At 42.7% G+C, this 144,179-nt stretch overlaps 2 protein-coding genes and 1 long non-coding RNA gene across 17 annotated transcripts; 2 read left to right on the top strand and 1 right to left on the bottom strand.

Annotated features, from left to right (window-relative positions):
• Positions 1-3,731: 3,731 nt before the first annotated feature.
• On the bottom strand, positions 3,732-92,487 carry LOC110523755 (protein-methionine sulfoxide oxidase mical2b). Of its 13 annotated transcripts, XM_036978367.1 has the most exons (39): positions 92,201-92,487; positions 89,366-89,516; positions 80,154-80,516; positions 77,326-77,533; positions 74,079-74,195; positions 72,565-72,666; positions 71,394-71,549; positions 65,388-65,488; positions 64,242-64,499; positions 50,191-50,306; positions 49,390-49,516; positions 43,064-43,154; positions 42,285-42,432; positions 32,170-32,369; positions 29,413-29,516; positions 28,977-29,048; positions 28,749-28,874; positions 26,657-26,785; positions 26,162-26,413; positions 25,714-25,830; positions 25,069-25,182; positions 24,858-24,959; positions 24,513-24,599; positions 24,114-24,206; positions 23,824-23,916; positions 21,308-21,494; positions 21,113-21,189; positions 20,907-20,988; positions 14,442-14,550; positions 14,266-14,336; positions 13,478-13,543; positions 11,783-11,889; positions 10,876-11,644; positions 10,111-10,193; positions 8,068-8,163; positions 7,323-7,419; positions 4,533-4,638; positions 4,360-4,433; positions 3,732-4,230 (listed from the first exon to the last, which is right to left on the bottom strand). In XM_036978367.1, the coding sequence occupies exons 3-39, from the start codon at positions 80,415-80,417 to the stop codon at positions 4,046-4,048; spliced, it is 5,286 nt and encodes a 1,761-aa protein (XP_036834262.1). In that variant the 5' UTR covers positions 80,418-80,516; positions 89,366-89,516; positions 92,201-92,487; the 3' UTR covers positions 3,732-4,045. The 13 variants fall into 13 exon arrangements, with proteins under 13 accessions (XP_036834262.1, XP_021458428.2, XP_021458419.2 ...); XM_021602753.2 differs by lacking the exon at positions 89,366-89,516 and having other exon boundaries at positions 10,876-11,641; positions 11,798-11,889; positions 92,201-92,484; XM_021602744.2 differs by lacking the exon at positions 89,366-89,516 and having other exon boundaries at positions 11,798-11,889; positions 92,201-92,484.
• Positions 92,488-105,492: 13,005 nt separating this feature from the next.
• On the top strand, positions 105,493-124,236 carry LOC110523812 (fatty acyl-CoA reductase 1). Of its 3 annotated transcripts, none has more exons than XM_021602869.2 (12): positions 105,493-105,739; positions 110,944-111,162; positions 111,950-112,125; positions 112,367-112,546; positions 113,682-113,859; positions 113,970-114,014; positions 114,183-114,310; positions 114,408-114,475; positions 115,750-115,921; positions 119,515-119,644; positions 120,274-120,401; positions 121,644-124,236. In XM_021602869.2, the coding sequence occupies exons 2-12, from the start codon at positions 110,974-110,976 to the stop codon at positions 121,804-121,806; spliced, it is 1,557 nt and encodes a 518-aa protein (XP_021458544.1). In that variant the 5' UTR covers positions 105,493-105,739; positions 110,944-110,973; the 3' UTR covers positions 121,807-124,236. The 3 variants fall into 3 exon arrangements, with proteins under 3 accessions (XP_021458544.1, XP_021458526.1, XP_021458535.1); XM_021602851.2 differs by lacking the exon at positions 115,750-115,921 and adding an exon at positions 115,309-115,480 and having other exon boundaries at positions 105,496-105,739; XM_021602860.2 differs by lacking the exons at positions 105,493-105,739; positions 115,750-115,921 and adding exons at positions 110,730-110,804; positions 115,309-115,480.
• Positions 124,237-129,858: 5,622 nt separating this feature from the next.
• Positions 129,859-132,650, top strand: LOC118964647. Its single transcript, XR_005051863.1, has 3 exons — positions 129,859-130,085; positions 130,173-130,359; positions 130,632-132,650. It is a non-coding gene; the product is annotated as an uncharacterized LOC118964647 (long non-coding RNA).
• Positions 132,651-144,179: the final 11,529 nt, after the last annotated feature.

The following is a 144,179-nucleotide window of genomic DNA, read 5'->3' on the forward strand; positions in this document are numbered from 1 at the left end:
GGGATAGCCCGTGCTGGGTTTGGTGTGGGATAGCCCGTGCTGGGTTTGGTGTGGGATAGCCCGTGCTGGGTTTGGTGTGGGCTAGCCCGTGCTGGGTTTGGTGTGGGATAGCCCGTGCTGGGTTTGGTGTGGGCTAGCCCGTGCTGGGTTTGGTGTGGGATAGCCCGTGCTGGGTTTGGTGTGGGCTAGCCCGTGCTGGGTTTGGTGTGGGCTAGCCCGTGCTGGGTTTGGTGTGGGATAGCCCGTGCTGGGTTTGGTGTGGGCTAGCCCGTGCTGGGTTTGGTGTGGGCTAGCCCGTGCTGTGTTTGGTGTGGGATAGCCCGTGCTGGGTTTGGTGTGGGATAGCCCGTGCTGGGTTTGGTGTGGGATAGCCTGTGCTGGGTTTGGTGTGGGCTAGCCCGTGCTGGGCTTGGTGTGGGATAGCCCGTGCTGGGTTTGGTGTGGGATAGCCCGTGCTGGGTTTGGTTTAGACTAGCCAGTGTTGGGATTAACCGTGTTGGGCTGATGTGGGACGGCTGTGGGCTGGCCCATGCTGGGATAGCCCGTATTTGGTAGGTGTGGACTTCTTTTTTGTGGGCTAGCCCCTGTCCACATGAGGCCAATGGGGTTATGTTTGCTGGGAACTGCTTGGCATTCGACCGCAAGGCACTACAGAGGGTAGCGCATACGGCCCAGTACATTACTGGGGCCTAGCTCCCTGCCATCCAGGACCTCTTACTCTATTCTAGGTAATGTCAAAGGCAGGCCCTAAAAATGGTCAAAGACTCCAGCTACCCAAGTCATAGACTGTTCTCTCTGCTACTGCACAGCAAGCCAAAGTCTGGAGCCAACAGTACCCTAAATAGCTCTACCCCCAAGCCATGAGACTGCTAAATAGTTACCAAATAGCTACCAGGACAATTTGCACTAACTCTTTTGACTCATCAGAGTCAAAACTCACTCAATACTGTTTATTATCTATCCTGTTGCCTATTCACTTTACCCCTACTAACAGTACCAGAGTTTGGACACACATACTCATTCAATGGTTTTTCTTTATTTTGCTATTTTCTACATTGTAGAATAATAGTGAAGACATCAACACTATGAAATAACACACATGGAATCATGTAGTAATAATTAAAGTGTTAAACACATCTAAATATATTTTATATTTGAGATTCTTCAAAGTGGCCACCCTTTGCCAAGGTTTTTTTTAAATACATTTTTATTTATCTAGGGAAGCCAGTTAAGAACAAATTCTTATTTACAATGACGGCCTACACCAGCCAAACCCTCCCCTAACAACGCTGAGACAATTGTGCGGCACCCTATGGCACTCCCGATCATGGCCGGTTGTGATACAGCCCGGGATCGAACCAGGATCTGTAGTGACGCCTCTAGCACTGAGATAGTGCCTTAGACCGCTGCGGCACTCAGGGTAGGTTACTTCCTAAATGTAATCCGTTACAGTTACCTGTCCAAAATTGTAATCAGTAACATAAGTTTTGGATTACCCAAACTCAGTAACGTAATGTGATTACATTCGGTTACTTTTAGATTACTTTCCCCTTAAGAGGCATTAGAAGAAGACAAAAATGTATGTTACCAATTGAACCACATCTATTGCAGGATAAATCAATGTTAAATTTTACATAGCTGGCCATATATGGATGTTACATTTTACTTTATGGGTTGGTTATGTAGGCTTCTTCTAAGCCATCACGTTCTACTACATATAATAATACAATTCAATTATATCTTTACATTAAAAACCAAAGTCTATCAGAATTCCAGTCATTCCAATAAATGTTATACCCCTTGATCTTCAAGAATAGGACTTGGAAATATGGAAGTATAGATTTGCCAAATTGTTTTACCTGAGCATAACCCCAAAACAAAGGATTTATTAGCCAGCCCTACTCTGTTTATGATTTTGTTGTCATGGAGGACTGATTCGAGTTGAAAAATAAATGCTGCTCTCATGGAATTGCTTGGTTTGAGCATTACTGAAAAGTGCTATTTACATGTGAAAAATGAATACCATATGCATCATTTGCTATAGGCCTATTGTTTCACTTTTTGTTGGCAACACTTTGATATCTTGATAATATGCAGCTGTTAAAAGAGCAAATCCACAGTGAAACAATAAATAAACGGCCATCCCGCCTTTGTTTTGGTAAAAAGCTGAGCGATAGGCCTGGAGAAATGTAACCACTCTCAGAATAACAGACAGAGCTATGGATGCAAGGACTGACCATCCATGATATCAACATGATTGTTTTAGCCATGTTATGAGGTTATACAGTGTTAGTTTACATTTACATTGTTTACAAACATTGGAGAAAACAAGCTTATATTTTGGGTTCTTATGGAGTGTGACAGTTAAACTAAGATCATGAGGCATTTCTAAGTTATATTCTTCAAGAATTAATGGATATATATATATATATATATATATATATATATACAGTACCAGTCAAAAGTTTGGACACACCTACTCATTTAAGGGTTATTCTTTATTTTTACCATTTGCTACATTGTAGAATAATACTGAAGACATAAAAACTATGAAATAACACATATGGAATCATGTAGTAACCAATTCTTTTTTAAACAAATAAAAAATAAATCATATTTGAGATTCTTCAAAGTAGCCACCCTTTGCCTTGATGACAGCTTTGCAAACTCTTGGCATTCTCTCAACCAGCTTCATGATGTAGTGACCTGGAATGCATTTCAATTAACAGGCGTGCCTTGTTAAAAGTTAATTTATGGAATTTATTTCCTTCTTAATGCGTTTGAGCCTATCAGTTGTGTTGTGACATGGTAGGGGTGGTATACAGATGATAGCCCTATTTGGTAAAAGACCAAGTCTATATTATGGCAAGAACAGCTCAAATAAACGATGAGTAATTACAGTCCATCATTACTTTAAGACATGAAGGTCAGTCAATTCAGAAAATGTCAAGAACTTTGAAAGTTTCTTCAAGTGCAGTCAAACCATCAAGTGCTGTGATGAAACTGGCTCTCATGAGGACATTAGAGCGGTGGAAATCTGTCCTTTGGTCTGATGAGTCCAAATGAGAGACTTTTGGTTCTAACCACTGTGTCTTTGTGAGATGGATGATCTCTGAATGTGTGGTTCCCACAGTGAAGCATGGAGGAGGTGTGAGGGTGTGGGGTGCATTGCTGGTGGCACTGTCAGTGATTTATTTAGAATTCAAGGCACACTTAACCAGCATGGTTGCACAGCATTCTGCAGCGATACGCCATCCCACCTGGTTTGAGCTTAGTGGGGCTATCATTTGTTTTTCAACAGGACAATGACCCAACACACCTCCAGGCTGTGTAAGGGCTATTTGACCAAGAAGGAGAGTGATGGAGTGCTGCATCAGATTACCTGGCCTCCACAGTCACCCGACCTGGGAACTCCTTAAAGACTGTTGGAAAAGCATTCCAGGTGAAGTTGGTTGAGAGAATGCCAAGAGTGTGCAAAGCTGTCATCAAGGCAAAGGGTGGCTACTTTGAAGAATCTCAAATTCTATATGTGTTATTTCATAGTTTATGTCTTCACTATTATGTAGCAAACAGTAAAAAATAAAGAAAAACCCTGGAATGAGTAGGTGTCCAAACTTTTGACTGGTACTGTACATAAGCAATATTTTTCTTTGAGAGGGAAAACACATTTGATAGGCTGAATCTATGGGTTTCTGTAGTGTTTATACGTGCTTTCCAGTGCAACTGACAAAGTGTTTTATATTATTCTATTTATAAGGCTGCATAACATTAAGGTTTTCTTGGTAAGGCATACAGTAATCTCTGAAGGCTGTCTCGGGAGACTAGCCTAAACAAACACTTGATGTACAACCCTCAGGTCCATAAGAGGTGTGGTCCTCAAGTAGGAATTGACAAGTCAAATTGATATACATATTCAAAAGTGTCATCATGCCACGTGCGGCCAAATCCAGTAGGGTAGTCACTAGTAGTGAAGTCACTTGTCTCTTCTGCCTGTGGAGCTGCATGGTGCTGTAGCCTTTTCCCTGCCCCAGAGGGCTGATTCTCTTCAGGTCCAGTGGAACTGGTAGCCTCTAGACAGTATCAGGCTCTCCGGGTCTCTGTCCTCAGCCCTCTCCTGCAGCCGCTGCTCCTCCAGCTGGCTGACCAGAGTGTCTCTCCTCTCCACCACCTTCATGATCTCCGTCAGCATCTCCTGTTCCTCCGCCAGCTCACTGGAGCTCTTCCTGGAATCTGCAAAGGGCCACAGCGGATAAAGGGCAGCGGCGCAAACGTGTAACAGTGGTAAGTACAGAATGTGCAACAGCTGCGCACTACAATTGCACAGTACTACACTACAATTACACAGTATGTGACCCATACCATTTATGGACATCCTGCATTGTAGATCCCTCTGTAGTTGACTCTGTCTGTCTTCCAGCTCGAGTTCCTGAGCACTAACAACAGACAAGACAACCCATTTCGAACACCCTTCACTCCATAAGGCAGTCACACTATCTGAGAATGCTCTCTGCCTCTCATCTTTTCCTACTTACAATATGACCAGCTCCTCCTCATAGCGTGCCAGTCTGTTCTTCTCCAGGACCAGCTTGAACCACATTTGAAGGAGCTCGTGCTCATCAGAGAGACCATCACCTTTGTCTGATAGTGGGAGAGAGCAAGGTCACAATCAGTTACCCCAACCCCATATAGAAGTTTGATCATCCTGTTTCTTCATTCCTCATTACGTCCAAGGTCGACTAATAAGCTCCCTGTCACAAGGTTATACAGTAGACGGACATAGTAATCGTCCAACTGTACATGAGCCGATAACGTAAATGAGTCATTCCATCAATTCGGTGCCTTTTGAGAAGTATAACTTGGTGGGGGAAAAAACGCTCGATTTTCACCTGATTTTAACATTCTGTAATAGAGAGCACACGTTCATCTTCATAAAAAGTGTTCTCCCCATCTCAATAAATAAAACATGTAAATGAATATAGAAAGTGCCTATTAAGTGCCAAATAACGTAACAGGGTTGACGATTTCATCTTAAATCAGCCATAAATCCCCCTGTCACAAGGGGATTGGAAGCTTGTTGTGTGGAACAGGGAGTGGCAATTGAACACAAGCTTCACAATTTGTATTTATTGTTCAAACATTTCTAGCCTGTCTATTTATGTGTAACAGGGTTGACGTGTTATGTTCGACCTGCTCAGTTTTCCACCACAAAACACCAGCAAATGGCCAAAAAGAGTAGAACCAGCTCACCTACTTTTACACTATGATTTTTCTATTAGATGTTCAAGGTTTCTTTTGAAAAACGTATCAAAATATGAATAGTTTCACCATATTAGAACACGAGTTCAGTTCATGTAACAGAGTTGACCTTAAAATGAGGGACAGACGTAAATGAATCACTAATCACTTGAAATAAATAATAATATTCAAAATGGACTTTGCCAAAGAAACAAAATACCTAAGGCTTTACAATGAAGGTGAACTTGGAGAAATGTTGGGGTTAAGTGAGTTAAAACCTTCCTGGAAGGTCACATGGAGGGACATGTCAAAATGCCGAATTTTGGAACCTCAGCTTTTTTGGCACTTCAGCACTGGTTGAATCAACACTGTTCCCAAGTCATTTCAATAAAATTACATTGAACCAACAATATTAGACCCATTAGAAGAGTGTGTTTGATTGAACGACAGCTCCTCGTGCCTTTTCTAAATCTTCTGAAACATTATGCCGTCTTTGTTGTAAGAAGGTTAAGAGGAAACGCCTTCTCTACCATTGCCAAATACTGTAGAGCACTGTGACCCTTGCCTCCAAATACCCCTGCAAACATCTATTGATTCATTTTTTTTTTTTTTTACCTAGACAAATCTATTTTGATTGAGGAGAGTCAGATACAAAGTCTAAACTTTGTGTTCCTTTTTCAAACTCAGAATCTTGCCATGCACATAAACCTGTCATTGTCTGACAACTACCCCTGCACTCTTTCTATCCATTTGGAGTACGTTAATAACGTAAATGAACAAAGAGTCTATTGAGCCAAGAGCCCTTCGCTATAATGCAATTATCCAAACAAAGCAAAAACATCTGCACAATGACGGCCACATCACAAGAGAATATCTCTGTGTAGTTTTAGAATCAGAATTTGCAAGGTCATTCACTGTACTGAGAGGAGCCTGCCTGTTAATGTATCTGTCTCAAATGGTACTTAGACAAGATACACTCAGTAATTCAGTGGAGGCTTTTAACATAGAGCCTGACTATTGAACGAAACGTGAGTTTACACAAAAATGTGCTTTCCATTTGAGAATAGAAGGGAAAAAATGTGGATGAAACAATTGCATTACTCAGTTCTGTGTGCTTTTATGCACTGTAATCTAATTTAATATAATTGTAATAAAAGTAACAGCTAACTATGCTTAAACTCACAATAAATTATTTATCTGGAGGGTGCAGAAGGAACAAACACATTTCTGAGAAACGTATGAAAATCCCATTTTACAATTCCGGCAAAACACAATTTACCTTTGAGGACTATGATTATGAGTACAAAAACATGACTTGTTAAAAGGAATGACTGTTTTTCATTCTAAAATGGCTGTCTTTAATGGCTAACTTGTATATCACGATGTGCAGTGGAAATGAAACATGGGTTGCTTTCCCACCGCCTTCCTCTCTTCACAAGGCCAATATACACTGTAGTGATTTCAAAACAATTTTAGCTTGAGGTTATTTTGGTTATTAAGGTTCTTTTGAATGCAAGTGACTATAATTTGGTGCCATTTTTTTATTATATATTTTCCTAGCAAAGGCATCAGAGTAGTTCTGACTGTAGACTACTCTAGATAAGGAAATTGAAATAATGATTAGAGAAGCATTGCCACTTTCAAACCTCACAGAAACCGGTCAACTAGAATGAGCATAGGTCTTTCTGAATACAGTATTTACGTGTCTCGGCTATATGTTCTTGGCTGAGGTCAAACAAAGATGAAGAGAGTTCCATTATCAGCCATGCCTTTCTCCGCTCTCTGTTCATAGCGGTCTTCACGTGCCATGTCTTTGTGTGTTACCTTCAGAGAATAAGGCATCTCTGATGCAAGGACAAGGACGCCAACTTACTGAACATTCTGATTTTGACCCTTCCAATCCATTCTCCTAAACTCATAAAATTCTCTGGCCACGAGTCAGATACGTCAACTGAACGGATACACTTTTATGTACTTCACTCATACTGTACACGGTGCAGCTGTTGGAATCCGCACAGCATGGGATGACAAATGTACAGTACTCGCCAAAGGTACAGTACATGCAGTTAGGACACAGCGTGGCTCACCTGGGGATTCGCCTCGAAGGACCTTCTCAATGGTCACCCCTCTCTCCTCCAGGTTCTTCTGCTTCTCCCCCACTTCCTCCAGCTGCCTCTGTATGACCTTCACACAATAAACAACCAGGTCAGAATCAACCAAGACAGGCTCACAATGTAGCTCGACACATAATATTTATATTCCATTCATCTCCCCAACAAATCAAATACGTTTGTGGAAGACTTCATGAGTGATTCAAATGTATCAGGAAAAAAACATCTATATAGATAGGTTAGTTGACAATGCCACAAAAACGATGTGCGCACTTTCATGGGGCAGAAGTCAGAGTGTTGTTGTGATACTGGATGGCCAGATTGTTAGCAAGAATGACAAGAAACTACCATGTGGGAAATCGTAATGGGCTCGTTTCAGCTCGTTTCATCTTGTTATTGATACCATGTCTTGTTGTAAGATGTTTAGACTGATTTTATGTCAATGCCAATATGCTCAAATTCGATAACTAGCTAACCAATAACTGTAACAATGTATTTGAGAGACAACAAGTGCTCATTGTGTTTTCAATAAACATCAGGGACAAAATATAGCTTACATGTTGCCAGCAATCTAAGCGAACCCATATGTTTTCCCCATTGTTGTGCATGCCTCGGTTTTGTTGCTAAACAACCAACCCGTCTATAAAACATGTAAACGAATGGCAAATGATCACAGAAGCCCTTTGTGTGGTAATGCTGTTGTTTATGTGCTCTACTGTACCTGGGCTCTGTGGAGTCTCTTCAGCTGCTCTCTCTTGTCCTGTTGAATCACAGTCTCCTCCTGCCTCCTCCTCTGTCTCTCTGAGCTCCCATGGGTCTAAACACAGACCAGCAAGACAGTGTCACATACCACTTACCTCACAGCAGAGTTGAACCCTATTTTCGTAGTCACAACTATTAGTGTTCTGTGCACAACAGTCTGATATCTTATCAGTCATGCACTTATCCTGACCTGGCGGAAGAAGCAGAGATTGTTCCTAACAGAGAAGTGCAAAAAACAGTGCTCAAAATGAGAGGGTGGAGTGTGCGCGGTGAAGCCATGGCCCAGACATACTACAACACCAGAGTGGGATTTCCTCCCTGTATGTAAAGTGATAAGAGCAGGTCATGATGTGCTCCTTTCAGCCTTCCCAATAATCACTCTCTAATGGAGGATGGATTATCTGTTCCCCACCGGCCTCTTTCTGCCTACTCTGTATCCTCTGCCTTGAGGAGAGGTGCCTCTAATCGCTGATCTGACCAGTGGAGGCTCCTCAGAGGAGGAAGGGGAGGACCATCCTCAGTGAAATTCATAAAAATAAAAACTGTAAAACATTAAAAAAGTTATCCTTTTTAGATCAAACTATACTAAATATATTCACATCACCAAATCATTGATTAAAACACATTGTTTTGCAATGAAGGTCTACAGTAGCCTCAACAGCACTCTGTAGGGTAGCACCATGGTGTAGACAGAGGACTAGTGTCTGTCCTCCTCTTGGTACATTAACTTCAATACAAAACCTAGGAGACTATTGGTCCTCTCCCCCTTCCATAGACTTGCTCAGTAACTATGACAACTTCGGGAGGACATCCTGCAACCTATCAGAGCTCTTGGAGCATGAACTGACATGTTGTCCACTCAATCAAAGGATCAGAGAATGAATCTAGTACTGAAAGCATAAGCTACAGCATGCTAGCACTGCAGTACTCAGAGGTAAAAAGACAATAGTTGAACAGTTTTCAACAAATTAATTTCTTGAAAAATGGAGAAGCAAGAGTCATTTTTTTCTCACTTTCACTTACTTACTTAGCAAATGCAGCTATCTAGTTTAGCCTATTCAAACACCCTGCTCAAACAGAGGGATGCCATGTTAGCTAGCTGGCTATGACTATCCAACACAACACTGAAACTCTTCCAAGTCAAGCTTTTGGTTGTATTACTTGCCACCGGGCCTGCCGGTGGAACTGCTAAACTGCTTACTGACTATACACTAACGTTACCTCATGATTGTAGCTGGTTTACTAACGTATTAGTTATATTAGCAATGTTGACTAGGATGTTACTTTAGCTAATATGGGGTCAACGATGTAGGTTGTGTGCAGCGGTTTTGATATGGTTTGGCTTGGAAAGTTTTTTTTGCCTGGTCACATACAGCTGATGTGTAGTGCATTGAAGTCCACAAACGAAGGGAAAAGGTGAGAGGAGGAGAGTGCATAGATGCGAGAAGGAATACAACGTAGATGCTATGAATGTGAACTATGTTTACGCGTGATCATTCTGCCAATTCTGTTGAAAAACATTTCTTAATAGCAAGCAAAAAAAAAAAAAACTGAATTCGTCCAATAGAGACTCTCGTTTGCAACTGTTGGACTAATGACCAATAATGACTAATTTGTCACTGTCTGTCCATGTGTCACTGTCTGTCACCTTTTCTCTCGACCTGTGTGCACCTACCTTGTAAACGTTAATTCTTAGGCTAGGTTATAGCAACCTCATGATGGGTATAGGGAAAATGATCATGTAGTAGCCTAAACCTATCGATGTTACATTGAACTGGGTGAATGGAATATGAACGACAGACATCCAATATGCTGTAATAGAAACAAGGCCATGCTCGTAAAAAAAAGGTCCTCCCTCATCTTAAACGGCACTGACCGCCACTGGATCTGACGTGACATGGATTGTTGCCTTCACCCATTATTTAACATCACGATCAGTGATTACTTCCAAGAAAAGCAGGAAGGAAAGATGCATGTAACAGTATTGGAAGAGGGCCCTTACCTTCGGCTGGGACAAAGGTTTGGCTGGGACAAGCTCATCATCACTTGAGGAGTTGGACTCATCCTTCTGCTGTTCGCTGGAGGCTGTGTATAGATGAGACGACACAAGGACATTACACTGGAGCAGTGGTCTTCAAACTGTAGTTGTACACTCACTTCAACTATGTGATTTACATTGTTAGGTTCTAATTATCAGAGTTAGAACTCGACGGACACTATGAAAGCTTAAACAAAGTTTATTCTTCCCAAAGGATCGAACAGCTAAATCGACAAAGACATGTTTATAATAGTGGTGGTATATGTACCTCACTTTGGGTGGAGTCTCCTCCTTCTCGCTAAAACATTGCATCTTTATTGCTAGGCAGGAAACAAAGTGATACGGGCAAGAAACGGTTCCAATTCCCTTAACGTGACCTCGACCCCCTTATCCATGGCTCTCTCCCCTTATCAGTACTGCCACATGGGACCGTTTTCCCTGCACTCAGCCCCTCCCAAGCTTAACTGCACCCACCATAACCCTTCCTCCTACAGATAACTCATAGTGTAAACCCTCTGCTATGGCACCCCTCATGTCTCTATTATAACTAAAGATTAATAATAGTTTAAGCTCAGAAACCCAAACCCATCGACATTAAACACCAAGTATAGGCTAATATTGTAATCTAATTTATAGCATTTCATTATAGCATTGTAGCATTTAGTAGCCACGGACGGCAAAGGAGTAGAAGCATATCATAATGCTCATCAAATCCTCCTGACCCCTGACCTTCGTTCCTGATGTTGGACAGGATGGTCCTGATGTCCTTCTCCAGAACCCCCGCTCCCACGCTCTCCGGCCCCTCTCTCTTATTCAGCCTAATGTAGGAGAAGAAGTTGAGCTTCCTGGGCGGCAGTGAGGCCATGTTGTCTGTGGTGAAGGATCCCACGGACTTGTTGCTGCCTAGGGACACCTGGTCCAGTAGCATGGGCAGGTCTGCGGGTCTATCACCCATGGAGGCCTTGCATGGGTGTGGGGTCGGCTGGCTCTTCTGACCCACTCCCACTGGTTCGGCCTCCTGGCTTTGGGCAGTAGCCCCAAACAGGGAGCTAAAGCTGAAGGCGCCGTCAGACAGAGGCCTGGGCTTGGTGGGCCCGTTGTTGTTCCTCCTGGTGACAACTGTGTTTGAGTCTGTGGTTGTCCCTGGTACTCCAAAAGACCTTCTGAAGGCATTTGCCCAAATCTGGAACATGGACGGTGCCGGCTGGGCCTGAGCTGGGACTGGCTCTGCCTCTACCTGAGGCAATGGGAGGATCTGGTCCCCAGGTTTGGAGTGTTTGGATGGGTCTCCTCCTCCAGGGCTTCGGGCCTCTTCTGGAGTAACCAGGTTCCAGTCTAGGAGCTTCTGTTTCTCAGACAGGGACAGGGTCAGCCTCTTCTTCGGGCCGACTGCTTCCTCCAGCTGTGGCACTTTGGTGACAGGAGGCGCTTCTTTACCCATCGATGGATTCTGATTCGGAGAATCTGGAGGTAGTTTAGGACCATCATGGGAGACCTGCTGAAAAAATGCCAAAATATTTTATTATTGCTCAGTACCAAAGTATTGTTTTATTGCTCAATTGCAATAAGGTATACATGTGAAATGTTTCTATAACATAGGAAATTGTTGGGTATCTGTATGAATTTTGTGTTTTACTGGTGGTTCAATCACGTTGAAATCAAAGTTGGCCTCTTCAATGATGGGCTCCTCTTTTTCTGTAGCGTTTTCATGTGAGAAGTGCCTCACCAGGATGAGAGGGAGAGCTAAAGGAGTAGAGTACAACATATACTGAATAAAAATATAAACGCACCATGTAACAATTTCAATGATTTTACTGAGTCACAGTTCATTTAAGGAAATCAGTCAATTGAAATAAATTCATTAGACCCTAATCTATGGATTTCACATGACTGGGAAGGGGCGCAATGGGTGGGTCTCAGACGATCCCGCAGATGAAGAAGCCGGATGTGGAGGTCCTGGGCTAGCGTGGTTACACGTCGTCTGTGGTTTGCAAGGCCAGTTGGACGTGCTGCCAAATTCTCTAAAACGACGTTGGAGGCGGCTTATAGTAGAGAAATTAACATTCAAACCTCGTCCACCAGAGCTGTTGCCAGTTCCTGCAGTCAGCATGCCAATTGTACCCTCCCTCAAATCTTGAGACATCTGTGGCATTGTGTTGTGTGACAAAACTGCACATTTTAGAGTGGCCTTTTATTGTCCCCAGCACAAGGTGCACCTGTGTAATGAGCATGCTGTTTAATCAACTTCTTGATATGCAAAACCTGTCAGATGATGGATTATCTAGGCAGAGGAGAAATGCTCACAAACAGGGATGTAAAGAAATATGTGCACAAAATTGGAGAGACGTAAGCTTTTTGTGCGCATGGAACATTTCTGGGATCTTTTATTTCAGCTCACGAACCCTGAGACCAACACTTTACATGTTGTGTTTATATTTTTGTTCAGTATAGATAACATACATTCATCAGAGCTCATACAGCAACACAGTGCTGTAGATCAGACTTAACACACGACTCGGATGCATTCACATTAACATGCATATGCTGTGTTGTCATTGTGCATAACATTAGGGTCATCACGCATGAATGACCAATCATGCGGGAAATTTTCAAATAATATATGCAAAACCCTTATGGTTCAAAAGAGTTGAAGAAACCAGAATTATTGCGTTTCATCAGCAAGAGAGCACATTTGTTGTTTACCCCGAAAAATTACCTTTTTCCAAACACTAATCTAATCTCATTCAATTGTAGACAACTCCAGATAAAAACTAATATTAAAACTATTTTGCCCAGAGATCAGCAGCTCCCTCTAGTGTGGAGAGAACAGCTCTGACGCTCAGGTCTTCTCACTAACTTGTTTGTTTTTCTTGCATGTAACCAGCTTAAGGACAATAAACCTTATATCCATCAGTAGAAAGTCATTAGTGGTCCGATTGGATTTGAATCTCCACTATCTTGCTCTATTGAACCATGGGGCTTTACAGTCGTTCAGGTCTAACTCCATAAAATGGATGACGAGTTGGTATATACAAACTCCAGGGAGAGCCCGCTAGAAGTATAGCTTACTACTGCATTGACAGCGAGAGAGTTGAAGGTCAATGACCCATTGGGATTCTTAAAAAGGCATGAAGTACGCATCGTAGGCCCCTAACTGCAACAGCTCTTTACAACACTTCTACAAAGCACAAACATCACAGAGCTAGTAAAGCCAGGGTAGGGCATAAGAAGGGGTGAAATTATGCCTGTATGATAAGGACAGGAGGTGATGGATAGGCCAGATAATGTATAAGGATCATGTCAGATTGTCAACAGCAGATAGTCTACTCACTAGCACGGATCTTCCTCTTCCATCGGCTGTTCCCAGACAGGAGAGATGAATTGGAACCGGAAGGTTCTACAGGTGTGGGTAGGAGAGGGAGAGAATACGTAATAAGTAACACATGCCACACACAGTACTTACCTGTGCCAACACATTTGAACTGGATGTCTGTCACACAACAATGATAAACGATGCTACAGTATAGTTCTGAATGTACATGTGAACCAAGCCAATGAGGATACCTCGTTCCAGAGTTCCTCCAACTCAGCCATGGGGTGTCGTCACAAACCTAAAACTGAGCCCAGCCAACGTAGCATGGAGAACAGAACAGATGTGGTCTATAGACAGCCAACAGACAGCCCTATCCGTGCAGCCGAACAGAATGTTCCGGCCATTCACAGTGCTCAGGGCTCCCCCATGCCAAGACAACTATTCAATTAATAAAGGAGAATGACTTTGTCTGCCCCACCCAGATTTCAGAGCCTTAACTGGAGGAGTGGGAGTCTCACACTTGGGAAAACAACGTATGATGAGCTGCTCCTAACTCACTCAGAGCATAATAAACTATGTCTATATCCCACAGGACCAGGGCTAAATCACTAAACGGATGGAATAATTTCCTACATGCTCCCGACATCCAGACTGATGTCTGTAATGATCCTGGGAGAGAAGTTAGGCTGCTACAAGGCCAAGGCTGTGGATGGTGAGAATAGGGAAAGAGCGATCGCTGTAGCTAGGGAAAAATCAGAAGGCCAATGTGTTTCTCATGGTGGCGAATGTCAGGGAGACCTGCACACCTTTCTTCTCTTGTGCAGAATCTTGTGGTCGGAGAGAAGTATTCGAGTTGTCCTGTCTCTCCGAGTCGGCACTGCAAATGGTCATAGACAACAGACACAACGAGCAAATGGCAAATATCCATTTGGATTGTGAACAAGGACACATTCTGAGCATTGTGCTGTACTAGTGGACTCACGTCCTGTTGGAGTCAGGCATGTCCAGGTCCACGGCCTCCTCCTCTGCCACTTCAGGCACCATGCGGGTGTACAGTCCATTCAACAGGCCCGTGTATCTGTAGTGATGCCCTGAAAACATACCCATCTTATTAGGTTATACATTCTGCCAGATTTAGTATTGCTATTTATGACACTAAGTTTACTATAAACAAACAAGGATATCTTTGGTGACTAAGCTTTGTTGGAACACGACTACTCTTACTACGTGTAATTACATCTGGCTCTTTTCTAACTGCCTACTACACAGTCCCAGGTTGCATTATTGCTATGGTAACAACTAACATTTGACCTTACTTTATACACTGAGTATTTAAAACATTAAGTACACCTGCTCTTTCCATGACATAGCTTTCACCTGGATTCACCTTGACAGTCTATGATCTCTTATTGATTTAATTTGTTAAATCCACTTCAAAGCAATTGAGATGAAGGGGAGGAGACAGGTTAAAGAAGGATTTTTAAGCCTTGAGACATGGATTGTGTATGTGTGCCATTCAGAGGGTGAATGAGCAAGACAACATATATAAGTGCCTTTGAATGGGGTATGGTACCAAGTGCCAGGCACACTGGTTTGTGTCAAGAACTGCAACACTGCTGGGTTTTTAACACTCAACAGTTTCCTGTGTGTATCAAGACTGGCCCACCAACCAAAGGACATCCAACCAACTTGACAACTGTGGGAAGCATTGGAGTCAACATGGGCCAGCATCCCTGTGGAACGCTTTCGACACCTTGTAGAGTTCATGTCCGACGAATTGAGGCTGTTCTCAATATTAGGAAGGTGTTCCTAATGTTTATTATAAACTGGGTGGTCTGAGCCCTGAATGCTGATTGGCTGACAGCTGTGGTATATCAGACCGTATACCATGAGTATGACAAAACATGTATTATTACTACTCTAATTACGTTGGTAACCAGTTTATAATAGCAATAAGGCACCTCGGGGGTTTGTGGTATATGGCCAATATACCACGGCTAAGGGCTGTGTCCAGGCACTCTGCATTGCGTGTTGCGTGCCTAAGAACAGCCCTTAGCCGTGGCATTTGGCCATATACCACACCTCCTCTGGCCTTATTGCTTAAGTATACTCAGTGTATATTTGCATGAGTCAGCATGCAGTGAAGTCTCATCTATACATTTTATACAGTTACCTGCCAAAATAATGGAAACACTTGAGTAAATGAGGGATACAAAGTATATTAAAAGCATGTGCTTCCACACAGGTGTGGTAACATTCCATGCTTCGGGTCATGTATAAAAATACTGGGCATTGTAACTAGATGGAGTATAGCTACGACCGGAATTTACTTTTCGTAGCAGGTTAGGAGAGCAGTTTAGCTAACTTTAACCTCATTCTCCTAACATACTACGTTAATTCTCCTAACCTATTGTGTAAGTTCTCCTAACCTGCTACGAAAGTCACGGTCGTAGCTGTATTCCACCTAGTCAGAACCATTATTTTGGCTACCATGGCTATGATCCCCTAGGAAGGACAATGTCCCGAACCACAGGGCACGAGTGGTCACTGAATTGGTTGATGAGCATGAAAACGATGTCAACCATATGTCATGGGCGTCTGTCACCAGATCCCAACTAAATTGAGATTCTGGAGCGGCACCTGAGACAACATTTTCCATCCAACAAAACACCAAATAATATAATTTTTTGAAGGAAGAATGATGTCGCATCCATCCGATAGATTCTACAAGTGTCTGGAACTCTGTGCCAAGGCACATTGAAGCTGTTCTGGCTCGTGGTGTCCCAATGCCCTATTAAGACACTATGTTGGCGTTTCCTTTATTTTGGAAGTCACCTGTATATACAGGTATAAACTGAGACTTTGGAAAAGCATGTTAAAACATTTAAACACCAACCATGTGACATGAAACATTACAGGGAGAATTCAGCTAGCCACAGCTAGGTGATTACTTACAGAACTAAACTGAAGCCATTTTGACATTGTTTTATACATTCTTTTGAGAAGTTCCACCGATTAGTTAAATTACATTTGCTAACCATAAAGAAAATTTAAAAAACCTATACAAACATTAGATACAGATATATCTAGATATATACATAAATATATGGGGCATGCTCAGTATTGGAATCACCCGAATGGATTGGTTAGGTTGTGTAGTATATTGTGGAAGCGTGTGCGATTATCGAGGCAACACAGCTTCAACACACATACATGAACGATAACCTATATGGTAATTCCCCAAACATTGATTGTCAGATTTATGGTTAGGATTCCAATGCAGAATAACAGAAAAGCACCACTTGTAAATGAACTCTGCGAGAAGTCTTATAATGCAGACCAGATTTGACCCAGAGGTGACCCAACAGGAAAGATGAGAAAGAAAGACAAAGCCATAAAGTGAAAGGATACGTGCAATGGTCTATTACTATTATTTGATTTAAGTTCATAGTTGAAACGCTTTTGTATTAGGTCTAATGTATCATTTGTTGTTGTGACAGTAAGTGACTGTGCTATTTGGATAAAAAAAACATATATCAGATGTGGTTAAGCGCATGGGAATGTGCCAGTCAACAAATGACACGTTTTTTTTGTGAACAGAGGTTATGCTTTTAACAGGGTTATTAATGTGAGGCAGCTGGTGCAAAAAATATATACAATGGGGCAAAAAAGTATTTAGTCAGCCACCAATTGTGCATGTTCTCCCACTTAAAAATATGAGGCCTGTAATTTTCATAGGTACACTTCAACTATGACAGACAAAATGAGAGAAAAAAAAAAATCCAGAAAATCACATTGTAGGATTTTTAATGAATTTGCAAATTATGGTGGAAAATAAGTATTGTCAATAACAAAGGTTTCTCAATACTTTGTTATAAACCCTTTGTTGGCAATGACAGAGGTCAACCGTTTTCTGTAAGTCTTCACAAGGTTTTCACACACTGTTGCTGGTATTTTGGCCCATTCCTCCATGCAGATCTCCTCTAGAGCAGTGATGTTTTGGGGCTGTTGCTGGGCAACACGGACTTTCAACTCCCTCCAAAGATTTTCTATGGGGTTGAGATCTGGTGACTGGCTAGGCCACTCCAGGACCTTGAAATGCTTCTTACGAAGCCAATCCTTCGTTGCCCGGGCGGTGTGTTTGGGATCATTGTCATGCTGAAAGACCCAGCCACGTTTCATCTTCAATGCCCTTGCTGATGGAGGTTTTCACTCAAAATCTCACAATACATGGCCCCATTCATTCTTTCCTTTACACGGATCAGTCGTCCTGGTCCCTTTGCAGAAAAACAGCCCCAAAGCATGATGTTTCCACCCCCATGCTTCACAGTAGGTATGGTGTTCTTTGGATGCAACTCAGCATTCTTTGTCCTCCTTACCAAAAGTTATATTTTGGTTTCATCTGACCATATGACAATCTCCCAATCTTCTTCTGGATCATCCAAATGCTCTCTAGCAAACTTCAGACGGGCCTGGACATGTACTGGCTTAAGCAGGGGGACACATCTGGCAATGTAGGATTTGAGTCCCTGGCGGCGTAGTGTGTTACTGATGGTAGGCTTTGTTACGTTGGTCCCAGCTCTCTGCAGGTCATTCACTAGGTCCCCCCGTGTGGTTCTGGGATTTTTGCTCACCGTTCTTGAGATCATTTTGACCCCACAGGGTGAGATCTTGCGTGGAGCCCCAGATCGAGGGAGATTATCAGTGGTCTTGTATGTCTTCCATTTCCTAATAATTGCTCCCACAGTTGATTTCTTCAAACCAAGCGGCTTACCCATTGCAGATTTAGTCTTCCCAGCCTGGTGCAGGTCTACAATTTTGTTTCTGGTGTCCTTTGACAGCTCTTTGGTCTTGGCCATAGTGGAGTTTGGAGTGTGACTGTTTGAGGTTGTGGACAGGTGTGTTTTATACTGATAACAAGTTCAAACAGGTGCCATTAATACAGGTAACGAGTGGAGGACAGAGGAGCCTCTTATTAAAGAAGTTGTTACAGGTCTGTAAGAGCCAGAAATCTTGCTTGTTTGTAGGTAATCAAATACTTATTTTACACCATAATTTGCAAATAAATTCATTAAAAATCCTACAATGTGATTTTCTGGATTTTTTTTCTCATTTTGTCTGTCATAGTTGAAGTGTACCTATGATGAATATTACAGGCCTCATCTTTTTAAGTGGGAGAACTTGCACAATTGGTGGCTGACTAAATACTTTTTTGCCCCACTGTATATATATTCCCCCCCCAAGTCTTTAATATTTAAATAGTTAATTCTGCTGTTAATTTGAAAGCTGTGAGAATGTTATAAATGTAATGGATCAACCATGAAATGCTATATGACAACTATAAACAGCACATTTTTAACAGCTTAAGCCATGGATAATAGCTGGTAAATTTTGCAAGTAAAAAAAAAAGGAGGAAGCAAGTAACTTCTGTAATCAAATACATTTATTTATACTTACAGCTTTAAATAGCATAAATTAAGCAACCCGTTTATTCACTATGGAAAAATACAAGGTAGCAGACAAATGATTAAACAACTAAAATGTACAACAAAATATTCTGGAGCTGACATGCAGAATTGTGCCCCCCCCCCAAAAAAAATAGGATCCTCTCAAGCGCAATGAGCTCAGCTTTGTGTATTAGGAGGAACATGAGAGAGCCTTTGAGGAGGTTTCTGAGAGGTAACCACCTTCTGCAACAGAGAATCACAAGGGGACATACAGAGAAGTAGAGACAGGGAGGTTATCATGTGTCAGATGGGTTGAAAAAAACTGCATGCCAAAAACGTAGAGGCATGCGGACCTTGAGCATGTGGGTTAGCTTGGAGGAATGGAAGGCTTTCGAAAGTGTGTGGCTAACTAAATTAACTCGTCATACACAGGACCCATGCCTAGTTCATGCATGGTTAAGAAGAGCTATGAAGGCAGCTAATGCAAAGCAACACTATTGATCACGTGACCCAAGCAGGCCATCACCTTCCTGCAGCCACAATTCAGCCAATCAGAGGTTGCAGCATTGGAAACTTGAAACTACATATGAAGTGAAAAAAAGAATGGAGGAATGAAAATGGGGATATATGGAAGGGAAAACATAAGAGACACAAGTACTTAGAATCACAAATTAAATAAAAGCTTTGTGGCATCACTGTACCATAACAGATAATTAGCTGAAAAATAATAATACTGTACTACCGGAACAAGCTATTGATTGAACATCTACAACACATCAGCACAAACATTTGTGATAATTCACATCTTAGAATGTGTGCAGAAATGTGCATTAAATCCAAGGCTTTTGATACCAGCAACAAAAGCAAAAAAATTATAACTAAATATTTTAAATAAAAATATATTTTTGGCAGAATTTGCTACAGTACCTGGTGTAGGAAGTAAAAATTAGAATCCTCTCAGTGTTTCCAGACATCTGTTTCTACCCCACTTATCTAATATTTTACAACAATAAGAATCCGTTTTTCAAACAGATACATCTAAAATCAAATGTGTGTTCCATTAAACGGCCTAGACAAATCAAAAATAATACTGTGCGAAAGCTGTTCTAAAACCAAAAATTTACACATTAAAACAATTACAACAAAATAGTCTCCAGAATCATCTTAATAACAGAAAAAAAACTATTGTCAGAAAATAAATACTGTTTGGCATTTCCATTGCACATGTGCAATACAGCAGTGCAGTTCAAGAAGCATAGCAGGACTTCGTTCTCTAACTTCCCACATCACAAGCACACCAGGCACAACGCAGAGGCCTTAGCAGCCCCTCCAAGTCAACTAAAGTGCCTTTAGTGGATCCTTTTTTGGATTACTTTGGAGTTAAAAATAAAAGTTGAACCCAAACATAAGCATGGGAATACTGAAATAAAAGGTTTCAAGCAATTGCAAGGATGCATGACCTCCTCAAATGCTAAGGACCATGTGTCACACTTGCTATAATACTTTGATGAACCAACAGATGTGTTTCTCAGCATCAAATCAAAATCATGGAAGAACAAATAAGACTTTTGAAATTGAACCAGTCTGCATAGAGTACTGTACAGACTGAAGCAAGTGCCTGTGCTTTAGCAGCGAGTACAGTACAAGTGCATCATTAAGTCCATGAGACCCAGAGGCACCAGGCTCTGAACCCTCTAGGTGAGCCTGAGGCCTAGGTACTGCTGAGCTTAGTGTAGTAGGCGGTGAGGCTGAGGCTCAGACTGGCTCAGCCTCCATGTACATCTGGCCCAGGAGCTCGTGCAGTATGCTCAGTAGGGGCATGCCCAGACTCAGCAGCTCGTACAGGAAGCCGTAGTCCTCCGAGTGGTCTATGAGGTGGAGCCCTGCCTGGCCAACCGCCGCATGCACCCAGCGGGCCAGCTGGCAGGGCGTCCCACACACTACCCGGCCCGCGTGCAGCGGCCAACGCAGGCTTCTCCTAAGGAAGGAACTCAGGGTACCTGAGGGCTGGCTCTGCAGGCTGTCTGTGGCCGAGTAGGGGTCACTCCGGTCCGGCGAAGACGTCAGACGTCCCTGGTCCTCCTGCGTGTGATACACAACATACAATTGAAATCAGACCACGTAAAACGCATTAAAAAAAACACAAAATAACATGAATAGTAAAAAATGGCTGTGTTTATGTTTGCTGTTACTGAAAGCTGTTTACCATTCTCCTCAGGAACTTGCTTGAACTTTGTAGGCTGGAACGACGCTGAGAATAATGAGGCTTGCAGTAAAACTTGCCTGAAACACAAAACACTGTAAAAACACATGCCGGCTGACACTAAAAATCAAATAAATTCACAAACAGCTTCTGTCCCCAGGTGGGAGAGTGGCTGGTGTCGGTGTGTCAGCATCATGCCGTGTTGGGAGTCGTAGGCGTGTCCTCCCAGGCGTAGTGTGGAGCTGCAGACGTCACAGCGGAAACACTCCCTGTGGAAGAAGTGGCCCTCAGCGCTGAGTCGCTCCATCACGTACACACGCTTGGAGCAGAAGTGACACGTGTCACTGCCTCCCAGGTTCTGAGGGAACTCCTTCCGCACGATACACTGTCAGGAGACAGACAACAGCAGCCGGTTAGTGATACGGTGAGATCAACGTAATAGGCAAGCTGTTACTGTAGTCGTCTACTGCTAACAATGAGGGTGGTTGAGGGCCATATGAAATGAGTCATTGACTCTTTCAGGACCCTGTCTTTCAAAAGTGAATTTGTAAAATTCCAAATAACTTCCCAGATTTTCATTTCAAAGGGTTTAAACACTGTTTTCCATGCTTGTTCAATGAACCATAAACAATTCATGAACATGCACCTGTGGAACGGTCGTTAAGACACTAACAGCTTACAAATGATAGGCAATTAAGGTCACAGTTGTGAAAAGTTCTACTGACTCTGAAAAACACCAAAAGAAAGATGCCCATGGTCCCTGCTCATCTGCGTGAACATGCCTTAGGCATGCTGCAAGGAGGCATGAGGACTGCAGATGTGGCCAGGGCAATAAATTGCAATGTCCGCACTGTGAGACGTCTAAGACAGCACTATAGGGAGACAGAACGGACAGCTGATCATCCTCGCAGTGGCAGACCACGTGTAACACCTGAACAGGATTTGTACATCCAAACATCACACCTGCGGGACAGGTACAGGATGGCAACAACAACTGACCGAGTTACACCAGGAACGCACAAACCCTCCATCAGTGCTCAAACTGTCCGCAATAGGCTGAGAGAGGCTGAACTGAGGGCTTGTAGGCCTGTTGTAAGGCAGGTCCTCACCAGACATCACCGGCAACAACGTCACCTATGGGCACAAACCCACCATCGCTGGACCAGACAGGACTGCACTGAGCACTTTTTTCCCCCCTCCAGGAGTGACTTTCGGATTTGCGTTTATCGTCGAAGGAATGAACGTTACGCCAAGGCCTGTACTCTGGAGCGGGATCGATTTGGAGGTGGAGGGTCCGTCATGGTCTGGGGCGGTGTGTCACAGCATCATCGGACTAAGCTTGTTGTCATTACAGGCAATCTCAACGCTGTGCATTACCCTCATGTGGTACCCTTCCCTGCAGGCTCATTCTGACATGACCCTCCAGCATGACAATGCCACCAACCATACTGCATGTGCTGTGTGCGACTTCCTGCAAGACAGGAATGTCAGTGTTCTGCCATGGCCAGCGAAGAGCTCGGATCTCAATCCCATTGAGCATGTCTGGGACCTGTTGGATCAGAGGGTGAAGGCTAGGGTCATTCCCCCCAGAAATGTCTGGGAACTTGCAGGTGCCTTGGTGGAAGAGTGGGGTAACATCTCACAGCAAGAACTGGCAAAGTTGGTGCAGTCCATGAGGAGGAGAGGCACTGCAGTACTTAATGCAGCTGGTGGCCACACCAGATACTGACTGTTACTTTTGATCCCTTTGTTCAGGGACACATTATTCCTATGTCACATAAGTGACCATAGGTCTGTGGAACTTGCTCAGTTTGTTTCAGTTGTTGAATCTTGTTATGTTCATACAAATATTTACACGTTAAGTTTGCTGAAAATAAACGCAGTTGACAGTGAGAGGACGTTTCTTTTTTTGCTGAATTTATATAGCACCCTTTCTTCTAACGGTGTACAATATTAAGTGGTGGTGTGACCACCTAACAAGTCTCAACACCTAACCATAACGTGGATGTTAAGGCAGGCAGTGACATGGAACTAGTGCAACTGTAGCTGAGTAATATAACATGGAATGGGAACTTTTTTACTAATGTGTCATATTAGTAGGGCATTTCTCCAGTCCAGTGAGAGATGATCATGAATCAACAGAGATGAATCAACAATTCTCGGGACCATAGCAGAGAACGAACTAGTCAAATACAGTGGTTTCACAAAGCTCTACACAAGTTGGCAGTTCGCTTTGCCTGCATAGTGAGGCAAAGCAAAATGCTGTTCACTGCTCTCGACCTGAAGACCTGAAGTGGGGCCAAACACTGTGTGAACAGGCACCCACATGAGTGCATGGAGTTACTACTGCCATGTCCCCTGAAGGCCCTTCACACAAAACACCATGGCTCATGACTGGAGAAGTCCCAGTAAGATTCAGGTCAGAATGTTTTACAGTTTACAGTGAACAGGATTATCTTTCCTACTAATAACAGATGTAGTATCCTGAAGCAAGACATGACTTGATTGATGTTTAGAAGGTTACCAAAACTCCTGAAGCTTGGGGTGGTAATAGATAGAGCCTACTTGTGTGTGTGTGTGTGTATATGTATATGTATATGTATATATATATATATATATATATATATATATATATATATATATATATGTCTTGTATGTATATTCCCACAGGGCTGTGTCGGCACAAACATAATCGTTAGTCACACTGTGCTTACCGGCAAGGCATTAGGCCTGTGGTCAGTTTCATAAAGGATGGCTAGAGTTTCAGCCCTAGCGCCTATGTGAGAAGAGACCTTCCCAACTGTCCTCTAACAGAACCCAGTCAGTCAGAGGTAGAGGGAGGGAGCAGCACAAAGACAGAAATTAAAAGGGGGGGAAAAAAAGAGAAAAGGAAACAGAAAAAGTAAGGATCAGAATAGTATAGATGAAGGAAAAGAAAGACATTTCTACTCAGACATGAGAGGAGATGCAGGAATCATGCAGACAGTGAAGTTGTTACTCCTACCTGTTTGGCAGGCATAGAGGGCTCAGCAGGACAGCGTTCAGATTGATCAATTGTTTTTTTAATCATTACGCTTGGTGCAGCACTCCCATTGCACTACAACCAATAAAAACATGGTAAGAGTGAGCTGATGTAATATATATATATATATATATATATATATATATATATATATATATATATATATATCACTCTAAGAAGCTTCTACTTTTTACATTTCTAATTTTTACTGATACCTGTTGGGCAGACTAAGGGTTCAGCTCGATAACGCTCCGATCTAATTATTCTACTAGAGACTTAGCATTCCCATTGCACTAAAAGCTAAATAAATGATGGTCAGAGTGAGCTGACGCAACAGTGTCTTCTGTTCTCGCATGTGTAGAGTGAGATTTTTACTGATACCTGTTCGGTGGACTTTAAAGGGCCAGCTTCGTAACTCTCAAATCGAATGATTGGCTTTTGAATACTTGATCCAGCACTCCCGTTGCACTTAAATCATCAAAAATACAGTGAGTTGACTTAAGTCTTTTTTTCTTCTATTTTTACAAATGAGGTTTTTTTTTACTGAAACTTGTTCGTCAGGCTTGAAGGGTTCAGAATGACAGCTTTCGAGTCGATCGATTGACTTTTGAAGGAGTCTACTTAACGAAGCATTCCCGTTGCACTAAAACCAATAACAACATGGCTGGAGTGAGTTGAGTCTTTCTTCTATTCTTATACTTCAAATGCATTTCAAATTACTGGTACCTGTTCGGCAGACATGTCAGGCTTGAAGGGTTCAGCTTGATAACTCACAGGACATTCGATTGGCGTTTGAATGAGTCTACTTGATGCAGTACTTCCATCGCACTAAAACCATTTAAAAATAAAAAAAAAACATTGTCAGAGTGAGCTGATATTTTTTTTAGGGTTGGGCTGGTCAGGACCACAAGGCACTGCAAGCGGCAGTCGCTTTCACCTTGTAATGATGCACAGGAGATGTTGGGGTAAGAGAAGAGACGCAAGACAGAGCAGACGGTTCAGGGACAGGGTGTATTGAAGTGATTTTAGGAACAAAGGTAGATCGATCCATCTGTAGAAAAAAAAGGGTTCATATCAGAAATGAGAGCAATCTCCAAAATCTCTAGCTCTTCATATCCCACCCCAAAAATACTGAGGAGATGCAAGCTGAATATAAGTAGGAGAGGAACAATTGGCCAGAGAAATATTCAACAGCTCAAACCTTTATCTCTTCTAATGAAGATATGAATGTTCACTCATTAGTATCATCACGGACCACTTTCATCATGCAGAGAGAAGTCACCTGACCTTTAATTCGCAGAGCTGTAACACCATGGAAACAAGACATGCTGCAAGAAAACAACCTCTGCCAACAAATGGATTTAAAATGGATTATCAAGCTGTTGCCAGCCTTTAAAAACATGCTCCACTCTCAGTAAAATGTGAGTAGGTTTGACTGGTGACATTGCATCCTTCTAAACAGTCTGAGACGGTCAAACAGAACTTGTGTACAGGGTCAAACATACTGTGCCTCATTTCCTTAGATGGAGTTAGACAGGCAGGCAGGCAGGCAGGCAGGCGAGGGGTGGCGCTACACTTTCACCTTATACTCTTTCACTAGAGGAGTCTCGGACTCAGGAAACATAGAACGCAGAAGCACAGCTCTCTCCTTTATACTCTTCCTGTTAAATTCCCCGCTAGTTACGGTTTGCACTTTTTTCTTTAGAACAGCAACAAGGAAAGGAAAGAAAAGCAAGTGTGAAACTGCAGGAAGTTGGCAAATAAATACTGAACAGCAAACATAATCCATAAAGCTGATGATGTGGGGTATGGCAATTTTGTATATTTTGAACAATTCTGTTTTTGTTGCCGAGTTGTGCTGTCTGCTAGACTTTTGTGGCTAAGGCGCATGTGGATTTACTGTTTTGAATGGGCATAAAAATCTATTTCCACGCAAAAAAAATGTTTATTGTGAGTGCAGAAGTAAGGCATAGCTGTGAATGGGGCTAACATGGTGTTTCCAGACAGATATAATGGAGGCTCATTGTCACCTGGCTCATCTTTCGCTCCAGCTTCTCTAGGCCCTTCCCTGTGGGGCCAGGAGAAGGTTGTTCTGGGTAATCTACGTCATCTGGGGATTCGGTGTGTGGAATCCACACTCTCTGCTGCACCAAGTCTGCGCGCGGAGAGGCCTGTGTTTGATCATCACGTGGAGGAGGACTCCAGGACCTTTTTGGAACGTGAAGGGGAGTCGGTTGCGCCACGGCTGCAGGCTCTTCTAAGAGTCGCATATAGATGGACGGCTGAAAGCAGATATACACACACAAAGCAATGTGTAAAGCAGCACGGACCTCCAACCAGTAGAGGGCGAACCTCCAGGGTGGCGTAAAAGTGGTGTCTTTTCAATGACTCTTGGTCTAGAAGACTATTGGTTCTTTTGTTAACATAGGCTCTATGTTAGGGGGGGGGGGGGGGGATTATTGAGTTTATGATGTAGCGGCTGACCCTTCGTGGTCTCAACACACACCAGATTGACGTGACTGTACCTGCCACTTGGGGCGTGGGGGTGGAGGCGAGGGAGGGGGCTGTTTCTTGGGCTTAGCGAAGCGAGGGTTCTCCATATCCAGAGAAGGAGATGAAGGACGGCTTGAATCAGAGTCGGAGTTCAAATCAGACTGACAGAGCAGCAGACACGAGATGAGGCAGGAAGGGAAGGACGAGCAGGAGGAATAGGAGAAAAAAAGAAAGTAGTGCAGAATGATTTGTTTCAAAACCACACCCTGCCATCATACACCCATTGCATAAAGTGTGATGGTCTGATCCTGAATGCTGATTGGTTAAAACCACATTCCATCCGGTGTCTATTCCACAAGTTACCACAGGCTAAATCTGATGTTAAAATGCCTATTTACTCTGTTCCATCTGACAGAGCAATCTCTTCAGCCCAGACAGGTAATTTCTAAAACTTGATCTGCACTATAAAAATAAAAAAATGCTTTTTAAACTAACATTTACTTTAACAGCAGAGATTTGTATAAACCTTGCTGTCTGCTTTTCTCAGCCAGTCGAAATCATGAGTCAGTTCTTTGTATATATCCATAAAAATGATGCTATCAATAAAAAACAGAAAACAAAACAAAGTGCAGAAAGTTTGCAGTCTTTCCAGCTTCAGTTTGAAGCTCCTCTGAACAACAGTGTCTTGACGAGAGAGCACATTTTCTACCCCAGGCAAAGTCGCGCATTATTTGCTCAATATTATGGATGTTGCCAAATAAAATGTCACTAGAAAACAGCTTAAACAAATGCAAATGCAGCTACTTTGCTGTTATTCTGGCTGCACTGTTTGACATGACTGTAAGTTATGTTGGCTAGCCAGCAAGCAAGGGATAAAAACGTTGCCTGCCAGTATGGCAATGGAACATTTAGAACGAACGACTGGGTCGCGTTAATAAATACAGAACAACCGGGTCGCGTCTCTGAGCAACCCTAGATTTGTGTCGGGACTTCTCTTGTGGAAGGATGAAATGGTATGAATAAGTTAATCAAAATATTTTTTTAATGAAAATATGCAAATCATTATTTGAATATGTTGGTAACCCGTTGTATAAAAGCGATTGTACCCTTGAAGCCGGTGTTTGGAGGATATATTGGTACGGCTTGCCGGCCCTCGACTTTGAATCGGGCATAACAACAGCCGTGCCAATATTTACCTCCAAATACCAGTTTCTCCAGCATTATCGTATATGCACCATAACCATACCTATGGTATTTCACACCATAATCAGACAGAGCCACTCAGTCCTTTGATGGGGCTTCACAGGCAGATTATACTGTATCCACTTCTTCATCAAGGTTCCAAATGCACAACCTGCTTTCTTTACTCCTATAATCCAGGGACAGCCTCTTCTTACGATGGAGTAGCTAATCATACTGTGTGACTAAGGTAACGGTCGATATACTAGAAGTACGTTATTGGTAGAAGTAAAACGATACAGTAAATTCATCTTCAATCTCTTCATAGCTTTCTTGACCATTACCAATAAACTATACCTCGTCAAAACTTTGTACTCAAACTGTACCCAAGGGTAGTGGCTGTGGGTATGGTAGATTTGTCCCATTTTACAGTCTTACAACACAATGGGCTATATTCAAACATGATTATGGTGGCAGTGATGTTGCAGAATTGGATACAAGGACATAAGTGCTCTCCCCGGACATAAAAGCAGGTCTATGAAATTAATTTAATCCATTTCCAAACTCTCTCAGAATGTTATGTACCATAGAGAACTAGTTTCCACAGAGCCTTCATGATCTGAAATTTCAACACAAAAACATGACCGGTGTATGATTAAACCCCCGCCCCACACACACACACACACACACACACGGCAGAAAGTACTATACAATAGTACAGATTTCTAAAATCAGATATGATCATCCATCAGAGAACCAACAGAAGAGTCATACAGTTACCATTGGCACTGAGGCCATCGACGGTTTATTGTCTGTATGTGACTTTACAATGTGTTGCCCAAACCCCCCCCCCCCCCCCCCCCCCCCCCCATTATCTCTACACAGCACAGTGTACAGGGACCTTGACCCCTCTAGTCAGAGTACTGTACACCTGGAGCTGCTCACCTTATTGCGCAGGGAACTGCCAGGCGATGCATTCTCCTCAAACTTGGCCAGTAGCTGTGTGGCCATCGAGCGCACTTTATTCTGCTCCCCACCGTCACCTGCAGGGGGGGCACTCTGACAGGACAACTGACAACACAATGAATGATCAGTCCCTTTATCGACATTAAAATGGCTGCATCTAAGGCCATACTGGTGACAGAGATATGCTTGTTGTAGTCACTAACACACCTCCTCTAAATAGGTGCTGCCCTTTCTTCGCCTTTTGTTCATCGGGTCGTTCTCCTCCAGCTTCCCGTTATCCTGAGGAAAAGGTAGTACAAAATAGACCTAAAACAACTGTTCCTTCACAGTCATTCACATCACAGTCAAAGGTCATCGAGTGTGGGGGTAATCATTAAGAAAGTATGCCTTGTAAGATGTAGATTATCTAGGTCTCTCAGTCTTGTTCACATACAGTACCTAATCTAATCTACATTTCAATTGCTTCTTGTCATTTATTGGCACATAGGAATTCCTTTCATCTGTCAAGTAAACATGCACCTATTTTGACACACTTTACATAGGCTAAAATCACATTTACATGGATGCCTTTGTTGTTGCAATGCTTTCCTTTTAAAGCCTGTAGATGGGTGAGGAGGAGGAGGAGAGGGTGAGCCCACGGTACCTTTGGGATCCTTTTTTTGGGCTGTGTTCGGTTCATTAAGTTGTAAACAGAGTGTGCAGACTCCGATGAATTCGCTTCATTGTTCTCATCCGTTTCCCTTGTACCTGTAACAAAGCATAGCAGTGTGTTATGGGTGCTTTGATACAGGACATACTCTAACACGCACACTGTTATAAACCAGCCCTCTAAGCCTAGGTCAAGCCAAATCAAGAGGGTAACCAGATAGAGTAATGTGAAAATAAACCCCCAAAACAGTAGTATCCAGAATTCAAAACAGATTCCTTTTGATTAATCACCAAGTGTCAGAAACTATTATGAGGGCATTACAATAGTCAGTAGGGCTGAATCATTAGTATTTTAAGTGAAGGAATTGTCAGCCATTTAACATAAACTCCTACTGTATTCTATAAAAGGCAGCCCTATAGATCATAGAGGCATTATTATTACCATGGCCCTGTGAGATGACCTGAACTGGGGCCCGAATGCATTTCTTACATACCACACTCTCATAACTGACCAGGTTGTGTAACATGCAAATCTTATCCCATCATGGCAGATGAAGAAAAAATAAGTAATAACCACTCAGTCACACTATCCTCATTAAGGGTTCAATCTTAAACTCAATCTAACCTTCACAATCCTGCAAACAAATCATTCCTCAGGAGTAGTAAAACTCCAGTTATGGAGTAGTTTATGGAAAATAGTATGTAGTACATATATTTTTAATTCAAATTAAATTAATAATGTTAATTAACATATCAGACTTCAGGATCCCATTACGTAACCCTTGTGCATGGAGTCTCAATTTCTGAGGCTTCAGGTGTCACGGGTGCTCCCTCTCAGGCCTCTAGGTCACCAGGCTGCTCGTTATGGCGCACACCTGTTACCATTGTTACGCACAACTGCGTGTCAGACTCAACTGGACTATCACCTCCCTGATTACCTTCTCATATACATATATAAGGGATTGTTTCTGTTTGTCTGTGTGCTGTTAGTGTTTGTTTTGTATCATGTTTATTTTTATTTAAAAAAAACACTCACTCCCTGAACTTGCTTCCCGACGCTCAGCCCACATAATTACATCAGGAAACAGACTCTTGAGCTACTGCAGGAACTGTTCCTTAGTGTGTGTCGTCTCCCTAGACATCCTGGTCACCTCCCACAATTTTCAAAATGTTCCGGCGTTCATGTCTGTACTTAATAGAACGTCAGTTTGGCATAGAGGAACTGTGTCACTGCCTACAGTACCGTATCCACTTGAATAAAAATACAAAAATAGTAGCTAGCAAGATAAAGCTCAGAGGTTATTTTTAACATTTTCACGCATGAGTTCCAAATATCTCTAAAGGTTGCGCCCAGCGTGAGTTGTTATGCTTGTGATGTGAGAATGCACTCACTGTTCCAAAATGTGATTGTCATGCAACAGGACAGTTAACCCGCGCTGCCCTCAAACCAAGACGCACGCTGCCTGCTAATTATCTACAGGCTATATTTCAACTTGTCAATTTGAAATAATTTTCTAACAAGTTTCATCTTCCAACAACAGTTTGAAGTGAGTGTGAGTGAGTGTGTTCCGCCTCCTCATTAATTCGCATAGAAGTTGCCCATTTCACAGTTGCGGACAATTTACGTTTGAGGCTTTACTGAACCGGACAAACTTCTCTTTCGATGAGAGCCCAAGCACATCCCCAGTGTTTCCCCAGATCAACTATGCAGATGTTTGTGCAGTCTAGCATGAACTTTTTCCTCCTGGCACATTTTCTGGCAGGCTCTCACATTGCCTTCATTGTTGTTCTCCTTACAAATAATAACATTGGACATGTGTGCCTTCCTTTCAAAGTAAGTGCCTTATTTTCAGTATATATCATGTTGGTGTTTCTACTGTAGAATACTGTATGTATATATGGAGCATAATGTATTTACTGTTTTATTCAGGTACTGGTGATAAATGATGCATTCGGGCTCTTGCATTGATTGTGATGTACACACGTGTGTAAAATGCTTTTAAGGTTGTACTGATTATGATGAGCTAATGCAAAGATATTTGCCAGCTATTTTGGTTACAAGGTTTCTGACATTATAAAAGGCTGATGTTATAATAAAATGAGTAAACGTCCGTCATTTCTATAGCTAATTCATATTATGGTTTCTGTCAGCCGAGAGTTCTGTAAATATGACCGCTTGTGTTAGGTCAATCTTTTCTCAGCGCAAGGACTAATGTAGCCTACTGTACATTTTCCGGTTTGGATGATTGTGTTATGCTGTCGCAACTTCTGTGAATGTCTGAGCATTGCATCCAAAAAGAAACTGGTCACATTCAGGACATCAGGTTGTAAGGACTGTGTTTGTGAAAAAAAAAAGAAGTGTTGCCAGCTCAAACGCTGACTGTTGCGTCAATCGAAACTGGATGTTCTGAATCGCATTGGTTTGAGAGTACGCTGCAGAGACCACTGGAGAATGATCACACACACACACACACACACACGTGTGTGTGTTGGTACACGTCAAAGGGTTAATGTCTGCATTTCGTAAGTGGCTAGTTTGCATCAACTACCTCCACTAAAACCACTGGTTTCGAATAGCGACCTGGCATGTCTGCCTCATGATTTGTTGCGAGAGTTTTCGGGCTGAAGCGAATTCACCCCCACTTTCAGAAGTTGCCAAAATACAAACGTCTGTTTCCTAGAGTCTTGTTTTCGAGTCTATACTGTGTGAGGCATCAGAGTTGTGAGAGAATGACCAAGAACAGCAGCCTACCAGTGATGGATGCAGGCGAGTTGCGGAACATCTCGTAAAGCTTGGAGATGTACAGCACCATCATCAGCTTGTCTGGGTCTTGGTCCAGAGCCATCTCGTTCCCCGTGGTCACAGGCTGGATACCAAACTCATGCTCTGCTATGTCAAAGGCCAGCTGGTTGTTCTTGGCCGAGTCCTTCTCATTCAGGGAGTCAAAGTCACTAGGATGGAGGGAGATACAGAGAAGAGGCATAAGGTTCACCTCCTATAAGACCTTAATAAAGTTGTTTCCCCTATGGAGTGAGAATGTTAGCCCTAAAACAGTTTGTCGATAAGCATTAAAACGTTGGTTTAATGCTGCATTTTATAATCATTATACTTTCCGCACCACCAGACTCCTACCAACAGATGCATTGCACTAGCTGAAAGGTGAGGTCTAAGTCCCTTAGCAACAGCCCATAGCAATGTCATAAACAGATTGTAAACACATTTCCTTTCCATAAAAAGGATTTAATTCAGAATGGACTGTCGAATCACATCTACCTGTGACACAGAGAAGGGGGGGTGATGAGGTCATCACGGCTGCACCCCCTCAGCTCACACTCATTTTGACTCACACACAAAAGACGACTTGAGCGGGCCAAATTCACACCGCATGAAGGATAAAACACCCACTTGTTTAGGTAAGATGGAAACATTTCTAGGCGTGGAGTTGCTCAACCGTGCCATCAGTATCTAATACTGTTAGTACAAATGCTTTATACACATAATTGGACGTGCAATATGAAAGCCAAACCAGAATGCTCGCTTTCTCATTTCTCTATTTAGACAAACCTAGCTGTTGCCCGCAAAGGTCAGTACACATAGTACAGTTCCTAATTTATGAATCCTACACCTAGAGTTTAAACAGAAGTGTTGTCTACAAAATAATCAATATCGCTGTTCACATTTTCAACAGCATAACATGTGACAGACAAAGGCAGTGCATGACCTTTGTCATCTTGCCTATCAGTGTGTGCTTTGATGGTGCCAATAAGACCATGACTGTGTGTGTATGCATGCATGCATGCATGCATGCATGCATGTATGTACGTATGTACACACACACACACAGCCTTCAGAAAGTATTCACACCTTTACTTTTGCCACATTTTTTTGTGTTAGTCTGAAATTAAAATTGATCAAATGTAGATGTTTGTGTTACTGACCTACACACAATACCCCATAATGTCAAAGTGGAATGTTGATTTTTATACATTTATCAGATTAATTAAAAATCAAAAAGCTGAAATGTCTGTATTATATATGTATTCAACCCCTTTGTTATGGCAAACCTAAATAAGTTCAGGAGTAAAAATGTGCTTAACGAGTTACATAATATATTGCATCTATACACTGTGTGTAATAGTGTTTAACATTGTTTTTTTTATGACTACCTCATCTCTGTACCCCAAACATACAGATAATTGTAAGGTCCCTCAGTCGAACAGTGAATTTCAAACACAGATTCAGCCACAAAAGACCAGGGAGATTTTTCAATGCCTCGCAAAGGACACCTATTGGTAGATTAGTAAAAAAAAAGCAGACATTGAATATCCCTTTGAGCATGGTGAAGTTATTCATTAAACTTTGGATGGTGTATCAATACACCCAGTCACTCACTACAAAGATACAGGCGTCCTTCCTAACTCAGTTGCCGGAGAGGAAAGAAACTGCTCAGGGATTTCACCATGAGGCAAATGTTGACTTTAAAACAGTTAGAGTTTAACGGCTGTGATAGGAGATAACGGAGGATGGATAAACAACATTGCAGTTACTCCACAAGTGAAGAGGGAAGACTGTACAGCGTGTGTCAAACTCATTCCAGAGGGCCGAGTGGCTGCGGGTTTTCGCTCCTCCCTTGTATTCAATTGATAAATTAAAAGATCTTTGATTACTAAGTAACGTCCATCACCTGGTTGTGTAGGTCTTAATTGAAAGAAGAAAAAAAAAGACACTAGGCCCTTTAAAGTTATGCGATAAGAAGAGGGGGAGGAGGGGGTAGAGAGAGAAGAGTAGAGGGAGAGAAGTTGGTGTGAGAGAGGATGGAATCAGTTGCTGGGATCGATACTATCTGTATAGTGATCCTGATGACCAAGGCCGGGTCTGAGGAGCTGCTTGGCGTAGGCAGCTAGACTAGCTGCCTATCAAGCTAGCTGGGTTTTCTTGAGGGCTTGAACGCAGCCCGGAATGCAATTAGCCATTGTGGCTGGGACTGCGGATTATCCTGGCCTTGTGTCAGTGTAGATCCTTACTGTTTGTTGTTCTGGTTTCCAATCCTCCCAGCCATCTACCCTGTCTGGAACTGCGGGGAGTAACAGCGTAACCTACCATGACAAAGACCAAAGCAGGTAGGAGTACCGTTGAGGACAGTGATGTCTATCACAGGTGCAAGATCTTTTTAAACTAACACAAATTGTTATACAAGCAGTTGTTACAACAAGAAAATAGCTTCAAGTTTTGTCAAAATACTGGTGGAGTCAACTAATAAAATATTGGATGACCTGACCAGAGAGGTCCAGGACCTGAAGAACAGTTTGCACTTCTCCCAGGGTCAGCTCTATGAGGTTAAACAGGAGAATGGCATGATGAAAGCAACCTGTAAGTCATTGAGAGAGGACATCATTTCTGTATGCGAATCCATGATAATTTGATTTCTCCGTCATTGTTATCAAGGTGCAATCAAAGCGGAACATGGTTGTGGATGGAATTGCAGAATCTCCACAGTGGTCAAAGTTCCTGAGGTTCAAGGACAAGGTAGCTGTTCTGGAAAGAGCAAAGAACTTGAGAGGAACGTACATCTTCCTCAACGAGGACTATCCTGAAGCTGTGCGCCAGAAGAGGAAAGAACTTATCCCAGCCATGAAAGCTGCCAGAGAGCGTAGGGACATTACTTATACCTTCTATGACAGGCTCATTGCCCACTCTCCCTCTCAAAAGTCCGGAAAGGATGAGAGAGCCAAGCCTATGGGTTCGTAGCTTCAACCCCGCAGCACACACACCAATTGATGAATGGACTGCTGAACGTATATATATATATATATATATATATATATATTTATCTTGCCTGGTTTATTCTTCTTTTCCATATTTCGCTCTTATAAGCTACCCAGGAAAAGGATGAAAATATCCCATATCAATATATTTAGCCTTAGAAATAAGGTTCATGAAATCAATAACATTTATATAGACATTTGAGACTAATTCATTTGATGCTAGAGCAGCAGCAAGAAAAGTGTATACCATCTATAGAAGAGACAGGAATGCTTATGGGGGAGGGGTTGATTTTTTATATATATATATATATATATATATAAATATATATAAATAAAATCAACCCCTCCCCCATAAGCATTCCTGTCACTTCTATATATATCTATCTATATATACACACACACACACACACACACACCTCAAAAAAATAAAAGGGAACACTTAAACACAATGTAACTCTAAGTCAATCACACTTCTGTGAAATCAAACTGTCCACTTAGGAAGCAACACGGATTGACAATAAATTTCACATGCTGTTGTGCAAATGGAATTAGACAACAGGGGGAAATTATAGGCAATTAGCAAGACACCCCCAATAAAGGAGTGGTTCTGCAGGTGGTGACCACAGACCACTTCTCAGTTCCTATGCTTCCTGGCTGATGTTTTGGTCACTTTTGAATGCTGGCGGTGCTTTCACTCTAGTGGTAGCATGAGACGGAGTCTACAACCCACACAGGTGGCTCAGGTAGTGCAGCTCATCCAGGATGGCACATCAATGCGAGCTGTGGCAAGAAGGTTTGCTGTGTGTCAGCGTACTGTCCAGAGCATGGAGGCGCTACCAGGAGACAGGCCAGTACACCAGGAGACGTGGAGGAGGCCGTAGGAGGGCAACAACCCAGCAGCAGGATCGCTACCTCCGCCTTTGTGCAAGGAGGAGCAGGAGGAGCACTGCCAGAGCCCTGCAAAATGACCTCCAGCAGGCCACAAATGTGCATGTGTCTGCGCAAACGGTCAGAAACAGATTCCATGAGGGTGGTATGAGGGCCCGACGTCCACAGGTGGGGGTTGTGCTTACAGCCCAACACCGTGCTGGACGTTTGGCATTTGCCAGAGAACACCAAGATTGGATAATTGGCCACTGGCGCCCTGTGCTCTTCACAGATGAAAGCAGGGTCACACTGAGCACATGTGACAGAAGTGACAGAGTCTGGAGACGCCATGGAGAACGTTACGCTGCCTGCAACATCCTCCAGCATGACCGGTTTGGCGGTGGGTCAGTCATGGTGTGGGGGGCCGCACAGCCCTCCATGTGCTCGCCAGAGGTAGCCTGACTGCCATTAGGTACCGAGATGAGATCCTCAGACCCCTTGTGAGACCATATGCTGGTGCGGTTGGCCCTGGGTTCCTCCTAATGCAAGACCATGCTAGACCTCATGTGGCTGGAGTGTGTCAGCAGTTCCTGCAAGACGAAGGCATTGATGCTATGGACTGGCCCACCCGTTCCCCAGACCTGAATCCAATTGAGCATATCTGGGACATCATGTCTCGCTCCATCCACCAACGCCACGTTGCACCACAGACTTGTCCAGGAGTTGGTGGATGCTTTAGTCCAGGTCTGGGAGGAGATCCCTCAGGAGACCATCCGCCACCTCATCAGGAGCATGCCCAGGCGTTGTCGGGAGATCATACAGGCATGTGGAGGCCACACACACTACTGAGCCTCATTTTGAATTGTTTTAAAGACATTACATCAAATTTGGATCAGCCTGTAGTGTGGTTTTCCACTTTAATTTTGAGTGTGACTCCAAATCCAGACCTCCATGGGTTGATCAATTTGATTTCCATTGATTATATGTGTGATTTTGTTGTCAGCACATTCAACTATTTAAAGAAAAAAGTATTTAAGAATATTTCATTCAGATCTAGGATGTGTTATTTTAGTGTTCCCTTTATTATTTTGAGCAGTGTATATATTACAGGGAAATGGTGTTGCACTATATATATACACAGTGGGGCAGACACCAATTGTGCAAGTTCTCCCACTTAAAAAGATGAGGCCTGTAATTTTCATCATAGGTACACTTCAACTATGACAGACAAAATGAGAACAAAAAAAAAATCCAGAAAATCACATTGGTCAATAACAAAAGTTTCTCAATACTTTGTTATATACCCTTTGACTGGCTAGGCCACTCCAGGACCTTGAAATGCTTCTTACGAAGCCACTCCTTCGTTGCCCGGGCGGTGTGTTTGGGATCATTGTCATGCTGAAAGACCCAGCCACGTTTCATCTTCAATGCCCTTGCTGATGGGAGGCTTTCACTCAAAATCTCACGATACATGGCCACATTCATTCTTTCCTTTCCACGGATCAGTCGTCCTGGTCCCTTTGCAGAAAAACAGCCCCAAAGCATGATGTTTCCACCCCCATGCTTCACAGTAGGTATGGTGTTCTTTGGATGCAACTCAGCATTCTTTGTCGTCCAAACACGGCGAGTTGAGTTTTTACCAAAAAGTTATATTTTGGTTTCATCTGACCATATGACATTCTCCCAATCTTCTTCTGGATCATCCAAATGCTCTCTAGCAAACTTCAGACGGGCCTGGACATGTACTGGCTTAAGCAGGGGGACACGTCTGGCACTGTAGGATTTGAGTCCCTGGCGGCGTAGTGTGTTACTGATGGTAGGCTTTGTTACTTTGGTTCCAGCTCTCGCAGGTCATTCACTAGGTCCCCCCGTGTGGTTCTGGGATTTTTGCTCACCGTTCTTGTGATCATTTTGACCCCACGGGGTGAGATCTTGCGTGGAGCCCCAGATCGAGGGAGATTATCAGTGGTCTTGTATGTCTTCCATTTCCTAATTGATCCCACAGTTGATTTCTTCAAACCAAGCTGCTTTCATATTGCAGATTCAGTCTTCCCAGCCTGGTGCAGGTCTACAATTTTGTTTCTGGTGTCCTTTGACAGCTCTTTGGTCTTGGCCATAGTAGATTTTGGAGTGTGACTGTTTGAAGTTGTGGACAGGTGTCTTTTATACTGATAACAAGTTCAAACAGGTGCCATTAATACAGGTAACGAGTGGAGGACAGATGAGCCTCTTAAAGAAGAAGTTACAGGTCTGAGAGCCAGAAATCTTGCTTATTTGTAGGTGACCAAATACTTATTTTCCACCATAATTTGCAAATAAATTCATTAAAAATCCTTCAATGTGATTTTCTGGATTTATTTTTCTGTCTGTCATAGTTGAAGTGTACCTATGATGAAAATTACAGGCCTCATCTTTTTAAGTGGGAGAACTTGCACAATTGGTGGCTGACTAAATACTTTTTTGCCCCACTGTATGATTGGTTTAAATAAATTGATAATAAGATGAGTGGTCACTGTACCGTTAGATTTCCATGCAGCCTTTGATATTATTGACCATAACCGGTAGTTAAGAAAACTTGTTTATAATCCATAACACCTCTGCCATATCATAGAACCATAGATATCTAATAGAACTCAAGGGATTTACTTTAATGGAAGCTTCTCTAATGTCAAACATGTAAAGTGTGGTGTACCGCAGGGCAGCTCTCTAGGCCCTCTACACTTTTCTCCGATGACATGCCGCTGGAATTAAACAATGCAATGCATGGGTGTCCATGTATGCTGATGATTCAACCATATACACATCAGCAACCACAGCTAATTAAGTCACTGAAACCCTTAACCTCTTGAAGCAAGGGGGCACTATTTTTATGTTTGGAAAAATAACGTTCCCAAAGTAAAACTGCCTATTTCTCAAGACCAGATGCTAGAATATGCATATAATTGACATATTAGGATAGAAAATACTCTAGTTTCCAAAATTGTCTAAATTTTGTCTGTGAGTTAAACGGAACTGATATTGCAGGCTAAAACCTGAGGAAAATCCAATCAGGAAGTGCCCCTGTTTTTGAAACCTCTGTTGTAATGCATCCCTATTGTCCATTTAAAGGGATATCAACCAGATTCCTTTTTCTATGGCTTCCCTACGGTGTCAGCCTTTCAACATAGTTTCAGGCTTTTATTTTGAAGAATGAGCGTGAACGACCACATTGCGTAAGTGGATAGGTGGGGGCTCTCAGTGAGTTGTGCGCAAAAGAGAAAGGCGGCCATTGTTACTCCCGGTCCTAGTGAAAAGCCAACTGTCCTGGTTGATATATTATCGAATAGATATTTGAAAAACACCCTGAGGATTCATTATAAAAAACGTTTGACATTTTTCTGTGGACATTATGGGTATAATTTGGAATTTTTGTCTGCGTTGTCGTGACCACTCTTTCCGGTGGATTCCTGGGCATAACGCACCAAACTAACGGAGGTATTTGGATATTAAAAATATCTTTATGGAACAAAAGGAACATTTGTTGTCTAACTGGGAGTCTCGTGAGTGAAAACATCCGAAGATCTTCAAAGGTAAACGATTCATTTGATTGCTTTTCTGATTTGTGACCAAGTTACCTGATGCTAAGTGTACTTAGTTTTATTTGACTGTGGCGCTATGCTATTCAGCGTTGCTGATGACAATTATACCAGATCCAAGATGGGTGGTTCATAGAGGTTAACAAAGAGTTGCAGTCTGTTTTGGAATGGGTGGCCAGTAATAAACTGGTCCTCAACATCTCAAACTAAGAGCATTGTATTTGGTACACAATTTCCTACATTCTACACCATAGCAGAATCTGTTAATGAATTGTGTGACTGTTGAACAAGTCGATGAAACTACATTTCTTGATGCTACCATCGATTGTAAACTGTCATGGTCCAAACAGATTCAAATGGTTGTAAAGATGAGTAGTAATAAAGAGATGCTCTGCTTTTTTGACACCACACTCCACAAAGCAAGTTCTGCAGGCTCAAATTTGATCTTGATTATTGTCCAGTCATATGGTCAAGTGCTGCAAAGAAAGACCTAGTTAAGCTGCAGCTGGCCCAGAACAGAGCAGCACGTATAGCGGAAGTGAACAGCAAACCTGGTTTAAAAAATAAAGCAACATCTCAAGGTACAATGCCTCTCCCCCATTGTGACCTACTTGTTGTGTGTATATACTGACATGCATGTGTAACTGATAGATGCACAAACACACTACATGTTAATGTTTTTAAAATGTATGTAAATTGTAAAGTATTTTGTCTGTATTGTATTTTTCGCTGTGCTGGACCCCAGTAAGACTAGCTGACGCCATTGGCCTTCGGCTAATGGGGATCCTAATAAATCAACATTAAATAAAATCCATAGAATGAGTTTGACACCCATGCTGTACAGAACAGTATTCTAATATAGGCACTAAAGTAATAGTGCAAAGCAAATAACTTTTTGTCCCGAACACAAAGTGTTATATGTTTGGGGAAAATCCAATACATTACTGAGTACCACGCTCCATATTTTCATATGCTTGTCATCGTTAAGGACTGGGGAGTTTTTCAGGGAAAAAAATGAATAAAAGTCAGAATGGAGACCAACATCCTATAAGAAAATCGGATTAATTCTGCTTTCCACCAGACACTGGGAGATGAAGTCACCTTTCAGCAGGACAATAACCTAAAACACAAGGCCAAATATACACCGGAGTTGCTTACCAAGAAGACAGTGAATATTCCTGAGTGGCCGAGTTACAGTTTGGAGTTAAAACCTGTTGGTACTAGGGGGCAGTATTTTCATTTTTGGAAAAAAAACATAAAAAAAAATAAAAAATAACGGGATATTTTGTCAGGACAAGATGCTAGAATATGCATATAATTGACAGATTTGGATAAAAAACACTAATGTTTCCAAAACTAAAGATATTGTCTGTGAGTATAACAGAACTGATGTTGCAGGCGAAAGCCTGAGAAAAATCCAATCCGGAAGTGCCCCATATTTTGAAAGCGCTGCGTTCCAATGAGTCCCTATTGAGCTGTGAATGTGCCATCAACGAGCTTACGCTTTCTACGTATTCCCCAAGGTGTCTACAGCATTGTGACGTAGTTTTACGCATTTATGTTGAAGAATAGCGTAGGCGGCTACATTGCGTAAGTGGTCACATGGTGGCTCCGAGAGAGATTCTCACGTAAAATACAGAGGTAGCCATTACTCCAATACTGAAAAACGAATTGTCCCGACAGATATATTATCGAATAGATATTAGAAAAACACCGTGAGGATTGATTATAAACATCGTTTTCCATGTTTGTTGATATTATGGAGCTAATTTGGAATATTTTTCGCCGTTTTCGTGACTGCAATTTCCGGGCGATTTCTCAGCCAAACGAAGAACAAACTACAAACTACAAAAATAATATTTTGGGAAAAAATTAACTTTGGCTATCTACCTGGGAGTCTCGTGAGTGAAAACATCCGAAGTTCATCAAAGGTAAACAATTTAATTTGATTGCTTTTCTGATTGTGACAAGGTTGCCTGCTGCTAGCAAGGCATAATACTATGCTAGGCTATCAATAAACTTACACAAATGCTTGTCTAGCTTTGGCTGTAAAGCATATTTTGATGACAGGGTGATTAACAAAAGGATAAGCTGTGTCTCAATATATTTCATTTGTGATTTTCATGAATAGGAATATTTTCTAGGGATATTTATGTCTGTTGCATTATGCTAATTCGTTTCAGGCAATGATTACGCTCCCGCATGCGGGTTTGGGAGTCACAAGAAGTTTTAAATCGATGGCAAAACCTGAAAATAGTTGTCTAGCAATGATCAGCAACTAATTTGACAGAGCTTGAAGAATTTTGAAAATATTAAAACATTTTTAAAAAAGGGCAAATGTTGCACAATCCAGGTGTTGAAAGCTGTTAGACTTACCCAGAGAGAACCACAGCTGTAATCACTGCCAAAGGTACTTCTACAAAGTATCGACTCAAGCATGTGAATACTTATGTATATGAGATATTGCTGTATTTCATTTTCAATAAATTTGCTAACATTTCTAAAAACATGTTTTTACTTTGCCAGTATTGTGTTTAGATGGGTGAGGGAAAAATCTATTTAAATCCCTTTTGAATTCAGGCTGGAACACGACAAAATGTGGAACAAGTCAAGGGATATTAATACTTTCTGAAGGCGCTGTACATGTGCGTTCTCTCACATGAGGTCTGGCCGGAGGCGGTGTATAAGAGCACAGAGTGCTAGGCCACTCTTCCAGGAAGAGGTGAGGTTGGTGACGTCCACACCCCTGTACCCCTGTGTCTGCTTCTGACACCAGGTGAGGAGGCGGCTGGGCCGGATGTCCGACTCTGTGGGAGAAGAGGGTCCAACCAATCAGTCATCCAATCACGCCATCATCACCAAATAAAAACATACAGAGAAAGATAAATACACCTGGCTACAGTGGCTAGAGAATACAACATATCCCTGTAGTGTAATACGTCTTCATGGATACCTTTTTAAAAGTAGTATGAGGGTATGGGAGTGTAGGCCAACACACGCTTTTGTTGGGCATGTCTGACCCTGCTTCATGTAATGTGACCGCAGTCATTGTTTCAAGTGGGTGTAACTGTGATGAGCCCTTTTATTAACTCTCAGGTGAGGCAAGTTTATGGGACAAACACGGATCAGATTACTAATAGAACGTCACAAGGAGCCACTAATCCATAATGCTTGCACGTCTGACTAATCCAAACCGTCTCGGTCAGCTCCTGGCCTGTAGAAATACAATTTCTAGAACAGACATTCCCATTCAAGTCAATGATCCATAATGGGTGGACCTGCAAGCCATATTTGCATTTCTATGTCCTGGCCTACGTGGGTGTCTGTGTCTGAGCTTGTCTATAGTATAATTAGAGGATGATGCATCAGGTTAGTCATTGAGATGACAGGCCTGAGAAATGACAAGTCTCAGACTGTGGTCAGTTTGTGAAGACTGACCTCGTCTGGAGAGATTGACAGAACTACGTGTGGGTCCAACCCGCTCCAGAGGACAGGAGTCCTGCTGCCCGTCTATGAACAGGTGACGCACCTGTGAGAGAGGCATGAGAAGTATATTACAATATTAAAACTTGAGTTACCTGCTTTGTGAAACCGGTTCTTTAGCATGCCAATGTCAATACATGTTAAGCAAGTTAACCCATTCACATCCCTGTACTATATTTAGTAAAATATGAAAAAAGCACCACAGAACAAATTCCGTTTGGTGTAAATGAATGCAATGTGTTGACACCAGCATATAGTATTGTTATTTGACCTGTTCACCTGTTCAAAATAAACTCACTGTTTGTGAACTATAGCCGTTTCTGCATCATTCTATACCTTTGGACACGTGGGGTTATCATTGGACACCAATGGTCCAGATGATGTACATGTATATACCTAGGGCTGTTGCTGTGACCGTATTACCGGTGGTCATGAGTCATGAAGGCAGTCAAATTCCACCTGACCGTTTAGTCATGGTAATTAGGCTTCTCCAAGCTCTGATGCTGCTGATGGTCATTAGTATGTTATTCGGCTATTTCAGCCACACTCATTGCTGACAGGTGTATAAAATTGAGCATGCAGCCATGCCATCTCCATAGACAAACATTGACAGTAGAATGGCCTTACGGAAAAGCTCAGTGATTTACAACGTGGCACCATCATATGATGCCACCTTTCCAACAAGTCAGTTTGTCAAATTTCTGCCCAAGGGGACTGTAAGTAATGTTATTGTGAAGTGGAAACGTCAAGGTGCAACAACGGCTCAGCCGCGAAGTGGTAGGCAACACAAGCTCACAGAACGGGACCGCCGAGTCCTGAAGCATGTAATGCGTCAAACCAGCTGTCCTCCATTGCAACACTCCCTACCGAGTTACAAACTGCCTCTGGAATCAACGTCAGAATATATGAGAGCGTGTGGATTTCATCCACTCAATCTTATTTCCATATATACAGTACCACCACCTACTCATTCAAGGGTTATTTATTTGTACTATTTTTTACATTGTAGTGAAGACATCAGAACTATGAATTAACACATGGAATTATGTAGTAAGCCAAAGTGTTAAACTAATCAAAATTTATTGCATATTTGAGATTGTTCAAAGTAGTCACCCTTTGCCTTGACAGCTTTGCACACTCTTGGCATTCGCTCGAACAGCTTCATGAGGAGATATTTTCCAACAGTCTTGAAGGAGTTCCCACATATGCTGAGCACGTGTTGGCTGCTGTTCCTTCATTCTGCGGTCCAACTCCTCCCAAACCATATCAATTTGGTTGAGGTCGAGGGACTGTGGAGGCCAGGTCATCTGATGCAGCACTCCATCCCTCTACTCAAGGTAAAACAGCCCTTACACATCCTGGAGGTGTGTTGGGTCATTGTCCTGCTGAAAAACAAATGATAGCCCAACTAAGCTCAAACCAGATGGGATGGCTGCAGAATGCTGTGGTAGCCATGCTGGTTAAGTGTTCCTTGAATTAAAAAATAAATCAAATAAAAACAAAACAAATCACTGACAGGGTCACCAGCAAAGCACCCCCACACCACCGCCTCCATGCTAAGAAACACACATGCGGTAAGAAACACACATGCAGAGATCATCCGTTCACCCACACCACGTCGCAAACGCACAGCGGTTGGAATCAAAAATCTATAATTCGGAGTCAAGACCAAAGTTGTGTTGTGTTTCTTGGCCCAAGCAAATCTCTTCTTGTTGGTGTCGCTTAGTAGTGGTTTCATTGCAGAAATTCGACCGTAAGCCTGATTCTCAGTCTCCTCTGCACGATTGATGTGTCTGTTATTTGAACTCTGAAGCATTTATTTGGGCTGTAATTTCTGAGGCTGGTAACTAATGAACTTATCCTCTGCAGCAGAGGTAACTCCAGGTCTTCCTTTCCTGTGGCGGTCCTTTTGAGAGCCACTTTCATCATAGCGCTTGATGGTTTTTGAGGCCGCACTTGAAGAAAGTTCTTTAAAATGTTCCACATTTACTGACCTTCCCGTCTTCAAGTAATGAAGGAATGTCGTTTCTCTTTGCTTATTTGAGCCGTTCTTGCCATAATATAGACTTGGTCTTTTACCAAATAGGGATATCTTCTGTAACACACACACACACACACACACACACACACACACACACACACACGGGGTCACTTAGAAATGTCCTTGGTTTTGGAAAGAAAAGCACATTTTTTGGCCATTAAAATAACATCAAAATGATCAGAAACAGTGTGGACATTGTTAATGTTGTAAATGACTATTGTAACTGGAAACAGCAGATTTTTTATGGAATATCTAAATAGACGTACAGAGGCCCATTATCAGCAACCATCACTCCTGTGTTCCAACGGCACGTTGTGTTAGCTAATCCAAGTTTATCAATTTTAAAAAGGCTAATTGATCATTAGAAAACCCTTTTGCAATTATGTTAGCACAGCTGAAAACTGTGGTGCTAATTAAAACAGCAATACATTTTTTTTAAATGACCTTCTTTAGACTAGTTGAGTATCTGGAGCCTCAGCATTTGTGGGTTTGATTACAGGCTCAAAATGGCCAGAAACAAAGAACTTACTTGTGAAAATCGTCAGTCTATTCTTGTTCTGAAAAATGAAGGCTATTCCATGCGAGAAATTGCCAAGGAACTGAAGATCTCGTATAACGCTGTGTACAACTCCCTTCACAGAACAGAGCAAACTGGCTCGAAGCAGAATAGAAAGAGGAGTGGGAGGCCCCGGTGCACAACTGAGCAAGAGGACAAGTACATTAGTGTCGAGCTTGAGAAACAGACACCTCACAAGTCCTCAACTGGCAGCTTCATTAAATAGCACCTGCAAAACACCAGTCTCAACGGCAACAGTGAAGAGGTGACGCCGGGATGCTGGCCTTCTAGGCAGAGTTGCAAAGAAAAAGCCATATCTCAGACTGTCCAACAAAAATAAAAGATTAAGGTGGGCAAAATAACAGACAATGGACAGAGGAACTCTGCCTAGAAGGCCAGCATCCCGGAGTCGCCTTTTCACAGTTGACGTTGAGACTGTACCTGACAGGAACTACAGTTGGGAGTCGGAAGTTTACATACGCTTAGGCTGGAGTCATTAAAACTTGTTTTTCAACCACTCCACAAATGTCTTGTTATCAAACTATAGTTCTGGAAAGTCGGTTAGGACATCTACTTTGTGCATGCCACAAGTAATTTTTCCAACAATTGTTTTCAGACAGATTATTTCACTAATCACAATTCCAGTGGGTCAGAAGTTTACATACACTAAGTTCACTGTGCCTTTAATCAGCTTGGAACATTCCAAGACCTTAGAAAACATTTGTAGACCTCCACAAGTCTGGTTCATCCTTGGGAGCAATTTCCAAACGCCTGAAGGTACCACATTCATCTGTACAAACAATAGTACGCAAGTATAAACACCATGGGACCCCGCAGCAGTCCTACCGCTCAGGAAGGAGACGCGTTCTGTCTCCTAGAGATGAATGTACTTTGATGCAAAAAGTGCAAATCAATTCCAGAACAGCAGCAAAGAACCTTGTGAAGATGCTGGAGCAAATAGGTACAAAAGTCACTACATCCACAGTAAAACGAGTCCAATATCGACATAACCTGAAAGGCCGCTCAGCAAGGAAGAAGCCACTGCTCCAAAACCGCCAGACTACGGTTTGCAATTGCACATGGGGACAGAGATCATACTTTTTGGAGAAATGTCCTCTGGTCTGATGAAACAAAAATAGAACTGTTTGGCCATAATAACCATCATTATGTTTGGAGGAAAAAGGGGGACGCTTGCAAGCCGAAGAACACCATCCCAACCGTGAAGCACACGAGTGGCAGCATCATGTTGTGGGGGTGCTTTACTGCAGGAGGGACTGGTGCACTTCACAAAATAGATGGTATCATGAGGATGGAAAATTATGTGGATATATTGAAGCAACATCTCAAGACAGTCAGGAAGTTAAAGCTTGGTCGCAAATGGGTCTCCAAATGGACAATGACCCCAAGCATACTTCCAAAGTTGTGGCAAAATGGCTTAAGGACAACAAAGTCAAGGTATTGGAGTGGCCATCACAAAGCCCTGACCTCAATCCTATAGAAAATTTGTGGGCGGAACTGAAAAGGCATGTGCGAGCAAGAAGGCCCACAAACCTGACCTAGTTACATTATCTTTGTCAGGAGGAATGGGCCAAAATGCACCCAACTTATTGTGGGAAGCTTGTGGAAGGCTACCTGAGACGTTTGACCCAATTTAAACAATTTAAAGGCAATGCTACCAAATACTAATTGAGTGTATGTAAACTTCTGACCCACTGGGAATGTGATGAAAGAAAAAAAGCTGAAATAAATCACTCTACTATTATTCTGACATTTCACATTCTTAAAATAAAGTGGTGATCCTAACTGACCTAAGACAGGGAATGTTGACTAGGATTAAATGTCAGGAATTGTGAAAAACTGAATTTAAATGTATTTGGCTAAGGTGGATGTAAACTTCCGACTTCAACTGTATTTAATGAACCTGCCACATGATTCATGAAATGTGTAAAAAAAAACAGTAACCCCATGTGTCCAAAGACTAAATATAGTACAATATAAAAAAAACTCACTGTAGACAAATGCTTTGGCTGATTTAAAAATGTCTTCAGATTTGTCCATTAGGAAGCAGAGAGAACAAGAATAAAATAAACTAGACTAAAATAACATTTCTGCAATGGATATGAATGGGTTAATTGTCAACTGTTCTAGAGTGCATTCGGAAAGTATTCAGACCCCTTGACTTTTTCCACATTTTGTTACTTTACAGCCATATACTAAAATTGATTAACTTGAATTTTTTTTGTTAGCAATCTATATACCCCATAATGACAAAACCGGTTTAGAAATGATTGCAAACTTATTCAAAATAAAAAGCAGAAATACCACATTTCCATAAATATTCAGACCCTTTACTCAGTACTTTGCTGAAGCACCTTTGGCAGCGATTACAGCCTCGAGTCTTCTTCGGTATGACGGTTCAAGCTTTGCAGACCTGTATTTGGGGGGTTTCTCCCATTCATCTCTGCAGATTCCCTCAAGCTCTGTCAGGTTGGATGGGGAGCGTTGCTGCACAGCTATTTTCACGTCTCTCCAGAGATGTTCGATAAGGTTTTAAGTTCAGGCTCTGGCTGGGCCACTCAAAGACATTCAGAGACTTGTCCCGAAGCCACTCCTGCGTTGCTTGGCTGTGTGCTTGGGGTCATTGTCCTAGACAAAGGTAAACATTCACCCCAGTCTGAGGTCCTGAACCCTCTGGAGCAGGATTTCATCAAGGACCGGTCTGTAATTTGCTCTGGTCATCTTTCCCTCGATCCTGACTAGTCTCCCAGCCAGTACCACTGAAAAACATCCCAACCGCATGATGCTAACACCACCATGCTTCACCTTAGGGATGATGCCAGACGTGATGTTTGGCATTCAGGCCAAATAGTTCAATCTTGGTATCATCAGACCGGAGAATCTTGTTTCTTTAGGTGTCTTATGGGAACCTACTGAGGAGCGGCTTTCATCTGGCCACTCTACCACAAAGGCCTGATTGGTGGCGTGCTGCAGAGATGGTTGTCCTTTTGGAAGGTTCTCTCATCTCCAGTAAGGAACTATGGAGCTCTGTCAGTGACCCACAGGTTCCTGGTCGCCTCCCTGACCAAGGCCCTACTCCCCCGATTGCTCAGTTTGGCAGGGCGGACAGCTCTTGGTAGAGTCTTGATGGTTCCAAACTTCTTCCATTTAAGATTAACGAAGTCACTGTTCTTGGTGACCTTCAATGCTGCATATTTCTTTTTGTATCCTTCCCCAGATCTGTGCTGCGACATAATCCTGTCTCAGAGCTCTACAGACAATTCCTTCGACCTCATGACTTAGTTGACAGTGCATGTCAGAGCATAAACCGTGTCATGTCATTACCAAATCATGTCCAAACAATTACATTTCCCACAGGTGGACACCAATCAAGTTGTAAAAACATCAAGGATGATCAATGGAAACAGGATGCACCGAAGATAAATTTAAAGTCTCATAGCAAAGGGTTTTAATACTTATGTAAATAAGATTTCTAAAAACCTTTTTCTTTATGGGGTATTCTGTGTAGATTAATGAGGGGGGGGGGTTAATTTAATCCATTTTAGAATAAGGCTGTAACATAACAGAATGTGGAAAAAGTCAGGGGGTCTGAATACACTGTAAATAGGACAAGACAATTTATCTGTTTAAAATGTAAATGTGAGATATTCTCCATCTCAGACGAACCTGATGTGGTTTGACACAGCTGGAGTTGAGGTTAGGGTACCGTGTTACCGGGTCTATGGTGTACTGATCAAAGTTCTTTGAGATGTTCTCTGTCGTTGTTTGGGGTAATAGCCTGTAGAGGCCCTCCCTACAAACATGTCATGAGATGAAATCATTCATTTTCTGTTAAAACCAGAGCAACAGATTACCTGTCATACAGTGGGACAAACACAAAATCACTTCCACTAATAGGATAACCAAACGTTTCTAACATGTAGCAATATGGATCTAAATCATAATTTGAATGTAGAAACCTGATAGCAATTTTTTCCAAAGTGACTGGAACTGGTCTCTCCTAACCTGGATTAAGAAAATGTCAATATAATCCCCTTTTTCTCCCCAATTTCGTGATATCCTATTGGAAGTTACAGTCTTGTCCCATCGCTGCAACTCCCTTACGACTCGGAAGAGGCGAAGGTCGAGCCTACTTCTTGACACACTGCTCACTTAGCCCCGCAGGCGGCCGAAGTCAGCCCCGCAGGCGGCCGAAGTCAGCCCCGCAGGCGGCCGAAGTCAGCCCCGCAGGCGGCCGAAGTCAGCCACAAGGAGTCGCTAGAGCATGATGGGACAAGGAAATCACGGCCGGCTAAACCCTCCCCTAACCCGGACGACGCTGGGCCAATTGTGCGCCGCCTCATGGGTCTCCCGGTCACGGCCAGCTGTGACACAGCCTGGGATCGAACCCGGGTCTGTAGTGACCGCTGCGCCACACAGAAAGCCGTCATTAGAATCTCATATGTAAACATCTCCAGCCTACTGTACCTTTCTGCCAGGATCTCCAGATGGGTCTTGCCCTGCGCCCAGCCCCTTACCATCCACACCGTGTCAAAGGCAGCCAGGAACCCTCTAGCACAGCCTGTCCCCGTGGGCCAGAAGGGCTATAGACAGAGAGAACATGGGTCAACACACTACACGCATACAAAGCAGGACACACTGATTGTTCAGCGACATCAAGCAAGCTAGGAATGTTCTCAAACTGCCTAAAGGGAATATGTGTGGGAAGAAAAATGCTCATCTGATCTACTGTAAGAAGAGGTGACAAGCCACCTGGTACTAACAACCTGGATGCTAAATTAGTGAGGTTGGTAGCAGAATACATTGTGACTTCGGTTTGCCACATGTTCAATTGAAGCCTAGAAGACGATGTGTGCCCTCAGACCTGGAGGGAGGCAAAGGTCATTCCGCTGCCCAAGAATAGCAGAGCACCCTTTAATGGTTCAAATAGCTGACCAATCAGCCTGTTACCAGGGCTTAGCAAACGTTTTGAAAATAATCATGTTTGATCAAAAAGTTATTTTACAACGGGCTTTCATCATGCTTATAGAGAAGGGCACTCAACACGCTCAGCACTGACACAAATGACTGATGATTGGCTAAAAGAAACAGATAGTAAGAATATTTTGGGAGCTGTTTTGTTAGACATCAGTGCAGCTTTTGATATCATTGATCATAAACTATTGCTGAAAAAAAATTACTTGTGTTATGGATTTGCATCATCTGCCTTATGGATTGAGAGTTACCGATCTAATAGAACACAGAGGGTTTTCTGTGGTGTACCACAAGGCAGCCGGCTTGGGCAATTGTTTTCTGTTATTACTAATGACTTTCCAATGTCCTTGAATAAAGCTTGTGTTTCAATGAACGCTAACGACTCAAAAGTAAACGTCAGCTACGACAATAAAATAAATAACTAACACTTAACAGAGCTTCAGTCAGTTTTAGAATGGGTAACTAGCAATAGGCTGGTGCTAAATATATATAAAAAACTAAAAGCATCGTTTTTGGGACAAATCACTCACTCAATGCTAAGCTTAATTTAGGATGTAATATTGAATAACGTGGTTATTGAGCAACAGCTGGGTGTAACCCAAAATGGGGCTGGAGGGTAGCCTAGTTTCTAGAGGGTTGGACTAGTAACCGGAAGGTTGCAAGTTCAAATCCCCGAGCTGACAAGGTACACATCTGTCGTTCTGCCTAGGGCATCATTGAAAATAAGAATGTGTTCTTAACTGACTTGCCTAGTTAAATAGAGGTAAAATAAAAATTTAAAATTAAATAAAAAAGATCGTAAGCTGTCATGGTCAAAACATAGACTTGGTTGCTGAAATGGGTTAGAGGTCTGTCCATGTTGTGACGACCCTCCCACTCTGTCTGCCGTATTCTTTGTCTTGACTCTTGTTTTCCTTATTAGGATGTCGGCAAGCGGAGCTGGGAGGGTCGTCAGCGATATGGGACACACCTGGGCCCGGGTATGTCCCGAGATAAATACACCTCTTCCCCATTCATTGAGGAGACTCTCCATGCAGACACACTGTTAGTTTTTGGTTGTTTGCTTTGGCTCCTTTCAACACCTCATTATCACATTTATGCATGCAACCACACACTTACACTATGGATTACTCACTACACACACACCACTGTTAATTGTATTTACATTTCCTCAGTTAAGGAATAACATATTTATTATCAACAAAAATATATTTATTATCACCACATATTATCACCTTTTTGTTGCGTACTATGAGCCGGTTCGTGACAATGTTAAGGAGTTGCTCTGCTTTCTTGACATCTCAGTCGACCAGACAGGTGCTAGTTTTGTTGTATCTGGACTACTGCCCAGTTGTGTGGTCATGTGTGGCAAAGAGGGCCATTGGTAAATTGCAGTTGGTCCAGAAGAAAGTGGCACATACTGCATTTAGATGTACGGGGGGTGGGTGGGGGGGTGAATGTCAGTTACATGTATCTCTTGATTGACTGCATCACTATTGGTCTTTGTGCGAGGTATTGATGTGTTGAAGGCACCGACCTGTCTGTTAAAGCAGTTGGAACACAGTTCAGACACTCATCGGTACAACAAGACATGCAAACAGAGGTCTCTTCACAGTCCCCAGGTCGAGAACTGAGGCTGGGAAACACACCGTTTTAAATAGAGCCATGACTACATGGAACTCTGCCACCCCAGGTAACTCAAGCTAGAAATAAAACCATACATATATTATATATAAACATATATATACATTTTTAAAGATAACACCTTGCGGCACAACAGGGACTCTGAAGAGACTGCCATTTTTTATATATTTGCTATCGTCTCTGCCCATTCATCACCATTGTACTGGTTGTTGACTTAGCTAGCTATCAACACCTGTGATTGCTTTATGCCTCGCTTTGTCTCTCTCAAATGTCAATATGCCTTGTACACTGTTTAGGATAGTTATTATTGTCATAGTTTACTGCAGAGCCCCTAGTCCCACTCAACATGCCTCCTTTGTCCCACCTCCCACACATGTGGTGACCTCACCCAGCATAACTAGCCCTTCCAGAGATGGAACCTCTTATCACTCTGTGCCTGGGTTTAAATCCACTATACCCGTACCCCACCATACCAGTCTGTACATTACACCCTGAATCTATTCTACCACGCCCAGAAATCTGCTCCTTTTATTCTCTGTCTCCAACGCACTAGACAACCAGTTTTGATAGCCGTTAGCCGTACCCCCATCCTACTCCTCCTCTGTTCCTCGGGTGATGTGGAGGTTAACCCAGGACCTGTGTCCCTAGGCACTCATTTGTTGACTTCTGTAACCAAAAAAGCCTTTGTTTCATGCATGTTAAAATCAGAAGCCTCGTCGCCAAGTTCGTTTTACTCACTGCTTTAGCATACTCCGTCAACCCTGATGTCCTTGCCGTGTCTGAATCCTGGCTCGAAGGCCACCACATCTATCTTCAGAGTTCGTTCTGTTAGGTGACTTAAACTGGGATATGCTTAACCTCATGAAACTCTGGGGGCAGTATTTCATTTTTGGATGAAAAACATTCCCGTTTTAAACAAGATATTTTGTCACGAAAAGATGCTCGACTATGCAAATAATTGACAGCTTTGGAAAGAAAACACTGACGTTTCCAAAACTGCAAAGATAGTCTGAGTGCCACAGAACTAATACTACAGGTGAAACCAAGATGACATTTCATACAGGAAGGGAGACAGATTTGAGGCGCTGTGTACCAATGTCTCCTTATATGGCTGTGAATGCGCAAGGAGAGAGCCTACACTTTGTCGTTTCCCCAAGGTGTTTGCAGCATTGTGACGTATTTGTAGGCATATCATTGGAAAATTGACCATAAGAGACTACATTTACCAAGTGTCTGCTGGGTGTCCTCCGTCGAAACTATTGCGCAATCTCCAGGTGTGCGCATTTTTCCATTTTGAACAGAGGAGAAACCAGGAGTGACTTATCATCGAATAGATATGTGAAAAACACCTTGAGGATTGATTCTAAACAACGTTTGCCATGTTTCTTTCGATATTATGGAGTTAATTTGGAAAAAAGTTCACGTTGTTATGACTGAATTTTCAGGGGTTTTTCTCAGCCAAACTTGAACAAAACGGACCGATTTCTCCTACACAAATAATATTTTTGGAAAAACTGAACATTTCCTATCTAACAGAGTCTCGTCATTGAAAACATCCGAAGTTCTTCAAAGGTAAATTATTTTATTTGAATGCTTTTCTTGTTTTTGTGAAAATGTTGCATGCTGAATACCAGGCTAATGGTATGTTAGCTATCAATACCCTTACACAAATGCTTGTTTAGCTATGGTTCAAAAGCATATTTAGAAAATCTGAGATGACAGTGTTGTTAACAAAAGGCTAAGCTTGAGAGCTAATATATTTATTTCATTTGCGATTTTCATAAATAGTTAACATTGCGTTATGGTAATGAGCTTGAGGCTATAAATAGGATCCCGGATCCGGGTTTGCTCGTCGCAACTGGTTTTAACACCCCGGCAGTCCTACAGTCTAAACTAGATGCCCTCAATCTCACACAAGTTATCAAGGAACCCACCAGGCACAACCCTAAATCCGTAGCTATGGGCACCCTCAGATATTATTCTGACCAACTTGCCCTCCAAATACACCCCTGCTCTTTTCAATCAGGATCTCAGCGATCACTGCCTCATTGCCTGCATCCGCGGTCAAATGACCACCTTTCATCCCTGTCAAACGCTCAATAATACAATGATGTATCTAGTCAACCTGGCCCGGGTATCCTGGAAGGATACTGACCTCATCCTGTTAGTCGAGGATGCCTAGTCGTTCTTTAAAAAGTAATTTCCTCAACATCTTAAATAAGCATGCCCAATTCAAAAAAAATGTAGAAGGAAGAACAGATATAGCCCTTAGTTCACTCCAGACCAGACTGCCCTCGACCAGCACAAACTCATCCTATGGCGGACTGCACTAGCATTGAATAGTCCCTGCGATATTCAACTTTTCAGGGAAGTCAGGAACCAATACACACAGTCAGGAAAGCAAAGACTAGCTCTTTCCAAACAGAAATGTGCATCCTGTAGCACAAACTCCACAAAACTTCTGGGACACTGTAAAGTCCATGGAGAAAAAGAGCACCTCCTCCCAGCTGCCTACTGCACGGAGGCTAGGTAACACTCACCACCAATAGATCCACAATCCGCTACTTTCCCAAGCCTCCCCAGCTTCTCCTTCACCCAAATACAGATAACTGATGTTCTGCAAGAGTTGCAAAACCTGGGCCCGTACAAATCAGCTGTGCTAGACAATCTGGACCCTCTTTCTGAAAATTATCCACCCCCATTGTTGCAACCCCTATCACCACAGGGATCAATTCTCGGGACAACTCTTTTCTCTGTGTGTGTAATATATACACAGTGGGGAGAACAAGTATTTGATAACCTGCAAAAATCGGCAGGGTTTCCTACTGACAAAGCATGTAGAGGTCTGTAATTTTTTATCATAGGTACACTTCAACTGTTCGAAACAGAATCTAAAACAAAAATCCAGAAAATCACATTGTATGATTTTTAAGTAATTAATTTGCATTTTATTGCATGACATAAGTATTTGATCACCTACCAACCAGTAAGAATTCTGGCTCTCACAGACCTGTTAGTTTTTCTTTAAGAAGCCCTCCTGTTCTCCACTCATTACCTGTATTAACTGCACCTGTTTGAACTCGTTACCTGTATAAAAGACACCTTTCCACACACAATCAAACGGACTCCAACCTCTCCACAATGGCCAAGACCAGAGAGCTATGGAAGGACATCAGGGATAAAATTGTAGACCTGCACAAGGCTGGGATGGGCTACAGGACAATAGGCAAGCAGCTTGGTGAGAAGGCAACAACTGTTGGTGCAATTATTAGAAAATGGAAGTTCAAGATGACGGTCAATCACCCTGATTGGGTCTCCATTCAAGAGCTCACCTCGTGGGGCATCAATGATCATGAGGAAGGTGAGGGATCAGCCCAGAACTACATGGCAGGACCTGGTTAATGACCTGAAGAGAGCTGGGACCACAGTCTCAAAGAAAACCATTAGTAACACACTACGCAGTCATGGATTAAAATCCTGCAGTGCACGCAAGGGCCCCCTGCTCAAGCCAGCGCATGTCCAGGCCCATCTGAAGTTTGCCAATGACCATCTGGATGATCCAGAGGAGGAATGGGAGAAGGTCATGTGGTCTGATGAGACAAAAATAGAGCTTAACTCCACTCGCCGTGTTTGGAGGAAGAAGGATGAGTACAACCCCAAGAACACCATCCCTACCGTGAATCATGGAGGTGGAAACATCATTCTTTGGGTATGCTTTTCTGCAAAGGGGACAGGACGACTGCACCGTATTGAGGGGAGGATGGATGTGGCCATGTATCGCGAGATCTTGGTCAACAACCTCCTTCCCTCAGTAAGAGCATTGAAGATGGGTCGTGGCTGGGTCTTCCAGCATGACAACGACCCGAAACACACAGCCAGGGCAACTAAGGAGTGGCTCCGTAAGAAGCATCTCAAGGTCCTGGAGTGGCCTAGCTAGTCTCCAGACCTGAACCCAATAGAAAATATTTGGAGGGAGCTGAAAGTCCGTATTGCCCAGCGACAGCCCCGAAACCTGAAGGATCTGGAGAAGGTCTGTATTGAGGAGTGGGCCAAAATCCCTGCTGCAGTGTGTAAACCTGGTCAAGAACTACAGGAAATGTATGATCTCTGTAATTGCAAACAAAGGTTTCTGTACCAAATATTAAGTTCTGCTTTTCTGATGTATCAAATACTTATGTCATGCAATAAAATGCCAAACATACCCTCGAAAAACCTATCCTACTGATCCTCGACTTCGGTGAGGTCTTTTACAAAAATAGCTTCCAATACTCTACTCAGCAAACTGGATGCAGTCTATCACAGTCCCATCTGTTTTGTCACCAAAGCCCCATATACAGTGGGGCAAAAAAGTATTTAGTCAGCCACCAATTGTGAAACTTCTCCCACTTAAAAAGGAGAGGCCTGTAATTTATCATAGGTACACTTCAACTATGACAGACAAAATAAGAAAAAAAAAATCCAGAAAAATCACTGTAGGATTTTTTATGAATTTATTTGCAAATTATGGTGGAAAATAAGTATTTGGTCAATAACAAAAGTTTCTCAATACTTTGTTATATACCCTTTGTTGGCAATGACAGAGGTCAAACGTTTTCTGTAAGTCTTCACAAGGTTTTCACACACTGTTGCTGGTATTTTGGCCCATTCCTCCATGCAGATCTCCTCTAGAGCAGTGATGTTTTGGGGCTGTTGCTGGGCAACACGGACTTTCAACTCCCTCCAAAGATTTTCTATGGGGTTGAGATCTGGAGACTGGCTAGGCCACTCCAGGACCTTGAAATGCTTCTTAACCTGTTAGAGCTCTAGGGGCGCTATTTCATTTTTGGATAAAAAACGTTCCCGTTTTAAGCGCGATATTTTTTCACGAAAAGATGCTCGACTATGCATATTCTTGACAGTTTAGGAAAGAAAACACTCTGAAGTTTCAGAATCTGCAAAGATTTTGTCTGTAAGTGCCCCAGAACTCATTCTACAGGCGAAACCAAGATGATGCATCACCCAGGAATTAGCAGAATTTCTGAAGCTCTGTTTTCCATTCTCTCCTTATATGGCTGTGATTGCGCAACGAATGAGCCTACACTTTCTGTCGTTCGCCCAAGGTCTTAGCAACATTGTGACGTATTTGTAGGCATATCATTGGAAGATTGACCATAAGAGACTACATTTTCCAAGTGTCCGCCTGGTGTCCTGCGTCGAATTCGGTGCGCAATTGCCAGCTGCTTCTACTTTACCATTTGATTCAGGGGAGAAAGCATGTGTCCAAGAACGATGTATCAATGAAGAGATATGTGAAAAACACCTTGATGATTGATTCTAAACAACGTTTGCCATGTTTTCAGTCGATATTATGGAGTTAATTTGGAAAAAAGTTTGCGTTTTGAGGACTGAATTTATGGATTTTTTTTGGTAGCCAAATGTGATGTATAAAACGGAGCTATTTCTAATACACAAGGAATCTTTTTGGAAAAACTGAGCATCTGCTATCTAACTGAGAGTATCCTCATTGAAAACATCAGAAGTTCTTCAAAGGTAAATGATTTTATTTGAAGGCTTTTATGTTTTTGTTAATGTTGCATGCTGGATGCTAACGCTAATGCTAACGCTAAATGCTAACGCGAAATGCTAACTCTAGCTAGCTACTTTTACACAAATTATTGTTTTCCTATGGTTGAGAAGCATATTTAGAAAATCTGAGATGACAGTGTTGTTTACAAAAGGCTAAGCTTGAGAGATGGCATATTTATTTCATTTCATTTGCGATTTTCATAAATAGTTAACGTTGTGTTATGCTAATGAGCTTGCTGATAGATTTACACAATCCTGGATACAGGGGTTTTTTCATAGCTAAACGTGACGCAGAAAACGGAGCGATTTGTCCTAAACAAATAATCTTTCAGGAAAAACTGAACATTTGCTATCTGAGAGTCTCCTCATTGAAAACATCTGAAGTTCTTCAAAGGTAAATGATTTTTTTGAATGCTTTTCTGTTTTTTTGTGTAAATGTTGCCAGCTGAATGCTAATGCTAAATGCTACGTTAGCCATCAATACTGTTACACAAATGCTTGTTTTGCAATGGTTGAGAAGCATATTTTGAAAATCTGAGATGACAGTGTTGTTAACAAAAGGCTAAGCTTGAGAGCTAGCATATTTATTTCATTTCATTTGCGATTTTCATGAATAGTTAACGTTGCGTTATGGTAATGAGCTTGAGTCTGTATTCACGAACCCGGATCCGGGATGGGGAGATCAGAAAGGTTAAGAAGCCACTCTGTTGCCCGGGCGGTGTGTTTGGGATCATTGTCATGCTGAAAGACCCAGCCACATTTCATCTTCAATGCCCTTGCTGATGGGAGGTTTTCACTCAAAATCTCACGATACATGGCCCCATTCATCCTTTCCACGGATCAGTCGTCCTGGTCCCTTTGCAGAAAAACAGCCCCAAAGCATGATGTTTCCACCCCCATGCTTCACAGTAGGTATGGTGTTCTTTGGATGCAACTCAGCATTCTTTGTCGTCCAAACACGGCGAGTTGAGTTTTTACCAAAAAGTTATATTTTGGTTTCATCTGACCATATGACATTCTCCCAATCTTCTTCTGGATCATCCAAATGCTCTCTAGCAAACTTCAGACGGGCCTGGACATGTGTCCCCCTGCTTAAGCCAGTACGTCTGGCACTGCAGGATTTGAGTCCCTGGCGACGTAGTGTGTTACTGATGGTAGGCTTTGTTACTTTGGTCCCAGCTCTCTGCAGGTCATTCACTAGATCCCCCCGTGTGGGTCTGGGATTTTTGCTCACCGTTCCTGTGATCATTTTGACCCCACGGGGTGAGATCCTGCGTGGAGCCCCAGATCGAGGGAGATTATCAGTGGTCTTGTATGTCTTCTATTTCCTAATAATTGCTCCCACAGTTGATTTCTTCAAACCAAGCAGCTTACCCATTGCAGATTTAGTCTTCCCAGCCTGGTGCAGGTCTACAATTTTGTTTCTGGTGTCCTTTGACAGCTCTTTGGTCTTGGCCATAGTGGAGTTTGGAGTGTGACTGTTTGAGGTTGTGGACAGGTGTCTTTTACACTGATAACAAGTTCAAACAGGTGCCATTAATACAGGTAACGAGTGGAAGACAGAGGAGCCTCTTAAATAAGAAGTTACAGGTCTGTGAGAGCCAGAAATCTTGCTTGTTTGTAGGGGCCCAAATACTTATTTTCCACCATAATTTGCAAATAAATTCATTAAAAATCCTACAATGATTTTCTGATTTTTTCCCCCTCATTTTGTCTGTCATAGTTGAAGTGTACCTATGATGAAAATTACAGGCCTCTCATCTTTTTAAGTGGAAGAACTTGCACAATTGGTGGCTGACTAAATACTTTTTTGTCCCACTGTACCACCCACCACTGCGACCTGTATGCTCTAGTCGACTGGCCCTCGCTACATATTCATCGCCAGACCCACTGGTTCCAGGTCATCTATAAGTCTATGTTAGGTAAAGCCTTATCTCAGCTCACCGGACATGATAACACCCACCCATAGCACATGCTCCAGCAGTTATATCTCACTGGTAATCCCCAAAGCAAACACCTCCTTTGGTCACCTTTCCTTCCAGTTCTCTGCTGCCAATGACTGGAACAAATTGCACAAAAAAAAAAAAATTAAAAAAAAAAAAAAAAAAAATCACTGAAGACTTATATTTCTTTCACTAACTTTAACCATCAGCTATCTGAGCAGTAAACCATTTGCTGCAGCTGTACATAGCCCATGTGTGAATAGGCTACCCAATCTACCTACCTCATACTGTATTTACTTTTATACTCTTTTGCACAACAGTATTTCCACTTGCACATCATCTGCTCATCCATCACTCCAGTGTTAATTTGCTAAACTGTAATTTCTTCACTACTATGGCCTATTTATTGCCGTCCATTTATTACCTCACGCCATTTGCACACACTGTATATAGACTTTTCTTTCCATTGTGTTGACTGTACACTTGTTTATTCCATGTGTAACTGTTGTTGATTGTGTCGCGCTGCTTTCTTTATCTTGGCCAGGTTGCAGTTGTAAATGACAACTTGTTCAACTAGCTTACCTGGTTAAATAAAGATTAATTAAAAAAATAAAACAAATTGCAATGTATTACCTATTGTATTATGTAGGTGGGTGGCCGGAACAGCTCGTAGGGCTGGAGCCATCTTGTGTTTCTGAAGCTTCAGGGAGAGGCAGGATATTATGTATTGTGGCGTAGAGCAGGTCAGCTAACAGAAGATGACATTGAAACCTAGCTCTGTACATTTGAACGGACAGCACTACTGGAAGGATGGCCGAGGCAGAAGTGGGCCAGTCTGCTGGCGTCACCAGGGGATGGCTCCTAACCGACATACCCACCTCCATCCTAGACAAAGTGGTCCAGGATTGCATCCAACGGGCACTACCCCACGACATGAAGAGGGCAGCGAGTCTATGCACGCCCCAGACCTTGGAGGGCCTCCTGGAAGCAGTGGAGATGCATTAGAAATACTCAGGTCCTGCTGAGTGGGAGCTGGGCCAAGTCAGCGACTCATTGAAGGAGTTGGAAGGACAGCCCCACTGCTGAGTACCCCGAACCGACAGTCGGCAGCGCCAAAGGACCGCAAACCCGTAGGGAGACGGCTGTGTTTGGGCCGACCTGCCACGAACAACAACAGGTAGATAAAGACCAAAGGAGGCGTTTTGAGTGTGGCACCCGGGGGCACATGGCCTGGAATTCCCCAGCTTGAGAGGAGTTGATGCCATCAGCAAGCCCCGGAAGCGAGGTGGGTCACGGAGTGAACTACGTCACCCCCTGTTGGGCACACCACGAATCAACTGCACCCATGGTCCCGGTGAAGGTTGATGGACATGACACGGAAGCTCTATTAAAACGCCGGAAGTATGTTTACCCTCGTAACCACGACCCTGCTGAACCAGGAGACTGAACGTGGTAGGGAGATGTCCATTTCCTGTGTTCACAGGGACACAAAGCGGTATCCAACCGTATGGGCCAACATCGTGACGCCACAAGGGAACTGCCAGATGATGGTGGGTGCTGTACCAGAGTTGCTGGTTCCTCTCTTAGTGGGACGAGATTGTCTACTGTTCGCGGCCCTGTGGGGTCACGAGCTGAGGAAGAAGGTACGAGCCACCCGAAGATGAGAGTGAGGACGACCCATCGCCTGTGCGGCCCGGAAGCAAACGGTTGACAAACCTGTATCTACGGGTCCGGAGTCAGAGGGGGTGCTGGAACCCGACCCCCCCCCCCCCCCCCCCCCCCCCCGGGGAACCACAGGAGGAAGAGACCAGCCTCCCCCTCCTCAATTTCCAGGGGCCAGTCAAGACACCCCCTGGGGGCCAACTGAGGGGACAATTCGGGATGGCCCAGTGGGAGGACCCTAACTTGAAACCTGCTGTAGCCCAAGTGATAGCAGTGGATGGACAGCTACTTCCGGGGGTGAGTGACTGGCGATATCCCCCCATTTCCAAATCAAGAATAACCTTTTGTATCAGGTGTCGCGCCAACAGGGAGAACTTCGAGAGGCATTGTTGCTGCCCCGACGGTATGTGGGAACTGTTCTTCAGCTGGCCCACACCCACCTGTTGGGGGAGCACCTGGGAATGGAGAAGACCCGGGAACAGATCACCGCCCGGTTCCACTGGCCCGGGATGAGGAGGGCCATGGAAGACTACTGTCGCAGCGTCAAATGACTGCCCCAAAGGCACACTTCCGAAACCCACGGGTCCCCCTACCGATCATCGGGGTTCCCTTTGAATGCATCGCCATGGACATAGTGGGACCCCTGGTAAAAACAGCACGAGGACACCGGTACATCCTGTTAATTGTAGACTATGCCACGCAGTATCCAGAGGCCATTCCCCTATTGGCGACGGTGTCCAAGGGAATCTCTCGGGAGCTGTTCCACTTCTTTAGCTGGGTGGGCATCCCGAAAGAGATCCTGACAGACCAAGTTACTGAGTTTGTCCCGCCTAAGGAAAGATGTGTGCTTTCCTGCAGATCAAGCAGATCTGGACCTCCTTTCACCCGCAGACAGATGGGCTCGTCGAGCGGTTAAAAAAAAAAAAAACGCTCAAACAAAATGCTGAGGAAGGTCATCGAGCAGGACGGGAAGAACTGGGACCAACTACTACTCCACCTAATGTTCTCAATCCAAGAAGTACACAGGGTTCCCTTTTCAAACTCCTCTACGGGGAGAGGCCACGCGGCCTACTGGACCTCGCCAAGGAGGTGTGGGAAGCCCAACTGACCCCCTTACGTAGCGTGGTAGAGCACGTGGAGACAATGAGGGAGCGGATGACAGCCATATGGCCAGTCGTGAGGGAACATATGGAGAATGTCCAACGCGCCCAAGCCTACAATCAGGGAGCCCAGCCCCGAGAACTCCAAGTGGGAGACAGGGTGTTGGTCTTGATCCCCAGACGGCGTTTTCAACACCAAACAGATTGCATCAGTACCAGGTGCTCCCGTTTGGTCTCCACATAGCCCCACCCACATTCCAGAGACTGATGAACAAAGTTCTTCGCCCATTTGGATGATATCCTCATCCACAGGCAAGGTTGGAAAGGGCACCTGACCAGACACAGGTCAAGTCCTTCCTGGGACTGGCAGGATACTATAGCCGGTTTATCCCCAACTTTGCGGCTATAGCTTCCCCCTCAATGATCTAACCAGGGTCCGCCTCCCGAAAACAGTGAAATGGACAGACGAGACAGAAGCGGCGTGCAGCCGCCTGAAGGAAGCGCTTTGCTCCCATCCGATTCTCGTATTGCCCAATTTCCAGCTGCCGATGTTGGTCCAGACGGATGCATATGACTAGAGGCCGTTCTGTCCCAGATACATGTGGTGCACTCAAGTATTACCTGTTAGGTACCCACTTCACACTGGTCACGGACCATGCTCCCCTGGTCTGGAAGGGACACACGATCCGGTCACCAGGTGGTTCTTGTCCCTTCAACGACTCTCTTTTTCTGTTGTACACAGGTTAGGGGCGAAGCATAGAAACGGGGATGCATGAAACGCGGATGCCCTATCGAGAAGGGCGACATACATCGCACTGATGACAGTCCCCTCCCCGACAGAGTTAGGGCGAGGGGGGGGGGGGGATCTGCTGGACGTGCCAGGTCTCGACAGGCTCTCCAGCCAAGACTAATTGGGGCTGATTGGGGATTGGTGAGTAATCAAGGGCTGATTGCTCACCAGCTGTACAAGTCCCATAAAGCCTCAAGGAGAGCAGCACTCGGGGGAGAGACTGGGGGAGGAAAGGACTCCTGTATAGTCGGGGACGGTATCAGAGGTAACAGGAGGGAGTTCAGTTTTTAATCCCCACAGGATACAGAAAGACCCGGAGCCCAGAAGACGGTAGCCCGGAGAGGGTCTCTTGGGGGAGACCGGTTCTTTTCTTTTGGACTTTTATTTTAATAAATACCTTTGATACGGAGCTAATTCTACTCTGTCCGTGTCTGATCTTTGTAAACGTTTTGACCCAACCCCCTGGTCTGCCACAGTATATTATTCTTATTTTTTTTTTTTTTTTTCCATGTTTGGACCCCAGGAAGAGGAGCTGCTGCCTTGGCAGCATTGGGGATCCCAATAAAATACATTTACTGTTGGCTCCTGTGACTTTAGAGGCATTTAGACAAAGCTTTGAGAATTGACTAGCATGAGAAATTAAATGAACAGTAATCTATATCCCAGCACACCATACGGATGAAAACAGACTTAACAGGGAGGGGGAAAACCTGAAGTTGTCCAATAAGAAAGGCATTTCTTTGGTTTTTGCTGCAAAATGTTTTACTCCATTTTGCTATGGTGTGACATAATGTGTATTCATTTCACCCACAACATCAGTATGACGTAAAGCCCCCTCACCTCCAATAGACTGTCCCCCACCAGAGCCACCAGTAGCTGATGTCCGCACTTCTCCCTGAACAGCGCCGCATTCTCTGAGGCGCACATGCAGGTGAAGTCGAACATGGCCACATCGGGCTGGTTGCAGTGGTTGATGGCGTAGTCCAGAGAGGGCAGCTGGTAGTTGGTGCCAAAGTCGGCCGCCTCGCGGGCGTAGGAGAGAAGAGCCTCCTGGTTGACGTTGTCTTGGCCCAGCAGCTTCTCTGTTTCAATGTAATCCTGCAGGACCAAGAAACAGGGCGGGTTGATGGAAAATGAATGGTATTGCTCCGAAAGAATCAGAGTGCCACCTCTACCAAGTCCTAGTTGGAGACTATAACTGGGGCTTAAGATTCTCCTGGTCAGATCATATGGTCAGGAAAACATCAGGGCCCTACCTACCTACCTCTTCATCATCATGTGTAGATTAGACTGAGGTGATGGCAACCGGCCCTAAAGACTTTACAGTTGCCCTAGACAGTTGCCCTAGACAGTTGCCCTAGACAGTTTTGTTCAACATTTCTGAACACGTAAGCAGACTTTGAAAAACTACATAGTACAAGTCTGTTTTTTTTAACCAGCTGCTGAAACAAAGGGACAGGTTTCACCTCAGGTAGCAAGCAATTACAGGGATTACAAGTCTACTACATTATTGTTATGGATCAGCGCCCTCACATGCAAATCCCCATCATATTCTTTTATCAAACATTTCCATTGTACAATTTAAAATATAAGCCAAGAGCTAGCCGACAATTTGAACCAGTCAAGGCAGCAGTGCTATGACGAGAGCTTAAAGACTACACACAGTCACATTCAGAGCAGGAAGGATGAGGAGTCCATCTTCACTGAAGGAGAAAATAAATGAAAACAAGCCTTCAGAGACCAGACACACACACAGGTGCCAGATTCCTTCTCACCCAGCAACACCTTTTCCTCTCTCACTCCACTCCAATGTATCTTGTTCTGTGCTTTTATTCCCAGTTCAAACAAAGGGCTGAGATTTAGCACCCTCTGGCAGATAGGGCACAATGGCACAGCTGTGAATATCTGAACTGTTGGGGATTAGAAGAGTGGGTGAATCACATATGGGGAAAGTGAAAACAAAGGAGCAAAACAAACATCACTCACATGAATGATGACCCCCTTGTCCAGCAGACTCTGCTTCTTTGCAGTCATCACAAAGTAGTGTGTGTTGTCTCTGTAGTACACAATGTTCTCCAGGTCAATCCCTGCAACAACAAGAAAACAAAGATGAATTAACACCTTTATGTCCTTCATCATGTTGACCAGGTTGACCGTACAACCAGTGGGGTGGTTGTATTAGTTGACCAACTGTACAGTAGGGATTCGCCCAGTGGATCATGTTTCACATACAGTGTGCATCTTATGATCCATGTGAGTGATGGGGCCGAACCTTTCATTAACTTCTTCGGGCTAGGGAGCAGTTTTCGGAAGTTTGGATGAATGAGGTGCCCAAAGTAAACTGCCCGTTACTCAGGCCCAGAAGCTAGGATATGCATATAGTGGGGAGAAAAAGTATTTGATATACTGCCGATTTTGCAGGCTTTCCTACTTAAAGCATGTAGAGGTGTGTAATTTTTATCATAGGTACACTTCAACTGTGAGAGACGGAATCTCAAACAAAAATCCAGAAAATTATGTTGTATGATTTTAAAGTAATTAATTTGCATTTTATTGCATGACATACAGTGGGGCAAAAAAAGTATTTAGTCAGCCACCAATTGTGCAAGTTCTCCCACTTAAAAAGATGAGGCCTGTAATATTTATCATAGGTACACTTCAACTATGACAGACAAAATGAGGGGAAAAAAATCCAGAAAGTCACATTGTAGGATTTTTTAAGAATTAATTTGCAAATTTTGGTGGAAAAAAGTATTTGGTCACCTACAAACAAGCAAGATTTCTGGCTCTCACAGACTCCTCTGTCCTCCACTCGTTACCTGTATTAATGGCACCTGTTTGAACTTGTTGTCAGTATAAAAGACACCTGTCCACAACCTCAAACAGTCACACTCCAAACTCCACTATGGCCAAGACCAAAGAGCTGTCAAAGGACACCAGAAACAAAATTGTAGACCTGCACCAGGCTGGGAAGACTGAATCTGCAATAGGTGAGCCGCTTGGTTTGAAGAAATCAACTGTGGGATCAATTAGGAAATGGAAGACATACAAGACCACTGATAATCTCCCTCGATCTGGGGCTCCACGCAAGATCTCACCCCGTGGGGTCAAAATGATCACAAGAACGGTGAGCAAAAATCCCAGAACCACACGGGGGGACCTAGTGAATGACCTGCAGAGAGCTGGGACCAAAGTAACAAAGCATTTGGATGATCCAGAAGAAGATTGGGAGAGTGTTATATGGTCAGATGAAACCAAAATATAACTTTTTGCTAAAAACTCAACTCGTCATGCTTGGAGGACAAAGAATGCGGAGTTGCATCCAAAGAACACCATACCTACTGTGAAGCATGGGGGTGGAAACATGAATGGGGCCATGTATCGTGAGATTTTGAGTGAAAACCTCCTTCCATCAGCAAGGGCATTGAAGAAGAAATGTGGCTGGGTCTTTCAGCATGACAATGATCCCAAACACACCGCCCGGGCAACGAATGAGTGACTTCGTAAGAAGCATTTCAAGGTCCTGGAGTGGCCTAGCCAGTCTCCAGATCTCAACCCCATAGAAAATCTTTGGAGGGAGTTGAAAGTCCATGTTGCCCAGCAACAGCCCCAAAACATCACTGCTCTATAGATCTGCATGGAGGAATGGGCCAAAATACCAGCAACAGTGTGTGAAAACCTTGTGAAGACTTACAGAAAACATTTGACCTCTGTCATTGCCAACAAAGGGTATATAACAAAGTATTGAGAAACTTGTTATTGACCAAATACTTATTTTCCACCATAATTTGCAAATAAAAATCCTACAATGTGATTTTCTGGATTTTTTTTCTCCCATTTTGTCTATGATGAAAATTACAGGCCTCATCTTTTTTAAGTGGGAGAAATTGCACAATTGGTGGCTGACTAAATACTTTCTTGCCCCACTAACTATTTGATACATCAGAAAAGCAGAACTTAATATTTGGTACAGGAACCTTTGTTTACAATTACAGAGATCATACGTTTCCTATAGTTCTTGACCAGGTTTGCACACACTGCAGCAGGGATTTTGGCCCACTCCTCAATACAGACCTTCTCCAGATTTCGGGACTGTCGCTGGGCAATACGGACCTTCAGCTCCCTCCAAAGATTTTTTATTGGGTTCAGGTCTGGAGACTGGCTAGGCCACTCCAGGACCTTGAGATGCTTCTTACGGAGCCACTCCTTAGTTGCCCTGGCTGTGTGTTTTGTGTCGTTGTCATGCTGGAAGACCCAGCCACGACCCATCTTCAATGCTCTTACTGAGGGAAGGAGGTTGTTGGCCAAGATCTTGCGATACATGGTCCCATCCATCCTCCCCTCAATACGGTGCAGTCATCCTGTCCCCTTTGCAGAAAAGCAACCCAAAATAATGATGTTCCCACCTCCATGGGTGGATGGTGTTCTTGGGGTTGTACTCATCCTTCTTCTTCCTCCAAACACGGTGAGTGGAGTTTAGACCAAAAAGCTCTATTTGTCTCATCAGACCACATGACCTTCTCCCATTCCTCCTCTGGATCATCCAGATGGTCATTGGCAAACTTCAGATGGGCCTGGACATGCGCTGGCTTGAGCAGGGGGACCGTGCGCTGCAGGATTTTAATCCATGACGGCCTAGTGTGTTATTAATGGTTTTCTTTGAGACTGTGGTCCCAGCTCTCTTCAGATCATTGACCAGGTCCTGCCGTGTAGTTCTGGGCTGAACACTCACCTTCCTCATGATCATTGATGCCCCACGAGGTGAGATCTTCCATAGAGCCCCAGACCGAGGGTGACTGACCGTCATCTTGAACATCTTCCATTTTCTGATTATTGCACCAACAGTTGTTGCCTTCTCACCAAGCTGCTTGCCTATTGTCCTGTAGCCCATCCCAGCCTTGTGCAGGTCTACAATTTTATCCCTGATGTCCTTCCACAGCTCTCTGGTCTTGGCCATTGTGGAGAGGTTGGAGTCTGTTTGATTGTGTGTGGAAAGGTGTCTTTTATACAGGGAACGAGTTCAAACAGGTGTAGTTAATACAGGTAATGAGTGGAGAACAGGTCTGTGAGAGCCTGAATTGTTACTGGTTGGTAGGTGATCAAATACTTATGTCATGCAATAAAATGCTAATTAATTACTTAAAAATCATACAATGTGGTTTATTGGATTTTTTTAGATTCCGTCTCTCACAGTTGAAGTGTACCTATGATACAAATTACAGACCTCTACATGCTTTGTAAGTAGGAAAACCTGCAAAATCGGCAGTGTATCAAATACTTTTTCTCCCTACTGTAATTGGTAGTATTGGACAGAAAACACTCTGAAGTTTCCAAAACTTAAAATAATGTCTGAGTATAACAGAACTGATATGGCAGGCATAAACCCGAGGACAATCCATCCCCAAAAAATTAATTCAGCTCACCTCTGATTACAATGGCTGGGAATGGGAATATAAAACCAAGTCCTGCCAGATTGCAGTTCCTAGGACTTCCACTAGATGTCAACAGTCTTTAGAAATGGTTTCAGGCTTGTTTTTTGAAAAATTAGCTAGAATTTGTTGTTTTTCTAAGAGGCTCCCATTTTGGCTGTAGTGTTTGTAGCGTATTCCGGTCTCCGGTATTCTCCGTCTTAAATTATATAATTTATTTACATAATAGGGTACCTGAGGATTGATTAGGAATGTTGTTTGACTTGTTTAGAAGAACTTGGTAATTTACGGGATTCATTTTGAACGAGGGAAACCGGTGGATTACGGAGTCAAGCGCACCATTGAAGCTTACTTTTTTGGGATATAATGGACTGTATCGAACAAAAGGACCATTTGTTATGTAGCTGGGACCCTTGTGATTGCAACCAGATGAAGATCTTCAAAAGGTAAGTGATTTATTTTATCACTATTTCTGACTTTCGTGTTGCATCTGCTTGGTTGGAAAATGTATGTAATGCTTTTTCTTGCGGGGCGCTGTCCTCAGATGGGGAAAGCATGGTGTGCTTTCCCCGTAAAGCCTTTTTGAAATCTGACAAAGCAGGTGGATTAACAAGTTACGCTTTTAACTTCTTATGGCTTGGGGGCAGTATTGAGTAGCTTGGATGAATAAGGTGCCCAGAGTAAACTGCCTGCTACTCAGGCCCAGAAGCTAAGATATGCATATTATCAGTAGATAATTTGGATAGAAAACACTCTGAAGTTTCTAAAACTGTTTGAATGATGTCTGTGAGTATAACAAAACTCATATGGCAGGCAAACACCTGAGAAGAAAATCCAACCAGGAAGTGAGAAATCTGAGGTTTGTAGTTTTTCAACTCTTTGCCGATCCGAGATAGTGTCAATTTTGGTCTTAAAATTTGTTCTTAAAATTTGGTCCGATTGCACTTCCTAAGGCTTCCACTAGATGAGAGTTGATTGAGTAAGAGGTCTGCCAGAAGGCCATGAGCTCATTCAGGCATGCTCCTGAGAGAGAGGTAGCTGTGTTCCATTGCATTTCTAAAGACAAAGGAATTCTCTGGTTGAAATATTATTGAAGATTTGTTAAAAACATGCTAAAGATTGATTCTATACATCGTTTGACATGTTTCTACGAACTGTAATGGATTTCTTTTACTTTGTCTGGTCTGCGCGTCGTGAATTTGGATTTGTGAACTCAAGGCGCAAAAAAAAAAAAAAAAAAAAAGAGGTATTTGGACATAATGGACTTTATCGAACAAAACAAACATTTATTGTGGAACTGGGATTCATGGGAGTGCATTCTGATGAAAATCAAAGGTAAGTGAATATTTATAATGCTATTTCTGTCTTCTGTTGACTCCACAACATGGCAGATATCTGTATGGCTTGTTTTGTTCTCCGAGCGCCGTACTCCGATTATAGCATGGTGTGCTTTTTCCATAAAGCTTTTTTCAAATCTAACACAGCGGTTGCATTAAGGAGAAGTTTATCTAAAGTTCCATGCATAACTCTTGTATCTTTATCAATGTTTATTATGAGTATTTCTGTAAATTGATGTGGCTCTCTGCAAAAATCACCTGATGTTCAGTAATGTTTTGCTTCCAAAACATTACTGAACGTAATGCGCCAATGTAAACAGATTTTTGGATATAAATATGAACTTTATCGAACAAAACATACATGTATTGTGTAACATGAAGTCCAATGAGTGTCATCTGATGAAGATCAAAGGTTAGCGATTAATTTAATCTATTTCTGCTTTTTGTGACTCCTCTCTTTGGCTGGAAAAATGGCTGTGTTTTCTGTGACTAGGTACGGACCTAACATAATCAGATGGTGTGCTTTCACCATAAAGCCTTTTGAAATCGAACACTGTGGTGGGATTAACAAGTTTCTTTAAAATGGTGTAAAATAATTATGAGATTTGTTTGAATTTGGTGCCCTGCACTTTCACTGGCTGTTGTCATATCGATCCCATTAACGGGATCTCAGCCGTAAGAAGTTAAATGATGTAGGACCCTTATTTTCACAAATGTTTAATATTACGATTTCTGTAAATTGAATTTGACGCTCTGCAATTTCACCGGATGTTGTCGAGGTGGGACGCTAGCGTCCCAATGATCCGTAAGAAGTTAAGAGGGGATTGGACGGGAAGGGATTCCAGCCTGTCTTCACTGCTGAGCCAACTGTCCTCACAAAGCCAAGCAAACAGAGAAATCAGCAGCACAGGATCCTCCATGTGTTCTAGCATGGCAAAGCACATCTTATCTACCCGACAGGCTGGTACGTCATCGTAAACGCAACACTCCCTTTTTTGTAGGAGCCACACTAGTTTGGACTGATGTGATGACACCTAGGGAATCAGAATTCCAAAAAAAGGTAAATAGAAGGTCAATTAGCCTGGTCGCAGATCTGTTTGTGCTGTCTTGACAACTATGGTCATTGGCAAGACTGTACAAAGAGATCACAGACCAGGCTATAGGTCATTGCCCTGGAGAAGGGTAAATGCAGGCGTGTTGGGGGTCAGGTTTGGTAGAGGACCCACCTGTCTCCTCTTTGAGCTCCAGGAAGAACTTCTGGTTGAAGATGAAGGCCACTCCGCTGATCTCCTCTACCTTGGCCTCGGCCGTGGTGTTCCTGTTGACAAAGTTGGCTGTGATGGCGATGGCCAGCTTACCCCGGAACTCCTTTCTCTTGAAACCTGAGGGGAAAGTATTGTTATTGTTCTGCTTAACATTTTGGAAGTCAATCATTTTATATTAAACTGGGTCAGATTATGTAATAAATCAGAGTAATAATTGTATTGTATTATTCTTATAGCACCATGTAATAAACAGACTGATGAAGGTTCAGATTAAGCAAAAACAATTAAAACGATGGTAGAATTGCAAAATACTACCTTTGAACTTTGAGTAATAATTGTCTGGGTGATGATTTACCCATTTGCTTCCCTTCTTAGGTGCAGTTAGACTACACTCAAGACTGATGCCAATACTGCAATTGACTTTCACCTGTCACATGACCAGGGTCAGTCTGTATACACGCCATTTACCTTCTCAGGCTCCCAGGTAGACCTCTGGGCAAAGTGCTCTGATGCAGTTCAAATGTTGCCAGTGCTAACTAGAGTACTACTCTTCATCTGCAGTTAAGACACTACCAGAGGTGCAACTTCGGTTTTAGAAGTGGGGGGACATAACTAAAAAATATATATATTAATTTCAGAATGTGGGGAGGACATGCCCCGCCCCCCCCCCCCCCCCCCCCGTCCCCAGTGAAAGTTGCGCCCCTAGTCACTACAATCAAAACCAGTCAGCCAATGTGCCCTTGGAGTGCAGCTCAAACTGTCAACAGGAAGGATTTGGAGCTAAAAAAGGAGCGTCGCACCATCTCGCCCCAACTCAGCAACCTCGGTTCCTATAAAATGAATGACTTGTGTTTTGAACCATAGCTTTAAAGGGCTCCCTCAATGTATGCTAGAAGCAATCCACTGTGTAAACGTGCATGTATTCCCTCAGGCTTTTTTCCTCTCACATACTGTAACACCTTGTTTGCGTGCATTTCTATTGGACTTTCCCTGTCTAGTATTTTATGGATGAGTGAAACTCTGTAGTTGAAAATGTTCAGGTGTGCAACTTTTAGCTGTGCACCAAGGGTCTTCCAGGCTCCTGTCAATGTTAAAACAGTCAAACATTAACATCTCCATCGTGTGTTCTCACCATCTAGCGTGTTTCTGCGTCCATCCGCACCGATCACCACGTCAAATTCATAGTCAGTGAGGGGGTGGTTTGATGGTCTAATCTCAGCTCTCCATCCAAGCCCTGGGAAAAGGAGAAGATACAGTATTAGACAAGCGTTCGAGACAGCAGCATGTCACGAATACAGCAATATATTGTAAACATTTCCTGTTTTCCATGACTGTTAAGGTTTCATCCGAGTTTGTTATTGGATGACGAGTCACTACATGGTGCTTTTAGATTAATGTGAGGGCACGGTTAAATACATAGCCAAGTTCTCTGCAACTATTTATTTTATTTGTATTTAACTTAGGCAAGTCGGTTAACAACAACGACTGCCTACCCCGGCCAAACCCAGACGACGTTGGGTCAATTGTGCGCCGCCCTGTGGGACTCCCAATATCATGGCCGGATGTGATACATCCTGGATTCGAACCAGGTAGTGACGCCTCCTGCACTGAGATGCAGTGCCTTAGACCGCTGCGCCACTCGGGAGCCCATATAGCTGGAGTCTTGCTGGGGGTTTGCAATCTTTCACAATGCAGCGTGGTAAGTGGCAATGATGCAGAGCGAAAACAGTGACCCTCTCCATATCAGCTCAACACTCGTGCCACACCGTCTTACAGAAACGCGCCAGGCCCATTCTCCTGAGGTACCCCCTGAAGGACACGGTCACTGCTGCAGAGAAGGACACACTGCAACCCTAAATTTAGGCTAGTCTTCCTTCTGTCTTCTTCTATATTTATCCATCTAGTGACAAGTCTGCCACCACATGCTACTGAAGAAATAACCGGGAGAAAAACAGGACGCTTGTTTAAATCCAATGTTCAAAATCAAAAGAATGGGACAGTTGGTGAAGCTTAGGGACTCTGAAGAACTTTGAAATACAGCTTCATAAATATACAATGGGCTTGTTTTTGGCATCAACTCAAATTAGGCAAGCAACATTGCAAGCTGATAATTCGCAGAATAACAATGTAAAAAGCAGATTTATGACAAATATGCAAGCATGAAATAACAGTAAAATAAAACAGAAATAAATTGTTTGTTGTAAACACAGCTGTTTAGTGATTGCCATGGCATGAAGGCCAGGCTTGTGACAGTCATGGAATTTTGAATGATGGTTGTTGTTCAGCCAAATGACCCTCGGTCACCATTATATTCATTTGAATAGCAAAATAATTAAGCAAGAAATATATAAATGTGCTGCCGCAGGGAGGGGGGGGGGCATTGCCTAAGCAACCAAAGACTTGTTTGCTACACCATTTTACCCCTGAAACCAACTCAACAGCCCAAATGGTGGTGGTGGGGTTCATGATGTTCTTCATCCATAATCGTAGGTTACACAATTATACGGTACTTGTGCAAGCCCTAATGGAGGTTTGAAGTTCTGATACTACCTTTCACAAACTGATGCCGGACCTGATACCACTGGGTCAGATTCAAAAGTGTAGGGACAGAAAGCTGTATTTTCGGACAAAAAAATAAATAGTTACCTTCATTCTCCTGGTTGTCCAGTGGTTCCAGCAGTTTAACAAACTCCACATTAACATGGACCTCCACTCCCACGATGAGGGAGACCTTCAGCAGCATGAGCTGGAGCTGGCGAATACCTTCATAGACAAACAGATCAGGTATATTTAAAGTGGCAGTGCAGTTTCTAAAATATATATATATATAAAAAAAAAAGTGATTTTACTGATACAGTATTTTCCCATTATGAAAAATATGTTAAAACGCCTTTTTGTGTAAGAGCAGTTTGAAAAATAATTCCTGGATTTTCAGCCTGTACAGGTGGGATGGAGTTTTTGGCCCAGATCCAATCACATCACAATCTGATCTGATCATTCTGACTATCACCACCATCATCTTTTATTTGCATATGCATCCTCCTACTTTGAAGGCGTAAGAAGGGTAGGCTCTAGAGTCTAAATAATCCTATCCGCTGTTAGATTGGAAATAAGCCCACGAACGGCTAGTAAAAGCTCAAACCAAGTTAATTCACCAACTGGGTATCACAGCTACCTAAGACAAAGCCTTACACATCTGGACAACAAATACATCCGTTGCTAGACAGGATTTAAGGGATGCCTGTTCTTTCTCACTTCATCTGACCTCGGCCCAAATTCCTCCCTCCTCCCCATCTCACAGCTGTCCTCCTACCTTATCTGTTGACTGAAACCAGACTGTGGCCCTTCTCTCCATAGGATACCTAATATCTAACAATATGTTCTGACAGAATGTAAACTTTCTGCATTACCCTCTCTCCCTCAGTAGCATGAATAAGGATATTTCAAGTTTAGAAGTCAGTACCCATCACCGCCAATCGGACTTTTATGGAAATACAAATGTAAATGTATCGACACGCCCACACAATCAGACTGAGCATTTCAATGGCAAAATGAGGCTCAGGGAAATAAATGATAAAAAAATGTTTTTGGTGTTATTTTCATGAAATAAACAGTGATTTGTTAGACATAGTGATCATTAAAAAAAACTGCATGGGGGCTTTAACACATATCCATCAACACACAATATCCAATAACCTGTGGCCTTGCTAGGCTTAGAGACAAGGTTGTGAAATGCCACATGACTGATTCCATTCTGAGGTATAGGTGTAGCTAGCTAGCAGCTGGTAAGTCTGTTTTCAACTTCATAAGTTAACGTGAGAAGCAGTATTTATGACCCTGATAAAGGACACCAGAAGGTCACTATCTGGCAGCATTGGTTTGAAAAACACACAACATTTGCATTTATGGACTCCTCAACTTTGCATGTTATCTAAGGCAAGGAAGTAGCAGGGAGATGTATAACTCTCTCACACAATCATCAGATCTCTCGGCAGAGCGACCTGGAAATACAGTACCAGTCAAAGGTTTGGACACACCTACTCCAACAGTTTCTCTATATTTACTATATTATAGAAGTGAAGACATCAAAACTATGAACACATATGGAATCATGTAGTAACCAACAAAAATTTAAATGTGTTAAACAAATCTAAATATATTTAATGTTTGAGATTCTTCAAAGTAGCCACCCTTTGCATTCTTGCAACCTGCTTCATGAGGTAGTCACCTGGAATGCATTTAAATTAACAGGTGTACCTTGTTAATTTGAGGAATTTTTCCTTCTTAATGTGTTTGAGCCAATCAGTTGTCTTGTGACAAGGTAGGGGTGGTATACAGAAGATTGCCCTATTTGTTAAAAGACCAAGTCCATGTTATGGCAAGAACAGCTCAAATAAGCAAAGAGAAATGACAGTCCATCAGTACTTTAAGACATGTAGGTCAATCAATGCGGAAAATTTCAAGAACTGTCGCAAAAAACATCACGAGCTATAATGAAAATGGCTCTCATGACACCATCACAGGAAAGGAAGACCCCAAGTGACCTCTGCTGCAGTTGTTAAGTTCATTAGTGTTACCAGCCTCAGAAGTTTCAGGCCAAATAAATGCTTCAGAGTTCAAGTAACAGACAACTGTTCAGAGACTGTGTGAACCAGGCCTTCATGGTCAAATTGCTGCAAAGAAACCACTACTAAAAGGATAGCAATAAGAAGAAGACTTGCTTCAGCCAAGAAACACGAGCAATGGACATTAGACCGGTGGAAATCTGTCCTTTGGTTTGATGAGTCTAAATTAGAGATTCTTGATTCCAACCGCACGTCTTTGTGAGACGCAGAGTAGGTGAAAGGATGATCTCCGCATGTGTGGTTCCCACCGTGATGCATGGAGGTGGTGGTGTGATGGTGCTTTGCTGGTGACACTGTCAGTTATTTATTTAGAATTCAAGGCACACTTAACCAGCATGGTTACCACAGCATTCTACTGTGATATGCCATCCCATCTAGTTTACGCTTTATAGGACTATCATTTGTTAATCAACAGGACAATGACCCAACACACCTCCAGACTGTGTAAGGACTATTTGACCAAGAAGGAGAGTGATGAGTGCTGCATCAGATGACCTGGCCTCCACAATCACCTGACCTCCATTTTTATTTTTTTAAACACACCTTTATTTAACTAGACAAGTCCGTTAAGAACATATTCTTCTTAACAATGACAGCCTACACCGGCCAAACCCAGACTATGCTGGGCCAATTGTGCCACCCTATAGGACTCCCAATCACAGCCGGTTGTGATACAGCCTGGAATCGAACCAGGGTGTCTGTAGTGAAGCCTCTAGCATTGAGATGCAGTGCCTTAGACCACTGCGACACTAGGGATGGTTTGGGGCGAGTTGGACTGCAGAGTGAAGGAAAAGCAGCCAACAAGTGCTCAGCATGTTTGTGAACTCCTTCAATACTGTTGAAAAAGCATTCCAGGTGAAGCTGATTGAGAGAATGCCAAGTGTGCAAAGCTGTCAAGGCAAAGGGTGGCAACTTTGAAAAATATCAAATATACTTAGATGTGTTTATCACTTTACTGGTTACTACATGATTCCATGTGTGTTATTTCAAAGTGTTGATGTCTTCACAATTATTCCACAATGTAGAAAATAGCAAAAAATAAAATAAAAACCCTTGAATGATTAGGTGTCCTAACTTTTTTGGACTGGTACTGTATATTGAAATTCTAACTGAAGAACATGGGAGTGACAGATCATGTAACAATGTTCCCATCTGAAAAATACCTTAGTCTGTTTTCCCCAGCAGTACACCAAAACAATGAAGAATAATATTACTTAACATACTTCCCAATGAGATAAGAATGGCATTACGAAAAGTATGAAACTTACTGATGTGATCTATGGCTCCGGCACAAAATTTGCCATAGAACTTCTTGGCCCCGAGGCCCCTGAGGTCGTGGATGGTGTAGGGCCACAGGTGGAGCACGTTGTTTCTGGAGAAGGTGTCCCTCTTCTCAATCACCACCACCTTGGCCCCCAGCAGAGCCAGCTCGATGGCTGTGCGCAGGCCACAGGGCCCTCCTCCAATGATCAAAGACTGGGCGGGGGCAGGAGGAGAACAAGAGCAACATCAGTATACAGTAAAAACTGTAATTAAAACAACCAAGGTAAACTGGTTGAAAGGTGAAATGAAGTGTGATTATAGAAAATGTGATCAGCTACATCGAAGGCGTTTTCTTCTATATAAGTTATATTGTAGTGCAACCTCTGGTATACTGTGGCATGGTTTGTTTAACTTTACAATCAATGGTTTGGCATTAATTTTAAAGTAAAACATCCGAGTCTCAGCACCATTCTGTTAAAACGTCTTGGTGACAGGGGGCAGTATTTTCACATCCGGATGAAATGCATGCCCAAAATAAACTGCCTGCTACTCATCCACAGAAGATAAGATATGCATATTATTAGTAGATTTGGATTTTTAAAAAACACTTGAAGTTTCTAAAACTGTTTGAGTCATGTCTGAGTATAACAGAACTTATTTAGCAGGCGAAACCCCGAGGACAAATTATTCGGATTAAAAAAAAACAATTGAGGTCACTCTTTTCAATGGCTTTTCATTGGGAATCCAGATTTCTAAGGGACCTTCTTGCAGTTCCTATCACTTCCACTGGATGTCAGTCTTTAGAAATTGGTTGAGGTTTTTCCTTTGTGTAATGAAGAAGTACGGCCATCTTGAACAAGGGTAACTTGAAGTGTACTGTTAGATAGAGGCGCGTGACCAGAAAGCTAGCTACAGTTTGTATTCCTCCTGTATTGAACACAGATCATCCCGTCTTCAATTTGATCAATTATTTACTATTTTTTTTAAACCTAAAGTTGCATTACAAAAGTAGTTTGAAATGTTTTGGCAAAGTTTCCAGGTAACTTGAGATATTTTGTAGTCACGTTGCACAATTTGGAACCAGTGTTTTTTCTGGATCAAACCTGCCAAATAAATGGACATTTTGGATATATAGACGGGATTAATCGAACAAAAGGACCATTTGTGATGTCTATGGGAAATATTGGAGTGCCAACAAAAGAAGCTCGTCAAAGGCATAAATTATATTTTTATTTCTGCGTTTTGTGTCACGCCTGCAAGGTTGAAATATGCTCCTCTTTGTTTACTATGGCGCTATCCTCAGATAATAGCATTGTTTGCTTTCGCCGAAAAGCCTTTCTGAAATCTGACATGTTGGCTGGATTCACAACAAGTGTAGCTTTAATCTGCCCTCTTGCATGTGTGATTTCATGAAAGTTTGATTTTTATAGTAATCTATTTGAATTTGGCACACTGCATTTTCACTGGCTTTTGGCCAGGTGAGACGCTAGCATCCCACATATCCCAGAGAGGTCATGGAATTGCCCCTATGCTAAACATGCTAGAAAACATAGATATAAAATGGGCAGAATCATTATTTTTAACAGTCTGCATTCTTTGTTCCAATTCTTTGCAAAATCTGCAAATCTATCACAATTTTTTTTTCTTTTGGTAGGTTTCATATGCTTTCTTTGTTTAAAATGATCCCGTAGACGTGTGCAGCGTAGCGTTTCATTTCTCCACATTGCTCACAAGCATCTACCAGCTGGGTGTGCAGGGATATCACATCAAGACAGTGATACATGATAAGAGAGACACAAGCTCTGTTTCACCTGCATCACATTACCATGAAAGAGAAGTCACGTTATGAAGTTACTGTACAGCTAGTACTCTAACATACTGTAAACCATATAACTAAATAGAACACAGTTATATGTGCTTCTGTTTTACACTATACAGTGTAGTACGGAGGGACATAACATGTATCTACTCTTCCATTTTACAGACTGTTACAAATCTACACAGGGGGATGGAAGATTTCCCTTGTGGGCTATTTGAATAGTTAGGCCTTTCTTATTGGTATATTAACCAATTTACCACCTGTTGATAAATCTCTCACCAGGCAGACCAAAACTCCATCCAAGATGGTCTTTTCAAACAGCATGTTAAAAGGGTATCATCGTATTTTTCACAATTTCATAGTATTATTCCAGCTATGAAATAATATAAAAAAACATGGAAACCAAGTTGACTGCACGGGCCTTTAATACAAAGTAGCCTTTTCCATCCGACGGTGACCCCCTACATCTGACACAGGAAAGGTTAACACTTTATTTGGATAGTCCCAAGTAGATGGTTTGTAGATGTTTAGTACAGGGCTGAACTACCGCATTTAGGGCCCTGGGGCACCTACCTGCAGGGCCCCCAACCCCCGTTTGGTAGCCTTCGTTCAGAAGATGTTCAGTAACATTTAAACTAACTATCTACTAACCCTTATCCTAACCCTTATTCTAAACCCAAGCAAGCATTTTCTTATCAACAACCACTGTTGATAATATGACCATCTGTAGATCATCTATAAGGGACAAAGTTAAAAATCAAAACCCAACCACCTATGAATCCATCTTTATGCAGATATGGGATATTAACATGGACATGATCGAATCAATCCCAATGTGGGAGGTCTGCACAATGGCAAATACAGGGTTTGTTCATTTAAAGCTTGTTCCTTATATCTAGACGCTTTATTTCTTGTATCAAATCTAAATTACTTTAACCTATGTACTATCTGCCACATAGATGCGAGTGTGACTTGTGCATTTGCAATACTGTGATAGCTTGACTGACTTCTTACCCTGGTGCCCTCACAGGCTTTGGCTTTCTTGTACTCTTTGTGGCCGGCTCTCTTGTCCAGTTTGGTCCAGAGGGCCTTGGCCTTCCAATTGGTGACCGTGGCTTTGAGGTTGCTGTAGAAGTTCCTGTAGTCTAGCGGGTCCAGATCCATCTGCCTGCATAGGATACTAAAGGCCTGCAGAGTGCCCTTACATGTGGACGCCTGGACAAAATTCTCAAAGAGTTGCCCTGCCTGGGCACTCCTCTCATCCTCCTTTTCACCCATCTTCTGTTTTGGAGACTTGATCTGTCCGTCACTCCCTCGCTCTGTCTACAGCCGCTCTCGGGCTTAGTTAGACTATGATCAGACTCATCTCAGCGGGTTCTGGAAAAGAAAATGGCATTGGATTTTACTACAGTATCACTCTGCACTCAGACTGTGGTACTACAGGCAAAAATCAGGACATTTTCTCTGTGAAATGGTCTCCCAGTAATTAATAGCACTTAATAAACATTAAAACTCTTACTGAAATTAAAAATTACTTTGCTTAACATGTTTAAAATGAAAACAAGGTCACATTCTAACTGTACAGAATGTCTGAGGCTTAAAATAGACTCTACATGCACTCCTTGGTATTCAAAACCCTTCCTTTTTTACGTTACATCCTTAGTATAAAATGGATTCAATCATTTAATTTTTCCTCATCAAAATCAACATATTTTAAACAGAAATACCCGATTTACATAAGTATTCAGACCCCTTGCTATGAGACTCGAAATTGAGCTCGGGTGCATTCGGTTTCCATTGATCATCCTTGAGATGCTTCTACCACTTCATGTGGTAAATTCCATTGATTGGACATGATTTGGAAAGGTAAACACCTGTCTATATAACGTCCCATAGTTGACAGTGCATGTCAGAGCAAAAACCAAGCCATGAGGTCGAAGGAATTGTCCGCAGAGCTCCGAGACAGTATTGTGTCGAGGCACACATCTGGGGAAGGGTACCAAAAAAACCTTCTGCAGCATTGAAGGTCCCCAAGATCACAGTGGCCTCAATCATTCTTAAATGGAAGAAGTTTGGAACCACCAAAATTCTTCCTAGAGCTGTCCGCCCAGACAAACTAAGCAATCGGGGGAGAAGAGCCTTGGTCAGGGAGATGACCAACAACCCGATGGTCACGGACAGAGCTCCAGAGTTCATTTGTGGAGATAGTTGCCCTTCTGGAAGGTTCTCCCATCTCTGCAGCACTCCAATCAGGCCTTTATGGTAGAGTGTCCCGATGGAAGCCATTCCTCAGTAAGTCACATGACAGCCCACTTGGAGTTTGCCAAAAGGCACCAAAAAGAATTTCAGACCATGAGAAACAAGATTCTCTGGTCTAATGAAACCAAGATTGATCTCTCTGGCCTGGATGCCAAGCGTCACACCTGGAAGAAACCTGGAACCATCCCTACGGTAAAGCATGGTGGTGGCAGCATCATGCTGTCGGGATGTTTTTCAGTGGCAGGGACTAGTCAGGATTGAGGGAAAGATGAACAGAGCAAAGTACAGAGAGATCCTTGATGAAGACCTGCTCCAGAATGCTCAGGACCTCAGACTGGGCTTCACCTTACAACGACCCTAAGCACACAGCCAAGACAACGCAAGAGTGGCTTCGGGACAAGTCTCTGAACGTCCTTGAGTGGCCCAGCCAGAGACCAGCCTCTGGAGAGACCTGAAAATAGCTGTGCAGCAACGCTCCCCATCCAACCTGACAAAGCTTGAGAGGATCTGCAGAGAAGAATGGGAGAAACTCCTGAAATACAAGTGTGCTAAGCTTGTAGCATCATACCCAAGAAGACTTGAGGCTGTAATCGCTGCCAAAAGTGCTTCAAAAAATGTACTGAGTACTTTGTTGAAACACCTTAAGTATCATATTGTACCTCCGGGGGGGGGGGGGGGGGGGGGGGACGACTATTTAATCCATCTTAGAATACGGTTGTAATGTAACAAGATGTGGTAAAAGGGAAGGGGTCTGAATACTTTCCAAATGCACTGTAAGGTTGTAAACCAAAATTTCCATTGAGCAGTTAGAGGGAAACAGGAACACTTGAAATAGTACGGCCTGTTTCAAGCATGAGGATGATTTTGCATAAATCCTCTAAAATACACCTAATTTGCATAGCTGAAGATATTCATCAGCTCATAATGACAGCTCTGAAACCATTAAAAGCCCAGGGATGAGATAAGATCTAAAACAATCTTTCCTCATTACAACACCAGTGTACCCTACACAACGTCCTACCTGCAGAAACTCCCATTACCTGTGTATATAATAGTCTCACTAGACAGCCATTCAACTAGTCACCATTCAGTAGTTTATCCTCTGTGCTTGTCTCCATAGTTAAAGTAAGGACTACTCATTTCAAGCAGCATATTGTAGAAGCATGTGGTCAGAGTGTATCTAAGGAAAATCAAATATATATTATTCAATGACCTTGTCTAATACATTCTCTCAACAATTACTTCTCTACCCTTCATGCCAATTGGAATGTAAACCTGGATGTGTCAAAGGAACTTGACAAAATCCCAATACCATCAAAGCACTACAGTAGTGGCAACTCTTCTCCAGAGAGGAGAGAGAAAGCATTTTCCATGAGGCCCGAAACAGGAGCTCCTTCAATAGTGGAAAGGCTATGTGCCGAATGCAACCTGAACAAGTGAGAAGTCTGGCTGCAGTGGCTGAGGCCTGCCAGTCCACAGTAGCTCCCCTCTCCCCACTGCTTTTAGTGGACCAGAAGGGGTGTCATCTCTCATACGTAATCACATTCGGCAGATAGCAACAACATCTAATCTAACACGGACGGAGTCTCTAGCATTGAAAGACAGCTGCTCTAGCATTGAAAAAAACAGTAACTCACACACACGTCCAGGGACTCGGTGTGGTATGGAAGTGTTCACGGCCTAATCTATATATAACCGATTGTAGCACTGTGCATTGTGGGAATTTGCACAGGAAGTGCCTAGCATGATATCGCGCTCACAATCTGCCTCTATTTGCAGAAACAGTTTTAAAATTGAGTACAGGAAAAACAAGACATTTTTATATTTCCACTGAAGTCCCTGCGTTTGTAATTAGACATGCACTCAGGGGAAATGTAGCTGCCTCCCTCTGTCATTCATATAGTCTAAACACTGTCCAAAGGATTTCACGTTACTGGAACAAAAGACACTGTTATGTCCTGTGTGGCGTGTAAACATGTCAACATGTACCAATGTCCAGCTCACGTTCAATGCAAAACAACCACAACGTAACAGAGGTCCATTGACTCGAGAGAACATAGCTTATCCAGAGAGAGCTTCATCTTGAGAGACCTTAATGGACAAAGAGTAGAAAGCAACATTGATCAAAATAATCAGATTCCATAAATAAGCCCGGTCTAGTCTCTATCAACAGGGAGCAGCACAACCACTAGGCTCCACAGAGACTCTCATGGGCAGTGGTGTGATGGAGCCAAGACTCCAGGACCCAGCAGGGTTATATATGCTGCCAAGTATAGGACAACTTTCCTTGCAAAGACACAGGTCACAATTTCTTAGCATTTCACCAAGCCTTGACTGGAGCTCTTCGACGACAGGTCTACGGAGTAAGAATGGTGGACCATTCTTGATACATACGGCAAACTGTTGAGCGTGAAAACCACAGCAGCATTGCAGTTCTTGACACAAACCTGTGCGCCTGGCACTTACCACCATACACCGTTCAAAAGGCACTTACATTTGTCTTGCCCATTCACACTGAATTGCACACATGCACAATCAATGTCTCAAGGCTTAAAACATCTTAAACCATTCTCCTCCCCTTCATCTACACTGATTGATGTGGATTTAACAAGTGACATCAATAAAAGGATAGTAGCTTCATCTGGTCACTCCATGTCATGGAAAGAGCAGGTGTTCTTAATGTTTTGTACACAGTGTAGGTTACCTGGAATTTGCCTTAGCTAGGGGATAGAATATATACATCCAGCTAACGAAGGAGTACAACGCACAGGCAAGACATGGGTATCAGTTACAACAGGAAGGGTTTCATTTCTGTAACAGCCAGAACTACAGAAAGTCAAATATAATTACCTAAAAATCTTTACTGTAAGACATTCCCTCAAACTCCTTTTTTTTTTCTTTAAAGAGTTTAATTGGACGACAAAGCAAAATGAGTTTGCTGTAGTACCCCAGAGTGTTAATGTCAAGAACAGAACAGTGCTGTCTGCCCAGCAGGCACAGTGCGAGGCAGAGAAAGTTGTGCCTTCTCAGTGTGAGACAGGAATCAAAGGAGAGCCGACAAGTGCCTGGCCAGACAGACTGTGTGCCAGCAACACCTTTGAAAAACGTGGCTCACTGGCTCAGAGCACCAATTAAAGAGATTCACAAAGACTTCTCTTCATACCACTACAGCCTGTGGAAACAGATCTTTGTAGAGTACAGTACAGGCAATGAGAATATCGTCAGACGCAATCTGGAGCATAGCACGTTGCTTTTCTGAGGGACGATCCAATGGTGTCACACTAAGGGTTAAGGGTTTAGGCGTGTCAGTGGTGGTGTGGTGAAAGAGAATTCAAAGCGGTTGGCTGGTGACATGCAGGTTTAAATATGATGCTGATTAACTCCAGCACGCTTTGTTTCCTCTGAGGCAGGAAACATCCACTGGAGGAATGTCAGAGAAATATGGACCTGATTCAGGACAGTTTGTTCGAGAAGAAAGAGAAGGAACACAAACAGAGAAGGCCTAAGGCCATTATGAAATATAATCCTATTATTCAGGCCAGCCGTTATCCTTTCGTCCAATCAGAAAAGGACATAACCTAACTTGACAAAAAAATAGCATTTTAATCAGAAATGAAATCTAATTAATAATATTTTAACTTAGATTCACCATGAAGATAATACAGAACAATCCATTGAAGAGCATAGTCTGACTCAGTCACAGTCCTCTTAATTGATTAGCATTTAACTTTATCAGAGAACTTCCTGCTTGACATGGCCTCCCGTCTGTCTACCCAACAGACAGTTTCATACGTTAGCCTTAAATGACCTGGGAATGTACAGTCATGTTTGGACACACCTACTCATTCAAGGGTTTTTCTTTATTTTGAATATTTTCTACATTGTAGAATAGTGAAAACATCAAAACTATGAAGTAACATATGGAATCATGTAGTAACCCCCCCCCCCCCAAAAAAAAAAAGAAACAAAAAAAAAGTGTTAAATTAAAGATATATTTTAGATACTTCAAAGTAGCCACTCTCTGCCTTGTTGGCAGCTTAGCACACTCAGTACAAAGCTCTCCCTCACCCTCCATTTGGCAAATCTGACCATAACTATCTCCGGATTCCTGCTTACTCGCTCAATACGGAAGTGGTCAGATGATGCAGATGCTAAGCTGTAGGACTGTTTTGCTAGCACAGACTGGAATATGTTCCGGGATTCTTCTGATGGCATTGAGGAGTACACTACATTAGTCACTGGCTTCGTCAAAAAGTGCATCGATGACGATGTCCCCACAGTGACCGTACGTACATACCCCAACCAGAAGCCATGGATTACAGGCAATATCAGCACTGAGCTAAAGGGTAGAGCTGCCGCTTTCAAAGAGCGGGACTCTTACTCGGACAATTATGAAATCCCGCTATGCCCTCTGACGAACCATCAAACAGGCAAAGCTTCAACACAGGACTAAGATTGAATCCTACTACACCGGTTCAGATGATCATCGGATGTGGCAGGGCTGGTAAACTATTACGGACTACAAAGGGAAGCACAGCTGTGAGCGACACAGTGACACGACAAGCTAAATTACTTCTATGTCCGCGACGAGGCAAGCAACACTGAAGCATGCATGAGAGCACCAGCTGTTCCGGACGACTGTGTGAGTATGACCTTTAAAACAGGTCATCATTTTGGCCACAGGTCTGAAAGGATTACCAGGACGTTTTCTCTACTCTCTGGCAAGTGTATTCACTGACATTCTCTACCTGTCCCTGAACAAGTCTGTAATACCAACATGTTTCAAGCAGACCACCATAGTCCTTGTGCCCAAGATCACCAAGGTAACCTGTCTAAATGACTACAGACCCGTAGCACTCACGTTTGTAGTCATGAAGTGCTTTGAATGGCTGGTCATGGCTCACATCAATACCATTATCCCAGAAACCCTAGACCCACTAAATTTGCATACCGCCCCAACAGATCCACAGATGATGCAATCTCTATTGCACGCCACACTGCCCTTTCCCACCTGGACAAAAGAAACACCTATGTGAGAATGCTATTCATTGACTACAGCTCAGCGTTCAACACTACAGTGCCCTCAACACTCCTAACTAAGCTAAGGACCCTGGGACTAAACACCTCCCTCTGCAACTGAATCCTGGACTTCCTGTCGGTCCACCCCCAGGTGGTAAGAGTAGGTAACACATCTGCCACACTGATCCTCAACACAGGGACCCCTCAGGATTGTGTACTCAGTCCCCCCTGTACTCCCTGTTAACCCACCCATGACTGCATGACCAAGCATGACTCCAACACCATCATTAAGTTTGCCGATGACACAACAGCCTGATGACCGACAATGATGAGACCGCCTATACGGAGGAGGTCAGAAACCTGGCAGTGTGGTGCCAGGATAACAACCTCTCCCTCAATATGATCAAGACAATGGAGATGATTGTGGACTACAGGAAAAGGAGGGCCGAGCATGCCCCCATTCTCATCGATGGGGCTGTAGTGAAGCAGGTTGAGAGGTTCAAGTTCCTTGGTGTCCACATCACCAACAAACTGTCACGGTCCAAACACCAAGACAGTCGTGAAGAGGGCACGACAACGCCTTTGAGACTGAAAAGATTTGGCATTGGTCCTAAGATTCTCAAAAAGTTATACAGCTGCACTGGTTGCATCACTGCCTGGTACGGCAACTGCTCGGCCTCCGACTGCAAGGCACTACAGAGGGTAGTGCGTACGGCCCAGTACATCACTGGGGCTAAGCTCCTGCCATCCAGGACCTCTATGGCAAGCAGTGACAGAGGAAGGCTCTAAAAATTGCCAAAGACTCCAGCCACCCTAGTCATAGACTTTCTCTGCTGCCACACGGAAACGGTACTGGAGCGCCAAGTCTAGGTTCAAAAGGCTTCTTAACAGCTTCTACCCCCAAACCACAAGACTCCTGAACAGCTAGTAAAATGGCTACCCAGGATATTTGCATTGACCTGACCCACCCCCAACAAATTTCAGCTTGTTACAAAACAAGCAAACTGCTGTGAAATATATTGTCAATAACCAAAGATATTGTATTTTCAGCTGATGTACAAAACTTAAAGTAAAAGATGCAACAACAAAACGCATAGAAAAGAGCACATAGAAGCAGTAGATCTGTTCTTAGACTTGCTTTCAATGATAATGATAGATCTATAACTCACATTGTACTGTGAATTTGGTCAGGTTGCCCAAAAAGTTACATACTGCAGCTTTAAATGGATCACAACATTTTATTTGCAACTTTAGGTAGAAAACCAATTGCTTTTGCTCATGATGAAAATAAATGGTGTGGTCATCCTCACAAGTCAAGTCAGTTCTCCATGAAAGCAATTCAGTGTGTCCTTTTAGCAACCGAATGCTTCAACCAAACTCTCCTTGAGTCCAACAAATGTCAGCTTTCTGAGAGGGCTATGGTTAAATTCTCATATGAAGACTGTTCCTACAAGCACAAAACTTGAGATATGGGCTAGTGACTAAAATGTTGTGACAAACCTAATCAAATAATATAAATTGTAAACCAATGCACGAAGAAAACATCTTAGTGTGATTAGTGACATTTACCATTAAACCCAACCCCAATACCATTGCAAAACATTATACTGTGTGTGTTTGGGACTTCCCATTGAAGACCATGACATTGAAGCCATTAGAACTGCTGTAGCCTAATGGTTTGCTTGTTCACCAGGAATGGTCTAACTAATCTAGATATTTTTTAAGGGAATAAACCACAAGGGGCTATTTCCTGGACACATATTTAGCCAAGAGAAGGATGTACTGAATTTATTTCATGGAGGACTGGCTATAGGGATGGCAGGTAGCCTAGCGATTAAGTAACAGAAGAGAGAAAAAAAAAAAAAAAAAAAAAAAGAGTCTGCGGTTCTACCCTTGAGCAAGGCCCAATAACTGCTCCCTGGGTGCTGATGACATTGATGTCGATTAAGAAAGCCCCACGCACCTCTCTGACTCCTCTCTGAGAACCTTCGAGAAGGACAAACATCTCTGCAGCACTCCAACAATCAGGCATTTATGGTAGTGGCCAGACGGAAGCCACTCCTCAGTAAAAGGCACATTACAGCCCACGTGGAGTTGCCGAAAGGCCCCTACTCTCTGGTCTGATGAAACCAAGATTATTTGGCCTGAACGTCAAGCGTCACGTCTGGAGGAAAGCTGACACCATCCCTACGTTGAAGCATGGTGGCAGCATCATGCTGTGGGGATGTTTTTCAGCGGCAGGTACTTGGAGACTAGTCAGGATCGAGGGAAAGATGAACGGAGCAAAGTACAGAGAGATTCTTGATGAAAATCTGTTCCAGAATGCTCAGGACCTCAGACGACTACACACAGCCAAGACAACACAGGAGTGGCTTCCAGAGAAGTTTCTGAATGTCCCCGAGTGGCCTAGCCAGAGCCCGGACTTGAACATCTCTGGAAAGACCTGAAAATAGTTGCAACACTCCCCATCCAACCTGACAGAGCTTGAGAGCATCTGCATAGAAGAATGGGAGAAACTCCCCAAATACAGGTGTGCCAAGCTTGTAGCATCATACCCAAGAAGACTCAAGGCTGTAATCACTGCCAAAGTTGCTTCAACAAAGTACTGGGGCGGCAGGGTAGCCTAGTGGTTAGAGCGTTGGACTAGTAACAAGGTACAAATCTGTCGTTCTGCCCCTGAACAGGCAGTTAACCCACTGTTCCTAGGCCGTCATTGAAAATAAGAATTTGTTCTTAACTGACTTGCTAATAAAATAAAGGTAAAAAATAAAAAATACAAATAAAAAAAAAAGAGTAAAGAGTCTGAATACTTATGAAAAACTGAAATATCACATTTGTAAACATTTCTAAAAAACAGTTTGATTTGTCATTATGGGGTATTGTGTGTAGATTGTTTTATTTAACTAGGCAAGTCAGTTAAGTAATTTTATTCCAAACCCTCCCCTAACCTGGACGACACTGGTCCAATTGTGTACCACCCTATGGTACTCCCAATTACGGCCGGTTGTGATACAGCCCCGGATCAAACCAGGGCCTGAAGTGATGCCTCTTCCACTGAGATGCAGTGCCTTAGACCGCTGCGCCACTCGGGAGCATTGACTGAAAAACAATTGAATCCATTTTAGAATAAGGCTGTAACGTAACAAAATGTAGACTACTTTCAGAATACACTATGTGCATTATGTGGTGCTTTGCGACATACAATGTCCAAAAGTTACCTAGTAAAACACACAAGCAATCACAGTAATAATACTGTAAAAGGAAAATGTCCGTCTCCCGCTCACATGCTTCTATTCTATTTGTATGAATATTTTGGTCTCTGTCAACATTCCCAGAATATTTATTGGCCTCTGACAGAAACCCATCCGGTTCAACAGTGACACTGACACCACTAGCTCCTGGTGTATTTTTGTCTTGCCTCAGGGCTGATATGCAGGCACAGCCCTTATAAGACACTTATAAGTGACAGGGAGTAGTGAGACCTTGTGTAACTGTTTTTTGTCTCCCTTGAATGGGCAAGGGAGAGATTATTCTGAAAAGCTCACATGAAAAAGGTAGAATATTAACATATCTGCTGTAACAATGGGAATAAGGCCCTTATAGAAAAAAATCATTTGGCCATTGAGAGGGCTCAGGATTAAAGTCAAATTGGCAGGAACTACTGTACATCCAGTAAGAGCCAGGTTCTGCTCCCAAGAAATCTTGACCTGGAATACAATCATATAATTTGAGATGGTTTGGTTCCAACCGCTGTGTCTTTGTGAGACGCAGAGTATGTGAACGGATGATCTCTACATGTGTATGTAACAGTATAACTTTCGTCCGTCCCCTCGCCCCTCGAACCAGGGACCCTCTGCACACATCAACAACTGCCTCCCACGAAGCCTCGTTAACCATCGCACCACAAAAGCCGCAGCCCTTGCAGAACAAGGGTAACAACTACTTCAAGGCCTCAGAGCGAGTGACGTCACCGATTGAAACGCTATTAGCGCGCACAACCGCTAACTAGCTAGTCATTTCACATTGGTTACATGTAGTTCCCACCGTGAAGCATGGAGGATGGTGTGGGGGTGCTTTGCAGGGGACACTGTTGGTGATTTATTTAGAAATCAATGCACACTTAACCAGCATGGCTACCACAGCATTCTGCAGCAATACGCCATCCCATCTGGTTTGCGCTTAGTGGGACTATCATTTATATTTCAAAAGGACAATGACCCAACACACCTCCAGGCTGTGTAAGGGCTATTTGACCAAAGAGACTGATGGAGTGCTGCATCAGATGACCTGGCCTCAACCCAATTGAGATGGTTTGGGATGAGTTGGACCGAAGAGTGAAGGAAAAGCAACCAACAAGCGCTCAGCATATGTCGGAGGAAACACCGTTCAACTGGGTTCAACTGGCGACTGGGGTCAGCCTGCAGGCACCCGGCCCGCCATAAGGAGTCACTAGGACCCAATGAACCAATTAAACCCCCCCCCCCTTTCCTAACCAATTGTGCGCTGTCCTATGGGACTCCCGGCCATGGCCAGTTGTGGCTTAACTCTTAAACTTAACCCTAGCGGTTTAGCCACCTAGCTAGCGGTTTAGCCACCTAGCTAGCGGTTTAGCCACCTAGCTAGCGGTTTAACCACCTAGCTAGAATTCATAACATCTCATGTTTTGCCAATTCGTAACATATAATAGGAATTGTAATTCGTAATGTGATGACATCCACAAATGAATACATGCCATATGAAACAAAATATTTTGCTAAATGGAGTGTCTCAAATGTATATACAGAAAAATACAAAATTCTCTGAGACCAGGTTGTCAAGACAGCCTTGGTTACAACTTATCTATGTTGAAGATGTTACTCATATCAAATTGATGACTGTAGGCTATTTCAATAGTTTAGTGTCTCAAATAATCATACATGCACCATAGAAAACACTTGATTTTGCAGTAACAGTGCAGGGCCCCGTATGCACACATCACCCGTTGTAAAATATGGATCATGATCTTTTTAAACTAGGACTGTGCAGTGGTGGAAAAGTACTCAATTGTCATACTTGAGTAAAAGTAAAGATGCCTTAATAGAAAATGACTTAAATAAAAGTGAGTCACCCAGTAAAATACTACTTGAGTAAAAGTCTAAAAGCATCTGGTTTTAAATGTAGTAAGGTACAGTGGTGGAATAAGTACTCAATTATCATACTTGAGTAAAAGTTAAGTTAAAGTAAATGCTTTACATCAAATTTCGTATATTCAGCAAACCATACGACACGATTTTTTTTTTTTTAATTTACGGACAGACAGGGGCACACTCCAACACTCATACATAATTTACAAACTCCGTATTTGTGTTAATGGAGTCCGCCATAGCAGAGGCAGTAGGGATGACAATGCGTTATATTGATAAGTGCGTGAATTGGACCATATTGCTGTCCTGCCTGAGCATTTGAAATGTAACGAGTACTTTTGGGTGCCAGGAAAAATGTATGGGAGTAAAAAGTACACATTTTCTTTATGAATCCGGTGGAGTAAAAGTAACAGTTGTCACAAATATAAAAGTACAGATACCGCAAAAAACTATTTAAGTAAAAATACTTTGCATTACTACTTAAGTACTTTACACCACTGGGACTGTGTAACCAAACACTATTTATACAGTATTCAGAATCCGATAGCATCTCCCAATAAATGTATAAATATTTCAGTTGCACGCGTTGAACATAAATAATACGAGCTAAAGTTGAATAGAACACACGTGCAATGTATGTTTAAAGTGTTAAAAACTCACCTGAATAGTCGGTCAGTCGTACACTCACGCTCAAATGAGAAACAGACTGTCATTCACTGACATCTGTGTGTCAATTGAAACGAACTTCAAAATGACAGCTGTCCTAATCAAAACGCCTTGTTTTGTCCAGAATAAACAACGTTTCCACCGAGCAATAAACTTCAAGGTATCCAACTTCTATCTCAGTCAGTTGACTACTGAAAATGTTATGAAGTTATAGCCGACAAACCGGAGCCGGATAAAGCCTGACAAAGTCTTTAGAGGAGGTGCTACGGAGTTATGACGTCCAATGAGAAGCTGAGCGACCTTGGAGCGTAAATTTGCTGCCAAACGAATCCTCGGATCAACTGTGAGCAACTTTCTCCCTGTAAGTAGACCTCTAAAAACATTTTGGAACCTAATGCCTTTGAGAATAAATGGAGGAATAGTTAATGCATTATGTTGTCTAGCATAAAGAAGTTGCACAATTTGTCGTGACCGTCTTGACAGTGGGTAACATGTGACAATAGATGCCCAAGGCAGCACCCAAATAGTTAACTCCAAGGAGTCAATGTCAATAGACAGGATAGACATAATAAGAACGCACTCACACACACACGCGCGCCCTTCTCCACATTGCAGGGTATTTTATTGCCCTGAGACAGCTATGCTTTTGGACGACTTCAGTTACAGAGAGCGAACAAACCCTCCACACACTGACATAACAAATTAGGGCTTCGGAATGACAAACCAGCCTCATAGTAAAGTGAACCTAGAGGATCAAGGAGCTAACATGTATAACCTGCCACAATAGCCTATGATAAGTACATCTCCAGGATGTATCACAACCGGCAGTGATTAGGAGTCCCATAGGGCGGCGCACAATTGGCCCAGCGTCGTCCGGGTTTTGCCGGTGTAGGCCGTATTTGTAAATAAGAGTTTGTTTTTAACTGACTTGCCTTGCCTTGTTTTATTTTTTATTTTATTTAACATTCCAAAACAGGGCCTAAGGGGCCTCTGTGAGTGTTTAAGAGTGAGTTATCCCATACATTTGGAAAACAGGCCCTATGGAAACATATTGTAAAAATAATATTTCCTATGATAATTTGATTGTGCAAAAAAAACTACTTTTTTGTTGACTGATCATATGACTTGATGTGTGGAAACATAGGATTAGCTGTCCATCTACAGGACAAAAGGTGCTATTGCAAATCCATAACAACTTGCACAGCACAGCCAACATGGTCAACTTCTCTCTCTGCCAGTGGTGGCTGGTGGGAGGAACTATAGGAGGATGGGCTCATTGTAATGGCTGGAACAGAGTTAATGGAACGGAGTCAAGCATGTGGTGTCTATATCTTTGATGTGTTTGACACCGTTTCATTTACTCTGTTTCAACCATTACAATGAGCCCATTCTCCTATAGCTCCTCCCACCAGCCTCCACTGCTCTATGCGTTATATGCTACAAATATTATTATTATAAAAAAATTAATTTTATTTTTATTATTATAAAATGTCAAATTACAAATAAATAACAAAAAAACATAGGACATCACCTTACGTATTTTTCTCTGAAGAAACATAAAATAACATTAAAATAACATTATGAATATATTATTATGTATTATATTTCTTAACCAGCAGGGGGCAACCTGCTAACATAAATTGTGCATCTATCTTGACATGTTCTTCAAAACACAAATGAGATTTCATTAATTGAGTAAGTCCTGAAAGTATTGCTTTGTATATAGAATTCAATTCTTTATAATGTACTGGAAAGTTATATGTTTCTGAGAACTTTCTATATCGCCCGAACAGATCCACAGATGATGCTATCTCTATTGCACTCAACACTGCCCTTTCCAACTTGGAAAAAAGGAACACCTACGTGAGAATGCTACATTGACTACAGCTCAGCGTCCAACACCATAGAGCCCTCAAAGCTCATCACTAAGCTAAGGACCCTGGGACTGAACACCTCCCTCTGCAACTGGATCCTGGATTTCCTGATGATCTGCCCCCAGGTGGTAAGGGTAGGTAACAACACATCTGCAACGCAGATCTTCAACACATGGGCACCTGAGGGGTGCGTGCTCAGTCCCCTCCTGTACTCCCTGTTCACCCATGACTGTATTCTAAACTATCTATTGCATCTTAGCCTATGCTGCTCTGACATTACTCATCCACATATTTATATATTCTCATTCCATACCTTTACTTAGATTGTGTGTATTAGGTATTTGTTGTGAAATTGTTAGATATTGCTTGTTAGATATTGCTGCACTGTCAGAATTAGAAGCATTAGCGTTTTGCTACACTCGCAATGACATCTGCTAAACATGTGTATGTGACCAATAAAATTTGATTTGACTCTATGCCCAGGCACGACTTCAACACCATCATTAAGTTTGCTGACGACACAACAGTGGTAGGCCTGATCCCAGACAACAAGGAGACAACCTATAGGGAGGAGGTCAGAGACCTGGCCATGTGGTACCAGGATAACAACCTCTCCCTCAACATGATCAAGACAAAGGTGATGATTGTGGACTACAGGAAAAGGAGGACAGAGTACGCCCCCATTCTCATAGACGGGGCCTGGTATGGCAGTGATGCCCCTCCATCCCCTCTTTTACGCTGCTGCTAGTCTCTGGTTATTATCTAGGCATAGTCACTTTAACTCCACCTACCTGTACATATTACCTCAATTACCTCGACTAACCTGTGCCCCTGCACATTGACTCTGTACCGGTACCCCCTGTATATAGCCTCCCTACTAATATTTTACTGCTGCTCTTTAAATATTTTATTTTTTTATTTTTTACTTTTCTATTTTTTACTAAACACTTATTATTCTTAAAACTACATTGTTGGTTAAGAGCTTGTAAGTAAGCTGTGAAGGCTACCTGTGTCCTGCATAACTTCATGAGGATGGACAGGAGGGGATCTGCAGGAGGGGTTCTGCAGCTCAAGTCTGCTGCTCTGCAGGATGTTTCAAGGATGGAGTTTCCAACAACTCAGCAAGAGGAAATCCGTGTGCAGGAGATCTTCACCTCCTACTTCTTCGAAGAGGGTGCTGTTCCCTGGCAACACCATAGACTACACTATGCACAACCAAGGGCTCTTTTAAGAGTCATTGACATTGCATTAAGAGTATTCTTCTATTTACTTAGCTATGTTAACTGCAGTTATTCAATTCCCAGTTTCTCTCTCTTTGAATCCTACTTCTCAGGTGAGGGTACTGTTTAGGTAAGGGTGTGACGTCTGTACAAAAACAAAACGGTCTATTTTAAATAATCCATATTGAAAAAATTGAGAACAATTCGACACCCTATAAACCACACCTACACACTCATGTATCAATCTGATTGATGAACTGACTGTGTTGTGCAGTAAGCAGACTTGACTGTATAACTGTGGCTCTGTACACCTTCAAAGAATAGGCAAGAGGGCAACCATGGGGAATAATAAGACACTTTATTATTTCTATAACTACGCTATAATGTTTGTCCTCGTGTGTTCGTTCATGTTTTTCAGCATAGAGTACTCTGCAGCCAATTAGTGTGGTGTGTTCACACCACACTGATTCCTGTTGAACATTTTCTCAATAACGGTCTCTCTCCTTCACTTCATCCCTCTTCTCCCTAAATCCTTTAGTTTATATCAGCTGTGTCGGGGAACCCCTCCTGCATCTGAGCTGGCTACATAGAGGGCACTTGGTCAGGTCAACAGGAAGTATTATTAAAGAGATGCTTCACATTGGGATTACATTTATGCATGTATTTATAACACTTGATAATGAACTTCTTTCAATAAAGCGTTTCATATTCTCTACTAGTTGAAATTAAGTCTCATTTGATGAAATACTACACCTATCCTGTGTTTATCAGATCAATGCAGATGAAGGGAATTAGATATTAAGATGAACTGGTTTTAGAGTATTAACATGATGCATAGGAAGTGTAATGTACTGTTTAAAAATATTCTGTATATATGAATTACAAATCAGTCTTTTAACTAGTTAAATCCTGTTTCTAGTCTATTAGTTACAATGTGTAACCATTGATTGGTAAACACTGAAGTGTATAATTGTAATACATACATTCAGACGGTGTCATTCAAAGACTGGAATTTGATACGACTGAAAATGAAAGACATTCATACCTGAACTGCACCTTTAATTGCCAAGGTAGAGTACATGATCAATGAATATATTAAATGTACAGGCTACCAATCTCATGCTTGTTATTAACTACATGTATATACGACTAGCATCCTTGGCACAAAGTTATATTCTACTCAATCCATAGGCTTCATTAATGTCATTTAGACTGTTTTGAAGTTGATACAACTGGTTAATGATAGCTGAGGTTCATAGCTAGGTTCTGAACTAATATGTATACCAAATGTTTGGGTCAAATCACCGATAGGCTAGATACAGTTGAAGTCGGAAGTTTACATACACCTTAGCCAAATACATTTAAACTCAGTTTTTCACAATTCCTGACATTTAATTCTAGTAAACATTCCATGTTTTAGGTCAGTTAGGATCACCACTTTATTTTAAGAATGTGAAATGTCAGAATAATAGTAGAGTGATTTATTTCAGTTTTTATTTCTTTCATCGCATTCACAGTGGGTCAAAGTTTACATACACTCAATTAGTATTTGGTAGCATTGCCTTTAAATTGTTTAACTTGGGTCAAACGTTTCAGGTAGCCTTCCACAAGCTTCCCACAAAGTGGGTGAATTTTGGCCCATTTCTCCTGACAGAGCTGGTGTAACGGAGTCAGGTTTGTAGGACTCCTTGCTTGCACACAATTTCAGTTCTGCCCACAACCTTTCTATAGGATTGAGGTCAGGGCTTTGTGATGGCCACTCCAATATCTTGACTTTGCTATCCTTAAGCCATTTTTCCACAGATTTGGAAGTATGCTTGGGGTCATTATCCATTTGGAAGACCCATTTGCGACCAAGCAACATCTTTAGACTGATGTCTAAAGATGTTGCTTCAATATATCCACATTTTCCCTCGTGATGCCATCTATTTTGTGAAGTGCACCAGTCCCTCCTGCAGGAAAGCACCCCGACAACATGATGCTGCCACCCCCGTGCTTCACGATTGGGATGGTGTTCTTCGGCTTGCAAGCTTCCCCCCTTTTCCTCCAAACATAACGATGGTCATTATGGCCAAACGGTTCTATTTTTGTTTTATCAGACCAGAGGACATTTCTCCAAAAAGTATGATCTTTGTTCCCATGTGCAGTTGCAAACCGTAGTCTGGCTTTTTTATGGCGGTTTTGGAGCAGTGGCTTCTTCCTTGCTGAGCAGCCTTTCAGTTTATGTCAATATAGGCCTTGTTTGACTGTGGATATAGATAATTTTGTACCCGTTTCCTCCAGCATCTTCACAAGGTCCTTTGCTGTTGTTCTGGGATTGATTTGCAATTTTCGCACCAAAGTACGTTAATCTCTAGGAGACAGAACACGTCTCCTTCCTGAGCGGTATGACGGCTGCGTGGTCCCATGGTGTTTATACTTGCGTACTATTGTTTGTACAGATAAACGTGGTACCTTCAGGCATTTGGAAATTGCTCCCAAGGATGAACCAGACTTGTGGAGGTCGACAATTTTCTTTCTGAGGTCTTGGCTGATTTCTTTTGATTTTCCCATGATGTCAAGCAAAGAGTCAATGAGTTTGAAGGTAGGCCTTGAAATACATAAACAGGTACACAATTGACTCAAATTATGTGAATTAGCCTATCAGAAGCTTCTAAAGCCATTACATAATTTTCTGGAATTTTACAAGCTGTTTAAAGGCACAGTCAACTTAGTGTATGTAAACTTCTGACCCACTGGAACTGTGATACAGTGAATTATAAGTGAAATAATCTGTCTGGAAACAATTGTTGGAAGAATTACTTGTGTCATGGACAAAGTAGATGTCCTAGCCGACTAGCCAAAACTATAGTTTGTTAACAAGAAATGTGTGTAGTGGTTGCAAAACAAGTTTTAATGACTCCAACCTAAGTGTATGTAAACTTCCGTCTTCAACTTGAGCTAGCTACACATCCATAGGCATACATGTATTTTTATAATCCATTGCACTATAAGCAAGAACACAAACTCAGAAAAAAACAGGCATTTTTTCAGGACCCTGTCTTTCAAACATAATTAGTAAAAATCCAAATAACTTCACAGATCTTATTTGTAAAGGGTTTAAACACTGTTTCCCATGCTTGTTCAATGAACCATATACAATTAATGAACATGCACCTGTGGAACGGTCGTTAAGTTAGGGGGAGTGATGAGCTCTACAGCAGTCTCACAACTCAATCGCTGGTTGAAAACTGTTTTCTGCCCCTCCCAAAAGATAGAATTTGTAGATAATTGGCCCTCTTTCTGGGACTCACCCACAAACAGGACCAAGCCTGACCTGCTGAGGAGTGACGGACTCCATCCAAGCTGGAGGGGTGCTCTCATCTTATCTAACAACAGAGACAGGGCTCTAACTCCTCTAGCTCCACAATGAAATAGGGTGTAGGGTGTTAGCCAGCCTGCCAGCATAGTGGAGTCTGCCACTAGCACAGTCAGTGTAGTCAGCTCAGCTATCCCCATTGAGACCGTGTCTGTGCCTCTACCTAGGTTGGGCAAAACTAAACATGGCAGTGTTCGCCTTAGCAATCTCACTAGGATAAAGACCTCCTCCATTCCTGTAATTATTGAAAGAGATCATGATACCTCACATCTCAAAATAGGGCTACTTAATGTTAGATCCCTTACTTCAAAGGCAATTATAGTCAATGAACTAATCACTGATCATAATCTTGATGTGATTGGCCTGACTGAAACATGGCTTAAGCCTGATGAATTTACTATGTTAAATGAGGCCTCACCTTCTGGCTACACTAGTGACCATATCCCCCGTGCATCCCGCAAAGGCGGAGGTGTTGCTAACATTTACGATAGAAAATGTCAATTTACAACAAAAAAAATATGTTTTCGTCTTTTGAGCTAATAATAGTTATGAAATCTATGCAGCCTACTCAATCACTTTTTATAGCTACTGTTTACAGGCCTCCTGGGCCATATACAGCGTTCCTGTAAAATTTGAACGGAAATGGCGCCACACCAAACTGGAAGTCTTCCGACTAGCTTGGAAAGACAGTACCGTGCAGTATCGAAGAGCCCGTACTGCTGCTCGATCATCCTATTTTTCTAACTTAATTGAGGAAAATACAAACAATCCGAAATTCCTTTTTGATACTGTCTCAAAGCTAACTAAAAAGCAGCATTCCCCAAGAGAGGATGGCTTTCACTTCAGCAGTAATAAATTCATGAACTTCTTTGAGGAAAAGATCATGATTATTAGAAAGCAAATTACAGACTCCTCTTTAAATCTGCGTATTCCTTCAAAGCTCAGTTGTCCTGAGTCTGCACAACTCTGCCAGGACCTAGGATCAAGAGAGACACTCAAATGTTTTAGTACTATATCTCTTGACACAATGATGAAAATAATCATGGCCTCTAAAACTTCAAGCTGCATACTGGACCCTATTCCAACTAAACTACTGAAAGAGCTGCTTCCTGTGCTTGGCCATCCTATGTTGAACATAATAAGTGGCTCTCTATCCACCGGATGTGTACCAAACTCACTAAAAGTGGCAGTAATAAAGCCTATATTGAATCTTCCATTTCTCTCAAATTTTTTAGAAAAGGCTGTTGCACAGCAACTCACTGCCTTCCTGAAGACAAACAATGTATACAAAATGATTCAGTCTGGTTTTAGACCCCATCAGAGCACTGAGACTGCACTTGTGAAGGTGGTAAATGACCTTTTAATGGCATCAGACCGAGGCTCTGCATCTGTCCTTGTGCTCCTAGACCTTAGTGCTGCTTTTGATACCATCGATCACCACATTCTTTTGGAGAGATTGGAAACCCAAATTGGTCTGCACGGACAAGTTCTGGCCTGGTTTAGATCTTATCCATCGGAAAGATATCAGTTTGTCTCTGTGAATGGTTTGTCCTCTGATAAATCAACTGTAAATTTCAGTGTTCCTCAAGGTTCCGTTTTAGGACCACTATTGTTTTCACTATATATTTTACCTCTTGGGAATGTCATTCGAAAACATAATGTTAACTTTCACTGCTATGCGGATGACACACAGCTGTACATTTCAATGAAACATGGTGAAGCCCCAAAATTGCCCTCGCTAGAAGCCTGTGTTTCAGACATAAGGAAGTGGATGGCTGCAAACTTTCTACTTTTAAACTCGGACAAAACAGAGATGCTTGTTCTAGGTCCCAAGAAAGAAAGAGATCTTCTGTTGAATCTGACAGTTAATCTTAATGGTTGTACAGTCGTCTCAAATAAAACTGTGAAGGACCTTGGCGTTACTCTGGACCATAATCTCTCTTTTGATGAACATATCAAGACTGTTTCAAGGACAGCTTTTTTTCCATCTACATAACATTGCAAAAATCAGAAACTTTCTGTCCAAAAATGATGCAGAAAAATTAATCCATGCTTTTGTTACTTCTAGGTTAGAATACTGCAATGCTCTACTTTCCGGCTACCCGGATAAAGCACTAAATAAACTTCAGTTAGTGCTAAATACGACTGCTAGAATCCTGACTAGAACCAACACATTTGATCATATTACTCCAGTGCTAGCCTCCCTACACTGGCTTCCTGTCTGGGCAAGGGCTGATTTCAAGGTTTTACTGCTAACCTACAAAGCATTACATGGGCTTGCTCCTACCTATCTCTCTGATTTGGTCCTGCCGTACATACCTACACGTACGCTATGGTCACAAGACGCAGGCCTCCTAATTGTCCCTAGAATTTCTAAGCAAACAGCTGGAGGCAGGGCTTTCTCCTATAGAGATCAATTTTTATGGAATGGTCTGCCTACCCATGTGAGAGACGAAAACTCGGTCTCAACATTTAAGTCTTTACTGAAGACTCATCTCTTCAGTGGGTTATATGATTGAGTGTAGTCTGGCCCAGGAGTGTGAAGGTGAACGGAAAGGCTCTGGAGCAACGAACCGCCCTTGCTGTCTCTGCCTGGCCGGTTCCCCTCTTTCCACTGGGATTCTCTGCCTCTAACCCTATTACAGGGGCTGAGTCACTGGCTTACTGGTGCTCTTTCATGCCGTCCCTAGGAGGGGTGCGTCACTTGAGTGTGTTGAGTCACTGATATGATCTTCCTGTCTGGGTTGGCAGCCCCCCCTGGGTTGTGCCATCTTTGTGGGCTATACTCGGCCTTGTCTCAGGATGGTAAGTTGGTGGTTGAAGATATCCCTCTAGTGGTGTGGGGGCTATGCTTGGGCAAAGTGGGTGGGGTTATATCCTTCCTGTTTGGCCCTGTCCGGAGGTATCATCAGCATACCAGCATACAGTGCCTTGCGAAAGTATTCGGCCCCCTTGAACTTTGCGACCTTTTGCCACATTTCAGGCTTCAAACATAAAGATATAAAACTGTATTTTTTTGTGAAGAATCAACAACAAGTGGGACACAATCATGAAGTGGAACGACATTTATTGGATATTTCAAACTTTTTTAACAAATCAAAAACTGAAAAATTGGGCGTGCAAAATTATTCAGCCCCCTTAAGTTAATACTTTGTAGCGCCACCTTTTGCTGCGATTACAGCTGTAAGTCGCTTGGGGTATGTCTCTATCAGTTTTGCACATCGAGAGACTGACATTTTTCCCATTCCGCCTTGCAAAACAGCTCAAGCTCAGTGAGGTTGGATGGAGAGCATTTGTGAACAGCAGTTTTCAGTTCTTTCCACAGATTCTCGATTGGATTCAGGTCTGGACTTTGACTTGGCCATTCTAACACCTGGATATGTTTATTTTTGAACCATTCCATTGTAGATTTTGCTTTATGTTTTGGATCATTGTCTTGTTGGAAGACAAATCTCCGTCCCAGTCTCAGGTCTTTTGCAGACTCCATCAGGTTTTCTTCCAGAATGGTCCTGTATTTGGCTCCAACCATCTTCCCATCAATTTTAACCATCTTCCCTGTCCCTGCTGAAGAAAAGCAGGCCCAAACCATGATGCTGCCACCACCATGTTTGACAGTGGGGATGGTGTGTTCAGCTGTGTTGCTTTTACGCCAAACATAACGTCTTGCATTGTTGCCAAAAAGTTCAATTTTGGTTTCATCTGACCAGAGCACCTTCTTCCACATATTTGGTGTGTCTCCCAGGTGGCTTGTGGCAAACTTTAAACAACACTTTTTATGGATATCTTTAAGAAATGGCTTTCTTCTTGCCACTCTTCCATAAAGGCCAGATTTGTGCAATATACGACTGATTGTTGTCCTATGGAAAGAGTCTCCCACCTCAGCTGTAGATCTCTGCAGTTCATCCAGAGTGATCATGGGCCTCTTGGCTGCATCTCTGATCAGTTTTCTCCTTGTATGAGCTGAAAGTTTAGAGGGACGGCCAGGTCTTGGTAGATTTGCAGTGGTCTGATACTCCTTCCATTTCAATATTATCGCTTGCACAGTGCTCCTTGGGATGTTTAAAGCTTGGGAAATCTTTTTGTATCCAAATCCGGCTTTAAACTTCTTCACAACAGTATCTCGGACCTGCCTGGTGTGTTCCTTGTTCTTCATGATGCTCTCTGCGCTTTTAACGGACCTCTGAGACTATCACAGTGCAGGTGCATTTATACGGAGACTTGATTACACACAGGTGGATTGTATTTATCATCATTAGTCATTTAGGTCAACATTGGATCATTCAGAGATCCTCACTGAACTTCTGGAGAGAGTTTGCTGCACTGAAAGTAAAGGGGCTGAATAATTTTGCACGCCCAATTTTTCAGTTTTTGATTTGACAACAAAGTTTGAAATATCCAATAAATGTCGTTCCACTTCATGATTGTGTCCCACTTGTTGTTGATTCTTCACAAAAAATACAGTTTTATATCTTTATGTTTGAAGCCTGAAATGGGGCAAACGGTCGCAAAGTTCAAGGGGGCCGAATACTTTCGCAAGGCACTGTATGCTGCAGTAGTTTATGTGTCGGGGGGCTAGGGTCAGTTTTTTATATCTGGAGTACTTCTCCTGTCCTATCCGGTGTCCTGTGTCAATGTAAGTATGCTCTCTCTAATTCTCTCTTTCTCTCTTTCTTTCTTTCTCTCTCTTGGAGGACCTGAGCCCTAGGACCATGCCTCAGGACTACCTGGCTTGATGACTCTTTGCTGTCCCCAGTCCACCTGGCCGTGCTGCTGCTCCAGTTTCAACTGTTCTGCCTGTGATTATTATTATTTGACCATGCTGGTCATTTATGAACATTTGAACATCTTGGCCATGTTCTGTTATAATCTCCACCCGGCACAGCTGGGTACAGAAGAGGACTGGCCCACCCCACATAGCCTGGTTCCTCTCTAGGTTTCTTCCTAGGTTTTGGCCTTTCTAGGGAGTTTTTCCTAGCCACCGTGCTTCTACACCTGCATTGCTTGCTGTTTGGGGTTTTAGGCTGGGTTTCTGTACAGCACTTTGAGATATCAGCTGTTGTATGAAGGGCTATATAAATACATTTGATTTGATTTGATAAGACACTAACAGCTTACAGACATTAGGCAATTAAGGTCCCAGTTAGGAAAATCTAGTACACTAAAGAAGCCTTTCTATTGACTCTGAAAAACATCAAAAGAAAGATGCCCAAGGTCGCTCATCTGTGTGAACGTGCCTTAGGCATGCTGCAAAGAGGCACGAGGACTGCAGATGTGGCCAGTGCAATACATTGCAATGTCCATACTGTGAGACGCCTAAGACAGGGAGACATGACGGACAGCTGATCATCCTCGCAGTTGCAGACCACGTGTAATAACACCTGCACAGGATCGGTACATCCAAACATCACACCTGCGGGACGGGTACAGGATGGCAAGAACAACTGCCCAAGTTACACCAGGAACGCACAATCCCTCCATCAGTGCTCAGACTGTCCGCAATAGGCTGAGAGAGATGGACTGAGGGCTTGTAGGCCTGTTGTAAGGCAGGTCCTCACCAGACATCACCGGCAACAATGTCGCCTATGGCCCCAAACCCACCGTCGCTGGACAAGACAGGACTGGCAAAAAGTGCTCTTCACTGACGAGTCGCGGTTTTGTCTCACCAGGGGTGATGGTCGGATTCGCGTTTATCGTCGAAGTAATGAGCGTTACACCGAGGCCTGTTCTCTGGAGCGGGATCAATTTGGAGGTGGAGGGTCCGACATTGTTTGGGGTGGTGTGTCACAGCATCATCGGACTGAGCTTGTTGCCATTGCAGGCAATCTCAATGCTTTGCGTTACAGGGAAGACATCCTCCACCCTCATGTGGTATACTTCCTGCAGGCTCATCCTGACATGACCTTCCAGCATGACAATGCCACCAGACATACTGCTTGTTCTGTGCCCGGTTTTCTGCAAGACAGGAATGTCAGTGTTTTGCCATGGCCAGCGAAGAGCCCGGATCTCAATCCCATTGAGCACGTCCGGGACCTGTTGGATCAGAGGGTGAGGGCTAGGGCCATTTCCCATTGAGCACGGGAACTTGCAGGTGCCTTGGTGGAAGAGTGGGGTAACATCTCACAGCAAGAACTGGCAAATCTGGTGCAGTCCATGAGGAGATGCACTGCAGTACTTAATGCAGCTGGTGGCCACACCAGATACTGACTGTTACATTTGATTTTGACCCCCCCCTTTGTTCAGGGACACATTAGTCAATTTCTGTTCGTCATATGCCTGTGAAACTTGTTCAGTTTATGTCTCAGTTGTTGAATCTTATGTTCATACAAATATTTACACATGTTAAGTTTGCTGAAACTAAACGCAGTTGACGGTGAGAGGACGTTGCTTTTTTTGCTGAGTTTATGTACTTTATACATATTTATATATTATATATACAGTATATATGTAGTATATATGTTTTTCACTGTAACCGCCAACCACGGGAAGACCCAGGAGCCCTCTCTCAATGAGCGTATACAGCCAGCTGCTGCCATTCTGCTAATCATCAGAAGAGGGGAGGAGAGGAGGTAGGGGGCTGATATGGGTCACTGGGGGGCTGCCTTGATTGGGTAACTTATTCATTTAAAATATATATAAAAAACTTTATAGTAATACATGACACTGGTCATTTGTGTGAGTCAGGAGCTTGACCCAAGCCCATATGGTGCCTAAGTAACAAAAATAGTAAATTAACAATTACGTAATTTTTACAATTATTATAATTTATGCTGGGCGGAGGGGTAGGAAAAAAATAAAAAACGAAGCTCCAGGGCCTATTATTTCTTAGTCCGGTCCTGCACACTGTGTAAGGAACGCCCCGAATTGCAGTGTTCTCAGGTTTCAGGCCTTTTGGGCGGGTTTTAACTTGGCATTCATTCGTATAGTTGAGCTAGAACCTGGAAAGCCAGCCCGACCGTCAGCCGTCACGTTTCCTGTGCTCACAGTCCGCAGAAATAGAGTAATTGGGGAGCTGTAGCTACTCTTGTATCCGGGAGATACCTCTGTTTTAACGCAAGAAAACTCAGCCTCGTCCAGATTTCAGGTATATCCGTCTTTCACATGCTATTTTCTCTGGTTGCATTATATTTAGCGCTAAATGTTCAAAGATGACTGGGAATGGCTATCGTTCGTTAACGACGTGCGACAGCATGCCACGGAAGAGATGCGCAAAAGGGAGGGGTAGCTGGCTAACGTTAGCTAGCCAGTTAGCTAAATTATTTCCAGAAAGTGTTGTAGGTTTGTGTTACGACTCATTGAGGTCAATACTTTTCAGAAAGTGTTTGCATTTTCTTGTTTTGGTAGTGCTGTTTTTGCTGTCAGTCATTAGCTAACTAATGGGAATTGCTCACCACCACACCAAATAAGTTGACATACTAGCTAACGGTTAGTTAGTTAGCTGGCTGGTTGGCTAGTTAGTGTTCTTGCTGTGTGGGGTGACACGGCCACAAGTCGCTGCCAGTGTCTTCTTGAGCAAGTTTCGCTAATTGATTTGTGGGCTGTGGTGTTCAAGCTTAAAATCATTATCACCTTGTACGACAATGGCTTTCTTTCTAAATTCATATGGCGTGACACAGGATTTATTTTAGCCATATAATTTAAGCCACAAGTAAGTTGTCTGACTTTAATCGGGGTCACAAGATCTCCAGCCTTTTTCCATTTATGCCATTTGACATGTATTCCTTTAACTCATTGACGTGAGTGTTAGCCAAAATGATAGCCACCCCACCCCTTCTCTGATATTTGGACAGGTATAGCTGCTGGTCTATACTAGGCCAACATCACCTGCTCTTATTTTGAATCACTGCTGAGGTGGCCTTGTCAACAGCGTTCTCTGATCTTTGCAGAGGGGGGGTCTTACTCCATACGTTACCTTTTGCGATTTGTTGTTTTCACATCTCTCAAAATATTTACTACAGCATTCAAGTGCCAACTCCAGGGACATGCATGTGTTTTAATCAGTTATTCCAACAGGAGATGTGGTATCTGGGATCACTTGCTTTTACAGCAGTAGAGACTTGATCAAGGTGAATGCACTGTGTAGTTTACAGTGCTGTACGGTGAGACCCAAGGGATGTTAGGTTGTGTTATTCTTGGCTGGTGATCGTTTTCCTAGGTTGGCCAAAGAGGAGGATGCCAATCTCGGTCCCCCAAGGAGGACTGCAGAGTAGAAGCTGGATCTACAGGTGTAAAGGCTGTCTTGGTCAGTTGTCCCAAGTGAAATGGAACATTCTCTCCAGGGGTCCAAAACATTTTAATGATTCTGTAGCAGCAGCACTCTGTCTCAGTGTTTTTAGTGAAGCGCCAGAGTCTCCTTTGCACCGCTCTCATACCCATCTGATAAGCAAGATTACCTTTTACCTCCATTCCTCCAAAAATGGGTATCAGGTTTTTCCATGGTGGTGCTTTAGTGAATACAGTTGTTGCACACCAGTCACCAGGGATTTCTTGATGGCTTTTTATGTCCTTACTCTACAGTTGAAGTTTCTCTTTGTGATACCTGTTATCAAGTAGTTTATTTGGTTTATAATAAGCACACACGCATACAGTAGGCCTATATATATAATGTGAGGGAAGATGGCACTGCATGCCACAACTGCCTTGCCGCTTGGGCAGAGACACTGTCTCTGTTTGACAAGCTCACAGCTGTCACAGACTTGACACAGGCTGTTATTTACTGCATATAACCGATCTGCTCTGCCGCATTGACCTGAGAGAACCTATCCTGCACGTAAAAATGGCGCTCTGATCAGTGCTGTACAGTACCCGTATGCAAACAAATTGGTTTAAGTGTGCTGACGAACTCGAGGGATGCCTCTGGCACTGACGGTGGAACGCTGTTTCTGTCTGAACTCGGAATCAAATATGCTTCCCAAAAATAACATGGTCGCTGTGGTGAAACATTTATTTAGATGTATCCATGTAAACGGGATTATTAGGGTAATCGTTATTCTTACAAAGCATGTAAACGTTTTCATCAAACTATTATATTAATCTAACTATCCACAATAATCACATTGTGTGCATGTAACCATACTTAGTGTTTTAGTGTGAGGTTTGAGTGTTAAGTGTTTAATGATCTTGGTGGGTGATATCTGTTTTGAATAAGATATAACATTATCTTCTGTGTCAATCATTAACCAGTTATCTGTCTGAATAGCGTGATGTATCAACAGTAGCATGCCATCCACCCGGCCACTATCACTCAGATAAGACTAGTAAAAAAAAAAAAAATGGGCGTATTTAAACTCTTGAGTTTTAAAGATGCACTATGTAACTTTTTGGCCGATCTGACCAAATTCACGTATGTGTGCGAGTTCTATGCTTCCTGTTCTGAAGTTTAGTTTTTGCGTGTCTTCCTTTTGGTTTTGTACACATGCTTCAAACAACTGAATATACAATATTTTTGGTTATGGAAAATATATCTCTCAGCAGTTTCGACAATACAATCATTCTCTACACAATGACTGCTTGTTTTGTCACAAACTGAATGTAGGCAAACTACTCGAATTTTAGCAACCAGGAAACGGCAGTGCGACTTCCGCATAGTGCATCTTTAAGTCAGGCTCATATCTGGTTAACCGGATAGTAGTGATGCAATTTGATGTTGTGTAGAGAGAATTTCAATTGACTTTACTGGATCTTTGCCAGGAGTGCTCAACTCTGCTCTCTAGACCTTTCAGTAGATTGTGTGAATGAGAAGCAACTTTCATGAGAAAATAAAGTTTTAACCGTTAACCAGGTGTTATAGTAAAACACTTCAGCTCTGGTCTTCATTTTGACTTTTTTTTGCTAAAGTGATATATTTTGGTCTTTTTAGTAGTAAATCTAGCTGTTTGTTGTTCAACTTTACCATTGAAATCCCGATGTAGACTAGAGGCACTTTGAGAAGTTGCCTCTGTCATCTCAAGGGAGGGGTTCAGTATGAAATACACTCCCTTCTAGATGTGCTGGGTGGCACCAACTCAAGGCTTACTATAAACGCAGGTGACAGCGCACCTTATTTGGCAATGGTCTTGCTGAGTAGTGTGCAAATATATTTAGCATGATGCTTCCTTGACTAGACTACTGACGGTACACAAAATTCAAAAGGCATTAAGGCCTAGTTTCATACACCTGTGCTTTTTTTTAAGAAGGAAAAAAATACATTTAGGCAATAAGGATTGTACGTTTTTATATTTGTAGCTACATTCATAACAATAAATAAATGACCATGGTGTTCATGTCAAAATGCCATACAACTCCCCTTTCTGTGGCCTCCAATTGCTCTTAAATACAAGTAATACTAAATGCATGCTCTTCAACCGATCGCTGCCTGCACCTGCCCGCCTGTCCAACATCACTACTCTGGACGGCTCTGACTTAGAATACGTGGACAACTACAAATACCCAGGTGTCTGGTTAGACTGTAAACTCTCCTTCCAGACCCACATCAAACATCTACAATCCAAAGTTAAATCTAGAATTGGCTTCCTATTTTGCAACAAAGCATCCTTCACTCATGCTGCCAAACATACCCTTGTAAAACTGACCATCCTACCAATCCTTGACTTCGGCGATGTCATTTACAAAATAGCCTCCAATACCCTACTCAACAAATTGGATGCAGTCTATCACAGTGCAATCTGTTTTGTCACCAAAGCCCCATATACTAACCACCATTGCGACCTGTACGCTCTCGTTGGCTGGCCCTCGCTTCATACTCGTCGCCAAACCCACTGGCTCCATGTCATCTACAAGACCCTGCTAGGTAAAGTCCCCCCTTATCTCAGCTCGCTGGTCACCATAGCATCACCCACCTGTAGCACGCGCTCCAGCAGGTATATCTCTCTGGTCACCCCCAAGACCAATTCTTTCTTTGGCTGCCTCTCCTTCCAGTTCTCTGCTGCCAATGACTGGAACGAACTACAAAAATCTCTGAAACTGGAAACACTTATCTCCCTCACTAGCTTCCAGCACCAACTGTCAGAGCAGCTCACAGATTACTGCACCTGTACATAGCCCATCTATAATTTAGCCCAAACAACTACCTCTTTCCCTACTGTATTTATTTAATTTATTTTGCTCCTTTGCACCCCATTATTTTTATTTCTACTTTGCACATTCTTCCATTGCAAATCTACCATTCCAGTGTTTTACTTGCTATATTGTATTTACTTTGCCACCATGGCCTTTTTTTTGCCTTTACCTCCCTTATCTCACCTCATTTACTTACATCGTATATAGACTTGTTTGTACTGTATTATTGACTGTATGTTTGTTTCACTCCATGTGTCACACTCTGTTGTTGTATGTGTTGAACTGCTTTGCTTTATCTTGGCCAGGTCGCAATTGTAAATGAGAACTTGTTCTCAACTTGCCTACCTGGTTAAATAAAGGTGAAATAAAACTCATTGTATTGTTTCCCCATCTGCTATGACTGATTGGTGGCGTAGTCTGCTGAAACAGTTGGCTCAATGGTTGTGAGATCTGCATGTGGGATTAGAAATCTTTATTTGCCTTACAATATTCATCCCGTACACACACACACACACACACACACACTTCTAATTCTGAAAAGTGAGAGTGGTCGCCCTGGTAGTAGTAGGTTTTTATACAGTACCCAAGACCAGTCTGAGTTAATTTGAGCATTGAAAAAGAGCTACTGTGTAAATACTGCAGTAAGGGTTGGGTTAAATTGAGCCCCTAATCATCATTATTGCACTTTTTTCCCCCCCAACACCGCAATAAATGTGATTTAATTTGTATTTTTATTTTATTGTGCTCCATGGGGGATTCAAATTCACATCGCAATTGGCAATAATGTCAGGAACTCGGGCGTCTTACTAATTTGAGCTAATGGTGCAGACATATTTGCTCGCCATGCACAATTTTATTAGAGCGTATGCTTTAGTGAGAAAGTGTTGATCAGGTACAACAATGTTTACCCACTCCCAAAATGAATTCTTGTGAGCAATCCCCCCCACCCAATGTTTTTTGAAGGGGTTAGGCAAAGGCTGATATTGGAGTTGAGAGTTAACCTTTAAGTAGAGCTCTTGAGCCCGTCGCTCATCTTAATGCCTGTGTGGATTAGACGGGATAAGAGTTACTTACAACGGTGGCGAGGCTGAGTAAGATACAGGATATGGGTGCATTTTGTAGATGGAGTTTTTGTGTCTTAACTGGGGTCGTTGTTACTGGTGAAATTCTGTCCCGCAAGTCGGTAGATACTACAATAACTATGCTAACTATGATGTAAATCTTCCATAGGTTGAGGAGGGTTGGAGCACACCTGACAAAATGGTGACCATTCCGGAATACTATGAGGGGAAGAATGTGCTTATCACGGGGGCAACAGGCTTCATGGGAAAGGTCCTGCTGGAGAAGCTGCTGCGGTCTTGCCCTGGAATCAAAGCCGCGTATGTTCTGGTCCGGCACAAAGCAGGGCACGCTCCCCAGGCCCGCATCGCTGACATGATCAACTGCAAGGTGAGCAGAGCTGGAGAAGGATAAAGGTCTAATGGGGCGAGCCAAAAGGGGATGTCTGTGGGGTGATGGATCATACGTTCTTAACCGTTTGTTACTGGAGATCTAAAACCCAACAATGCAGTAACACTAAAAATAACAAGTTGGAAGAAAAACATGAGAACAACACGATAAAGTAAATAAGCATACTATATACAGGGTCAGTTCCAGGACCATATTTACAATGTGCTGGGATACTGGAGTGGTAGTTGGTTATGTATAGGGGTAAGGTGACATCAGGTATGTGAGTGGGTATGTTTGTGTAGTCAGTGTAAATGTATGTGCATATTATGCTCGTGAGCAAATAACGGCGTGTGTGTATTGAAGTATCAGTGTGTGTAGTGTGAGTGCAAAGAATAAAACATAAAGGTCAACTCAATCCATGCAGCCATTTTGTTAGCTATTTATCAGTCTTATGGAACGGGAATAGAAGACTTGATGCACCGGTACCGCACGCCATGCGGAAGCGGAGAGAACAGTCTAAGTTGTGGGTGGTTGATGTCTTAAACGATTTTCCGGGCCTTCCCTGTACCCCGCCTGGATAGCTGGGAGCTTGACCCCAGTGACGTAGTCTTATCTAAAGGGATTGCTTTCTTGGAGCGCTTTCAAACCAAAACACATCACTCCAACACATTGCTGTCATTAAAAAAACATTGAGTATGTTAATTTTGATCCTCTTATTGGCAGTGAAAGTAGCATGATTTGAGTATTACATTTTTTTTGCCAACTGTTGCAGCTGTTTGTATTTCAGCTTTTTGACAGGGTACGAGATGAGCAGCCAGACTTTGCTGAAAAGATAGTGGCTGTTAACAGTGACCTCACCCTGCCAGAGCTGGACCTGAGCACAGAGGACCAGGAAACGCTTGCTGACTGCATCAACGTAGTCTTCCACTGTGCTGCAACCATCCGATTCAACGAGCCTCTCAAGTGAGCCATTGTTTCTCTCCTAATGCTACTCCCCAGAGCTTTGCTGGACAATTCTGCAAGCTCAGATTTTTCTATAGGGAGATCTTGTCACTTGCTTCACCTGCAGAGAAATGACTCACTTCCTTTTAGTACTTAAAGTGTAGGTTATCATTCTAGAAGTATTTCTAACCCTTCTTGTGTACCTGCCCATTGGTTTTTAATATTTTTCATGTTTTATGTGACTTTTTTTCTTCCTTCTCAGAGATGCTATGCAGCTGAATGTTCTAGCCACCCAGAAGATGGTGGCTCTGGCCCACAGAATGAAGCACTTGGAGGTGTTTCTTCACGTGTCCACAGCCTATGCCAACTGTGACCGGACGCTCATTGAGGAAGTGGTTTATCCACCTCCTGTTGACTACAAGAAGCTCATCGACAGCCTGGAGTGAGTCCAAGAAATGTGACTTGTTTTTCATAACCCTTCCCATTGCGGACTTGTTACCTTGAAGTTATTTGCAGATTGGTAGAAACGGAAGCCATTTATTATTTTTATTTTACCTTTTATTTCACTAATCAAGTCATTTAAGAACAAATTCTCATTTTCAATGACGGTATTATTACGATGAATGTCAGTAATACTATATACCAAGAGATTATAGTAATTTACAGATAGGCATGTTTGACTAATGCATAAGCTTGGAATTTCTCAAGGGTTCCTCAATGCCGCTTCATGGACTGAAACTTCGTACCAACACAGGGAGCGTCTCTGATTTGAAACTTAATGCAGTTTGGTTACTGATTGAATGGCACTCATTTGTAAACTATTTAATAAGGACATTTGTTTTAGGTGGGACTTCTGACTTCTCTTGAAGGTGGCCCAATATGTAACCTATGGACAAAACGGTCACCAGTTGTGTAAAAGTTATTGTTCTGTTGTAATGTTTCCACCCTTAAGTATTATGAAAGGCATGTCAGAATCTCTTCAGAGATTTATGTGGGTGGGGCAGTTTTAAGGGAAGTTAATCTCTGAAATATGTGTTTGGTCATTGGCAGAAAACTGCAAATAACTGACCTTTTGTGTGGATCTTCCAGTTTTTTTTTTTTCCTTCTACAAAGCAAAGTAGCTTTTTTAAATGTTTTTGCTGTCATTAGGATTTTTTTTCAGTGTAAAATGAACTTTAAATGACTAAATCCAGATATAAAGTATGTAGAAAAGATAATGGACTGAATTTTTTTTAAAATAATCATCTTTGATAACTAAAAATCACAAATATAAGCTAGGCAGTCAGGGAGAAACTAAAATTCAAAACATGCATTCGGGAGAATTTGTGTCATGAAATAGGACCTCCATTGATTTAGTGATGTTTGAGTCACTCAGAGGGCATAAGCCATGGCAAAATGTGTGGAACTGCAGGAAATTGCTTTAAAACGGCAACATTTTGCCACTGGCCAACGGGAGGGCCTCTAAAATTGTTCTTCAGCGACTGCACCATTGGTCACTCCCATGGCCACACCCACCATCTAAGCTCAATTTTTATCCAGAAAAAACCCTGACTTCATTGTGTTTTCATATTGGTTAGGTGGATGGATGAGAAACTGGTCTCAGCAATGACCCCAGGGCTGATTGGAAAAAGGCCCAACACGTACACCTACACCAAGGCCATGGCTGAGTACCTGGTCCAGCAGGAGTGTGGAAACCTCAACGTGGCCATCATCAGGCCCTCTATAGTAGGGGCCAGTTGGAAAGAGCCCTTCCCAGTGAGTGTTCTCATGTACTGAGCAGGCTGTCTTTTAAACGGTAGCTACTGTAACTGACCATAGTAATTTAACTCTGTATACTGGTCATAACATGTTTTCACTCTTCTTAGGGCTGGATTGATAATTTCAATGGACCTAGTGGAATATTCATTGCAGTAAGTAATGGAGAAAAAAAAGTGTGCCGAGTTCTCTTCTCTTATGTAAAATGATCAGAGATCGGACCGCGATCATGACCACGTCAACATTGTGGCTACTCATTATAACCTGAGAAAGCACTTTCCGATGACCTAGTAATGAACCGGACACTTCTCTGCCCGATATAGGCAGGAAAGGGGATCCTGCGCACCATGAGAGCATCCAACAACGCAGTGGCTGACCTGGTGCCTGTGGATGTGGTCATCAATACCACACTGGCTGCCGCCTGGTACTCTGGCTCCCAGAGACACACCAGGTCAGTTGCGCGCGCGCACACTGGAGCTGGACGAATGATATGATTATGAAATGCAAATATTCCTTCCGGTTTCTATTGTCCCTTTTTGTGTCCACAGGCCTAAGAGCATATTGGTGTACAATTGCACGACGGGTGGCATCAACCCGTTCCACTGGGGTGAAGTTGGTATGAACCGCTTTCCTTATCTTACACCCGGAGTATATTTGGATATTTGTTCTCAGATGGTCTAACAAAGCAGAATGATAAATTATGATTATCAGTTTTGCTTCTGAGGGCACACCCACTCTTATAACTGTAGTGAGTGTGAGCAGGTTTTGGTTTACTCACACACTCTTTGGGGTATTAAACTCCCTGGATTAGTGTTTACTGTACATATTCTAGGTAAGCCCTCATTGAGTTTTCTTAACTGACCTGCCTAGTTAAATTTAAAAATGAATACATCTGAATGCTAGCCATCTGAGAAAGATCAACATTGTGCCAGGTTTAAAGGAAATTGGTGAAACAAATAACATGACTCATATGCTTGAATGAAAGTGTATCAGTCATAAATCCAATATTTGTTTAGTGCACTAAAGATGGATGGTATTTTCATAGTGCCATTTTGTATAGTTCCCTTTTAAGATGCTAACCCGGTGCGTTTGTTGTAGTAAATGTCAAATATATTTGGTCGATATTTGCTACTCATTTACCATTGATTGTGGTGCTGCTTAAATATTTCAGGTGAAATCACTTGTTTTTTTTGTAGCATTGCTTTTCTCCATTCATTAGGCTAACTTTGAAGTCTAGATTTGTGGTGTTACGTAATCTTCCCAGACTCCTGCAATAACTTGTACGGTTAAATAATAATAATGGTTCAAAAGCACTTCAAAGATATATTGTCTAAACTGAAGATCTGGCTTTGTTGCTGCTTTGTTGTATGCTTGTCGCTTAGCTTTTTCTCTCTACTTTGGAGAAATGAGTTGTGCCAACAATTCACCCTGTTGAACCTTTTCTCCTAGAGTACCATGTAATATCCACTTTCAAGAGGAACCCCCTCGAGCAGGCCTTCAGACGGCCCAATGTAAATCTCACAACCAATCACCTTATCAATCAGTACTGGATCGCTGTAAGCCACAAGGCACCAGCCTTCCTTTATGATCTCTGCCTCAGGATGACAGGAAGAGAGCCCAGGTAAATGACGCCCCGCTCGGTCACACCCATCTTCCTCCACCCCCCCCCCCCCCCCCGCGTTCTCGCTCAGTGTAGCCCAATGTGTACTGTACCTGTGACGTGATGCTTCTGTCCAGTGTCATGGGGGTAAGGGTGCATAAGCCACCCATATACCATTAGGGCTGGGTTCTGCACTCTTACCCCTCTCGGTGTTACCTCGACCATGTCCTGGCATTGAATGTCCTTGTTAAAGGGCTCCTCCCTCCTGTGATGTCATATTCTCTCTGCAGAGTACTGTATAAACATGACCTTCAAGACCAACCCCTTAGAGCAGGCTTTCAGGCGCCCCAATGTTAACCTGCGGTCCAACCCCTTTACCAATCAGTACTGGACCACAGTGAGTCACACTCTACCCGCCCTGCTGTATGACGTGTATCTCAGGGCCACGGGTCAGAAGCCCCGGTAAGGTCTACTACAGTGCCCGTGCCCTCTCAACCCCCTCTCCCCTCCACCACTGGGTGCTGGTTGTGTGGCATGGTGGGTGGGGAGGAAGCAACGCCTGGCTGTTTGCTCGACTTCGTGGACTCGGCTGGCTGCTGACAGGCTTCTGTGTCGTCATGACAAGCATGGGTTCCTGTCCAAAGCATGCTGCAATAATGTTTGAGTTATTTTATTTTGTCGCCCTTTTTGTTTGACCTTTCTGCCTGTTACTGCATTTGTACTTTTTTGATGCAGTTGGAACTATTTGGCTTTGGAAGTCATTTTTTTAAATGATTGTGGAATTACCTCCCTTTTTTTTAATTTTTGTCGCCATTTTTTGTTTTTCCTGAGCCATGCCGTTAAGTCCGGTGTTTTCCCAAATTAGGGGTTGTGTGAGAGACTCTGAAATAAAAAACAATCGTGCTTGGCTTGTAGAACCTGAGCTTACTGACCGCTAGATGCGGTTCTATTTTCTTCTTACAAATCTGCGTCTCTCTTGAAAGATTTAAGCTACAAAATAATGACCCCATCACTGAAGGATAAGACTCCCGGGAACACGTATGTGTCTTCTGTTACCCTCTCCAATGCCCACAAGTCGTGCATTACTCATTAGAAGAGTGGACAAGGCACGAAGTCAGACTGGGAGGGAGGGCATTATTAATGTTCTTTTCAACACAGATTATCATACAAAATGATTGCCTAATTTATCTTCTAAACTTCCTGATGCATTTCAGTCCCTTCAAACCATACTTTCAAAAGTACTGTCAGACCGGTTTTGTAATAACTGTCATAGCCCCAGTAAATAAAATACATTTTAAAAAGTTAACATTAGCCTTTGATTACATCACACTTTTTTTTTTACATGGTGGGGTTGCAGATAGGAAAAAAAATATACAATCAAAATTGGGTCTCAGGCCAGAAAGTTTGGGAACCCTAGCATTAAGTCTTCTGAAGTGACCTGGGATTGATCGGTCCTCATTCTTGTTCTCTACTCTTCAATAATCTCTCCAAATGAGAGGAACCAGTGAACTAGTTGTCCTTTATTAATTGGCCCATCAACACTTCTATTCCTGGTGGTCCTATTCCTGGGCTTCATGAAGCACATTGTGGGCAGAATGAAATGCACTGGCAGAAATTGATACGCTCGGAAGCCAAGGGCATATTGAATTAAAATGTATCAGTGAGTTGAGTGGGCCTACTCATAAACCCCACCTTTTTATGCATTTCATTATGCATCCAGACCACGGTTCAGTCTAAATCAAGTTTTTGTTACCTGATAGACAGTATTGATCCTCACAAGTTTACTGTAAAGCAGAAACATTTCAGCAATAATAAACTTCTGGTAACACATCTCAATTAGTGAAAATGTAACATTTTTGGTTGTCTGAAATGCATTTGGATTAGTATTCAACACTTTCTATGGGTGAAGTGAATAGATGGGTGTCTCACCCACTGAAAAACTAATAGCTTTTTAATGTTTGTCTTTCGAAATGGTCCACCATGCATGTTTTGTCACCTTCCTCTTGGAACACAATGTATCATGGAGGGGGAATCTGAGCTCTGATTACAAGCATGGTTGCTTTTGATACAATTTGGCATGGCCATTAATCCTCAAACCAGTTTGTTCATGAAACTTTCAACTACAATTAGTACATGTTTTCCTAATGACGACAATGTAATGGGTGCACGTTTTAAAACCTTAAGCTACTGGCAGTCAGACCATGTTCAGGTGCCCTCAAAGATTGGACAAGACCTCCATTTACATTGTGTTCAACATGCAGTACATTCAGTAAGTATTCAGACCCCTTGAGATTGTTACGTTACAGCCCTATTCTATAATGGATTTTTTTTTAAATGTATCTTCGGTCTCCACACTACCCCCTAATAACAAAGCAAAATCAAGTTTAGAAAATGTTGCTAATGTATAAAAAAAACATAACCGATCAGATTTACATAAGTATTCAGTACATTGTTGAAGCCCCTTTGGCGGCGGTTACAACCTCGAGCTTTCTTGGGAATCAAATGTATTTATAAAGCCCATACATCAGCTGATGTCAAAGTGCTGTACAGAAACTCGGCCTAAAACCTCAAACGGCAAGCAATGTAGGTGTAGAAGCACGGTAGGACGCTACAAGCTTGGCACGCCTGTATTTGGAGAGTTTCTCCCATTCTTCTCTGCAGATCCTCTCAAGCTCTGTCAGGGTGGATGGGGAGCGTTGCTGCACAGTTATTTTCAGGTCTCTCCAGAGATGTTCGATCAGGTTTAAGTCCAGGTTCTGTCCTTGAGAGGCCCAACCATTCAGAGACTTGTCCTGAAGCCATTCCTGCGTTGCTTAGGGTCATTGTCTGTTGGAAGGTGAACCTTTGCCCCAGTCTGAGGTCCTTAGTGCTCCGGAGCGCTTTCATCAAGGATTTCTCTGTACTTTGCTCTGTTCATCTTTCCCTCGATCCTGACAAGTCTTCCAGTCCTTGCCACTGAAAAACATCCCCACAGCATGATGGTGCCGCCACCATGCTTCACCTTAGGAATGGTGCCAGGTTTCCTCCAGACCTGATGCTTGGCATTCAGGCCAAAGAGTTCAATCTTGGTTTCATCAGACCAGAGAATCTTGTTTGAGTCCTTTAGGTGTCTTTTGGGTTGACTTCTGTCTGGCCACTGTCATAAAGACCTGATTGGTGGAGTTTGCGATGAGACTCGAAATTGAGCTCAGGTGCATCCTGTTTCCATTGATCATCCTTGAGATGTTTCTACAACTTGATTGGAGTCCACCTGCAGAGATGGGCGAACCTTCCAGAAGGACAACCCATCTCCACAGAGGAACTCTGGAGCTCTGTCAGTGACCATCGGGTTCTTGGGGACCTTCAATGCTGCAGAGTTATTGGTACCCTTTCCCAGAGCTGGGAAACAAATGTATAAAATATTATTTTCACTTTGTCCTTATGGGGTGGTGTTGTATAGATTGAGGATCAAAAATGTATTTTATTACATTTTATAATGAGGCTTGTAACAAAATGAGGAAAATGTCCACGATCTGAATAGTTTCTGAATGCGCTGTATGTCAACCTAACAATACTCAACCCAATGGAGACTGGTATGAGTTAGTGTAAATGAGCTTATAATGCTCGTATGCTTACTCTTACTGGTGTTCTATTTTTCTATTCTAGATTGTGCTGGATTTATACAGTTCTTTATTTTAAAGCTGTGAAGTGTGCAAGGGTCAGATGATTGCAAATCTAAGTTTCATCTGTAGCATTGACATACCCTAATCATTACTTTGGTAATGAATTGGCTTAGAGGGCACTTTTACCCTGTACAAAAATACTTTGAATAGGTAATTCTCATCTGTCGTTCCATCTTGTCTGCTTAACAGACCTCAATCCCCCTGGTCTGTCCCTCTCCACGTCATAATCCGAATCCAGTTGGCTGGGGTTACTTTCCAGCAGTTGGATATTAAAGCTCAGTGCCCGTAAGGGTAAAAGACGGCACTGTGCTGTCAGCTCTGTGCCATCTCCCCTTCTACCTCCTTAATACCTGTCTCTTCCTTGTTGCCATGGCGACCACCACTCCACGGCAGGATGATGAAGACCATCACACGGCTGCACAAGGCCATGATGGTGCTGGAGTACTTCACCAGTCATTCGTGGGTGTGGAACACGGACAATGTCACCATGCTGATGAATCAGATGGGCACTGATGACAAGAGGGTACGCTTTAGCACACCCACCAGTCACTGGCGCACACATACACTTGTAGGATGCACACACATACTTGTAGGACCCACACATACATGCATTGGTAGGACACACACACTTGTAGTGTGGCAGACACAGAAATGCTATTGAACAAATGGAGTATGTTTGCATTTGTAGTCTGAGCACAATTGAATAATTCAGCTTGGTTTTAAATGGAGTCATTGTGTTGGATAGTCAGGGCCTGGCTGAAATGTACAGTGGATGTACACTCGGTGGACAGTTTGTTAGGTACACCAATCTGTTCACGACAATGTTTGAGTCACGTGACCGCGGCTTACTATATAAAGCAGGAAGACCGGTATCGAGGCATTTTGTTACCGTTAAAATGAGGGACCTAGGTGACTGAGTGTGGTATGGTTCAGTATCACAGAAACAAGTGTCTAGGGTTTACTGAGAATGGTGCCGGTGTCTGACCCTGTACTGGATGGATATACCTAATAAACTGTCCACCGAGGATGTTGGTCCAACACACCAAGTTTGACACTTGAAGTTGTACTTTTTGTGTCAAATCTTCCTTGGTTCAACAAAACTTGCTCAATGCCCATCCTTACAGTATGAATTCCCTTTATTTGTTTGTCTAGATGTTCAACTTTGACGTGCGACAACTCAACTGGGCAGAGTACATGGAGAACTACTGCATGGGGACAAAGAAGTATGTCCTGAACGAGGCTGAGTCGGGTCTGCCAGCCGCACGCAAACACCTCAACAAGTAAGAGTAATGTCTCTACCTGCACATGTTATGTAACACAACTATCCTCTTATTGACAATTCCCAAGTGATCTTGAATATTTAATTGTAATGGCATTGACTTCGTGTTATTTTTAATTCTTTGATGCACACGCTTTTGTTTCCGAGGGTTAGCTGTTTGTTCACCAGCCCGCAAAGGGTAATAACCTATCCTCAACTGCCTGACTGTGTTAAAGACCAACACTTTACATGTTGCATTTGTTTTTGTTCAGTATAGATACATGCAGGTTTTCTTATGTCTGTTGCCCGTGAAGACTAAATGAACCCTTGCTCACCAGGATGTCATAAATTATAGAATGAATGCTTCAATCTAGTTGACATTGGTCAAGTTTTCTGTCATCTCTGCTTCTTTCACGGAACAAAGACTTGGACCGTGGAGAAAAGGCAATTACTATAAATATTTTCTGAGCAAAATGTTCAAATGACATCAGTTTGACCGGTTGTAAGGAAATAGAAAGGTGTGAAACCGACCCAACGTGTTTCTGATAAGATTTTAGTTAGACTTGGACATGTATTTTATTCTGCAGGAGTTGAGAGGTTATAGACCTACTGTCAGTATCCATTTTACCCATCTGAATACAGGATACAGTTCCCTTGACATGCCATAGGCCTATTTTAAGTCCCGGTCTAGTTACTGTGGAATTTGTATATCGCCTCTCAATCATCATACGCTACATAGGCACTGCCTTCATCCTCTTTTACCACTTCATCAAATCTTTCCCAAACATTACTTTTCTAGCGCCCCTTCTCCTTATTTTCAACTTTCTATTTTGCAGCTTTTCTCTTACTGTGTTAAACATTGTACTTTTTGCCTCCGTGGATCGACGTTAACGTTTTCTGCCCATTCCCAAAAGCGTTTGGTGACTTCATCGCCAAAGAATAAAAGCAAAACCTCGATGTAGCCTATAGATTTTTAAAAAATGGTGCTATAATTGTACATTTATGGATTATTTTTTGGGGGGTGTGTTTTTCTCTTTATTCAACCCGACCGCCAAACACCCGCCCTCCACGGAATATTTCATGACCCTAAAACCATGCATTACTAGCCCATATCTTTCTGCTTTTCTGGATCACCAGCAAAATATTTCCCTGGTATCCTCTGTTCTTCTAAAAGTAACGGGTAAAGTTCTACTTAAATGTCCTATTCCTTCCGTGAATGCCTGTTCACATGCAAGCTACCCAGGACATGTCATGTTTTTTTCAGGTTGAGGAACATCCGCTATACGTTCAACACGGTCCTGGTCGTGTTCATCTGGCGAGTGTTCATCGCGCGGTCCCAGATGGGCAGAAACATCTGGTACTTTGTCGTCAGCCTCTGCTTCAAGTTCCTGTCCTACTTCCGAGCGTCCAGCACCATGAAATACTGAGGCCACGTGGCGTGTTCACCCTGAACCTATCCACCCTCTCTCCCTCCTGCCCGGCCCGCCTGCGGACAGCTATGCATTGGACAATGCTCTTCAAACCCTGGGACTATTTTCAGTCACATCAAAGGGAGCCTTCAGGATTTTGGCAATGACGCCCTTTATCTACTTCCCTAGAGTCAGATGAACTTGTGGATATCATTTTTTTTTATGTCTCTGCGTGCAGTTTGAAGGAAGTTGATAACTAGTGTTGACTGGAAGGCTGGTAACTGCTAGCAACGCGAGTAGATGCCATACACTTTGTCATTGCGCTAACGCTAGTTAGGGTTGGCTGGTGAAACTACAGCTTACTTCCTTCATCCTGGATGCAGAGACTTATACATTTGTATCCATGAGTTCATCTGACTCTGGGGAAGTAGATAAAGGGCTTCATTGCCAAAATCCTGAAGGCTCCCTTTGATGCGACTGACATACCATTCATCCTACTGTATGTGATGTGTCCCCTTCCCTCTGCAGTGTGTTCCCTGGTGTGGGAGGTAGTACTGCATTCAACTGTGATGTAGTAAGCATGAATCCAACCAGACCCCAGGTCCTGTGACGCTCCCCTTGCACAGTGATGGTCAGACAGAATTGTCATCGATTTTTCTCGGTTGGTTGTCATGGTCATTGAGCTCTGCTTTGCTGACTGCCCCAGGGTGGTCAGGCGGTGGCTTTGACTAACGGTTTAGATTTTCTTGCTTGAATAGGGATGAAGGCACCCATGTGCTCTATGCTTGCTGGTGGCAATGACTAATTCCCAATGACATGATCAAGCACAAGTTAGATGGTAATGAGATGGCATTTTTTTACTGTGCCTAAAAGGTTTTGATTATCTTGCATCAGCTGTCCTTGCAGAGCTCGCTTTTTTATTTTTTTCTCTCCCTATGTTGCATTTAAGCCATTTCTGACTGGACTGTCTGCTTATGATTTCTGACCCAAATACCTCATCTCATGTAGCTCAGAACAGGCAACTGCTCAGAGGACTTGATGCTGGGGTCATCTGCTGTTCTTCACATTGGTTTTTTACTGAGAACAGCTTTTAGGCAAAGCTGCGCTGATCTATTTAAGTGTTTCCCCATGTTGCACAATGTCATGGGCATTTTACTGCCTGGAATTCAAGCTTTGATTACGGCTTTGCGTCACGTTTTGCCTGTTTTCTAGTTTGGGATACTCCATGCATGGGAGAGAACTCTCCTCTTCCAACCCTAAACTCCTTTTATCTTTGTCTTGCTATAACTCTCAAAGGTGGTCTTTATCCAATGTTGGCCTGGGTAGGTTGTGCACATGGGACATTTTTAAATGTTTGTACCTCTCCCTTTTTTAAATGTTTTCTTGTACATATTGTCTAAGATGTCAGACTGACAGCGCACTTTGTGGTTGTACATTGTATGTGTCCATTTGCCATATAGTTACTTATACCTACAAAACTCTATTTAGATCGACTTCAAATCTGACTTACAAAGTATTTTTATGCTATTAAAATGTTTCATGGCTTTTTATTTACTAAAGAAAAAAGCTTGAGGAAACTAATTCAACTGAACCTACTTCAGCTGCTGTATACCATTTTACATCCGTGATTTATTGCATCATGTTGGAAACTGTTGTCAGTTCTTTTTAAGTGTACAATGTTTCTGAATGTAGTAGTTAACACAGCTTGACTCATTGCACAGCTCACTAAAAAGCTACCTATGATTCCTGAATCCAAATTAAGTTGATACTGTAGTGGCTTGTATTTGAATATCGATGAACAAGTTGTCATGTCCATTGTAATAACTGTTTTGAGCAGCACATGTTGAATGGTATCCTTGCTTTTGTCGTCCCTTTTTCCTTGTGGTGTTGGATTTGAAGAATTTAGTGTGTAACAGTTGTTTATTTCTGCTATGTGGCTTTGCTATTCGTACTGTAGTATTGTTACACTTGTGAAGCCATGGAACAGCAAATTCGGGGTTTATGAACTTGCAGTGCCAGTGGTGAAGTAAGAGAGTGGAGCAGACCCTCTACTACTTCAGATTGTTAGGGATCCATGTTACTGGGTCATTCTAATGGTCTTTATATTGCACATCTCTAACATTTACATTCGTTCTGGTTTTACAGCATATCACAATGCCCATCTGGACTGACATATGATTTAACATATTCCTCTTGCCTTTTGTCTGCCTGCCAAATCTTTGTCTTTTGTTGTCCTTTTCCCTCTTATAATTTTACAATGTAGTCTTGCAGAAAGAACTGTCCTATAAACCAATTTGTTTGCCATGACCCTCACTGAAGTCTCCCGAGGATGCGCTCTACAGTTTGAGGGTTTTAAAGTAATTGCCACTGTAAATGTAAAAATAATAATCAATGGGTGCCTTTTGTTTGTAAGCCAAAAAGAAGGAATAAACTGTTAAATCCTCTGTGCGGGAAGTTTTGTTCTTGAAGCTCAGTATTTTATGTTGTTGGGTGGAAAAATAACTCCCCATTAACATGGCTTTGATCGTACAAGATTTTTCTCACTCCAATGATCACTCCTTGGTAGAGAAGAGCTGGTAATACTGCTTGAGCATTCCAGTAATGCCTTCGGTTTAAGTACCAGGTACAATCAGCAGGGATGGGCAACTTTGATGGGGTGGGGGCCACATCAAAATCTGAACTTATCATGAGGAGCCACAGTGACTCGCGGATCTTCTTACCCACACGTGCAGTCAGCCGGCCCTAAGTTAAATTTGGTTTTCTGCCCCAACAACGGAGAGAAATGTTAATTCTATTCATTTCTTGCAATTCTACACATTTTGCCATGGGGTGTGGTGAGAAATGCAAATTTACAGCTAATTTCTTAAAAATCTCCATGTTTTGCCATGGGGGGGGGGGGGGGGGGGGGGTCAGGAGTTGCCCATCCCTGAGCTAGAGAGATAATAAAGCTTAGCTTTATATAGACGTCTGACTAGAATCTTTTCATGCTTAACAGATCTCCCTCACCACTTAGCATACCAGACATTTTGTCATGTTTCTCTGATTCTGTTCAGATGATGGATTTAAGTTTTAACACTGCCAGCCAGGATTTGGTCCCCTAATATCAGGTTCACCAGGACTTCTAACTGGCTGTGCCAATTCCTTGGTTTACCGTTGTCACCTAGAAATTTGACCCAAGAGATTCTGCTATGATATCATTGCCCAGGGGAGGTTTTGTTTTATGTGCAAAAGAGTTGATACTGCGCAGGACTAGAACATAGACAATTATTTACTGTACTTAGCTACAGTAGCTGACTGAATTAAATACCTGCCCTAGAGGAATATGTAATTTAGTGACTTACATACTTACATAATTTTCTTATGGTTCGACTTGAACACATGACCCTGGCATTGCTAACACCATGCTTTTACCACCTGAGCCACCAATAAGGCTGCCAATGTATTTAAGGTATTCATAGAATTTTCCACCAGGGGATAGAAGTTCAAAATCAATATTGCATTTGAACTTAATTTCTTTGTATTGAGGCAAATGGTGTATTTCTTTGTGTGATCATGGCATCAGAATATGTCGTGTTTTATGATTGGCCATTTAGCCTTTCCTAACAGTCTGCTTCAACTAAACTGTTGTCTTCTGTTTGTGGAGAAGACCCCTACTGTTTTGAACTACATGTGGCATCTTTTCCACTTCTATAAATTGGCCTAGTAAAGTAAATTGAAACAATGGAAAGAAAGAGTACCCAAATGCGCTTCAGCCCAGCTTGAAACGAAATCAGGTGCTCAACGGAGGGACCCAAATCCCCAAAACATTCCTTACCTCAGGACACTTCAAAAAGTGCACTCTGTTTCTGCATAAATCATTGGATGTTTATTGACAGGACATGAACAGGCTTACAATTAGAAACGTAAGCCTGTTCATATCCCGCCAATAAATATCGGTGTTCCTTTCTCTTTATTTCCTGCGATAGTCACCTGTTGAAATGACCTGGGGTAGGGAACGTTTTTTAAATTGAGACAATGTTGCCAACCTCTCCTAAATAATTCATTCATCCTAATGACCTCTAAATATCTTCTTTTACCCAAGAAAAGGCTGACATGAATGCAGTGGTGTTGACTTTGAGCCATAGAACGACAACAGGAACGAAAGAATGGATCCCTATTGTAGGATGCTTTCAGATATTCACTCTTCACCCATTCTCAAAACCCATGATGGTCAAAATGCTCCAGAGCTTCTCAGCAATCTTCTGCCAGAGGCAGTTTCTAGAATCAGAATAATAGAATTAGAAACACCTGGCTAGTTGCCACCAAGTCACTTGTGAGATTTGTGACGGTTGTGCATGAATTCATGCTATTTATCCAAATCAAGATGCATAAGGTAGATGGTAACCTGGCAACCATGGTCCGGGCTGAGTCACTACTGAGCATGCCCATTGGGAGTCAGACCCCTCGGAAGGGTAAACAGGATCCGCCATCTCAGGGGCTTAAGACAGTGGGACGCCCTCATACTTCGATGCAAGACACACATACACTTTCAGCACAGAGGAAACATTACAGGAGTAGCTTAGCTGACAGTAGGTAACAATACTTGTTCAGAGCAGATACATTTGTGTTCAAACTGGGTTCATCTGAATGTAGTCTGTATAAAGCATAGGACATTCTGACACTTTCCCAGAGGTTGCTTGTCCTACTGACTGATGTTATCATTGAAGTCTAATTTGTCCTGACTATCAAGCATATGACTCCACTGCCCCTGGTAAGTAAACCCCCATAGATAGTCTATCACATTAGATTTAACTGAATGTAGCATCATGTGACAGTCTTTGTTTGTGTAAAAAGGTATATCACTGTTTTCTACGGAAGATCATACTAATTTGAACTGTATTGTTTGAAGGCCATGCTTCCTCAACTGTACCAGTTCCCTGATGGTCAAGCAAGTCCCATGTGTTCTTGTGTTTTGGTATGCATGAAATGTTATGACTGAAAGGGTGCTGAACAAATTTAAGAGCTTCTAGAGCAGGGTCGGCAACAGGCGCCCTGTGGGCCTAAAATCAGCAGGAATTCTAAAACATTTAAATTTAGGTAATCTGTTCCCAAGAGACTTGATCCTATTTCAATTTAATCAAGGTATGAAATTATTGTTATTTTCAAGTACAATCTCTGTTTGGGTTCATTTGCAGTGTACACATTATTATTATTATTATTATTATTATTGTTTTCCTGCCCCACGACCATTCCCTCTGAGAAAAATTGGCCTGTCAGATGGTCCAGCACTATCACCAGACAATTACTTTCATTTTTGGTGTAATTCTCATTTCTGGAAAAGCTTAAAATAAAGGTACAAATGTAGGTCATGTGACATGATATCCCAAAACACAGAGCCCTAGTCATAATCCTTGAGTCTATTGACGCACCCATGCGTCAATCTAAGTAACATAATAAAATAATCCCCATCAAAATCTGTTTAGCGGATAAGAGCCACCATAAATCCTCTATCCCCTCAACATCAGAATATTAATTCAGTGTGCAGAAATGGCAAAGGAGTTCAGGAAGTCAAATTAACTGCCTATTTCCTGTTCCATGACTCGCAAATTTAGCTTCAAATGTCATCGTGACCATCATGAAGGGGTGTCTTGTAGAACAAACATGCCTTTGACATGTAGAATAAGGAGGAATCATGTCGGCTCTGTATCAGGGCAAAAGTTGCCTGAATTTCATGAATGCTCTTACTGTTTCAATAGCCTATATATTAATATGATTAAAATCAGCCTTTAAACTCTCTATCTCAGTTTTCCAATCTGCTTAAAGTTTTCTTGTTGTCTCTACTCCTTGTGTGTCTGCAGCTCCTTCTACAGATTGGATCTAAGGTTTCTCAGCATTGTCCAGGATGATTTATGGTTGTCTTGGTTGATTTTTATGGGGTACTCATGCCTGTGTTACACTGGTAAAGCCTGCCCTTGATATAAGACACTGACAGAATAGTTGGAGACAGATTACAATGCTATGGACCAGTTTCAATTCAGGTTCAGTTTACAAAGAAGGAAAAAGCATGGCCAATTTTTCTTGGCTGTTTGTCTCCCACTGTATCATATGAATGGCAGTTCACTGGTGATAGTTGTTGTCAAGCTCTGAGGGGAAGTCACCCTGAGCACTGTTGTCTGAGGCAATATGCGAGTGAAGACCGCTGCGATTCTACTCTGTCTGTTACTTTCTCCAAAAGGGCATTTCAGATCTCTCTGGTAAGTTATGAAATGTATACCAGTAATAGGTAGCAGGGTATACAGATTCAAAGAAACATTGATTGGATTGTGGACGTTTAACTTGAATGCCCAATTATTTTTAGTGTATTTTTTTGTTGAACAGCCCTGTCTTTTTTCCACCTACAGGTCTAAAGTGTGGACTTCCACAGGTCCGGAACCGCCTTGACTGTTATTTGAGAATTGTTGGAGGCAAGATATAGATAACCACCACTGGTTGGCAAGTGACTTCCTTTTACTGTACATGTGACACCCTCCTTTTGAGAAATATGGCTATAAGGATACAGTGCATTTGGAAAATATTCAGACCCCTTGACTTTTTTCATATTTTGTTACGTTACAGCCTTGTTCTAAAATTGATTTTTTAAAATTGTTCCCCTCATCTACACACATTACCCCATAATAACAAAAAACTTAAATATTACATTTACATAAGTATTCAGACCGTTTACTCAGTACTTTGTTGAAGCACCTTTGGCCGCAATTACAGCAGTCTTCTTGGGTATGACACTACAAGCTTGGCACACCTGTATTTGGGGAGTTTCCCCCATTCTTTTCTGCAGATTCCCTCAAGCTCTGTCAGGTTGGATGGGGACTGTCGCCGCACAGCTATTTTCAGGTCTCTCCAGAGATGTTCGATTTGGTTCAAGTCCGGGCTCTGGCTGGGCCACTCAACGACATTCAGAGACTTGACCCGAAGCCACTCCTGTGTTGCTTGGCTGTGTGCTTAGGGTCGTTGTCCTGTTGGGAGGTTAACCTTCACCACAGTTAGGTCCTGGGCGCTCTGAAGTAGGTTTTCATCAAGGATCTCTCTGTACTTTGCTCTGTTCATCTTTCCCTCAATCCTGACAAGTCTCCCAGCCCCTGCTGCTGAAAAACATCCCCACAGCATGATGCTGCCACCACCATGCTTCACCGTAGCGATGGTGCCAGGTTTCCTCCAGACGTGACGCTTAGAATTCAGCCCAAATAGTTTAATCTTGGTTTCATCAGACCAGAGAATCTTGTTTGTCATGGTCTGAGAGTACTTTAGTTGCCTTTTGGCAAACTCCAAGCGGGCTGTCCTGTGCCTTTTATTGAGGTGTGGCATCTGTCTGGCCACTCTACCATAAAGGCCTGATTTGGTGGAGTGCTACGAAGATGGTTGTCCTTTTGGAAGGATCTCTGGATCTCTGTCAGAGAGACCATCGGGTTCTTGGTCACCTCCCTGACCAAGGCCCTTCTCCCCCAATTGCTCAGTTTGGCTGGGCGGCCAGCTCTAGGGAGTCTTGGTGGTTTCTTCCATTTAGGAATGATGGCCACTGACTTCTTGGGGACCTTCAATGCTACATAATTTTTTGGGGTACCCTTCCGCAGATGTGTGCCTCAACACAATCCTGTCTCGGAGCTCTAGGACAATTCCTTCGACCTCGTGGCTTGGTTTTGCGCTGACATGCACTGTCAACTGTGGGACCTTTTATATAGACGGATATGTGCCTTTCAAAATCATGTCCAATCAATTGTATTTACCACAGGTGGACTAAATAAGGTATTTCTGTTTTATATTTTGTATAAATTAGAAAACATTTCTAAACCTGTTTTCACTTTGTCATTTATGGGTTTTGTTTGTAGATTGCTGAAAAAAACATTATTTAATACATTGTAGAATAAGGCTGTAATGTAACTATGTCAAAGTCAAGGGGTCTGAATACTTTCCTAATGCACTGTAAGTAATGTTTTGTCTTAAACAATTAAGCACTTTGATGCTAGTTTTGCTGGTGATCAGCATATGCTGGTACGCTGGTGATCAGTTTGTTAGTATGCTGGTCACCAGCATAACACAATGAAGGCTGGTCACCAGCAAAACCAGCACTGGTCACCAGCATATGCTGTTTTTTTTCAGCAGGGGACTTTGGCCAGACATTATTCTTGGCAATGTAGGAAATCCTTTCTAAAGTACATCCTCTGCCTGCTTCTGTGTTCAGACCATATTTCTACCTCTGCCCAGTGAGCGCTTCCTGCCCAGGACCAGCTGGCTTGTGAGTGGATTGGAATGGACAATAGAACGTAAGGCCCACATTCACTTTACCTTCAGTTTGACATTTATTACAAACTAGCGCTTCAATATGGACACTTCACTTGGATTTTCTGAAGATGGAGACCTAGTTCGAGCCCAGATCTTTTATGCAGTCGGTGTGACAATGGCCACACGGATTTGGTAAGATGGCACCAACGGATATGGGATCAGGCTAATGGAAACCCACTGCACCCACATTCAGCTGGTCGTCTACCTGCCATTCCGAGAGGTGCAGCTGGAGTTGGTGGAGCCAGCTAAGTGCAAGTATGTTCTCCAGACCCTGAGACCCCCACAGCAGGCCTGTGTGTGTGTGTGGTGTGTGTGTGTGTGTGTGGACACCTGCCAGGTAGGCTACAACACAGCATGCTGTCTGACTCTGCATGTCAAAATCTATAACAGTGTTATTATGCTTCAGTGGTCTCTGTCTGGTGGAGGATCTCTGGGTATTTTCAGTCATAGCAGTTCCTCTGTTCAGACTTCCCATCATTCCTTTGAGAGGTCCTTTATCAGACTGTGTTGTATTCTCCCATCTCCAGCAGGACTCTGGGGGTCCTCTGATCTACCCCAGAGAGGATGGCCACTGGGCCATGGTGGGGGTCACCTCCTGGGGGAAAGGCTGTGACCAGAGCCGGATCAACAACAAGGCCGAGTCCCCAGCCAAGATGGGATCCCCCGGGGTCTTTACTGATGTCAAGATGCTCCTGCCCTGGATCGAGAGGAAACTCGGAAGTTAATCTAACACGTTTTAGTCAGTGTGAGCCATGCAGGTCTGGATTTGTTTAATTAATTGGTTTAACAGATGGTCTAACAAATTGTTTGATTTTGTTCATCAGCAGATGCTTCTTCTCATCAATTCCACACTGCATTTACTTGCATGTTTTGAAACTGCGCCCACGTCCTCTTTGTCATCTGATTAGCTACTACATTTCTATTTACACAATAGCTCACTTATGCAATTTGTACAATTAACCTTTACTGTATAATGTGACTGTCGTCTTTGAACAGTGCATTTGATGCCGATTGTGTGTGTACTGTGTTGCAGGACTTTGCAGTGAGGGATAGGCCTGTGAGGGTCTCAAACCCAAACCTTACAGTCTGTCTCGACAACAACGAGTGGGTGTCAGTGTACAGGCCCGTTGCATAGGGGGAGGGAGAGCTGTGCTGAATTGAATGCTCTTATTGAATGCACTTTAATTAAATACGCTTTTAGGCCAATTTACTCCACCACTTGACAGCTGTCATGGGCAGCAGGTAGCCAAGCTGTTAGACAGGCGAGCAGGCAGCCAGAGGGTTGCTGTTATCAAATCCTAGATACCATTGCCTCTGTTGTGCCCTTGAGCAAGGCACTTAATGCCTCACAACAACAGCCCCCTGGGCGCCCAGTGTGGAAGCCCCCCCACACCTCTCCAAAAACCTGTATGCATGTACTGTAAGTCAAATTCTGGATGGACCTTGTGTGCAATTGACCAATAAAGTGATCTTAATCAGTTTAGTCAAAAGGTGGAATACTTGCGACAGTTTATTTTCACAAAGTAATAGATTGACCCTGTAGGAATAGATATACTTTAGATGAAACTGTTCTTGGAACATCAAATGCATCAAATCAGTTTTCCATACTGATTCTTTGTCTCTCTCTGTGTACAGTGGCAAGAAAAAGTATGTGAACCCTTGGATTTAATAACTGGTTGACCCTCCTTTGGCAGTAATAACCTCAACCAAATGTTTTCTGTAGTTGTGGATCAGACCTGCAGACTGGTCAGAATTAATTTTGAACCAGTCCTCTTTACAAAACTTTCAGTTCAGCAATATTCTTGGGATGTCTGGTGTGAACCGCTCTCTTGAGGTCATGCCACAGCATCTCAATCGGGTTGAGGTCAGTACTCTGACTGGGCCACTCCAGAAGGCGTATTTTCTTCTGTTGAAGCCATTCGGTTTTACTTCTGTGTTTTGGGTCGTTGTCCTGTTGCATCAACCAACTTCTGTTGAGCTTGATAAAATGAATTCCCAAGTTTTCTGACAACGATGGCAAGCTCTCCAGGCACTGAGGCAGCAAATGATGCTCCGTCCACCACACTTGACAGTTGGGATGAGGTTTTGATGTTGGTGTGCTGTGCCTTTTTTTCTTCTTCTCCACACATATCTTGTGTGTTCCTTCCAAACTGGACTTTCATCTGTCCACAGAATATTATACCAGTGTGCAACATACTGGTGCACTTTGGCAAACTTCAGACGTGCAGCAATGTTTTTTTTGGACAGCAGTGGCTTTCATGGTGTCCTCCCATGAACACCATTCTTGTTTAATGTTTTACATATCGTAGACTCGTCAACAGACATGTTAGCACGTTCCAGAGATTTCTGAAAGTCTTTAGCTGACACTCTTCTTAACCTTATTGAGATTACTGCGCTGTTCTCTTGCAGTCATCTTTGTAGAAGGGCCACTCCTAGGGAAAGTAGCAACAGTGCTGAACTTTCTCCATTTAGAGACAATTTGTCTTACCGTGGACTGATGAAGATCAAGGCTTTTAGAGATACTTTTGTAACCTTTTCCAGCTTTATGCAAGTCAATAATTATTAATATTGGGTCTTCTGAGATATTTTGTTCGAGGCATGGTTCACATCAGGCAATACTAAACAAATGTAGTTTTTTTTTATAGGGCAAGGCAGCTTTAAACAACATCGCCAATCTCTTCTCATTGATTAGATTCCAGGTTAGCTGACTCCTGACTCCAAGTCATTTTCCTAGGGGTTCGCATACTTTTTCCAGCCTACACTGTGAATGTTTAAATGATCAATTCAATATAGACAAGAAAAATACAATTTGTGCGTTATTAGTTTAAGCACACTGTGTTTGTCTATTGTTGTGACTTACATGAAGATCAGATCAAATTTGATGACCAATTTATGCAGAAATCCAGGTAATTCCAAAGGGTTCACATACTTTTTCTTGCCACCGTCCATCAACGTTCCTTTAGGGAGGAATATTTTTGTTTGTTTGAATTTTACCCCCTTTTCTCCCCAATTTCGTGGTATCCAATTGTTAGTAGTTACTATCTTGTCTCATCACTACAACTCCCGTATGGACTCGGGAGAGACGAAGGTCGAAAGCCATGCATCCTCCGAACCACAACCCAACCAAGTCGCACTGTTTCTTAACACAGCGCGCATCCAACCCGGAAGCCAGCCGCACCAATGTGTCGGAGGAAACACCGTGCACCTGGCGACCTGGTTAGCGTGCACGCTAGTGCGTGATGAGACAAGGATATCTCTACCGGCCAAACCCTCCCTAACCCGGACAACGCTAGGCCAATTGTGCGTCGCCCCACGGACCTCCCGGTCGCGGCCGGCTGCGACAGAGCCTGGGCGTGAACCCAGAGTCTCTGGTGGCACAGCCCTAGACCACTGCGCCACCCGGGAGGCCAGGGAGGAATATTCTGCTGGAATTCCTGGAATTTGACAAAGAATGACACCCTCTGTCACAGTGACCAGCTCACAGTATTTGTGGGTTCAGACTCCGAGTAGCTTATTGGTGAGAGATGAGGTTGCGTTGACCCTAGTTTTACCCTTCCCACACGTTGATTTGGAGGGTTTTGACTTTGATCTCACATTGGCTTTCTCTCAGTGGTGGAAAAAGTACCCAATTGTCATACCTTAGTAAAAGTAAAGATACCTTAATAGAAAATGACTAAATAGAATATGACTACTTGAGTAAAAGTCTAAAAGTATTTGGTTTTAAACATTTTTTTTTTCACCTTTATTTAACCAGGTAGGAAAGTTGAGAACAAGTTCTCATTTACAATTGCGACCTGGCCAAGATAAAGCAAAGCAGTTCGACACATACAACAACACAGAGTTACACATGGAGTAAAACAAACATACAGTCAATAATACAGTAGAAAAATAAGTCTATATACATACTTCAGTATCAAAAGTAAATGTAATTGCTAAAATATACCTAAGAATCAAAAGTTAAATCCTTTCACATTCCTTATATTAAGAAACAGATGACACCATTTTATTTGCTTCTTTTTTTGAAGGATATCCAGGGGCACACTCAGACATAATTGACAAATTAAGCATTTGTGTTTTAGTGAGTCCGTCAGATCAGAGGCAGTAGGGATAACCAGGGATGTTCTCTTGAGAAGTGTGTGAATTGGACCATTTTCCTGTCCCGATAAGCATTTGAAATGTAATGAGTACTTTTGGGTGTCAGGGAAAATGTATGGAGTAAAAAGTACATTGTTTTCTTTAGGAATGTTGTAAAGTAAAAGTTGTCAAAAATATGAATAGTAATGTACAGATACCCCCAAAAAACAACTTAAGTAAAAATACTTTAAAGTACTACTTAAGTATTTTTACACCACTGGGTTCTCTTAGGAAGGTTCTGTGGCAGCCCCCCCCCCCCCCCCCCCCCCCTCAGCCCCAGTGCTAAACGATTTCCACAAGGCCTCCCTCCACTTTGCGTCTGACGTCAGTGGAACAGGAAGCGGATTTGTTGTTAGATTCCGAGGTGTAACCGCTATGTCAGGCCATGCATACTTGGCTCGCCAAGCCTAACCCCACTCACCCCAGGGATAGAAAAACTCTCAGTTAACAGAACATTAAACCAGTTACCATTGCAGAAGTGCTGTATGTCAAAACTGTGTTTTTGGATTATAAAAATGACAGACTGAAACTGATGGCTGGATCCTCATAGCATTTGTTTTCTGCTAAATAATTATTTAGTTCTCTGTTTATACTGCAAATACCTGTGTATTGTGTTCGTGACATGATGATAGAGTACGGTGTTTGGCAGAGCTATGTGCTGGGTCTCATGTTTCATCACCATGCCTGATGACTGGATGTGTCTAGTCCCTCAGCGTTCCTGACAATGGATAGGCTCCCTACTCTCTTTCAATCCTAGCAGAGCCCTCTACCTTGTTAGCCACACACCCTCCAAGTGCTGCTAGTGTGCAAGTATACACTCACGCATATACACACATCCCCATGGGGCTAACTGAATTCTAATTCCAAATTCTATAGCTACAGAGCATTCAGGGGGCACACAGCAGTCCCATGACCAGGCAATGAGGTGCAGAGGGTCTGTGATAAACACAAACTCCTCTACTGTAACTACACCACCACGTGGGTCAGAAACAGGAGCCAAGATGGCTGGCTGACAGTGTTTGTGTTGTATGGAGGCACATGTATTGTCAAGGGTTAAGTGTGCGACAGGGTGCGTGTAGAGCCACAGGCAGGGCTTGTGGCTAATAATATGTCCTTTGTGTTTGTGCAGCGTCGGGATGTGGCACCGTGGCACTAGTCCAGGATCAGAGGGCCGTTCAGAGTTTCAACCACCCACAATCCTACAGCAACAACTCTGACTGCCACTGGGTCATCTATGCCCCCCAGGATCATGTTGTCAAGGTGACACATGTTGACCTATACCTCTTATGCAGAGGGGGCTTTAATATTTTGTGTATTGTCCTGTGCAAGGCCATTGTGACCGAAGGGATACCCCAGATCTCTGATTGCTCCCAGTGGAATCATGAATACGGTCTCTGGTGTGGATGGGATCAGTTCACCTGTACTGGAAAGAATGTGGTACTCACTTCGATGCAACCATAACAACAATAATAACAGCAACAGACTGCAATAGTGTTGCTGCATATGTCACATTTTTTTTTGCTGAAATTACAATTATTTAAGAGTTTACAGCTTAGTGCAAGGATGATGTTGTATTCCTTTGTTATTTTATTCTCTTATCTTGCAGCGTGACTTCGATGACTCTGACTTGGAGCAGTCAGATGACTGCAGTCTGATTTGTACTTGTAGATGTGGTCGCAAATCAAATTTTATTTGTCACATACACAAGGTTAGAAAATGTTAATGCGAGTGTGGTGAAATGCTTGTGCTTCTATTTCCGACAGTGCAATAATATCTAACAAGTAATTTAAGAATTCCCTAACAACTACCTAATACACACAAATCTTAAGGGATGGAATAAGAATATGTAAGTATATGGATGAGCGATGGGCGAGTGGCATAGGCAAGGTGCAGTAGATGGTATAAAATACAGTAAATACATGTGATATGAGTTATGTAAACATGATTAAAGTGGCATTATTTAGAGTGTATTGTATAAATTGACTAGTGATCCATTTATTAAAGTGGCCAGTGATTGGGTCTCAATGTAGGCAGCAGCCTTGGCGTTAGTGATTTGCTGTTAGGCAGTCTGATGGCCTTGAGAGAGAAGCTGTTTTTCAGTCTCTCAGTGCCAGCTTTGACACACCTGTACTGACCTCACCTTCTGGATGGTAGCCTGGGTGAACAGGCAGTGGCTCGGGTGGGTGTTGTCCTTGATGATCTTTTTGTCCTTCCTGTGACATCGGGTGCTGTAGGTACCATGGAGGGCATGTAGTTTGCCCCCGGTGATGCGTTGTGCCGACCGCACCACCCTCTGGAGAGCCTTGCGCTTGAGGGCGGTGCAGTTGTCGTACCAGGCTGTGATACAGCCCGACAGGATGCTCTCGATTGTGCATCTGTACAGTTGTCAGGGTTTTGGGTGACAAGACACATTTCTTCAGCCTCCTGAGGTTGAAGAGGAGCTGTTGCGCCTTCACCACACTGTCTGTGTGAGTGGACAGTTTCAGTTTGTCTGTGATATGTACGCCGAGGAACTTAAAACCTTCCACCTTCTCCACTGCTGTCCCTTCGATGTAGAAAGGGGGGGATTCCTGCTGATTCCTGAAGTCCACGATCATCTCCTTTTGTTGACGTTGAGTGAAAGGTTATTTTCCTGACACCACACTTCAAGTGCCCTCACCTCCTCCCTGTAGGCTCTTGTTGTTGTTGGTCATCAAGCCCACTACTGTTGTGTCATCTGCAAACTTGATGATTGAGTTGGAGGCGTGTATGGCCACACAGTCGTGGGTGAACTGGGAGTACAGGAGGGGGCTGAGCACCCACCCTTAGGGCAGTGGGGTGGTGAAGTGGGTCTAGGGTGGCCGGTAAAGTGGAGGTGATCTTTGACTAGTCTCTCAAAGCACTTCATGATGACAGAAGTGAGTGCTACGAGGAAGTAGTCATTTAGTTCAGTTCTTTGCCTTCTTGGGTACAGGAACAATGGTAGCCATCTTGAAGCACAACAGACTGGGATAGGGAGTGATTGAATATGTCCGTAAACACACCAGCCAGCTGGTCTGCGCATGCATTAAGGACGCGACTAGGGATGTCGTCTGGGCCAGCAGCCTTGCGAGGGTTAACACGTTTAAATATTTTTACTCATGTCAGCCACGGCGAAAGAGTGAGGGGGGTACGCAGTCCTTGTTAACGGGCCACGACGGTGGGACTGTATTATCCATAAAGCAGGCAGAGAAGGTGTTTAGTTTGTCTGGAAGCATGACGTCGGTGTCCGTGACGTGGCTGGATTTATTTTTGTTGTCCGTGATTTCCTGTAGATCCCGCCACATGCGTTTCAAGTCTGAGCCATTGAATTGCGACTCCACCTTGTCCTTTGACTGGATTTTCACTTGTTTGATTGCCTTGCGGAGGGAATAGCTACACTGTTTATATTCAGACATATTCCCAGACCTCTTTCCATGGTTAAATGTGTTGGATCGTGCTTTCAGTTTTGCCCGAATGCCGCCATCTATCCACAGTTTCTGGTTAGGGTAGGTTTTAATAGTTACAGTGACACAAGTAATTTTTCCAACAATTGTTTACAGGCAGATTATTTCACTTATAGTTCACTGTATCACAATTCCAATGGGTCAGAAGTTAACATACACTAAGTTGACTGTGCCTTTAAACAGCTTGGAACATTCCAGAAAATGTCATGGCTTTAGAAGCTTCTGATAGGCTAATTGACATAATTTGAGTCAATTGGAGGTGTACCTGTGAATGTATATCAAGGCCTACCTTCAAACTATGTGCTTCTTTGCTTGACATCATGGGAAAATCAAAAGAAATCAGCCAAGACCTCAGAAAAAAAATGTGAATATTGAAAAAATTGTGAAGATGCTGGAGGAAACGGGTACAAAAGTATGTATATCCACAGTAAAACAAGTCCTATATTGACATAACCTGAAAGGCCGCTCAGCAAGGAAGAAGCCAATGCTCCAAAACAGCCATCAAAAGCCAGACTACGGTTTGCAACTGCACATGGGGACAAAGATCCTACTTTTTAGAGAAATGTCATCTGGTCTAATGAAACAAAAATAGAACTGTTTGGCCATAATGACCATCATTATGTTTGGAGGAAAAGGGGGGAGACTTGCAAGCTGAAGAACACCATCCCAGCTGTGAAGCACAGGGTGGCAGCATCATGTTGTGGGGGTGCTTTGCTGCAGGAGGGACTGGTGCACGTCACAAAATAGATGGCATCACGAGGAAGGAAAATTAGAGCACTTGGCCTTTATTAAAATAAACTTGAAGTAATCATGTTCAAATTTCCAACTGTGGGGCCCCCATTGATTTCGTTAGTCACTCTCACTCAGATATCATATTAAAAACGGTAAACATTTCTCTCCAACAAATGGAAAATGTGTAGAATTGCAGGACATTAGCTGTAAAACTGCACATTTTTCCTGGTTTAAGCACTTCATGTGTAGGTTGGTCTTGCTGAAAAGGATGCACAATGGTACTGGAAAAGCTCCTTCCTATCAATAGAATAAAATATAGTCTAAAGTAGGATACTATACTGGTAAATTGAACATTTAGACAGAAGATTCTATGGGATCTTCCAATCTTTACACCAGTGTGTTTGAGACCAAGACTGGAGCAAATCGAGAGGGGGGGAGACAGAGTCAAGACCGGGAGGGGGACGAAGGAGTCCAAGGCCGAGACAAGAAAAATCCATGTCCAATTCAAGACCATGATTGTAATTTTGTAATACCGATTTGTTGAGTTAGCGATAACTGGTATATATCATACATTTAAACGTGTTTTCTAACCTACCGGCTACCTGGAGTGGCAGGTAGCCTTGTGGTCAGATTTCTCTATTGTACTACATCATCTTACACTACTTTGATACGCATCAGTAGAGATTAAGAAGTGAGTATAAGCAATGCCCACTGTTTTACAAAAAGTGCGCTCTCCTACATGAGTGCGTGGGTATTACTGTTGCTGTCCTTTCTGAATCACAAAACTGTCACACACTGAAGGCCTATAGGTTCGCAAACATGTCTATAAAATATATGTTAAGGCTGTTAAGATACTATATTAATGTTTCAAGAAAGGAGTGTATATATTTGGCCTAGCTAAACTTTTATGGGAATGGAAGCTGATAATTCAGAGTTTTATTTACTCCGCTGGTCTCTGAAAGAAATTAGGAGTCTTCACTGTCCAAGACCTAGTACAAATGTATCCGACACGGAGACACTCTGTGGTCTCGAGTACTGCAACATTGCTTTACACTAAACATTTGTTTGTTTATTAACTTTAAAGTCCATTTGGAGTAACACCCTTCTAAATGAATGTAGGTTGGCCTTTTCCCAGTTTCTGGTTGGTCCAAGCTGTGGGCGTGTCTCAACTCAGCAGTGAGAATAGACCAATTGATGTTTACAGACGTCGGATCAAAAATGTATCATTCTTTTGTCACAATCAAGACATTCAAATGAGCCTCAAAATCCGTAGTTCTCTTTCTCTCAATGTGGGGGCAGTAATGCCAATTTAGCAATTTTGTTGCTAAATTTAGCAACTTTTCAGACTACCCTGGCAAGCATTTTTTCAAACAGCACCTAGCAACAAATGTAGCTACTTTAACTTTTTAGCAACTACTTAGCAACTACTACTTCTACTTTTTAGCAACTTTTGAAAAGTGACTCAAATGCTAAAATGCATGCATTTTCCCTCCAAATGACACAAAAACGATTTTCTCTTTCACACACAGTCACAACACAGTGCCTGGCTGCAAAAGTGCATTGTGAGGAACGTCAGCAGCAGGCCAGCAGCAATTTCAGAAAATTGCAAATCATTGTTGGCTGACTGCAGCAGGGTTCGACGAGCCAAACCCAATGAATATAGTTAGTCACGAATGTTTGATCTTGAACAGAACTTACAACATCAATCAACACTGTACAGCCAGAAGTACAGAAAAGACTGTGAGTCTGTACCTGAACAAATGTCAAAACATATTTTTCGCCGAGATGGCCAATCAATTTGAGTAACGTTATTGTGAATTCTACGTAATGACGCAGTTTTACGTTATCAGGCAATGACATCACAAAGTCATTTAGCAACTTTTAGCAACAAATCAACCTGCCTCTAGCAACTTACCCTGAAAATTAGTTGGCAACACTGTGTGGGGCAGTCGAATCATTAGGACCAGTACCAGCTCTCGCTCGGTTGAACACTTAAAGCACCAGACAGAATATGAATAAATGTCCTACTGGTACTGTAGACATATAGGTCCTATTACTGCAACAATCAAATGTACCAACATGTATCTGAAATGCAGCCGTACGCTTCAACAACTCTAGTTTTAAATAGCTTAATAACACAACATACAGTGCATTCGGAAAGTATTCAGACCCCTTGACTTTTTCCAAGTTAGAGGCATAAAAAGCATAGAAAGTTAAAGCATAGAAAGTTAGGCATAAATATCATACCCCCCTAAAAAATGCTAACCCCCCCTGTTATTGGTGAGAGGTTATAATGGTGAGAGGTTAGCATGTTTTGGGAGTTATGATCTGTGTTCCTCTAACTTTCTCACTCATCACTATTCACGATTCATTCATGGTTTTCCATAATCATGGTAGAATCCACATCAACATAGAAGTGTTCAGAAACATATTATATTCTTATGTACAATAAGTGACATTTCTAAACGGCTAAACAGATATGTATGAAAATATCCTTAAATAAAAGGGGGCATTCTGTACTGTCGCCTCATATGAAACATTTGATCTCAAATCCAAAATGCTGGAGTATAGAGCCAAGCTTTTTCTACACTGTCCAAATTCACATGGAGGGGAGTGTAACTGTGTGTGTATGTGTGTGCGCCTGCGTGCATGCGTGCCTGCACGTGTGTTTGTGACCTCTCAGACTTGTGTGGAATGTCTAATGTCTGTGCGCCTCAACCCCCAGTGAGTCTCTGGAGGGAGAGGGCGTCATAGCACTCCAGGCCCTGAGAGGTGCGCCTCAGCCTGGACATTGAACATATCTGCACTGGGGCCATTATCCAGCCTGCCTGGGTCCTCCTAGGCCTGTGAGTGTCACACCAACACATATCCTATACTTTTTCATAGGTGAAAATGTTAATAAAAACAGATAACACACATCCTATAGTATTATATTAATTTAGTGCAAAAGAAATGGGGTATTTGAAGAGTTTGAAAACTCCTGCTCTCTACTTTTTCGTAGATGAATATGAATATTCATAAAAACAGATCATAACACCAGGTAGAGACCCAAAGAACCAGGTAGGAAGCATCCTCTGTCTTCCTATCCCTCACTCAGTGTGTCAATCTCCTCCCACTTGACAAACACATACATACTGTGGCAGACCAGGGGGTTTGGTCAAAACGTTTACACAGATCAGACAGTTGGATTAGCTCGGTTTCAAGGGTGTTTTATTTGAATAACAAAAGAAAAGGTCTCCCCCATGAGACCATCTCCGGGATACCGTCTTCTGGGCTCTGGGTCTTGCTGTATCCTGTGGGGAACAAACACTGAACTCCCTCCTTTTACCTCTGGAACCGTCCAACTATACAGGAGTAACCTTTCTTCCCCAGTCTCTTCTCCCGTGAGCTGCCCTTCTGGCAGCTTTATGGGACCCGTCCAGCTGGTGAGCAGTCAGCCCTTACTCACCAACCACAAGCAGCCCCAAATAGTCCTGGCCGGAGAGCCCGTCGAGACCTGGCACGTCCAGCAGAGGGAGCCATCGCCTTGTGATGTATACTCCATCTGTCACCAGGCCTCAACGAGTCTCCCCCTGGTGGCTGACCTGACATACAGCTACAGCTGTACCCCCGTTGCTCCTCACTGAGCAAGCCCAGTCCTATCTGTCCTGCTCGGGACAGGAAGTCCCACCCTTCCAGGTCTGCATAGTCTCATCGTGGGAGGGTCAGACAGGTACGTACAGTTTCGTGCCATACTGTGTTTAACCCATAACAAGACACCATGACAAAGCAAAAAGGTAACTTTAGCACAATGAGTGTTGTTCTTAAAAGTTGAAGTGGAAACGGGTTATGTGTATGTATAAATATGACATTACCTCATTAAAATGTCTGCACATCAGGGAAATATTTGCTGGAAATGTGTGTGTGGGTGGCAACATTCCCCATCCAACCTGACAGAGCTTGAGAGGATCTGCAGAGAGGAATGGGAGAAACTCCCCAAATACAGGTGTGCCAAGCTTGTAGCGTCGTACCCAAGAAGACTTGAGGCTGTAATCGCTGCCAAAGGTGCTTCAACAAAGTACTGAGTAAAGGGTCTGAATACTTATGTAAATGTGATATTTATTTTGTATTTATTTTTTAATAAATATGAAACTATTTCTAAACCTTTTTTGCTTTGTCATTATGGGGTATTGTGTGTAGATTGATTGAGGGGAAAAAAACGATTTAATCAATTATAGAATATGGGTGTAACGTAACAAAATGTGGGAACAGTCAAGGGTTCTGAATACTTTCCGAATGCACTGTATATGATGTAAAGAAGAACAGTAGTCTATTTTGTATTTGTGTATATTATTAGGTATCCCCATTAGCTGCTGCCAAGGTAGCAGCTACTCTTGCTGGGGTCCAACCACATTAAGGCACGTCATACAAAAAAAGAAAACAGTACATCATATAACATTACACCATTACATATCCACTACATAAAATGTACAGTATATACCGGGTGGTTTGAGCCTTCAATATCACCATACAACAATACCACAGTATGTGTGGGTGTGTGTCTCTTCACAGTACGCTGTTCCATAAGGGGTAGTTTTATCCAGGTTTTTTTCAATCTGATTTTAATAATGCACAGCTATTTTCAGGTCTCTTTCAAAGATGTTCGATCGGGCTCTGGCTGAAGAACGTTCAGAGACTTGTCCCGAAGCCAATCCAGCTGTATGCTTAGGGTCTTTGTACTGTTGGAAGGTGAACCTTCATCCCAGTCTGAGGTCCTTAGTGCTCTGGAGTAGGTGTTCATCAAGGACTTCATCCAGACTAGTCTCACAGTCCCTGCCGCTGAAAAACATACCCACAGCATGATGCTGCCACCACCATGCTTCATCGTAGAGATGGTGCCAGGTTTCCTCCATCGTGACTTTTGACATTCAGGCCAAAGAGTTCAATCTTGGTTTCATCAGACCAGAGAATCTTGTTTCTCATGGTCTGTGAGTCTTTAGGTGCCTTTTGGCAAGCTCCAGGCGGGCTGTCATGTGCCTTTTAATGATGAGTGGCTTCCGCCTGGTCACTCTACCATAAAGGCCTGATTGGGGGAGTGCTGGGGAGATGGTTGTCCTTCTGGAAGGTTCTCCCATCTCCACAGAGGAACTCTAGAGCTCTGTCAGAGTGACCATCGGGTTCCTGGTCACCAAACTGTGCCTCGACACAATCCTGTCCCTGAGCTCTGTGGACAATTCCTTTGACCCCATGGCTTGCTTTTTGCTACTCTGTGGGACTTTATATGGACAAGTTTGTACCTTTCCAAATCATGTCCAATCAGTTGAATTTACCACATGTGAACTCCTATCAGGTTGTAGAAACATCTCAAGGATGATCAATGGAAACTGGATGCACATGAGCTCCATTTCTAGTCTCATAGCCAAGAGTCTGAATACTTGTGTAAATAAGGTATTTCAGTTTTTTATTTGTAATAAATGATAACAATTTCTAAAAACCTGTTTTCACTTTGTCATTATGGGGTATTGTGTGTCGATTGATGAGGGGGAACAAATAATTTAATCAATTTTAGAATAACGCTGTAACATAACAAAATGTGTAAAAAGTCAAGGAGTCAGAATACTTTCCGAATGCACTGTATACCAAATTGCATGAATCTAGTTTAACAGTCCAGAAGTTATAAGCCTAAGTGTGCTATAGTGTCATAAACTTGCTTGCAGCTATTTTCATTGATCAGACCATTTCTAAACCAGTGTCCCAACCCCTGAG

The sequence above is a fragment of the Oncorhynchus mykiss genome, chromosome 1 (assembly GCF_013265735.2).
Source record: "Oncorhynchus mykiss isolate Arlee chromosome 1, USDA_OmykA_1.1, whole genome shotgun sequence".
Classification (NCBI taxonomy): Eukaryota; Metazoa; Chordata; class Actinopteri; order Salmoniformes; family Salmonidae; genus Oncorhynchus; species Oncorhynchus mykiss.

What these genes read in the sequence shown, in the direction of transcription:
- LOC110523755 (XM_036978367.1), bottom strand. Translation starts at nt 80,417, where the DNA reads ATGGGTGAAAAGGAGGATGAGAGGAGTGCCCAGGCAGGGCAACTCTTT. An exon ending in CGCCTACGACTCCCAACACG is followed by an intron (nt 21,190 to 21,307) that starts GCATGATGCTGA and finishes TTTGTGTTTCAG; the next exon opens with GCAAGTTTTACTGCAAGCCT. An exon ending in GCAAGTTCCTGAGGAGAATG is followed by an intron (nt 20,989 to 21,112) that starts GTAAACAGCTTT and finishes TATCACACGCAG; the next exon opens with GAGGACCAGGGACGTCTGAC.
- LOC110523812 (XM_021602869.2), top strand. Translation starts at nt 110,974, where the DNA reads ATGGTGACCATTCCGGAATACTATGAGGGGAAGAATGTGCTTATCACG. An exon ending in CTAGTGGAATATTCATTGCA is followed by an intron (nt 114,015 to 114,182) that starts GTAAGTAATGGA and finishes TGCCCGATATAG; the next exon opens with GCAGGAAAGGGGATCCTGCG. An exon ending in GCACGCAAACACCTCAACAA is followed by an intron (nt 120,402 to 121,643) that starts GTAAGAGTAATG and finishes TGTTTTTTTCAG; the next exon opens with GTTGAGGAACATCCGCTATA.